The 144,179-nt window shown below is 40.3% G+C and overlaps 2 protein-coding genes and 1 long non-coding RNA gene across 5 annotated transcripts in view; 2 read left to right on the top strand and 1 right to left on the bottom strand.

The window, feature by feature from the left end:
- The first annotated feature begins 32,321 nt into the window (after nucleotides 1–32,321).
- On the top strand, nucleotides 32,322–69,327 carry VRK2 (VRK serine/threonine kinase 2). Of its 3 annotated transcripts, none has more exons than XM_030945667.1 (15): nucleotides 32,322–32,538; nucleotides 32,678–32,818; nucleotides 41,575–41,630; nucleotides 42,107–42,176; nucleotides 42,507–42,594; nucleotides 42,732–42,840; nucleotides 44,005–44,097; nucleotides 50,614–50,746; nucleotides 59,957–60,077; nucleotides 61,852–61,910; nucleotides 63,064–63,248; nucleotides 66,199–66,372; nucleotides 66,665–66,871; nucleotides 67,589–67,680; nucleotides 68,702–68,833. In XM_030945667.1, exons 2-14 carry the CDS (start codon nucleotides 32,683–32,685, stop codon nucleotides 67,658–67,660), a joined length of 1,503 nt encoding a protein of 500 aa, XP_030801527.1. In that variant the 5' UTR covers nucleotides 32,322–32,538; nucleotides 32,678–32,682; the 3' UTR covers nucleotides 67,661–67,680; nucleotides 68,702–68,833. The 3 variants fall into 3 exon arrangements, with proteins under 3 accessions (XP_030801527.1, XP_030801526.1, XP_030801524.1); XM_030945666.1 differs by having other exon boundaries at nucleotides 67,586–67,680; XM_030945664.1 differs by lacking the exon at nucleotides 67,589–67,680 and having other exon boundaries at nucleotides 68,702–69,327.
- On the bottom strand, nucleotides 68,391–89,799 carry FANCL (FA complementation group L). Its single transcript, XM_030945668.1, has 14 exons — nucleotides 89,680–89,799; nucleotides 87,867–87,925; nucleotides 86,823–86,883; nucleotides 86,008–86,064; nucleotides 84,279–84,376; nucleotides 80,761–80,857; nucleotides 78,086–78,154; nucleotides 72,561–72,711; nucleotides 70,917–71,000; nucleotides 70,757–70,802; nucleotides 70,588–70,669; nucleotides 69,715–69,831; nucleotides 69,357–69,428; nucleotides 68,391–69,037 (listed from the first exon to the last, which is right to left on the bottom strand). Exons 1-14 carry the CDS (start codon nucleotides 89,770–89,772, stop codon nucleotides 69,002–69,004), a joined length of 1,122 nt encoding a protein of 373 aa, XP_030801528.1. The 5' UTR covers nucleotides 89,773–89,799; the 3' UTR covers nucleotides 68,391–69,001.
- Nucleotides 89,800–134,171: 44,372 nt separating this feature from the next.
- The window catches only part of LOC115902263, a 430,874-nt gene continuing 420,866 nt past the window's right edge, over nucleotides 134,172–144,179 (top strand). The window contains exon 1 of the long non-coding RNA XR_004060604.1: nucleotides 134,172–134,334. This is a non-coding gene — a long non-coding RNA (uncharacterized LOC115902263). The remainder of the gene's footprint in view (nucleotides 134,335–144,179) is intronic.

Raw genomic sequence — 144,179 nt, 5'->3', positions numbered from 1 at the left:
ACAGTTAAAAGTGCTTCAAAAATAAAGCTGGAATTAAAGAGAGGATCGTTGAAGGGATCAGCACTGACTCCAAAATTATCAATCCCCTCCCTACAGTTTTGGTTACATTTCACATGAATCTGTACCTTCCATAGATTTAGCTGTATGTTTATCACTATCCAGAATGCAAAATGTGTGCTAAATACCCTGTTCCACTTTGAGAATTTCCACCTCTAATTTTGTGCAAATTCAGCAATCACAATATTGTATTTTAACAAACTTCTCCCAAGAAAAGTTCAGATTCCCCTCAAACTTGGCACCACTTGCCTTGCAATTGAGAGCAAGGATCACAGCCTTCAAAGTCCCAGGATTTATTACAGAATGCATAGAAATGCATACATAAAATTCTTGTGGTCAAGAGACATCGACACATGGTCTGGTTGGCAAGGTGGTGATCAGTCAAAGGTTGGACTTGGTGATCTCAGACATCTTTTCCAACCTAACTGATTCTGTGATTCTGTCATTTTTCTTTTCCATTTACCAAAGTAAAGAAAAATGAAAAATATGTAAGACTGGGCAGATCAAGAGTACCGGTGTATTTAATATTTCCTAATTTTTTATTGACAAAGGTTGTCACCAATTGCTGCAGGCAGAGCAGCAGTCAGACCCCTCCCAGGGGTGATAGTGTATATTTTCTCCCCAGCTCACGTTAAGTAATGTCTGGCATATGCTTTGAAGCAGGATGGTTTATTTCCCTACAAAATTTTTTCCTCCTGTCTTTAAATATTTGCCATTAGAAATCTGGATAGTCTTGTTATATTTATATAAATGCCAGTCCTTAGACTTCACTGATATCTTCTGGCAATGAATTATTTATTCTACGAGCTCACTGTATACTCGTTTTTAATGTACAACCCTTCAATTCCATCGCAAGTTCCTTTTGCTCACATTATAAACACTGCGTGGTTGAAAATCAGCAGGGAAGAATCCCAGAAACGCCAATCCTAATAGATGCAATATTAACTACACATCCCTGAACAAGTGTGTGGTTTCATACCGTGGGGCGTGTATTTTATCCCTATTTACTATTTGTACAGCTGCAGCATGCAGAGAACCACACAACAGTGGATGAGGGCAATGTTGTTCCAGGTCTCTGCAAAGAGACTGTCACCTTGCTAAGGGCCTGGTGCAGCACAGGACAACAGAAAGTACAGGAGGTTGGCCAGATGTGCTGTCATTTACAGTGCCCCTTCCAATGGCCTTATGCTGCCATTGCTGTAGGAATTCGTATTTTGAGTCTCACTTCTCTCCCTGCAGATGCTGAACTGCTTTGATTCAGGGAGGCAACAGGGCAGCTGTTATTTGGCTAAATTCCCTGTAAACTGGTGTGCAATGAAGAGGAATGCAGTGAAGGCAGAGGAATGCAGGATGAGCTTCCAGCAAGGCTCCTCTGGTCCTTCCCTCTTTCACAGGAGCCCACTGGGAGCACAAAGGCTGAGGCAGCACCCTCATTTTCCAGGGGCAGGGCTCTCACCCACTCACAGTCAGGTGTTGGAGCTGAGGAGAAGAAAGGGGTTTTGTTTGGGATACCCTTCCATGTTTTAAATAGCAAAGCACAGGAATTGCTACCTGCCTCCAACTGGCTCTGCATAACCCCACTGTTTTCTGCCTTTCTGGCATTTACAAAGGATTGTGTGAGGCTACATCCTCCCTAAGCAAAGCCTTAATCAGTTTTCAGTCAGTCACTTTTTTTCTTCCTGGCAGCAGATATAAGGCCACACAGTCAAATAATGAACTTGTCTTTCATTTGGATATAGTTTATTAATGACAAAAACACTAATCCATTAATCAATTTAAAACAAGTTGGTAAATGAAAAAATTTCTCAGTCTCCTTTAGTAAGAGGATCACATGCATCTTAAAAGGGGGCCATTATCTCCATGGGTTTCTCAGCTGAAGTTAAAAATCTAAAAATGATTTTCATTCATTTCTCATTAATATGCAAAATTATTCAAATTAGATAGTAATTAACCATCTACTCAGTAGAAAACCTTTTCATGATAATTTATGATAAACTCAGTAGCAGCTTTGATTGAGATTGATTTTTGGTGTTGAGAAGCTATCGTGAATACAAAAAAGCACCTGAAAAAATATTTTTAAACACCTAACTTACAGCTCAGCTAATTATATGGGAACCATGTTCACAGATTATTTCAAAGGAAGGCCTATAGGCAAGATACTAATGCTGAATGAAACGGGCAAAACATCCTTTGGAGTTTGTCCTACATTTCATCTTAAAGCTCAGCTTTCTTCACATCTCCCAGCCTAATTCATTTAGAATGTTAAATGTTTAGCGCTGTTTAATTCAGCAAACGGCTACAGTGGAACCAGGGCTTTGCTTGATAAGGCTTACAGGATTGCTTTCAAGATAAAACCAGTTTGAAAATCAAAATGAATTCAAGACAAACTGTTGTTTTACACCACAGTGTTCCTGGGAATACCAGAATGATTTGTAAACAGACTCCAGGTCTGGTTTTGCAGATGGTGACGGGAGGTCAGTGGGTTATGGGGAGAATATGGTTTTGTTCTCACTAGCAAAGATGAGCTTCAGGACTGGGGACTTGGTAGCTCTAAACACTGGGGACTGGTGTTCAGTAATGTGATTCTCCTGAGGTGGGAAAACCAGAGGGAAAGCAACAGTGACCTTGTGCTGCTGAAGTGGTGCTCAGGGACAGAAAAAACCCCATTCAATACCTACTGCTCCTAGTGGGAATTGCTGCAAGCACCCATGCCAAAGAGGCAGGACTACAGAGGCAAGGAAAAACTGATATTCCTAAAGGCTTTTCCTCTGAACTTGATCACAGAACTAATGCAACCAACAACTGACAATCTCATAATTCACATTTGGGGGATTTTGTGTGATTCGAATAATTACCAACAATAAGAGGAGAAACGGGAACCTTGATGCCAAACCTCTTGAACTCTGTCATCAGGGAGAAGGATGAGGGGAAGGATCAGGTTTCAGTTATGAGCTCTGGGACTGTCCCCGAGGTTTAGCTCCAGCCCAGATCCAGAGCTGTCTGCTCTCCAGGGTGAAATCAAGGCCATGTGTAAGCGGCATCTCACCTCAGGTAAATCTTTCCAGTCCTTAAACCAAGACTCAGAACTGAGTAAACAAGTAACTGGCAGCAATAATAAACATGTAACCGCAGCAAAAGGAAACCTTTGAGCAAATCTCCACTCCTTTAAGTACAATGGCATCAGCATCCACACACATTAGGTCTTGGCTGAGTTTTATTTACTGCCCCACCGCAACCCCCAAACTCCTTTTCTCCATCAGTGCACTATATAAACGTCCTGATTCATCAATAATCCCCAAGTGGGTTTCTCAGCCCTGCATTATTTTTCACACTGTACTGTATTTGCCATCTCCTGACCTGGTACCCACACAAGCCAAAGCACACTGGATCTGACTGCATTGTTCCTCGTTATTCCTCCTGCCTGCAATTGCTTCCAGATGGGGCTGTGCTACAATAACTCCATTCATTCCTCCCTGGAAGGTCTAGCGGGTGGCAGTGGAGAACCTTTCCCAAGAGCCCTCCTTTCTGCAGGCATGGAAAGGACCACATTCATCCTGATCACATTCATCCTCGCTCCTGACATGGGAATGTTTTCAAAGGGTATTAAAAAACTCTGTCAAGAGGTTACTGATGACACCCAAGTTAGTATTTCCTCTTCCAGGGAAACGGTGAGAGTCAGCTCAGATGTGGAACAATGGTTTTAGGATGTTGAAACCAAAATTCCTGCTCAGGTGGAATTCCTGCTCAGCTCCTGTCACAGATGGGCCTCAAAAAAAAAAAAGTCATTCTGGGGAAGAAAACATCATCAGCTGACAAATTAAACTACTGGATCAAAGTGAGGGGAGTAACACAGGGAAAGATGATAAAGAAGAATTTCAGAGGGACTGATGCAGTTAACAGTGCTTTCTGAAACAGCAGAGACTAAAAGGAACAACAAATTTGTTCCAAACTTCCACATCCATTGCTTTTCAATGATCTATTTTTCCTACATTTTGAGATTCGAATAAATTGAAGGTAGGCATATTTTTGACAAAAGCAGAAATAATAACAATTCTCTAAGCCCCTATAAACCTCTTGTTTTTTCCCTTCCATTGTAGTATCTGAGGGGATTTCAAAAGGGGATATCAAGTGCTGAAATACTATTCAGCTTATTTTACTGGTAGGGAAATTGCAGCAAAGGACAGGTTTGGTTATGTGTCCAATAGGTCACACAAGAAGCTTTTGTCAGAAGTAGAAACACTTAACATTAACCTGGAGCCCTTGGCATTAGTGACTGGATGTTCTTTGTGGTTAGGAGGGAGCAGATGCCAGCAGAGTTTAGCCAAGTTTACTGAAATGAAACAAGCCCTGATAAGCAGTGCTGATAGGCCATGGTGAACCACAGGAGCAGTAACACCACACTTCAATGGGATGTGCACTTTTTAATCTGACAGACAAGAGCTGAATGACATCCAGTGGATGGCAGCAGCTCCTGAGGTCCAGCTGGAAACCAAGTGGGATCTCTCTGATCACTTTGCACCACTTGAACGAGACCAGAGCTACCCAAGCCAGTAAGGCAAAGCCATCAGACCAAAAAGAATCCAGCTCAGAAATGTTCTGCCTCCTCAGGAGTTGTGGAACAGCCCTTTTCCACAAAATGCTACACAGATCCTGGTGCTCAGTTTACCCAATCAAAGAGGACTCAAAATGAGGTGGGATTGTGCACAGCCCAGCTGTGAAATTGGGCAGCAGGGACACCCCAGTAGCTACACTGGGCGAAACCCCCTCAATGTCAGCCTATTTACTCCCTGTCAGTGAATGAAGCTGTAGCTTTGTCCTTGTGGGTTTCCAGTTTCATTTCTTTCTGCTGCTTGTGGAAATGTGAAACAGTTAACAACCTTGTTTCAATAATATGCAATTCTGAGGGAGGAAAAATTGGGACCTAAGGAACCTGGCTTTTTTTCCTACCCTTATTATAAAGTCATTTTTCAAATCACCTTTCTGACACATTTGTCCATATTGATTAGCTGCTTTCAGAATGACATTGTCTGACCTGTCTAAATCCATCAATTGCTCTCCTGCTGATGCTTCATTCCCAGGCTACTTTAGCTTCTAATGGTATGGTATGAATATTATTCATAAAGTCTTTTTGCTGAAAAGATCAATAATCACATACATCTTAGGTTTGCATTCTGGGTGTTGTTCAAGAAGCCCTTTAACTGGCCACAGACTCCTCTATTTCCCTTTTATCACCATAGACTGTAAATGTTTCATTAGTAGCATTTAGAGAGTACATACTTGATACTATATCCCCAGGAGTTTCAAGTGAGTTATTAGGAACTTGTTCAGCATTAGGATTAATGCATATTCCCAGTAGTTTTCACTGCATTTCCATTCTGTGTGCCACAAACTCTACAGTTAAGTATGTTTTGTCCACTTAGAAACTGTTTGGTAGGGAAGGCATGCCTTAATTGTTCCCAAGACATTGGGTAATGCTCTACTGATGGGCCTAAGGTTGAACTAATAGGCAAGTAAGATGCAGTTTAGCTTCAGCAGGTTTTAAAGTACTAATGAGGCACAATATAATGAAGTTAAGAACTTGTCAAGACAGGCAGTTCATATAAAAAGTTGAAATAACCTTTTTTTTTTTTTTTTTTTTTAAATTCAAGATTACCCCATCACTGAGAGGATTTATTCCACTTAAATATTTTCTGGATTAATAGAATTTCTAGAAAAGGCTTTTTAAAACTAAATGGTCTGGTTGGGCAAGGGGCAAAATGTGTCTGCCTAAATACCAATAGGTCAAATATACTTGCAAAATACAGAGCTTTTTGTTTGAAGAAAGAGTGGGTTGGATATCCTGTATTCCAAGCTGCTTTTTATGAAACTGCTTGTCTATATTTAGCAGCTTTGCAGGCTGGGAAATTTTAGAGCTTTAAAAGAACAAATACTGACTAGTCACCATTTTAACTTTATGACATTTTCCTGGAAGCCCTCTCAGAACAAAATCACAATATTCTAGGTATTTTAGTAACTACAGGATTGATTGGAACTTCATTGGATTTTAACTACTGCATGCCAGGCTGTTGTGCTCAGCGACATAAAATATTTCATTTTCATTTTCTGACATAAAAGTCTAAGTGTCCTGCTGCTGAGATGTATCAATCAAATCAGAGGTTCAAATAGAATATTATCTTTATGCTGGTATGAGAGGGGAAATGATGCTTTAGTTGCCAGTCAATCGGTACCAAATGTCTTCACAGTCACTAACAGACTTCTGCACACACTTGTGCAGAGCCATTACTTCAGGGTTCATAAAGTGGAACACAGCATTTCTGACAATGCTGTAGCCTTTTTTTTTATTTTTAGAACATAAAAATCTTGCTTGCATCAAAAAGGAAAATCCAAACTCATTTTTCAAAGGTTCATTTTTAGACAGGCTTTGCAAACAATTAAAGCCCAAGTGTTTTGTGGAAAGATATTTCAGAGATCTTTGAATGGTTATAATCTGCCCAAGTCCATTTTTTTATGAAGACCAGTGGAGAGCTGCAGCAATGGATAGACTACAGAATTTTTTATTTTGTTTAATGTGACAACCTCTCTGCCCATGAAACATGATTGTTGTGGAGAGGTGGAATGAAGTATTCCCTGCCCTTGAAAAGCCCAAAGTATTTTAATGCAGAAGGATGAACAGAAATGTTTAATTAATAAGTATTTTGGCTTATATTACATCTCGACCTTAAGTGTGATTTTTCCTTCTAGCTTAGCTCACTACTCAAGCTTAGCACAGGCTTTACAAATTTAATTGAAGACTGTACACCAAATACCCCTTCTAGTGGCTCACTGAACAGTGGCTCACAGACACTTTTCTTTCATGAGACCTATCCAGCAACATGTTAAATTTCCTCAGTCAGCTGAAATATTCAAATGAAAGTTGCTGCTGCAATTAGAGAAAAAGAGGAGTTTGGGTTTGGTTGGGGCTTTTTCATGTCTTTCTGGTAGTAAAAGAATAAAAAGCTGACTTAAGTGCTTAAATGTTAGAAAAAGAAAGTGTGACCTGCAGGTAGAAACCAGATCTGGGAGAAAGAGAAAGAAAAGAACAACTCCAAAAGATGAAGTGCTCAACCTCCAGGCTAGGCTGCCTGCTGATTTCCCATGACTTGGTGTGGGAATGAGCACACACCAAAAGGCCTCTATCAGAAAACCAACTCAAATTTGACTTTTTGCACCTCTCAGCACCAGAATCCTTCAGTTCCATGCTGTAGACAAGCAAATCCTCAATTTCATAGGAATTCAGGATCTTCTTGAGTGACTCTCCCAATACAGGGGAGAAGGACCCAGGCTCAGCACTCAGTGCTCCTGAATAAAATCAGTCTGGTTTTATTTAATCAGTCCTGGAGCACAGTGGGGCACAGGGAGCTTTTTGCACCTGGAAGCCACAGAGATAATTTCTGGCCATGCTTTTGCTGCTTTTCCAGGCACAACACCGGCTCTTCTCCATCCCTGCATACAGCCAGGCTGGGTAGGATGCCTCAATTTTCACAGACATTTGAGACTGTTCTGCAGGAAGGCATCAGGGAGCAAAACCTACCCAGTGAAAATGTGTAAACTTTTGGTGGTATCAATTCCTTCTTATTGTTCCTTAATGAGTTGTCTCTTCTAGGGCAGATGTGAATCAGAAACTTGAAGAGGCACAAATGAAGCTCCCCAGGACTGGACACTAAATGTTACTCTGGAGAATATTCCCCTTGGTACCTCCAACACGTGAAACATTTCCCTCCCACACAGAGATAATATTAACACTTCACTTCTGCTGACCCTTCACAAGGTCATCATCTCCTAGTCACAAGAGTCAGTTTGAAAGTGCTGCCAGCCTGTGCTTAACCCTGACCCAAAGGACAAGAATCACTGCACTGCAAGGAATGCTGCAGCACTTGTGCTCACTCACTCCTTATTCCTTCTGCCCACCACATCAGGGAGCTTTTCTATGAAGTAGCAAGGAAGAGAGGGAGAAATCCAAGTAAAGGAATTGTTCTGAAGCTTTGCTGCAATAGAATTTATGACACCTCCTTAGCAAATAACTGAGTAAGGCTTCATTAAATGTTATTGTCGAGATTTTCACAGTAATATCCTTTTTCATCTGAGGTAGATAATATTGACAGTGTTGCCAAGTAATTACACCAACAGAGCAAATATATGGCACTGTGCCCTTACAATTCCTCTTCTGGCTGCCCAGCACGCAGCTCAGCAAGCAAGGCCACAGGCCACTGACAGTAGAAGAAATGGTTTTATTTCTTAATTGTGGAGCTCCAGGTTACAGAAATGCCACTCAGACTTGCTAAGCCTCCCAAATAAATAATTGATTCTTTCATAGCTCAGTACAGTTACTGTACAAGCCCTAATGCAGAGAGGAACTGGCATTTGTTGGCACTTAGAGTGTGTTGGCAATCCAGGGGAAGCCAGACTAAATTTGTTCACGTGGTTCCTTTTACCCCCAACCATTTGATCAGAGCACAGGCTCAGTGTGGTTGTGGGAACTGCCAGTCCAATCAAAACCCAACTGTAGAACACACCAGCACATCCTTTGCAAGATCATCTTGCTCTACCCCTGCCAGTAGATACTTGGAAATCTCTGGAACTCAATGAATGTCCCTTCAAATGGTGAACACCTTGTCCCACCTTGAAGGTCAACAAGTGACATATATAAATCTTAGTCCCCAGATTCTGTGCAATGTCACTTGGTCAAACCAATTTCCATTTTCATATTGGAAGAACAAACAGTGTTCCTCAACATGAGACATTTTTTCTAAGATCCTCCATCTCAAGCAACGTGACAATTTACTCTGGCCAGAAAAGGTAAGGATTTTTTACTGTTTACTCTGGAAAAAACCCCAAAATTACAGTTATCTGCTTAGTGGATCAGCTACTTGGGTTATCTCTCCCACATGTGAAAGCTGCCAAGTTGACAGCATGGAAGTGTAAATCCCCTACAAGACACACTTGTATAGCAAAGGAACCAGCAAGGGATGTCTCCCCAGTGCTGAACCCCAGTGTTTCAAGGCTCCTTTGGAAGGACAAGCACAAAGAGCTAGGATATAAATCCCTGCAGTGCCATTCCATGCCTGGTCTGTGGCTCTCACTGCTGAGCAGAGTGTCCATTAGTCCAGCTGTAGCAGTGGATTTGCACTACAAACATTCTTAGCTGGGAACTGGACTGCAAACCCATCCTCTCATTTCCCACTGCAAACCAAAACAGTCATCATGCAGTAATAGCTTTGGTCACTGCTAACCCAGACCCCATCAAAGCAGTGACCTTGAAATGAAAAGGTCTCATCTCACTCCCCTTCCTTCCATTTCTCCGGCAGAACAGCAACACCAAGAGTTCTTAGGATTGGAAAGAATCCAAATATAATGAGTATGTCATTGAACGTTGAGCTCTAAACTGGAAGCCAATGAGAATGATTCACTACCATTCTCCTCAAGGAAGATTAAAAACAACCCAAAAAATCGAACCCCCAAGGATTTTAGTTTTCAGCAATAGGTCAGGAGCTGAACAGTACCTATGAAACTCATCATCCCTGACCTCAGGACATCTCTCACCACTAGTTGATAACATTCAACATTTCCTTATGGCAACCCCCTTTGCTACATTCTGATTTATACATAGAACATTGCAGATTTTGGAATCGGTCCACTGTAACTGACCACCTAAATTATTGGGTCCTTATTTATTTGAATTATTAGTTGAAATTAATTGAAGAGGTTTGTTCCTGAGCCAATGCTGCTCCGTTAGCCCTGTACAACTTGAGTCAAGTGGTAAGGTTGTTTGGAATAGCAGAGATGAAATTTTGGTTTGGTTTTTTCATGTCTTTAATTTTTACTTTAAAAAGTTATAAATATTGCATTAATATAGAGAGTGATCTCTTTAATTTCCACTCCTTATGGTCTGGTTTTTGGTTGGCTTTTTTGGTACAACACTTGCTGCCTTTTCACTTTCAGAAAATCAAGCCCGAGAATTTAAAGTGAGATCTGTATATAACTATATATACATATATGTATAGATGTGCTATAAAAATTACAGCACAAATATCTACATATGCTGTGGGTTTTAAACACATTAATCTAAGGCTCTGAAAATATCCAGTATGTGAGCATTCTACTTTTAGGCCCATGGTATTTAAAATGGCCAAGGCGGGTTTTTGCATTGCACATAAGGCTGTTTTCTGTTAAAAAATAATAACTATAAATCTGTTTTCTCATGCCCAAGTAGTCCTTGATGAGACATGTGAGGAAATGCAGTGTGGATTGTCATGAACGGAGCAATAATCATAAAATTAGAAACAAAAGAATGAGACAGAACGAAGCTTTTTTTTTTTTTTTTAAGATTCTAAATCACACACAAAACATTTGTTCTGCTCCAGCTCTTTGTGAACTAATTGGCTCTCCTGGAGGGACAGGTAATTGTACTTGACTACACAAGCTGTCCTGAAGCTCCCTTGGAAAGCTCCAGTAAGCTTCCAGTGTTAGCAGCCATCAAGGATTTCACAGGTCAGGCATCGGATCGATACAGCTAAAAGCAGCAGGGACTGTAATGTCGACAGCAGGTTTCAGAAAACGCTGCAAGTGCCAGTTTGTTCCCCTTCATGCAGAAGCTCAAGACAGCTTAATTAACCCTTGGAAAATACAATTTATCCAGAGGCTCTGCAGGTCTGTACTGGGCCTTATTGGTGAGCTGCTGGCAGAGATAGTGTAGCTGGCAGCTCTGAATTCCCATTTCCCCCTTTCATGCTGTTCAGTTAGGATGCAAACAAGCCGTGATTTTGGGAGGAGGTGCTCGCCCTGTCCTGGGGAGTGGCTGCTTTGTTAGAACTGCCTGTGCTTGCAGCAGGAGCCTGGCCCAGCAGGAGCATTGATCACTCACCTGCGTGTGTGGCTCTGTGTGTGTGTGTGAGAAAAAAAGAGAGAGGGGGAAAGAGTCATCTCCCACAGGTCTAAATGCTTCTTTGCCCTCTTGTAAAGATGTTCCCTTGTTAGTTGTCTACTTTTACTGTCTTTTAATACCACATGGCCATGAAAAGTACAGACAAGGTAATTTTCCACATCCCAAAACACCTACATTTTAGAAGACAAAGAACTTGCCAGGGGTGACAGACCAGTAAGAAGTTAGCTTGTCTGATGTGATATTCAAATTTGTGTCTCCAATGTCAAGCCAACAGGCTGAAGGGTTTTGCTTCCACAGCTCTGTTCAAGCTAAGGAAATCTTCTAAGACATGCACAGAACAACTATGAAAAAATACTCGAGTTTCTGAGGCTTGGCAGTTTTAACAAAGAAATCTGCCTGTGAATTCAGTTAAATTATTTATAATATAAACTACTTTAAAACATTAACTATACTTTGATTATTTGTGGTTTTAATGTCTATAATTTCAATTAAATGATGTAAATGTATCTTGTTCAGTTTATATTTACTTCCTTTAATGAATGTAAACCTGCTGCTTTTGTTCTGGAACAGTGAACTCTCACAGGAGAAAACAAGGTAGGCACCACTTTCTGTCTACTGGTTTGTTCCTGTTTCTGATGGTAAAATACTACCTGAATTGAGCAGGATGAGGGAGATAAAATCAAATTAGAAATTTGATTTTTTTTACATGAGCGCACACATATCAACACATAGACTCACTCAGAGACTTGTGGCATTAACTATGCAACTCTGAATCCATATTTTCATCTTCAATAACCATTAAAGACATCAGAATTTATGATAAAATACAAAAATGATGAACAACAAGCAACAAGGATTCTAGAAAAAGCCAAAGCAGCCCAGACTATATCCGTGCTTGTTGTATTAACACCCTCACAAAAACGGCACACTAAAGAACTTGATAGAATTATTTAATACATCTATGTCACAGTCCCCCTGTCCAAGCAACTAGATATTAATTTTTCAGGATACCTTGTGAGAAACACTCCGCCAGAGGTAGTGAAAGATGCTGCTTGAAGGTCTGCAAGCAAAGGGGAATGACAGATACTTGACACATTTCAACCTGGCATATTGCTACCTACTGGGGAGCCAGAAGGTTCTGAGGTGGGCTCACACTCATCCACATTTGCATTAATGACAGCCAAGAAAAAATAAACCAGTGCTGGAATGACAAATGCAGGAATGAGGAAGGGCTGGGCTGTGCCCACCAGAAGTGTACAAAAGCAGAGGAAGAACTTGGGTTTATTCTTGCAAAGGGTGGTTTCACATGAGCATCTTAAATACAGGCACATCACACTCTCCTCGAGAAGAGGGGTTTGCAGAACAATCAGCAACAAAAAAAGACAGAAATAGGTGACAGAAAAGAAGTTTAATGGCTGCTTACACCAACTGTGAGTCTGTCTCCAGAATTGGAGAAAAAAAATCCATCCTACTGTTTTCAAGTCTTTACTTGCAGTTTGGACTACAAGCAGCATGTGCTTGAAAAGACCACAGAATCCAGCTGGCTATCTCTGATTTGTGAGATGGAGCAGGATAAAAGAAGCATTGCTAAACACCTTGCCCCAGTTCTCAGGAAGGCTTGAAATCGGACTGAAAAATGTGCAAGATTTTGGTAGATGGTACTAAGGGAAGGAAATACGATTACTGCTAGAATATCAATTAAATAACAGAACCTTTCTGACTCCAGAGCACTGGAGTCCATGGAAAGATGCTGAGGTACACAGATATGAAAAAAAGACCTGAATTATTTTATCTCTGCCACTATTCTCCTGTTTCTGCTTTTCCTGTCACTGTATCTTTTTATTTTTACCTGCACTTACACTTCTGTTTTCACTGGTTTGGGGTTGAGGTTCTTTTGCAATATTATCACTGTAAGGGCCTGACCTGTACTGGAGCTCTTTGGTGCCACCACAACACGCAGCAACATCTGACCAGCTGTGCAGTGTGGGAGAGCAAAGCAATAAATACAACATGATGTGGAAACATTTTCTTCAGGAAATGCAACTGATTTCTGGTGAAACACCCTGAAGTGCATCTTAGCATTTTCTGACAGTTCCAGAACACAGGAGGTGAAGATCCTTAAGGAGGGCTCTGCTCTGATATATTCTAAGCAGTGTTATTCATTAGGACCTGGAAGAGCAAAATTTAAATCTGACATAACTCAGGAATTCAATTTTAATAATATCAACAAAGAGCTTTTACATTCCCACAATACAATTTAAAACCAAAATCCTCCTGTTAATTATCAGGGAGTGCAGGCTCTCCAAGGTTGAGTACCTATTTCTGTTTAAAGGTCGGCACTTTAAGTGCTCTAAAATCCACATACTTGCTCAAATTGCCTTGAAATTTGGTGTGTCTCATGGGGAGCCAAGGGAAGGTTGGAGTCATATGCTGAGGGTCACGTTTGCCTGGGCTTTTCAAGATATGCTTGAAAAAGCAGCTTTTTCTAAGTGATAAAATTCTGATAAACTGGGGTTTTTTTTCTATTCTTGCATATCCTTAGTGGATCAAACCTCAGTTCTATACAACATTTAAATGTTTGTAACATTCAACATTTGTCACCCTGAACAGGGAAGCGTCCAACTTCCTGATCCTAAGAGACTACAGAACATCAGTATTCTGAAATCAATGGCTCCCACCTCACTGGCCAACTTCCAAATGAGCTGGAGAGTACAGGAGGATGTCTGATATTAACCTGCTCTGTGCCTGGTGGCAGTTTGCATTTGGTCCTCCAAAGGAATTCTGAAACCAGCTGAGCTGATATTATGAGTGATGGAAAAATCAAAGACATATTTTATCTTGTGGGGTAAATACAATTAAAATTGGTTTTTTTTTTAAAGCAAGTTACACATGTGAATTCCTGGCTTAATGAGACAGGAGAAAAGGCCTGAAAAGAGCGACTGGGGAGACTTCAATGTTTTTAGGAAAGTTACAGAAGACAAACTCACTCATTACTTTTATATGACATATTTAAAATTCCTGTAGCCATCCCATAATAAAAAAAAAAAGAAAAAAAGCCCAAATGTTGGGCAATGTGGCATATTTGTGATTTCCCTGTTAGTAAGCAGGAATTTCTGATTACATAAAGCATCTGCTTGCTGATGGTGTTGTGAGGAAAATATGGTAGGAGCTGCTGACCATACGCTTCGTTATTCCCTGCAACAATTTGGTGAGGGGCTGTCTCAGCTCAGGGCATGTGGTGTCAGCCTCACCAGGAGACAGCAAACTTCAGCTTTAGTGCTGCTTAAGCTCAGAAATCTTATATTATATATAAAAGGCAGGCTTTGTTCATGCTCCATGCCCTTGGGATCTGTTTGTTTTTACTGAGAGCTTTGGAATTGGCAGTTTGGAAGAGGCATTTACAGTCCAGTATCTTGGGCCTCTCCTTTTCCACTCTAACATGCCTGTAATTGTTGGGGGGGGCAATGCTACCACAAAAAAACCCCAAAACCTTTAGTGACCTTCTACAATCCATGTAGAATAGGACCTCTATTTATGTTTTATTGTTATTAATCAGTAAAATGTTCTGAATAGTAATTGGCTCAATAATAAATGTGGTTTAAAAGATCTCCAACCTGTCAGTGTAGTCAGGGTGAATTAATTTAGAAGTTCAGGTGAAAAAGAGAAGACAAAATTCTTATTGTGGTATTTTCCAAGAGGAAACTTGGCTAGCACCAAAAATGGTTTGTTTGAGGTTGTGTTTGTACAAAATTTAGTCTAAGAAACTCCTGATAGGGGTATCACTTTATTGTGTGATTTTTTTTTCTGTCACCATTTTAGAGAACAAACTTTGAAAATTATTCTATAACCTTTTGTATTTGGTCTAATTAGATTTTTAATACTTCATTCATTTATTTCCCTGATGTATCACATAAAAATCATGCAAAATACAAGCTTATCAAGTCACAAATTTGTTCCTTTTACATTTTTCCTTTTTTACGTTTAGTGATTTAACTCCTTTCACCCCTCATCACTATCACCCACATAAGGCCAAATGATTTTGGAATGCCAAAAGGAAGATCACCAGAGCCATGAAAACTGACAGCCATTGCTCTATCCCAGAATCAGGAGCCATAGAGGAATGGTACAGAATTAGCACAAATTCAGGTCAGGAAAATTCACCCTACTGCTTCTTTGCTCACAGAGAAAGAGAGAGAGAAGAGAGTTTTGGTACTTTTGAAAGGATCAACTGCCCTTTGCAGCAGTTTAGGAGATCTGGCCTAAACACTCCAGGTGAACTAACTTGCATTTCAAATTTCACCAAGATATTCCTGAGAAGTGGAATGGCACAACATAAAGTTGTCTTTAGGCTTCCCTTCGTTGCAACGGGGTGGCTCAGGCTGTCTCTGACAGAAGGGTGAAGGAATAAAAAAAATGATGATAATGGGATGATCAGCAGTCAGCTGGAGAAGTCACCAACACATTTCTGTAGGGACAGAAGAGCTCAGAAAACAAGTCTCTGCTAACCACAGAAATTTGTTACTCTAGGTAACCACCCACAGGTGAAGTTTGTCCCAGTTTTCTTTTTAGAGGTGGTGTGGCTCCATTCTGTGACATTTTCCAGGCTGCCCCTGTGAAAGCCATCCTGGGAAACAAGCATTTGTAAGAGGGGTTTTTTGCCTTGCTAGAAAGAACATAAGCACCATATGGTTAGAAAGGGACAGGCTTCAGTTTCTTTGTCAGCGTGAGGACTGTGCACACTCCAGAACAGAATAAAGCTTCTGAAAGCTGTGGGAGAAAATGGTTACTGTTAGCTATTAACTCTGTAATTTTCTACATGTGCTGGGCAAGGATCCTGTGAAATAGCAGGAGTCTCTCTGCGGTTACAGGGACTATAAAGCAACCCTCAACAACTGTTTAGAGAGGAACCTGTTTTAAATCTTGAAAGCCTGGAATCACTTTATTTAGTCAGCAGTGGGGCAAAAGATGATTTAGAAATAGCTTCCTGGTGTGTCTGGAAAAACATCTGTATTTCATCATATAATGGAACAAACATGGCGTAGTTCAAATACAGGAATGGGTTATATAGATGATGTGTTCATTATAGGTACAAATTAGGAAGCTCCTTTGGGAAGATCAGTCTATTCTGAAGGTCACTGTCAGGTCAGATTTATTCCAAAGCAGCTTCTTTTTTACAGAACCTGGAACTAACACGCTTCTTTAATAGACTCAGCTTTTGTTCAGCTGAGTTTTTATTTGTGTTTTGCTTTCTAAGTTCAGAAGAGCCCTAAACTAAGGCATATTGCTGCTGTCCTTTACAGCATGGAAAGGCTTCATGCTGCAGTGTTACACCTGGAGAGAGCCAACACGTGCCAGTGCTGTCACTGTGCTCCTGCTGCTGCTCCTGAGCCTGCACTGAATCCTGCATCCCTGCAGCTCCACTCCAGCCACAGGGGACATTTGGGAGCACAGCAGGAGCAGCACATCTGTCCCCAGCTGGATCTCACAGCACAACAAAGCAGCACCACAACTTACAGAAGAACTAATGCTCAGCACAAGATGGAACTGCAGAGCTTTCCTGCCATGAAGTGAGAGCATGAGTGGTGTAAAAAAGAATAACTGAGAGGCAAGGTGGGGCTTTTCCAAGAAGAGGGGAGTGCAATGGGAAGGGAAAAGCAAGGGAAGCAGAGGGTGAACATGCTGGCAGAAAGACACACGTGGAAGAGAAGGTCCATGCATTTCTGGCTGTCCATACACATCTGTTGGTCTTTGATACTGGTTTCCTGTGGGACCCTGGAAGAGCACAGCTCCCTGTGCACATGGAAAGTGAAGACAGAGATTCTTCTGCCCCACAAGGGACTGGCAGGAATTTCAGCTCCTTGGCAGGAAACACAGCTGCTTACGTGGGCATAAACTCCAATGTTTCTGTGCTAAAAGCAGGGAGTGAAAGTAATCCATGCAAAAGTTCAAATACTGCATTGTGGCAAGCCAGGCTGAGGAAAACTACACAAAATCCAATCTTTCCTTCTTTGAGCAGTTACCCAAAAGCTCAGGAATCTTAAGAGTTTATTCGGTCTACAAGGCAGAACTGGCAATGGAGCTGTGTTCCCCCTCTAAGAAATTCTGTTCATCTGCAAAGAGCCCAGGATGCTCCATGTCCACGAAGGTGGTGGGACTCAACAAGAAGCACTATTTTTTCTCAAATTCTGTAAGTCCATAAAATAGGCAGTAAGATTTATGGCATGGTCACAGAAGATCTTTAGACTAACAAATATAAGACATTGGAACATGGCAAGAAGCTGTGGATACCTTCAGCTCACACTTGTATTAGGATTAAAATTTACAAATTCTGATTTTCAAACCTGCTGTTGTAGGCAACTGCCTGTCATGTGAATGTATAATAAAAAGGTCTTGTTGGCATAAATGCTTGGAAGAATCTTTGAAACCTTTCACAAGAATAAGTTGTGCAGGAAAACTTCCTTTTGTTTAATAAACTAAGCTTTCATAATACTAGGCTGAACAGGTTCTTTAGATGTTACACAAATCTTAACAAAATTCAAATTATTCTAGATATTCTGTTCTAGATGTTACAATTTACTCTGTGTCTTTGTTATAGAAAAATGACAAATTATTAATAATTGTAATCCTTACATGACAATTTAACAAGGGGTAAAAACCAGAAAAGAAAGCAAAATAGTTGAAAGAATTTTCCCTTGATTTTAACAAAAAATTAAACTCTATCTAAAAAGTTCTTTTTGTAGTGGGTTGGAATATTACATATCTGTAACAGAAGATACACTTCCATGAATTAAGATATAAAAATATAATATTTAATTATGTTTTAAACACTTTTGTTGTTATCTAGAAATCATCTGATATATCACTACTTTTTTTAGCTAACGACAGCACTGACTATTGCAAAAACACAAAGCAAATGCACTTTAAGACAGGCTTCTGGTTTGCTGCTTTTCTTGGAAATCAATGGTTTAATTTCAACAAAACAAAAAAATTCCAACTACAACAACAAAACCCCTCACATACAAATGTCCTGTGAAAAAACCCAAATTCTTACAAATGGTTATTATATACCTTGGATAGGCATCTGTGAAACAGACACAAGGTTCATGAAAATCTAAATACTGGTAAAGGTGGGTTTGTTTGGTTCTCTTTGCTACCTCACACTGCCAAATATTCATTAATTATGTCATCAGAGTAATTTATCTCTAGTACCTGAATGAAGCAGACACCTGAGATGTGTTTGAATTACACTTAAACCCTGGTAGTAACTTCAGTACTGTGATCACACCACAACAAAGCACATGCTTGTACTCTCCTTTTAACTGCTTCCCCTTGCAAAAGTCCTTTACCAGGATTTCCCCTCCTTTTTCTGATAATCCATAATCTTCAGCCTGCTGCAGACAAAAGACTTGCACCTCTGTAGTTTGATGCCTAAACTACAAAGCTTTTGCTTCTTTTGCAAAGCTGCAAAACCTTCAAATGACTTCATATATGAGCATTGTGTGTCACTTGGGACAGTCCATCCCATACCAGTCCACAGCACATTATAACACAGGAGTTGTTTTTCAAAAATCAAAAACCCCAAACTTGAAAGGCTGTTGTGTGCTTTTAGAGAAGAATAAAACTCTGAAGAGTAGCAGAAGAATAATGCACTTGGACTTTTCAATGCTTTGCCTACATTTCTGTTTCATCTGCTTGTGTTCCTTGACTCATTCAAATATCAGCAAGAAAATGACACTGATAAACACAGCCCTATCTTTAAGCATTTATGGGTTTTACTCTGTGTTTTGAACAAGGTTTTTGATATTTTCATTTTGCAACCAATTAATGAAAGCCCACTTTGAGCTATAAAGAGGAAACAATGCCACGTTCTGAAAGACGTTTTACATATATTCTGCATTTATCACAGTGTTTCCACTTTAAAGCTGGGAAGAGTAACTGCAAATCAGATTTTGTTTATCCATTGCACCTTAAAAATACATCTTGGGGAACCCTCAGGAAAATAAATGAAACATCATCCCAAAACACTGAAAAGAAAGTTCCTTGAAGGTACGGAAGTCTGCAACACTCCTGCCCAAAAAGGATATAAGCGGTGAGTGTAAGTTCTTTCCTCATCCTCTTTTACTTCTCTTTTTACAATATCTTTAAACCTGTGATGTAAAATATCTATTACCCTTTTCCCACTTACTACACTTGGATGTCCTTTGCCTTCTGTTCCCTGGATGTCACTGCAGGAATCAGAAGGTGGATGACTGTCACCAGAACCTTCTCCAGAGGCTCAGCCTGTGTCTTTATCCCTGTGATTATTGCTTGCAATAGACTCATTAAGCTGTTTTGTCCCCAACTACAAAGTTCAGTTGAAAGGTGGCTTTTATGCTTTCTCTGTTTAGAAATAACCTCTCGTCTAATCCATAAAACTACTCCTTCCCTTAAAAGTTCTTTTTTAAGAAGAGCTATTATTATTCCAGTAATTCTTCTTTTTCCATCAGGAAAAAGATCTCTCCTTGCTATCACAACAAAACTTTAAAAATCAAGTTACCCTTGAACTTTCCCAAATGGCCTTGTACAAAACATCCCGGGCTGGCTGATGAAAAGAACATAAATCTTTTAACACTCAGACACTTGAGTTGTGCCTTTCCCAGCTGAAATGATAATGACATTCCCACCACCGTGCCTCGGAGTGCTGCATTACAGCGCCACACAGCCGCAGTGTCACCGAGGGCAGCGTGGCTCCAGGAGGACACAGCTCAGCTGAGGAATTCCTTGGGGAGCTGCAGAGCAGTCCCTGGCGGAGCTCATCAGCAATCCCAGGCACAGCTCCATTAAGGCTCTCTGCTCTGACAGCAGCTGCCTGTTAAAGGAGATGAGCAAAGCCACGGGAGCAGGAGGGTTCCACAGGGCAAGGCAGCTTCTCTGCTGTGGGCTGACACCAAGTTTTTGCTCAGTGCTGCCAAGAGCCTCCAGAGAGGCCGTTCTCAAAAGAGATCAAAGGTGATCTGGGCAGTTACCAAGCACTCACTCTCCTTTAATCAGGAAGGATGCACAGGAACACTGATAAAATTAAAGCCTTGCATTAGACAAATACAAAAGCATGACACTATTGAGGAGTGCTCAGACAGGGTGTTTGGAATTACCTTACTCTTCATTTTGCCAAAAAATTAAGCCTGTAATAGTACAGAATATCTGGGGACAAAAAATAACTCACAAGAACTAGAAATGAACTTCACTCCCTTGTGCATTTAGCTATTAAAAAAGAGATTTAAAAGCCACAGTGAAACTCCACTATAGAGTCAAGGAACAAAGCACATGAGAGCTAGAGAATGACAAGATCATTGATAGCTTGAGGGAAACCTTGAGAACTTAGAAAGAAAGTGAAAATTAAGCAATTCCAATTCAACCAATTGTAGGGAACAAATACCTTCTTGCAGGGCAGCAATACAGACTGAGCTGATTTCTTTTTGGATTACAAAATTATGTTAAACTACAGAGCACAACTGCTGTGAACCCAAAAACAATGCATATTTCTGATTAACAATACAAGGTGCACAGTTGAAAGGTCTAGAAATTCCAGAGAGATGTGAAGGTTGTGACAGCCAGTGTGTGATCATCCATTCTAATAATCACGAGCTATAAAACCCTCTAATGTCCACACTCAATTTGGGGCCAAATTTGTGGCCTGTCAAAACTTGGTAGGATGGAAGAGCTGACAGGAATTGACTTGAAACAAAGATTACTTTTATAGTTGGGAAGAAAGACATTCATTTCACAAGACCCCTGCAAATCTTCCATACTTCATATTTAACAGTCAGCACACACAGCAAACCAAAATGGTTTCATGACATTTTAAAGTCACCCCAGTTTTGGAATGCTGAGGTATAGATTTGCTTGCTAGGACTTGAAATTCATCTGGAATGGCCTTTTTTGGCTGTGGTGCTCCTTATCCATATGTTCCTAGCACACTGGAAAGTACACAGAGCCCTTCTCTGATGTTAGTACACTGCAGGCTCCTCTGCTGTGAGGGTAACATTTACCTTGGCTGCATTATTGCTCCCTTACTCGCCTTGGGAACACATTTACAAAGAGCTTCTTTATAGATTTTCTGCCACCTATTAGAATAGGGAATGTAAGTCCATTTTCTTTATGCATATTGTCCCTCTCATTTGGATTCAGGTGCCCTTCACTCTGAAAGAGTAGGGTCAGCTCTTTAACACAGAGAAAGTGCAAGACTGTACTTCTCAGTCCAGACTGGGTGAGATGTAGGCTGCACCAGAGCAGGTTTCCATTGGATATTGGGGAAAATTTCATCACTGAAAGGGTTGTCAAGCACTGAACAGGCTGCCCTGGAAGTGCTGGATTCACCATCTCTGGAGGGATTTGACATATCCTGTAAATGTGATGCTCAGGGATGTGGTTTAGCAGTGAACTTGGCAGTCCTGTGGAAATGGTCAGACTTGATGATCTTAGGGGTCTTTTCCAACCTAAATGATTCTGTGATTCTGTTCTGTGTGAACAAGGGGATGGACTGGGATAGATCATTAGAGCTTAATGACCCCTTGATTAATTTGTTGTTGACATTTACTCAGAGGAAGCAGCAGAACAGAGAAGAGAGCCATAATCAAGGGGAAGGGTGTCTCTGGAGACTGTCTGGGGTTTGGTGTGCATAAACAAAGTTAGTCCAAGCTTTCAATGGTTACGCTAAACAGCTGCTTCATTATTTATGTAAAAGTAGTAGCGTATGACGACTCGGATTCTTGGAAGGAAATCTTTTTTCTTTTCCTAAAGACGTGCCTCTGGATTCCTGCAAGTGATATTTATATCCTTAAGGGATTTCCTCAAATGCCTTCCCATGGCAATCTACTTTCCATAAAGGCTCGATCTGATGAACCACTCAATTACAGTAGGTCACTGTAGTGATGTAATGACAATGTCAGGCACAGACACTTACATGAGGCAGTTTCATCTCAGACAAGTAGAAAAATTATAGTCATCTCAGCTGAATTTCCAGTTATTTCAGTCACAGTGCTTAATTCTGGAGTCTCTTCTATCCTCTTGGTGAAATTTTCTAGGTGGAGCTTGACACAGTTGCAAACAGTGCAGTCAGCATGAGCATCTATGCACCGTTGGTAGTGCTGCTGGAAAGTTCCCTGCACCACTGAAGAATTCCAAGATGGTCTAAACAACATCTGCTTCCCAAATTTGTCTGTTCCCAATGCCAGCAGCAAGCCCCTTCCTACCCAACACACTGTGGGTACCCCCCAGGCTACTCTGTGACCCTGGCTGCAAGGTGAACAACACAAAGCCTTGAACATCTGCTCCCTGTCTCAGCCCCTGCCCAGGAGAGAGCTGTGTAATCCACACACTCGTGATGATGCCTCTTGTGATTTGTGCACAGTCTGTAAAACTACATCGAGCTCTCCTTTGCTCCCTTGCTGCCAACTCTCCCCATTCTCATCTCATCTTCTCATCTTTGGGAATGTTGCTGCCACTTGGACTCTCTTCTAAGTAGCTGACTACCCAAGTCCCCTTTGACCTCACACATCAAGCATTTCTACTCCATTCCTGCACTTCAGAACCTATGGGAGACCTCAAAGAAATGTCCAGAGCTGCCAGAATTGGCAAATGGACAGAGAGCCACAGAATGGCCATCACAGCGTCTTACTGACCCTCAAACACATGGCAGTGTCTAAGAAAACATTCAGCCCAACTTTCTCCTACTCAGCAATTCCATGACAAGATGGCCTCAGTTAATAAACTGCTTTGCTTTTCCATGGGAGCAAAATTTATTAGCATAAAAAAAAGATTATCAAACAAACAGCCCCTCAACACTTACTGCCCCTGGCACTAAATTTTGTAGTTCATTCATTAGCACGTACAGATGAGTCATGAATCCAGAATGCAGAGATTGTCTATGAGGGGCTGCTCAAAAAAAGTAACAGAAAGATGGCTTCTACTGCCCTGAAACATCCCTGCCTAGTGATAACAAACTACATTCCAAAAAGCTGTCACTTCCCTCTCCATGTTTCTGCCATGTTTGCTCTAGGAAAGATCCAGCCCTAACAAAGACCAGTGGATGCCACCGTAACATACGTCTGTTATTAGTGCAGATGAAAGCAATCAAGAAAAATGTAAATTGTTATAAAATTGCCAGACATTCAATAACAAACTGTTACAGCGTTGAAATGACAGGAAAGCTCTGGCCTTGAGCAATCTGATTGAGCTTTGAAGACTAATAAAGCTTCAGAACCGGTCCTGCTTTGCGCACTGGTGTTGGAACAGATGACCTCAAGAGATTTTTTTTGGCCTAACTTACACAATTTTATGAAATTGTAGTTAGCAAAGTGAAATATAAATAGTCTTGAACTTTTACACAGTATTAATTTACTCCTTTGAACTTGTATATATGATACAATTAATTCCATGAGCAATGTAAAAGCCTTCATTAAATGTGCTGTGTCACAAAAATTTATGTATCATCTAAGGAATCAAATCCCCAATAAAGAAATTAATATAGTACATTACACCCTAATGCACAAAGAAATCAGATATTTCATCCGAAATCTTTATAACCACAGTCTTTTTATCATCATGTGCAACTCACAGACTCTTCTGTCTGGAGATGGTGGTTTAATAGTAATTCTTGGATCTGGACCTGCTCTTGCTTCTCCTTGTTTCCTTCTGAACTAGGGATGCATCTCACCAGTATTTGGGTTATACCTTCAAAACAAAGCTCCTGATTGTCTCTCCTTATCACTCTTTGGTTTGTGGTACAAACAAGTTGTGGAGCAGCAGAAGTAACTCCATTTGGAGTGAGTGAAGCCATGTGAATTTTGGAGTGAACATATCTAGAAAGGCGTTTCCTGGTGAGTTCTAAACACTGATGCTGTAGAGCTGAGCTGTCTTTTTCAACAGTGCAAATCAAGCAGTACTGAAAAATAATCCTGTGATTTACCTAAAGGGTGAGTAAATCTGATCCATATATTACTGAGGGTGGGAAGAGAAGCTGAATGTCAGGCCCACCCAGCTAACAGCAGAGCACTGGCACAGCAGCTGACAGAAAGCCCAACTCCCTTCTCCCCTCCCTTCTTAGCCATCAAGATAGAACTGGAATGTCAGTAAATGAGAACTAATGCAAGCTCCTGCTCAGGGGGCCACAAGTTCTCTGAGTGCCCTAGCATGGAAGGAACAGTTTATGGCTTTCTTACAACCTCTGACACCCTATCTGCAACTGAGAGATGACTGCTGTAACTTGTCCTAATGCCCACCCCCTGGCTTGCTCAGGAATTCACAGTTTCACTGCTGGCTCTATATAATACCTTAAATATTGGCAATCCAGTCTCCATCCAGCAGTTAAAATAAGTCTGGAGTGTACTGTAGTAAACCAAACAGCTGCACCCTACACTGAACAGTTCAGGCCTCCAAATGAAGCACTGAAATGAATCTCTCCAGTGCATCTTTATTGCACAGGGAGATGGCTCCAGGAAGACTCAATACACAAAAGCATTATTTTTTGATGGAAGGATTATACTCAGCTTTTAGAAAAGCAGTGCTAACTGGTTTTCTTGTGCTCCACCACTTGTAAGCACCATGGGCCCAGCTGTCCCTCCCACACAGCTTTATGCATCATTCTATGTATTATTTATTCTTGGAAGATGCAGAGCCACACAGAAGTCAAAACTTGTTTACATTTCAGTTATTGAATAAGCTATTGATTCTATTGCATCAAGGTTCTTCTGTTTGTTCAGCAGTCCTATGATCCACACACAATGAAAATAACATTTAAAAAATAAAAAATGAAGTTCCAATTAAAATAGAGTTGAGATGGTTCCCCCAAATTCTGTATTGATTTCATGGCCTGTTACTCTTAAAGTGACTGCTTTTAAAACTTTTGCACACAGTTGCCTTAGCATTACAAAAGCACTGCCAGGTGTAGAAGTATGGAGTTAGTGTACATATGTTAAAGAAAATTAAAGCAGAATGCCCATCTTCTTAACTTTGTGTTTCTTTAACAGACACTCATTCTTTATTTTTTCCTTTCAAATGTAAGAAAGGTTGAAAGACTTAAACCAGGTTTCATTTAATAAGAGAAAATAAGAAGCCTGCCACACAGAAAATTACTAAATTACGCTCAGTTTAGGGGTTCCACTCTTCTCTTTTGCCTCAGGCTTTTGGGACATTAAGGCCATGATATAAATCCTGGTCAGTGCTTTTTTCTAAGTAGCAGAAACGAGAGTTTATTAGCATCACAGTGGTTGCCTCAATAATGACAAAACAGTTGCTCATTACTGCTCATTAGATTCATATTAGATTCATTTGCAATAGCAATACATCTTCTATTCATACTCGATTGCAAAACAACAGATATGATTTGACACCTGCTGTAGTACAGAATTCATTAGAAAGTAATAATACAAATAGGATTTCAATGGATGGACTTAGTCTTGTGTCTCTGATGGGTCTAAAATTTGTCATTTAATGTAGAATTTATATAGGATAAATATCACAGCAGGCAGTCAGCTTCTCCAAATCATGTGCTCCAATAAAATATCACACACAGAAGCAGACAAGCAAAGAGCAGACAGACACACAAACAAGCAAATTAACAGTACCATATGCAGGAACAGACATTAACTGTTTCTTTTGATATCCCTAATAGGTAAATGTAGTTACTAATTTCTAGAGTCGCAGAGAAGGGCAGAAAGCTTCATTTTCATCAAAAGATTAAGTCAACAAGTAAACAAGTTCGATTTTCCCTTGAAAACTTCTGGGACAAACAGCCCAGGATGCTCTTGAAACACTCGTTAAGTGCCATTGTCTTAATTTACTTGCATAGTGCAAAACCATTATTGTGTCTCTATGCTTTGGAAGCACCACACTAATAACAGTGTTAAAATGAGCTGAAAATCTCTTCTTTTTCCTAGAAAATCCTATCAGGAAAAGACAAAATTATCTCCAAACTCATCAGTTCTTGCCTTCTTTTTTTCCTGTGCAAGGGATGAAAGTATATGGAAGTAATAGGTCTTCACATCATGAAGCAGAGAGAGATAGGTTGATTGCACAATACAGCCCTGCATATCATAAAACAATCCACATTATAATAAATTCAGCCTCATTATTACCTTTCCTGGTATTTCTGAAGGTGCAAAACAAATATCCTGTTTTTGTCCTCTGCCCAGCTCTTAATTCAACTATCAAGTTAATTAATTCCCTACTATTTACAGCTTATGCGAAGGAGTGTGTTCCTGTCCCCCAGCACACCTAACATCTGAAAAAAACCCATAATTTTTTTTATTCTGCCTCTGGCAAGAAACTTCTTCACAACTCCTTATCAAATTTTTTTTACAAGAACTGCTTCCCAGCAGATGGGTTCCTTTTCCACTCAATCTAGTTCTGCTCTCCACAGAAAAACTGGGTATGGCCATTGCCCTCTGCATTGTTTGACATAAATCTCATGATTTAACCCTCAAGGACTGTAAAGATGAATTCTCAACTGAAGGCTACCACACAGATATTGTGAATTTCATAATAAAATACTTGATCTGATACAACCTAGCATCAGACCTGCCTTTTCTACACTTCTAAAATCACATTACCAGCCCATGGTCCTCCTGTGCTTCTCCTGTTCTTCCTCCAAACCAACAGTTTACAAAGGCACAGACTTATATTTTATATCCTAAAATTCTGTTTTATTTCTCTAACACCAGTACCCCAGTATCTCACAACTTCAAATTTTTCAGCAAATTGTTTAAGGACACTTCTCTTTTGGTTTTATTGCTCATGAAATTGGTAATACTGAATTAAACAGGTCACTGTTTTCTCAGGACCTATAGAAAATAGTAGGGTACTATTTAAAGGTTATTTCAATGTGTAACCTCCTATCCCTGCTCCTTATAAAGCAGAATTTATAGAAAATTCACCTACAATTACTCTGTGAGGAGTATTAAAAACTAACAGACTTGTCTTGGTTCAGCCAACCATTAGAACAGCAGCTCCAAGCCTGGATTTTCAATAGTCACTATAAACACAAAAGAGAAGGAAGGAAAAATAAATAACAGTCACACACGTAGGGCAAAACCTCACTTGAATAAGGCAACTGCTTTTAAAAATCAGCTGTTAGGAAAATGACCAGCCTGATTATTGAAATCAGAGCCACAAACCATCAAATGATCCCACTTCTCCTCCCAGAATGGTGATTCTGCACAAGGAGTTGACAGCATGGCAGTGGGAAGTGGAGCACGGTCAGGTTCAGACAGCGCCTTCCTTTCCTGGACAGGTTGGAAACCCATCCCAATCTGTCCCATCCTGTCCCATCCCACCCCATCCCCTCCCATCCCATCCCATCCCTGTTTTATCAGATCTTTTATGCACTCTGTTTGCCACTTCATCATTGGTTTTAATTTTTTAATTGAAAATACCAAAACTCACCTCAAACCAAAAAACCAAAACACAACAACATATAGAAAGGAGTATCAACAATCAGGAAAGTCAATGGCTCCCTGATTTCTCCTGGGAAAGAAGGCATTGGCACCCTGCCTCTTTTTTCTAGTTGGGATTTGAGAAATAACAATGCAAATATATTAATATTGCATGGTCAGGGCTACTTTCTATTAATAAGCCATTAATATAACAACCTTTGCACTACATTTAAAGATCATGAAGATCAATATTTATACTGAGGTCAGGTAGAAAAAAATCAATCTTGCAGTAAAATGAGTCATATTTAATATATCCTATCAGCATAATTAAGTTTATATATAAAAAGTAGCATTGATATGTGAATAATGAATGCCATGACAGATGAGTTTCCCTTCCTGAACAACTTCATGTGGATAATCGTAGAAATGGAAAGATTTCCATAGATAAAATGAAAGAAATATGAAATAATTCCTGTAAGGTTAGGCAGTGGCCAAACCAGGATTAGGATCCCAGGAATTACTCCCATGAGGGGAATCTTCCTGATCCCCTTCTCTGCACTGAGCACTAGACAGTCTGCTCTCTCTGCAAACACAACCCATTCCCACAACACCAATAAACTTACATTACCTCTTCACACATTTCTGGAAGAAAATAAAAATGGATAAGAAAACACTTTTTCTTCAGTGCTCAGCAATAATTGCTTTCTAAAGGCACGAGTAATAAAACCTCTGACATCCAAGAGATGAGAACATGCCCAGGCTCTGGCCACCTTTGCAGTTCTAGTGATAGGAACAGGGAGTAACAGCTCATCCCAACAGCCATGAAAATGATGAGAGAGCAGCATTTTAAAATTAAAATAATTCCTCAGTGAGAAGAATCCTGACCCTGACTGGGCACATTCTGTAGCTCATTCAAGAGCCAGGCATTCCTTCCTACCTTTTTCAGGGCTTTTGGGTGCTTTTTTTGCCAGGAAGTTTGCCTTCCTTGTATTGATTTCCTGCGTTGGTGAGTTCAGGGTGTAGAACTGAGTTCAGGATGTAGAACTGGCTCACAATTCCATGGGATGGGTAGCAAGGTGAGTGTTAAAGGAAGGTGAGTTCCAGAGGCTAAAGTGGCCCCTCTGGAAGTGTGGGAGTCATTCATTCAGGCTACTTTACACTAAAGCAAATGTCACCTATTGCCATTGTCACTGTACTTTAACAGCACTTCTCAAATAATCTTTGTTTATTTCAAATGAAAGCTCCCAGATCTCCAATCTTTTGTATTTTCTTTAAAGAGAGAACTAATTTCTTACCTGCCTTTTTCAAGTCTCTGCTTCTTTCTTCTGATCTTCTTAACATGTAAACACCTCTAACAGGTTGAACTTACCGTGAGATGCAAAATACAAGAACTGTCTAAATGAAAAGCCTTAATCAGTCATGAGTTTGGTAAATGATGTCTCCATGCCATCCATATTGAGTGTCCATTACTGCTGGACATAGCACATTAACTGACTCATTAGCTATTTCAAACCATATGGACATAGGTTTGGGTGGGTTGCTCTCATAATATCCTGAGGTGAGCTTCCTAATTATTGTAATTACATGATCTCAATCACGGGGCCAGCCACACAAAATAGAGCCAGGAGGTTCTGAAATGGGTGTCAGTGCACCCAGGCAGTGACTGAGCTGAGCAACACGGCCCCTGGGTGTTGGAGCTCCCTGGATACTGCAAGAAGTAATTACTCCCAAAGTTCTGAGGAACCGGCAGGGAGCAGCAACAATGGAGCGAGCCCAGCAGGAGCACGGGATCTGCACAGATGCAGGGACACAAATAGATCTCCCAGCACAAACTGGGAAGCAGTCTGAAACTTGATGCCTTCTTGTCAATGCTCTTAATATCGAGATGTTACATCTCTGGAGTAAATTTAGCCATGATATTTTAAGCATCAGTGAGATCTGGAGCAAAGCAGGGGAATTGAATGTGGGAGTGCTAAAATGTCAGTGTTAAATACCACAAAAGCATCACAATGCAATGGTGAGAGAAGCTACAAGTGCTCACCTACTGTAGGAAATTTAAGGGGCTTTGTGCATGTGACACTGCAAGATTTCATATAACTGACTGCAATCTTTTATATTCAAGTTTATTTATATTTAAGTTTGAGCAAGATGAAAAAAAAATTAAAATAAATGGAAGATGGACCAAATGTTTAATTTACAGTGCTTTAAGACAAAGACAGAAACAAATACAACTTCAGGACAGGTTTGCTGTCTTATTAAACACTTAAAGCACTGCCTCCCTGAGAATCTTTAAATGAAGCCCATGATAAACCAGCACAGCTGATTGTTACTCTCCAGAACACATGATAGAAAGACTTTGATATTGGTGGGATTTGTGCATTTTTACTCTTATTAGCACTTTCACATTTCTCCTATTAGGATTTTTGAATTTGGCAGTAGTGGTAGCTGTATCACCTTGAAGGGAAATCGCTTCCATCATAATTAGGCTTTCCTGAAAAACTCAAACCCAAACTCCCACATCTGTAGTTGTTATGGTCATTCATCCCCTTTATCACCTCCCCAAGCTGCTAATCTGTAGCAACTGTGAAGAGGACACTTGAATTTATTTGATCTGCCTAAATGAAAAACAGTTTTTTGGGAAGGTTTCTAATTGGTTGATTACAAGCAGGGGAAAAGAAAAAAGCCCCACCTCAGTCCAACAGGAAAAGAGGATTTCTTAGGCCCACCCACAAAACACGGCCATGTGCTATTTAACAGGGCCAAAGGCTCTAGAATCAAGCTCTATCTGCTTAGAGCTTTTCTCAGTAAAGCCTTTGGTCTTTATTAATTTTTAAAACTATGTATGTGTCAATTTCATTTTGAAGCGTCTGAAACCAACCCATCAAAACTTTGCTGGTAACACACACCTTTTTGTGGGCCTGCTAGTCATGGGTGTTTATTAACATAGATCTGGATTTAAAATAGAAGCTCATTCTTCAGGAACAGCCTGGTATGTGCAGGAACTTTTAGTATTTTCTTTTTAAATATGAGTCATATGACTAGTTTCTATTACATTCCTGAATAGTTGTCTTTGAGAATTTTAACTTTAAACAAGTGATAAAAGCTTGAAAATCTTTAACTTTGCATCTATTCTCTCATTAAAAAAAAAAAAAACAAACAAAAAAAAAAAAGCCTAGCAAACAAAACAACCACACAAACCCTCAGGTATTTCTCACAACTTGTAGGATAAATACCTTAAACCCTCTTATACCACATGTTAACATTAAATTGCACAGGTTGTGATAGAGCTCTAAGTCATTAAAAATAGTTCACTATTCCTCAGAACGCCATGAATTATTCATACTTAACTTGTTTGGTTTTGGTTTTTTCCTCTACCTCATCTGACTTGTTTCACTTTCTTATGAAACTTTGTCACTTTCTAGTGAAACTTTGTGGGCAGGGAAAGAGCCTGGAAGCAGGAAGCCCTTTGATAATGCTTCCATTTCAGTTTAATCACGTGGATACTTCTTTGCAACAGCTGAGCAAAGAAGTTTTCTCCTTCAACAGAGGTTTGTCTCTGATTACCAGGCAGCTATTTTGAGATAATTTTCTTCTGGAAAGATCCTTTACCCAGGTAACACATAACACTGATAATGGTGATGGTTTCTTTGATGCTGAACTGGGCATCTGTGGTTGCTTTTTGAAATTAACCAAACAACCCCAACACCACTCTCCTTCAGTCTGTTTTGACAGTTGATGCAAAGTGGAAAAACTCTACAAAACACTTTATGGAAATTTTGAATTTGTCTCCTTTGTGGCTGAGCTTTCTGCTGGTGATTCTTTGGCTGTTTTTTTCAATAATGATAAAACCACAGAGCCTGCAAGACTGATGAAGCCAAAAGGGTTGTTACATAAAGGCTTAATTTACTGATGGCAGTACAGGCTTTGCAGTTGTAATATGCGTTACTACTTTTAAGTTTACTTGCAAATTATGTGGTTGCTGATGTTTTGGATTTTGATTGCTCTTTTTAAAAATACACAGGTCCTTTTTTTAAAAAAAAAAAAGTAGGCTTAAACTTTTAAGTTTTGTACCCTTTTTTCTGGAAAAGGACTTGTAGTTGTGGTGTGGTGTTTCCCCCTCAGGTCTGCCCAGGTGGTGTGTACCTGGGTAAGGGACTTTATCGATAAAGCAAAGCTTGCACAAAATGGTGGCTCATGATCAAAGCTATGCCCTGGGAACTTGGGGAATTAAAACTCACCTCATAGCGTCCTTTACTGCAATTTACAAGGGGATGGGCCTGATGGACTCCTGAGTCAGCAGCATCTCTCCTCTGTCCCTGCCTGGAACCAGCCTGAGCTGGCCATTACCTCTTCCACTGCGCTGTTTTGGGTGAGTATCTGTGTTTTGGGTGGAAATGGTTACCCTTGGCCTCTGCCAGGAAGATGCTGAGGGAAAACCGACCTGTGGCCTGAGGGAAGCGTGGCACCACGACAGTTCTGTGACTTCGCTGCACCTCCTCAAAGTGCCTGGAGATCAGTTTGGGGTTGTGTTTGGGTTTTTTTACTTCAAATCCTGTCAGCTGAGATTTTCTTTTTTTTTACCTCAGGCAGGAGACCGTCTGATCTCCTACTTCTCTGTGCACGAAATAATTTTTTAAAAGTTCCTCCCTCGCCAAGCGCAGCCTCAGATGCGGGAGAGCGGGAACGCCTGGGGCTGATGGCAGCGGACGCCAACTCCCTCATGATCTCCCTGCTCCATCTCTCTCCTTCTCCGTTCCCCTTAATGTCCGTATTCCTCCGTCTCCCGGAGCGAGGAGCCGGAACGCCCGGGACCCACCGACTTCTGGGGCACCAGAAGAGATTCCCGGCTCCGTGCCCCCGAGGGGAGGCGGCGGCGGTGGCGCCTCAGGGCGGGGCTGAGGGGAGGCGGGAATGGCGCGCGCCCCGCCCCGCCGCGCTGAGGGCCGTGAGGGGGCGGCTGCGGGAGTCCCCGGCCCGGCCGGGGCTGCCCCGGCCCTGCCCCGATCCCCGCCCCGGGTTTCCCCGCCTCGGGTTTCTCGGCGGGAAGACGGCGTCCTGCCAGCCATTCCTCCTCCTCCGGCTGCTGCGGAAGTGCCCGGCTGGGGAGTTTGCGGCCGGCGGCGGGGGGAGGCCGGGGGGGGCTCTGTGGAGGTGGGTGAAGGGGAGCGGGCTGAGGGACCTCGCCCCCTGGCCCTGCTCCGTGCTGGTGGGCAGAGCGCATCGAGGGATATTGTACCTTCTGGCAGCAGTTTTTCAACAAGCTTTCTCTTTCGTTTTTCCCTCCCTCAAGGTACGATGCCGCCCAAAGGTCCCGGCAAAGGCAAGCTGCCAGTCCCGCTCCCTAAAGACATGATCCTGAAAGACACCGAAGGAAAAACCTGGAGGCTGGGCAATCAGATCGGCCAGGGAGGATTTGGCCTGATCTATTTAGGTAAAATACTGATGGTGATTAAGAGGGTGACTTGCAAATTGCTTTGTAACTTCCTGAACTGGAAAAGGCAGTAACTTTAAAAAGTGTGGTTTACGTGCTGTTGGTGATCCTTGTTCAAGTGCGGTTTTCTGAGCTGTTGTTCCTGCTCCATTCCTCCTCATGATGCAGAGTGTTCTCCATGGCCTGTCCAGCTCGTTTTGCTGGATACTAACACGATCTTCTATGGATCTTGAGTGGGGCAACCCAGGTGCCGCTGTGTCAAAGCACCACCAGGTGATGCTTTTCAAAGTTAAAGTGCTTTTCTTAGCCAGGGTTTTGGCCTTATGCCAGCCTCATGCTCTGTAGCCCTCTTTCAGTTTCTGGTTATTGGAACTGTTATTTTCTGGCCAATAGTAAATTAGTTTTGATCCAGGAAATGAAACAGTAACAATACTTAGCTGGGTGCTGCCTCTGAATTCACATCTTTTCAGCAGAGGTGGAAATGGTGTTCTGTATTTGCTCTGGCCTAGATAAGTTTCTGTGATTCCTTCAGAAGAAGCCACTGCATTTCAGTCAGTTTGTGCTCTGTGAGGAGTGAATAGCTCTAAAAGGCAGTTTGTAAAGCATTCTGGGTCACTGCAGAGGGTGTAATGTATGTTACTATTGCTGGTCTTTGTGAAAGAGCAAATCCTGTGTCCAAGGCAAGATTATGAGCTTGGGTGGTTTGGTTTTTCTTCTTTTTTTTATGGCAGTATATAGAAACTAGTTCACAGGGTCTGTTTGGAGCTAAGTTGAGCTTGTATGGAGCAGTGAAGAATCACCTAGAAGCAGTTTACTGCATTGCCCCTGAAGCCTAACACGATCTTTTTGAGTTACAGTAATATTAACTCTATTTGGAATATTAAGGCTTAAAACTTAATAAGCAAGTCACTTTATACACAATCCAGCTTCCTTTTTATGCAGAAATCAACTACACATGCAGTACATCCAAGAGGTTCCTGTGGTGAAGTTTCTGGTTTGGTTTCTTCTGGAATTTCTATAGTTCACACTGCTCCTGACTGCTCTGCAGACAGAGCCAGTGGGAATGACAGAGGTTTCAGGTAACAGATCAGATACAGAGTTGTCAAAGGGTAGGGCACTTGTTAAAAGTATTTTCTTTTTCCTTTTGGTACATCTTATTACCTTGTTATGCCCACCTTTGAAGCATTAGCTGGTTACATTTGAGACGTGCTGTGAGCTGGGCACACGAGAGATGTTACCGTGAGAAAATGGACCTTAGCATGGGCTAAGAAGTAAAGGTGTCTGGGAACTTCCACTCCAAGATAAAGGACAGGGAGGTGGGGACCTGCAGAAGTCTCCCACAGACAGAAGGCTGTGAGGGAGCTGGGGATGCAGTGCAGAAAGCAAGTTTGTAGTGAGTGCAGCTCTCCATGTGTAGGACCAGTAATGTTGTGTTTGTGAATCACTCAGCATATGGCTCTGTCATTTCCTGCTGCAGCCAAATCACACTGGACCTTGAGGGTGGCTTAGCACATGGCATTCAGACAGTTCCAGGCAGATTTGAGTTTTCTGCCTGATCACAGAGCCCACCAAGGTGATTTCTTATATTGAGGTGTTTGTTGCAGTTTTGCTCCCACTGAACTCAGGTGGAGAGCAGTGAGTGGATTAGAGTGAGAATCAGGGACTCTTGGTTTTACTCTTCTCTGTTTTTTTGTAAGCGACAGCATGGCTGAGGAAATGCAGCTGCCACTTTTGTAATGGTATTTGTGTTCATTTAATCCCTTCTTTCAGCAGGAACAGTGAATGCTACCTGCAGCACTGCACTGAAGGCTCAGTTCCCCTCCTAGCTCATCAGTTAAAGAGAAAATGGACATTTATCCCTAAGTATTGACACTGAAGCTTTCTCTTTTTTTGTCCACCTCTTGATCTCTGATGTGTTTATATTAAAGTATACCATTCAGCGGCTTCTTGGGGCCTTGATGCTACAAAATTCAGCTGTCTTTGAGAACCAGGGGGAGTGAGGTGGATGACAAATTTTTGTGATTAAGATACAGGTGCTTGCAGACACCCCCTTTCCTCTGTGCTGTTCAGACTTGTTTTTAGAACATCTAGAGCAACCACTAACTTTGAGAGAAGGAGCTGTAGACAGGTGGGGGACAGGAGGTTCGATTGCCTGCCAGGTATGAAGAGCACAGCCCTTTTACTAAAGTAAAGGTTAACTTTGCCAGCTATATCTTTTAATAAGTATTTTTACAGTAGCAGTGTAAAGATTTTGATGTGGTTGTTATTGCTTAATTTCCCATTAAGGGTATTCCATACTCCATTAATCTATAACAACGTTCTTGAGAAATTTTACAGTATCTCTGCAAAATGTATTTACTGGGGGTGCATTTTGTGGAAGAAGGTTCTGTTCACTAAATCAAAGCTGCTGAAAGCCATTTACTGACCTTGAATCCCAGGATGCAAATGTTCAGAACTTCTAATTGTGTGCATGAGAGTTACCATGATCTTCAGGTTCTGCCCTGCCTCACAAATGCTTTCCCTTGTTTTCTGATTATTCTTACTCTTTCCAATCTGTTCCAAATTGTTGTGTTGCTGGTGCTGCTTTGCTCTCAGGTAGAGCTGTCAACCCTTTGATAAGGGGAGCAGAATGAAGAGCACCTGTAGAAGGCTGGGACATTGGTGGCCTCACAACTCTCTGGTTTGTAGCCCTGTGGAGAGCAGTGGAAAATGAACCAAGAGCTGAGGAGCCTTACATTCTCTCATTTATCTCTCTGGTCACAGCCAGTAATTAACACCAATCTTTATATAAATCATTCTCTAGTCCTGCTGCAAGCACTCTATTAATGCACAATTTGGACTGAAAATTTAAATGCAGAAAGGTCACACAATGTTTTGTTAAGGTTCCTCTGTCACGTGAAGCCTGCTGCATCCAGTGCTATCTACTTGCAGGCTTCTTTCTCATGGAAAGGGATGGCTCTGATAGATAGAAATATTTCTTAAAATTTATGTACAAATGTTTGTTACATGGTGCCTTTTACAATAGAACTTACTACATTGTAAATGTGTTTTAATTTTATGAAGCTCAGGAAAGTAAGTATTGATAAAGTCATCATTGAATTGTACCCTGCTTGGAGATCAGTATAGCCAGTGTACTTTCCTTTCCTTTTGAGGTTTTTTCCTCACATTTTCAAGGAAGAGGGAAAGAATTTCTTCCTAAGCAGTGATTAAATGTGTGAATATTGTCTTTTAATACTAGCAGTACAGAGAGCCCTGCTACTGGAGGAGGTCTGCTAGGGCCTGTTCTTTTGAGCTGGGCTCATGGTGCAATCTAACTGCTGGTATTCTGGGAATCAGGCTGAGGTGGGAAAGAGTTTGTTTCTGTTTCAGACTAATTTCCATGGATAATGTGTATAGTTGTGAGCAGGGATGTACCTGTGTCAAGGAAGAGAAGCACTGATGGAAGCACACTTGGTCCTGTTGTTCATTCCTTGGTTTGCTTGGGAAGCTGCTTTAGCAGTTGCTTCTGGAGAAACAAAGTCCTTCAGCAGTTGCCTAAATTAAAATAATTCAGCAAATTAATTCAAAATGCAGTAAAATTATACCAAAAGATAAATTCAGCATGGTTTTTATTAGTTCAATGGAAGGACGGATCATAATAGCAAAGCCCAGCAATTAAAAGCACTAGCAGGTAACTCAGGTTAGGGATGGATTTTTCTCAACTTGAAGATGCTAAAATACCTGCAGGTGTGAACCTTAGTGTGAAAATAAGTTTGTTAGTAGACAAACACAACTTCAGGAAGGGTTTTTTAGTCAGTCACTGTACAAATAGGGATACTGCAAGTGCCCTGTTTGAAGGCAAACTAAATCATAAACTTAGCATGATTTTGCTACTCAGAGGGTACTTAGGGCTAACCTGACCTGCACCATCTCTCAAAGAGAAAATATTCCTTACCTTTACTGGCTCTTGCTGGTGAGTGCTTCCTCTGGAATCTTTCCCCCTTTCTTTTTTCTCTTTTGGTCCCCTGTAAGCTCAAAGGCTTCACTTGGAATGTGTAACTCATTTTTGCACAGTAGTGGAAAGCCTGTAACAAAGCCTGCAGAGGTCATTGCTCTTACACTGTAGTGTTCTGCCACATCATGTGTTGGGGTTCTTCTTCCATATGCTGAGTAATGCTGGGAGGTCAGGAGAGCAGTTTTAATTGAATTTATTTACTATTTACTTTCAGAGGGGGATGGAGGAGGAGCTTTGGAGGACAGCTCAGGTACCTGTTGCCTCACAGAGGGCACTCCTTCAGTTGTCTTTGGCACCTGTACCCTACTGAAACTGGCATTGTATCTTCTGAGTGGGCACCATGTCAGACCAGCAGATGGGCTGCAGCAGAATCTTGCCAGAAAACAGTTTGTGCATCAAGTTTTAAATATTGGAGGCCTGGGCTCCCATCTGAGAGTGCTGTAAGAGCAGGCCATGCAAAGCTTTTCTGCCTGGGGTTAAAGGATGTGTCATCCCTATTCCAGCTTGAAGTAATTAACTTTGAAAGTCAAACAATTGGCTTCCATTAATGTGGCATACAAAAACTCTGGTGAGTCAAGATTAGGGTTTCACAGAAACACAAGTAAGAAATGTTGTGAAATTTCTTTACCAGTACTGAATGCTCTTAACTTGCAGGCATTTGGAGTTACCTGCAAACCAGTAGAGCAGTTGAACACTATTTTGTCCCAAAATCAGTTTAGTTTGGTCTTGCAGAAGGTGGATCTAGGGGAGGGTTATGTATCTGTAATCTGTATAAAACCCCTCTACATTCTTAAAGCTACCTGGAATAAAAGTCTTGAATAAAACCTGGTCAAAAACACTGCTCAGCAAAGAGTCTGTCCAGGAAAAGATGCTGCATCTATAAAGTAACAGAGAAGCAGATCTTCCTTAGGCTGCAATGAAAGTGGGATGTAAACACCCTTCAAACATGGAATGTTTCAGTTTCTGGGAAATACTGGATATTGCAATGTCAGGGAGGGGGAGGCAATGTGCTTTGTTTGCCTTTAAATGCTTGCCTTAGCACCTTCCCTATGTAGGAAATAGATGAAGTTGTGTTTAGCAAATGCTGCTTTTTATTTTTATTGACCTGTGTACATTCTGTTTTTAGTAATTCCATTGCTGCAGCTTGGGTCCTTTTTTATCATCAGATGCTCTGAGCAACACTCCTTCCCTGCTCTTAACCCATTGAATTTAACAGCTCTTGGCTTGACTTGAACAGAGTCAGAACTTCTCCAGCTTTTTTATAGGTAGCCTGTAACTTCAAAATTGTGATATTTTTGAGATTGGTTTCAATTTCTGCAATAACTAAGCTGATATATCACTCCTCAGGATTAGCTAATGAATGGGACAAAGCAAAAATAAAATAGTAACAACTAGAGAACTTCTGAAAATACTTTTATTTGTGTTTCCCAAACAAATACATCCTCAAAATATCCAACAGTGGCAAAGACACCAGCTGTGGACAGGAGCAGGGCTGTTTCTCCAAACTGCCAAATCAGTGCTGTTTTCTTTTCCACTGTGTAAACTTTGTCAACAAAAGTGGTTCTGTGAGAGCCATTGAAAATATTTCACCATATTCCAAATGTGGCTGCCACAAATTAACTGCTAAAACTACAACAAGCACGTTTGAACTGGCAGAGGGAATTGGCACATTCCTCTGTCAGGCTGCAATTGTGCTGTGTGCTTGTAGGAAATGGCAGTTCAGCCACAAACACCCTTTTGTTACCATAGCTGGTTAACATTTAGAGAGTGCCATTAATTAAGGATGTGGCACTCAGCAAGAAAAAAGATGAAATTCATGGTTAAAGGATGATAAGACCATAACTGCTGTGCTGGGTGAAACCAGAGAATCCTGGACATGGGTTAATACCAGGTGAGGTTTTTGTGCAGGCATAGTAGTTGGAAATCATGGCTGGGATGTGAATCTTACTGCACTGCTTTATTTCAGAGGGCATTTTAAAGCTGTGTGCCCCACTCTGGTGTGCTGGATTGAAGGGGAGGGAGGGAAAGCAGAGCTGTGCCCTTTGCCCTCTGCAAATGTTTTGTGAGACTCCTCTTGGCATGAGGTGAAAGCAGCCACAGCCTCCTTCACAACTACATCCTGCACCAGTGCTCCCAGTTCTGCAGACAATGGTTTGGGTTGTGTGCCTGCAGCAACACCCCCCTCCCCAAATGTCAGGGTTGTGCATCTCTAGTTGACAAAAGCAGCAGAAGCTGGGAACTTATGCACTTGTTATGCTATTTTAAGGGCTTTTTGCAGACATAATCTCACCATATAGTGCTCCTGGTACCCTCTGTGAGTACTTATCTGCCATCAGAGACCTCCTGCCTATCAGCACTGCTCTCCTGCAGAGTCTCTGCTCACTGTCCTGCAGTCTAGCATTTAACTGATTGTAATATTATAAATAGCCATGTGCTACCACACAGAACGAGGCTAGCACATGGCTAATTACGAGTATACAGTAATTAACTATGAGCTAAACTCGCAGGAGAGTATGTGGTGGTGGTCTATGAGGTATGTAATCAGACTGTTTGTTAAACCTTGGGAGCCTTTCCAGTCTGTTAAATAACTATACATAGTAATGAGACAATTTTTAAAGAAACATTTATGTTTATTTATGGACAAAAAAATAGTCTGTCTTTTTTCTGAGCTGTGACTGGGGTATTGCTGGTTGGCATCTGAATGGGTAATTAAAGTGAAGTAACAAAAGGTGCACCTACAACTTCTGCTCACCTGTATGGGTGAGACTGATTGTCCCAGCATTATCTATGTAAGAAGTTTAGTGTTATTTGTGGGGACTGTTGTTCCTTGTTCCATGTATGTGCAGTAAAAATAATACCATTTCTCTTTTTGTACACTTGAATGGAACTCACTTTGTGGGGCACCTGTTTCAGTATCGTGTTGAGCTTTGACTTTTCTCCCTTTTCACTTTGTAACCATTGCTGGTTATGTTTGGGTTTATTTTCCTTCAGGATCTGTGACTTTCAGTGTGACTCCAAAAGCATCCAAGCCAGCACAGTGTAAGAACCACGGGGGTGAAGCCCTTTTGCTGGGCTACCTCCTGTTAATTGCTCCTCTTCATTACCCTGACAGCTGTTACTCTGTTCCAGATTACCATGAATGAGGCCTCTCTTTATAAAATGTCAAGAAGTCTACAGGGAAGTTAGATCAGCCTCTTTCAAATACATTTAAATTTGATACTTGCCTACACCTATCAAACCTCTGTTAAGTAACTTGGTATTGAGCTACATTTTCTTATCCAGAGGTTCTTTTCTGATCTGTGCCAGTGAAGGGAGCTCATCAAATTCTGTTTGGCTAATGTGATGTTGTTGAATGCAGTGAAAACATATGGGATGTGCTCCTTTTACTTATGTCTTCTGTGAACACATATTCTATATATGGCAGAGAAAAATGAAAGATATAAATGCCTGTGCCTTAATTCCCACTTCAGTACAAAAATATGGTAAGAGCAAAGTGTACCAAAACTTCCCTTCTAGTAGATTTAATGTGTGTTCTGGATGTGACTGTTACTTGTGTGAGCCTATGGACAGTTCACATCTTCCAGACCTACTGTTTTAATATTTTAATTTTATTTTAATGTGTTATTAGCACAGCAGGATTCACATGGGGAAGTGTCAGTGGGGAGCCTGTGGGTGTTTGGGGTGTGTACCCTGCCAGATTCAACCAAGATGCTGAACAGAACTGAAGAAAGATGGCAGCTGAAGGAGACTGTTCATTGTAGAAGTATTTTTTAGATGCCCTGAGCATCAAAAAAAGTAAGCTTGGATGGTTTGATTAGATCCAAGTTTACTTGATTTTTATTATGCGGATAAACGGGGTCTATTTTTGTGTGTGCTCATGGTTGAAGTGTTTCACACCTGGACTGTTGTTGGTATTTGATCATTATCAGAAGTTTGAAAGGGACACTTATTTCCTAGGAATTGTATTCTTTTTACCTTTTTTCAGTGATGATTCTAAAAGATGATTTAGTCTCATTAAATTTTAATCCCAGTGTAGCTCTATGTAGCTTCAGTAGTATCAGAGAGAGCTGATAGTTCTCTCAGGGTCAGAAGAAAATAGGATTGCATTGTCTGTGCACAGAGGTTCTGTCTCCTGGGCTGTAATTGGCACATGTGGTCAATTATTGTTTTGAAATCTCTACTTGCACTGAGAGGCACAATCCCTCAGCTCCCCTTTAGGCAGGTGGTGGCTATGCTATCCCCAACTTAGGCCAGTGTCTAAATAATGCCAGAATAGAAATCAGGGTTCTAGGGCCAAATTAATTTGTGATAGAGGAAAGCAGACAATCCTGTCTAGAGGCATAATGTAGGTCAGATCTTTAAAGTGGTGTCTTTGTCACGACAGCAGATTGACAGCAACCAAATACAGTGGTTTTCCAATTGGCTGGAATGGCTTAAACAGGGTCTGTCCTAATGGAATGGCTCATTGTGGTGCCAGTGTGCACTGAGGACATCCTGCTTACTCCTTAATTAACATCCAGGGGACACTTCTGGAAACAGGGCTTCAAATTGCTTCTCTACTTGTTGATTAAAACTTCTCTCTGTGTGTTGGTTTTGTTTTATATTTCTTTGAACTTGGCAAAGCTGTGGCCTTTAAAAGCAGGAATTCAGACTATCTTTTGGTGTGTATTTTTGGTTGCCTGACTCAGTGTTAGCACAGTCTTTATTTGCAGTTACATTTTGTTGCATACAGCTTGATCTCCATCTCTTTGTTCCTTTACAGCATCCCCTCAAATTCAGGTTCCTGTAGAAGATGATGCAGTGCATGTCATTAAAGTGGTAATGTGTAGATCTCATTTCTAAATTATTAACTTGCATGCAGTTCTTTCTCTTAATTATCTACCCTTATTTTCAGCATTGGGTCTTTATTGCATGCTTGTTGCTTTTGGTGCTTTGGGTTTTTTATATCTTTTTCCTTCTTGGGGATATATTTGGCATTTCCATGACACACAGTATTTCCTTGACTTGATTTTTTTCCTTGATTACAACCCTCAACAGTTTAGTAAGGAAAATTAGACTGTGATCTGAAAATAGTGTCTTAAATAATATCTGAAATAATCTGTGTTGTTTATGAAAATACATTGCCAAACAACTTTTCTTTTTAGCTACCTAAGTTAAATTTCAGGTGACACGGAATCTGGGAGGTGGGAGATAAAAAGGGTTTCATTCTCTTGGTATTTCTTATATGCTTTCCTTAAGAAACTGTTGTCTTTCTAAGGCCTTTTATGATACCAACTTTATCTGTTTCTCAACAGGAATATCTTGAAAATGGCCCCTTGTTTTCTGAGCTGAAGTTTTACCAGAGGGCAGCAAAACAAGAGCACAGTAAGTAATGTCTCAGGTAGAGGTAAGGACAAGTCTGGGTTTAACTACTTTTGTTAAGAACTGTTGCTTTAGAGCTTGAAAGGCAGAACCAGTGGCAGCTGGTGCTGTGGTAGTTCTGGAATGCTGTTGGTTTTGTTATTTGGGTGTTGGCCTTGTCCTTTCTGGTCAGAGGAGAGAACAGAAGCCAAGCAGCCAGAACAGGGCCAGATTTATTATCTGTACACCAAAGAATGGACTCCAGAGACAGGCCCAGCCCTAGGACAGAGAAAACACCCCACACCTGGAGTTCTCAGCTGCCTTTAACCCAATGTTATGTTCTTCTTATTACAGTAAGAAAATGGATGAATCTCAAAAAAATAAGATGTTTAGGAATTCCAGTGTTTTGGGGATCAGGTCTGGCCGAGTACAAGGGAAAAAGGTAATGAGATAAATGGTAATTAAGCCTCAATTTGACTGATGACCCATTTTCAAAAATGGAGATTTAGTCCTTTCAATCTGACACAAACTTGCAGTCATGTCTTAAAGGATTCCTCTCTTTTCTGTATTTCCTCATAGCTACAGGTTCATGGTCATGGAGAGACTGGGGCAAGACCTTCAAAGAATTTTTGAAGATTGTGGCAGCAGGTTTAAGAAGGAGATTGTTCTGCAGCTTGGGGCACGGATGGTATGCACAGAGAGAGGAAATTACTGTGTCTCAAATTTGCTGAGTTCAACTAGAGAATTATCTTGCTAATACAGCTCCTTTAGGTGGCTGTTGAGTTTAGACTTAAATGTGTAAATGCTATGTGTTTTCTTATTTCTCTGGGGTTTTTTAGGGAAAAAGTATTTAGTAGAAAATCAAGACTCCCCTACAAACTGAAATTTGGTCAAACCAATTTTTTTTCCTAATAGGTTAAAACACAGACCATCCACTTCAACCTGTGTGTCTAGACTGAGATGTGTAAGCCTATTCTCATGTTTCAACATGTATTGATTTTTTTTCAGTGTCTGAAGGGTATTGTATTAGACATCCATATTTGTCAAAGTTCACAATTGTATGCCTGAATGCCAAATTTTCAGTGTGTTTGCTGAACACACTGCTCATACAGGCCAGGATTTGTCCAGTCTGCAAATACCAGTTTTGTTCTCAAATGGGTGTCACTGGCACATTCCAACAGCAAGTTACATATGTGCTCCTTTGTAACATGATTTGTGTTGTGAAATACTGTGAATACTGTATTGCTGAGCAGAGGTGGATGGAAAATGGAGTAGAGGCAATGATCTTGAGTTAGAGAAGAGGAACTCTTAGACTGGATGCATCCAAAGCATCCCTTTAACCTAAATAATAATATTTTTTTTAATTGAAGGGCTTTCATAGTCACATAATTGAGAAACTTGTAACACTCCAAAAGTCAGACTTGGCTTCTCCTTTGGATGGGTTGCCACGTGCAAGTGTGTTTTTTAATAATTAGAGGAGCTGGAGGTGTTGATGCAGGAAGCTGTGACATGAGATGCTGGTCATATCATAACTGGCAGGATCAAATGTATGCCAGACCTTTAGAAATGATGGAATATGATCTTTCCTAGAGCTTGGTGTTGTCAGCATCTCCTCTGGTGTTTGGAAGTACTGGTTTCATTCTTGCTCTGTGATTTAGAAGTGGTACTCAGGTAGTTCCACAGGGATATCTCAAGCAGAGTATGGCTTGTTTATGCTTTGCCATCATTAGTCCAAGCCAAATTTGTCACCTCAGCCTGTGTAGCCCTTGGCTCCCCTGTCTAGTGAGAAATATTTGGGGGCAGAGTGGAGAAGATGATGATGTTCTCTCCTCTGTTCTGCACTCTTTCCTAGTTGGATACTTTGGAGTACATACATGAAAATGAGTATGTCCATGGGGACATTAAAGCAGCAAATCTTCTTCTGGGCTACAGCAATCCACACGAGGTGAGCATGTTTACTTATCTGCACCTTTACTGTGTTTATAACCATTGAAAAGTTTCAAGTTTTGCAAATGTTTGCTTTCACAATTCACATATTAAAAGGAGTTTATGTATGAGCATTGACATCCCCTCACAACAGATCTGAGAGTGGCTCTGTGGAGCTTGAGGGCTGAAAAAGAAGCAGGACAAAGCTGGGCTTTGTTCCCTCTGTGTTCTGCTGACTGGGACACTGCTATGGATGAGTAAACTAATGAAGAGGATAAATTGTGGGACCTAATTGCTGCTCTAGGTTATACCAGTTAAAGGATTGGATGTGGCCATTGTACTTTCATTCTGGGAAGTTCTAGATTTCTAATATTGCCATGAATTGTTTCCATGCCCTAACTCTCCTGTCCTGCTCATTGTAGTGCATAGAACAGGTAAGTAGGATTAAAGTTGCTGTTCTCTGGCACTCTGAAGTCAGCCTTGAAATGGAAGTCTTTGGGTGAAATGTTTTAAAACAAATCTTTTGGTCCTGTCCTATTCCACGTGCTCTTCTGTCTTTTTTTTTTTTCTTCAGGTAATAAAATCTAAGTATGCTTTTTTAATTGGAAAAAAAAAATAATTTAGGAAAAAAGGACATCTCCAACTTCACTTAAATATAATTAGCTGTAAGCAATACTTCTTTCAATTTTGGTTTCTTTGCTGCTGTGATAAAGAACCAGATCTTGCAAAGCAGCTCACTGCCATTGGAGGTGAACCATTTGAGTATATCTGCTCTTTTTAAAAGCTTCAAGTTAAATGGCTGAGTCAAATTTAACTTGTCAGCTTTCTGAAAGACATCATTTGAAACGCAGCATGGCTGTTTAGGACAAGCCTGGTTTATACAGTGGGAGCAGCCAGTGCATAATCACAGTTTATGGTGTTCTGCTGAATCCAGAGGAGGAGGCTCTTTAGAGCCAAATTGATCTGCAGCCATTAGCATAACTCAAATGACTTTTCTTTTGTCTTGGCTATTGTATATTTTTATGACAAGAAATGCTGTTGTTTTTCAAATTGCAATCACTTTGGAAGTGTCCACTTCCAGTAATCATAAAATGTTAAGACTTGGAGCTGACTTGGAGTTGGGCAGGTTGCTGGGTGATTTTCTGATTTGTTTCTTGTGTTATTTGTATGAAGATTGTGCTGTACTTGTAATTTGCTTTAATGGTAGTAAATTCATTGACAGGTTAAAAATAAGGTACTTGTGAGTTAGTGGACAGAGGTTTTAGTGTTTATTTTCTAGGGTTTATTAAATAAATCAGTAGATGCTCCAGTTTGAGTAGCTCCTAACTCAGCATCTACAAAGTGTACATCACTGCTGAGAGGTTTGCTGCAGAATTTTGTTTCACCAAAATTTCTCTTCCACTGAAATTATTCTATAAAACATTTTTAAAAGTTCTCATTCTAGTTCAGAGGTGCTAATGGGGAGAATTTCTAGTATTGCTTGCATTTCTATGGTCTGAATTAAATTTTCATTCCTGTATGTGTGAAGTGTCTGTGCCACCTTTTTCTCTCTGCTAACACAGTGAGTAACTCGATTGCCTTGGTCTTGGTTGGATTTTTTTTTAAATGTAAAATGATCAACCTAATCTCATAAATAGGGAGTGAGAGCATCTAGCCTGTGACAAACTCCAACTCAGGAGTACAAGCCCAGGGGCTTCTCTAGCTCCAGTGGGAGTTGGCATAATAAAACTGCCTGACCTAACGATTTCTGTTATGAGGTTTTTCAAAAATTTAATGCCAGTGGGTTTTTTTTCTTTAGGGTCTAGGATTTTAAGAGAAAATATATTTCAAGTGTTCTAGAATTAAAGAAACTTGTTTTAAAAAGAAACCAATAGCTCATATCTTAAAAATAATATTAATCTCTATTCAAAATATAGTTCCATATCCTGTTTTGGTAAAGAGAGATAAATCTCTGTTCAAAAAAGCAGGTGTACCTTTATACTCAACTTTATCTTTTTTTGCAACTGCAGAAAGTCAGTGACAAATTTGCATCTAAGAATGCATATCAACAGTCACTAAATTACAGAAAAAAAATGCAATTTTCCTGTGTTAGACTTCCTGCTGCTGATCTCTCTCTCTTCTGTAAATTAACCTGGTGAATTTACACCATGGCCAATAAACAAGAGTCCCCTTTCTCAAAGGGCATGTGAAATCCATACTGCTAGCCCCTAGTTTCTGTGGCACGGCAGAGAAACAAATAAAGTCAAGGTGCTGTCAGTGTGTGACCTCCAAAGGATGGTTAGAAATGGGGAGAGGCTCCAGTGAGTGCCCTCAGAGAGCTGCAGGTGTGCTCAGCAGGGGCAGCGGGGCCATCCCTGAGCTCCAGGTCACAGGATCAATTCTGCACTCAATGGTCTGAGCACGAGCCTGCCCAGGGACTGCCAGAGCAGCACTGATGGTCTGAGGGGACTGCACAGCCCATGAATCTCACACAGGCCTCAAAGGAAGCCTAAAGTCATCAGAACTATCAATTACAGGTGAAGCGCAGTCTCAGGGCTGGGGAGAGTTAAGGATAATTTGTTGCATGGTCCTGTTTGTATGATAAAGCAGAGCAAGCAGCATGGATAGAAACTCTGAAAGAAATTTAAATCCATTCATCTCATTTAAATGGTGATGCTATTAAGAGGGGCAAGTGGTCACCAGACAAGAGCTTAAAATCTGCATTTTAAATAAATGAGGTGTAGGAGAGCACCTCCTGCAATCACCTTGTAGCATTTTCCCCCATGGATTTTATGGGCAGACGTGTTGCAGACTCAAGTCTGTTTGGGTTTAAAAGCTGTGAATTTTAATTGCATGTGCACCTCAGTCCTGATTTTAAGTGTTACTTAGACCAAGTCAGTTACATTATAGAACTCTGACTTGATTATCAGAGATAGAAGAATACAAAATTGTTTCAGAAGATACAGAAATCATGCATTGATCTTTTGGGAAAAAGTTGCATGAAAGCAATTCTGACTTCAAGCTGTTTTTCTTTGTGAGGTGAATCATCATGATTCCTGCTTTTTAGCCCATTGGGACAGACTTGCTAAAGTGCAGGTGAATTGAGAAAAAAATCAGATTTTCTCTGTTCTCCTTCAGGGCAGAGATGCCCTGTGCCCCTTCCCCTCTCTCTGCTGGTAACCACAATGGACCTCAGTCTGCCTTTACCCTTTTTGTAGCCCAGTGCCCAGCTGAACCTGACAGCACTCTGGCCATTAGCAACCAATCTGCCTCTTATTAGTAGGTATCTACTTAATTATTTACAGGCATGACATAACCTAGGAATGGAAACAACAGAGAAAATCACTGTACTTGATCCTTCCAGCAATAAATCTCCTGCTCTGTCCTTCAAGATAAAGGGAATAGCATGAGAATCCAGAGGGCCAGGCTAATAAATGCCCAGCTCAGTGCAATTAAATATCATCATGGGTCCAGTTTGTAAGAATTGTGTGTGTTTAGCAGATATTTAGCACTTGAGACACCAAGCACTGTGAGGGAGTTGTGCACAGAAAGGGCAGAGAATGGCTGAAACTGTGGCTGCCTGCTTGTGCTCACAAATAATTATTTGTGCCTGTGATCATTCACTTGACCAAGATGGGCACGTTTACGTGTGCATGGAATTAAAGGGGAAGACACTAGAAATCTGGCTCATGGTTGGGAACAAAAATCTATTAATAGACCACGCTGAGCACTGCAGAGCCTGGTGCAAACCGGGCTGTGTAAAGAAGAGAAACCTGAACAAAAACAAGAGTTAAAGTAAGTGAGTGGGAAGGAGTGTACACTGTACCACAGCTAAACCCAGCTGTTCTGGGCTTGTCCCTGCTACACCTTCATCATCCACAGCACCTTTTCCTATTCCAGTGTCCTGTTTGTCTTGGTTGCTCTGCTCTGTTTTGTTTTTTGGTTTTTTGTTTTTTTGGTGTTTTTTTTGGTTCTTATTTGGGTTTTTTTCCCAAAGAAAACATGCAGATAGGTGTTCCAATACCATAAATATTTTCTACTAAAACTGCCTTAATTTTTGTCAGTATTCTTTAACACTCATCTGCTTTTCCCCTTCCCCATTCCCTTAAAAAATCCACAACAACTATAAACTCTAAATGAGCTACCTCTACCATGTTCTGAGCAAATTTGGAAGGGCATGCAGTATTACATTATCAAAAAGTGACAACCAGCTATAAAGAACTATATATCTTTTTAATGATGAAAGGGTTATAATGAGAATTGATGAAATGAAATTAATGGTAATTTAAAATAACACAGTCATTCTGATAATGGTTGTGGCAAGGTTGTAACAGTGCCTTGCTGGTTTTGTACAAGCTGAAGGGGATTGATTTTTGTTAGTGGCCAAGAGGCTTTGCCTTGAGAGGCTGCCATGTTTGTGGAAAAAAATCTGATGTGAAAATTATGGAAGTGATCAATGGCCCAGCTAGAAAGAAGCTGACCTGGTACACTCATGGCCAACTTTTGAGAAGAACTGCTGTGATCAGATGTCAGGATCACCCTGCATGTGAGTGGCTTTAGGAAGCAGTTGCTTCTTTATTTCCAGGTCTTTCCACCTTCAGTTAGTGCAGGATAACTTAAAGTTCCTTCTCACTTCTAGGGGATTTTCGGTATAAATTGAAAACTGCTCTGCTGATACGGCCACTGAAGGTGTTTTATGCAAATCCATTGGTTTAAAATTATGGACCATTATGGAGCCGCCTTAAAAATAAAGAAGTACAAAGTTACTGTGATAGGATAATTGGGAGGGGGGGGTTAAATTTGACTAGCAAATATTTTGGCTGCTTTCTGGGTGGCCTGTTGTTGGTATAGTTTAAAAGATCACTAAGGCTGGGCTGTCACATGGGAGTCTCTGTCACATAAGCTGGCATGCCCAGCCCAAACCAGAGAGCTGCCAGAGGTGCTGTGGGTGTATTTTCTTTACTAGCAGTTGAAATCTTATTTTAATGTTAATTTTAAAGGTATTTTATCTTCCTGTCTATGTCAGAAACCTGTAGTCAAGCAGAATCCAAAGCGCAGCACTGAGTCTGGGAAGAATGCTCCTAGGCTCCTCTCTCCTTCCCAGCCCACAAAGGATGCAGGAGACTCACAGAACTTGGTTTTTAGGGTACTTTGAGTGAGCTCTCTGGCTGTGGGCTCAGTTAGGGCAGCACCAGAGCATCAGGAATACACCAGAGAATGGATGCAGGAGAAAATCAAATCAGTCAGCCTGACCAAGCTGATGCCCCGTTCCAGATTTTGTAGCCATCCATGCCTCTGGTCTTTAATCTTGTATCCCAGTTTGGCTGGGCTGTCAGGTGAGAAACATCATCAATAATCTTAAAAGCCACCCCCCTGCAGGAAGTGAGGGCTGCAGCCCAGCTTACACGCTCCAGATAAGCTCAGATCCTGCAGCAGAAACAGTAAAACCAAGAGACCAGCAATCCCAGGATTTGAAGCTGCCTGGAGCACAAACAGGACTCAGAAGTTGAACAGAATGTGCTACAAAGTAATATGTTACGTTTTCTTGAGGCTTTTTTGTTTGTTTGTTTTTGCCTTTACCAGGACTGACATAATTAAATAGCAAGTGAGTGCCAGGAAAGTTTGGTTTAGACTTTTTTAGGATAAACTGTTTTGTAGCTAAAGAGGAAACTAAACTAATGTTCAAATAAGATGTTTTTCTTTATCATATAATAAGATTTAGTAGAAGTGATCTCCATGCCTTCAGATGATTTTCAGCTTTTGCCCCAGAAATCCATGGATGGAATGCTAATTGTGGCACTATTGCAGTATACACAATTTGGGCCCAGTTTTTTTTTTCTCTTACATTGATTTAACTCCGTGCATTTGCTTCAGAGTAACTGAGAGACCACAGTTTGGTCCTGTGTCTTTTTAAAATTCTTTCTAAATTCAGGAGGGGTTTACTGGGTTGGGAAGGGCTGGTTTGCTTTGGTTTAGCCTACTTTCAATAGTTGATGTGGGAAGTTAGTGACAGTGGCATTCCAAAGGGCTGGATTACAGGTGGGCCAGTGCCCAGCAGCCCTGGGCCACTGGAGCCCCATGTCCAGTCCAAGTGGGAAGCTGCTGCCCCTTCTTCTGGCCTTGAAGGTGCACAGAAGAGTTGAATTGGAAGAGTCTCAGCTGCTGGAAAATCCAAATGGGGAAGGGAGGGAGTGTGCCTGCTGAGGTCAGGGGAGGAAGGGGTCCCATAAGCAACATGAGGCTGCATGAAAGGCATATTGCAGTTTATGATGTCTGGATGCCCACCTGGAGAGCAGAGAGCTCAGGAACAAAATGAAATGACCGAAATCCTGCTCGACTCTGAAATAAGATAAGAGTATAGTAGTGGAAGGATTTAAATGGGGAGGGCAGCTGTTATAGCCCCCAGTTGTACATATTTTATCCTGAGGCACCATTTGGTTTAATAAAATTTAGATCTAAGGCTGTCCTTAACCTATCAGTTTCTTAAGACTTAATTATAAAGGTTATACTTTCAAAGGACAAAAGCATTATTCATTTGTCTGTTCATGTCTTCCAGGTTTATCTTGCAGATTATGGACTTTGCTACAGATATTGTCCCAATGGGAACCACAAACAGTATCAGGAAAATCCTAGGAAGGGCCATAATGGGACAATAGAGTTTACCAGCATAGATGCCCACAAGGGAGTAGGTAGGTTTCTTTTTTTTATTTCAGATGAGTGATTATAGAATGAGTAATCAGGCTGTGAGTGCTGCTGTACACAGGAGAAGCAGTGTTGGGGATTGCTCAGCCCCTGGTGTGGTGACCTCCTCGTGTGCCTGGGAATGCTTCCCCAGGGCTGGGGGAAGGGCAGCAGGAGGAGCCCTGAGAGGCTCTGCACACACAGCACTGGAGCAGCCCAGGACAGCCCTGAGAAGAGCTCAACATCAAACTTCTTTGGTTTATGTTGGGAGGGCTGGTTTGTGCTCGCTGTGCCCTGCAGAGGCAGGATTTGCTAATGCTGCATTGTCAAGGAAAAGGGTTTGGAGTCTGCACTGTCCTTTAGGGAGAGCTGTGGCTGAGTGTCACCATCTGTGTTATGGGAGGGTATTTCAAGATGACATTCCTTCTGCAAGGAGAAAAACCTTTTCTGAAGCCATAAAGTGTTAACTTTTTGAAATCTTTTTCCAGTAGCCTTTCATATATCTTACTTATTTAAACTCACTTTGATGGTATTGGAAACACATTTGCAGGTAAATTACATACATAGTCCTTTTATTGGATATTGATTGTACTGCCTTGCATTCCAAGGCAGACTTAATTCAACAATTCCCTAATTAGTTAAAGTCATAACCTATGTCTTGTATTCATTTACCATTAATTAAACCTTAGCTGTTTATTACGCTGCAGTCCAAATCCAATAGCAGACCCATAGAGCCATGGAAAAGGGACTGGGAGGTCAATATTGAAAATATATGGTGTAAAGTCCCACTGATGGCTGCATTGTTCACAATCAATATGGTCAATGCAACACAACTTTCTTAGTTGCTATGTCAGCAAGACAAAAAGTCAATTCTAATGTTATGCTAGTGAAAAAAATGGTGATTATTGAAAAACTTTGACTCTTGCTACAAAAGAGTGTTTTTGTTAACTTTTCTTTCCCCTTTCCCCTCCTTCACCCCCAAGATCATCTCAAGCAGGAGGGATGGTTTGCTGCTGCCAGCTTGGTGAGCATCAGTGTCACCAGTGATAACTGCAGGAATTTGTGCTTGTTAATAGCTGCTGAACTGTTACCTTAAACTAATACTTTCTAACGAGTTTTAGTTGGCACAAACAACTGTATATTATTGCTTTTTCTATTAAAAGGACCATTGACCATGTAATGTAGAGGGTCTTGATAATTTGCTGGAGCTGTTAAAACCTGCAGTCGTTTAACTCTGGTCATTAGGAAAAATGAAATAAGACTGGCAAGTATTTCCTGCTAAGACAACTGCACCATTTCACCTGCTAGAAAATATTTTGTGGTGAGCAGAGCATCTGTTTTGGACTCTTGTGGCCCTCCCAAGCATGCAGGCTGTTTTCTGGAGACCTGACTCTGCCTGCTTTGCCTGGTAGAGTGAGTGGTGTGGCTGTGCACTGGTATTCGATGTGGATGCTCTTTGAAGGGTAGGTGGAAGCTGGAATATTTGGGATTTGGCTGTTGGGTAGTTATAGCAGCCAGTTTGGTAGTGTTTGTGGATGGGTGTGTGGTTACAGGACAGATAATTCCTTCTATTTGAAAGTGCAGGGAAATTTTACAGACCTGTGTGACAAAAGGCGTGCAGAGGAAGTGTGAGGTAAGTTTTGCAATCTGTGTCTTAGATAACCTCCTTAAAGAGCTAAAGTTCTGATGGAATTTGTTAAAACCAGAGGACTCCACAAAACAAAATGTTCAGAAAGATAGTTTGAGGGAGCCTACCCCCACTTCTTACACTTGAAAAGTGTTTCCTTGATAGCTGCAAACAGAAAATCCACAGATTTTTCTGGTGTTCCTGCTGGAAGAGACTGCAGAATATGATGTGTGCTCTGGTATGTTGCAGAGCATCCAAACTCTTCACATGGAATGCCAGCTCTGACCTTGTGGTGGTGTCCTGCTTTAGTCTGGGACAGAGTTCACGTTCATCCCAGCAGCTGGTGCAGTGCTGTGGTTGGATTTGGGATGACAATGACACAGCACAGGGATGTTGTAGTTGCTGCTGAGCAGTGCTTCCCTTCAGTCAAGGACTGGTGAGTTCCCCATGCTCTGGCAGGGAGGAGCTGCCCAGGGAGCTGTGAGGGACCTGGCCAGGACAGCTGATCTGGCCACAGGGATGTTCATCCCTGGGATAACAGGGGCAGGGATAAACTGGGGGGGTGGCCAGGAGGTGCCAATCACTGCTCAGGTGGTGCTGAGCAGCTCTGTTGTGCATCACTTCTCTGTCAGGGGGTTTGTTCCTTTCTTTACCTTCCTTTTCATTATTATTATTTTCAAAATTTTAGTTCAGGTATTAAACTGTTGTTATCTCAACCCATGGATTTTAACTTTTTTCCCTGATTCTCCTCCCTGTCCCTCCAGGGAGGGGTAAGGTGTGAATGTCTGTGTGGTACTTTAATTGGTGGCCGGGGTTAAACCATGACAAACAGCCTGAATCCGTGAAGATCAAACTGCCAGAGTTTCCCCACTTGTAGCAGAGCTCTCCACATCCCAGGGAAATCTGCATCTGCAGAGACTTCTGTTGGAGATTGCAGGGGTTCAGCTGGCAGAACACAGCAGTGGGTTCCCTGCTCTCTTGGTGTGAGGCTGAGAGGCACAGAGATGGCTTAGGATGCTGAAAGAGTTCCAGCAGCTGGGGCAAAGGGCTTCTTTGCTCAGCAATCTCCTGGATTCCCTGCTCATGGTGCAGTCTCAGCACAGTCTCCTTTACAAAGTGAGGTGGGGTGTTCTGAAAAGTCTTTAAAGACTGTTGGCAAATGGAAGGTGCAGAGACAGCCTTCATTCTGGTGTCACCCAGCTTTTCAGAGTGGGGTGCTTTGTTATTTCAATGCTCCAGGAATATCATTCTAATTTTTAAATGTTATTTTATATAAATGAGATCCTTTCCAGAGGGCATTTCCTGCATGTGTGTGGCAACATAAGTATCTCAGCCCCCCTGAACAGCACCAGTGGCTGTGCTGAGCCAGATGAATGGGAACATTTTCACTTGTTCATGAAGCAGCTACTGAATACATGCAGTGATTTGAGGGACATGCTGAAGCTTTAGCAAAATTAGGAATTTGTAGCTTTCAACAGTGCCTCTTGGCAATGCTTGGAGCTGATAGCCTCCTTGCACAGAGCCAGTCAAATGCATTCCCTTCCCAGTAATTTAAGTCAATGCTGGAGTTTCTGTGGTTGGAGAGTTTAATGGGAGGTTATTGCCCAGGATCTCCATGGAGCTCACCAGGTGTAGAGTGTGCAGTGCACTGAGATCCAGAAAGATTCCTACCAGTGGCCACTGCAGGGGAGCACTTTGGGGTGCTGGGCTTGGTCTGTGTTCTTCTGACAGCCTCTGGAAAGGCCAGGTGGATGGATGTGCTGTTCCTGTGGAGCTGCGTCCTTGAGCTGCATTTGGAGTTCTCCTGGAACCAAGAAGGGCCCAGCCTGGCCTCTGCCTCAGCATCCAACCTGCACCATCAGCATTTCTGGATTTGTGGCAGGATCCCATCCCAACCAGGGCGTGGGTATTTGAAATTGAAACCCTTTTTATTCTGATGCAAATTTCTCAGGGCACAACTGCATCGTTGGTTTTAGTGTCTTATGGGAGTGTACTCACTGTATTCATTTTTAAAGACCAGCCTGTATAAACAGTATTGCATTTTGGTTTGTTGATTGATAATTAAGGAGAATTATATCTGTACTCAGTGTATATTTAAAAGTTGTTACATAGTTAGTGTTAAAAAGTAATATTTGGATCAATGCCTCCTATGGATTTTTGTAGATTTTCTCCTCACTGAGGCATGCAGTCAATACCTAATTTCTCTGGAGATTTACTGCACTTAACATATTGAGGTTCTTTTAAATACTCCAGTCCTGTGCATTGAGTGTGTAAGCCCAGTTTTAATTTGCTATCAATGATGAACATAAGAGTATGAAGTATCTATGCTGAATTCCCTCCAGCATATATTTGTGTTTGCCATCGATTCCAAGCGGAGTCCTCTCCCTTCTCCCAGCATTTCCCAGGAACTCTGAGCAGTGGTGCCATCTCTTGCATCAGTAGAGACCCCATTGAAGTCTGTGCAGGACTGATCTCTACATCTGCAGCGGTAAAAGCTGCTTCCCACAGGAGTGGGGACTTTGGGCAGGCTTCTCTGTGCCCCTCACAGGGGTTATGAGCTCCTTGGGCTCCTGGAGCTCCATCAGAGCCCTGGGACACTGGGTTTGTCCAGGGCAGTGCCAGCCTTGGGCTGCTGGCAGGGAAAGCTCTGCAGCCCCTGTGCTGGTTTTCCCCACTGCTCAAGCAGAGCTGTTCAGTGGTATTAAAAACACAGCTCAGTGCTTGGCCATTTTTCCTGTTCTGCTGACTAAAGTATGTGCAGGGTTCAGTTTGTGAGGAAGGATGTGCAGGAATATAAACACCTATGCCTGGAAACACATTCTTTGGGAGCCTGCTTCCAGAGAACAGAGCTCTGAGTGGCTCTGGATCAAGAGGTTGATTTGGCATCTGTCCATGCATAGTTAGGATTCAGAAGGAGCCTGCAGGATTTTTTCTTTTTTTTTTTGTCGGTCAAATGAATTATTGATCTGCTGCAGTTTGATATGTGTTTCCCAAAGACTGTGTACAGGAAAAACTGTAAATCCTAAATAATAAAAGGAAAATATAACCAGTCTGGCAAAAAATGGGTGGAACTTTGCAGTGGGAAATAAATAAAAAGATGGTTTAGTTCCTGAGAGTTGGATTAGAAATGTGTGCCCAGCAGAGGAGGGAGCAGGAGGGGGTTGTAAGTGAAAGAAGAGTCTCTAGCAAGGAAAAGATTGGATGGGCTTCTACAGCCGCCTCTGGAAGCTGCCAGGAGTGTTCAGAAGCAGCAAAAATAAGAAGAGAAGCATTTACAGCTCTGTCACATCTGAGGACTGTGCCTGGGGAAGGCCTGTTGTTCTCTACACCAGGAATTCAGACAGGTAGTGAATCTCAGCTGCTTGCCCACCCCTACTTGTCAGGCCCTTACCTTTGTGATTCTTTTTTTCTGCCACACAGATGTGAAAGAAGAGTTAAACTTCTGCCACATGTTGTCCTTACTGCAAGCCTGGAAACTTTTGCTTCCGACCAGGTACCGGCATCTCCTGCCACCACCATTGTATCTGCCACCCAGATCTCATAGTGACATTGCCCTGCACCTGCCAGCCTTCCCACTCCATGAGCTTCTCCCATCAGAGCAGAGCCCCAACCCCTTTTATTTCAGCACATCCCATTCCTCCAGTGGTGATTCCCTCCTGGCAGCTCTGCTGTGTGTTCCATGCCTGTTCATCCCATCAGGTGTGTGTCTGTGGGATCCCAGTTTGGGACAGAGTGTCCCAGGCTGGCACAGGAGGTGTCCCTCTCTGCCATGTCACAGGCTGACTTCTCTAGAAGAGCTGTGGTGGTGCCATGGGTTTTTCTTTCCAGCAATCCATGGTGGTGGTTATTGTCAGGGAGTACTTGAGCATTGTGCAAATTTGAGGAGAGCAGAGGTGGTTCCCAGCTGCCTTTTGCCCTGTCTGAGGCTGGATAACTCTGTGGAATGGCCTCCAGGCACTAAAATATATCATTAATTTAATGTATTTCCCTAACCTCTTCTGTGCAACCACCCACTATTCCATTGGCCATCATCCTGCTGCAGGAGCTCCTCAGACTGACCAGGACCTGGGGGAAGGAATACTGCCTTATCTGCTTTTTGGGGGTTTTTTTGTCTTGTCATTTCTCCTACTCCTAATAGAGGTACTGATTTTTGTCAAGTCTGTCTTTTAATCATCTCAGCCTTGAGTTAAGTTATATCACTTTGTGATTTTTATCATTATTTTTATATTTTTATCACAATGCATTTCACCATGATCATGTTATCCCTCCTTTCCTTTATGGGCTTTTGCATTGCTGGCTGTGGTATGAGTTCTCTTTGCTTGTGAGTTACCATAAATTGGTGTCCTGGAATGCCAGTGAGAATTGGAGGTGCCACTGCACATCCATGCAATATGAGCAACCAAAATGATCAAAATGATTTTCATGTTTATGAAAAACTTCTACTCCAAATAATCACTAATAGTGAAATTATCACATAGCAGTGCTAATTAAAAATTAGAGAATATTTATCTGTCACTTGTTTGATCTTTACAAAAGGCTGGAGAAAATCAGCTAAACAGAGGCCATAGAGAAACCTCCCATTTTTAATTCTGTTTCAGAGGAGTTCCTGGGAGCAGTGGAGTTTTGAGAGCATATTGTGGCTGTTGTGATATCCCTGATCTATTTGGAAATAATAATCTGAATATAAATTAGAGTGGAGATAGCTGCCAAATTCAGTGTACAGAGATACATCATCTATTTTCTTCTAAGGTGAATTGCTTCAGTTATTCTAGTTATTGGAGCCTATGCCTGTGTGTTGAGTATGTTTGTGGTATATTTAAAACTCTGATTTGATTGATGTGGTTGTGAGTTCATCAGCTTCAGTGGAGTTGTTTCTGATTTATCTTGGCAGGACTGAGAACAGAATCAGGCCTTAAATCTCCAAATTAAAAAATTAAACTTTAAAGACATTGTGAAATAAAATACCACCAATATGTTCCCATTAAATACTATTTCATATGAGACTAAAATAATAGTAAAAAAATCCTGTGAGTAGAAAAGCAGAAATCAAACATCTATTAAAAAAAAAGCAAAAAAAAAAAAGGCAAGTTTTTTAGCAGAGAAGTAAGAGTTTGATTTAAATAAGTACTGGTTGGAGTCTACACTCTTGTAACTGTGACAAGTTATCAAGCAGAATTGTTTTATTTTCACCTGGCTGTCATATTTAAAGTGAAGGCAGATTGATTTCTCTTCCTTGGTGTTTATCAAGAATTCCTGTAATCTTCAATTGTGTGAGAAGATTTATTTTTGCAAGTAAACATATCATTGAAATTTATCTATTAGTGCTGGATTTGACATGAAAATCTAATAATTCCATTGTCCATAGATAATACTAACTCGTTAAAGATTAATCAATTACTTTTTAACAAGAATCTAAATGATTTAAAAGCTTGAGGGATTTTGCTTATATAGAGCAGAGGGAAATAAGCAAGTACAGGCAAAGAATCAAATGCTGACATTTTCAAGTGGTTCTACAAAACCCCCATGTAAATGTCTGTATTTAGCAGCCCTTGAGGTGGCCTGGGAGATGCAGGGATGGGGACTGACTTACTGTCTCCTGTGGGACATTTCCTGCTGCTGCTGGGCAGAGGTGCTTTAGCTCCACGGATCTTTTTGTTGTCCCTGTGCTTGCTGTGGCTTTGGGCAGGTGTCAGCCAAGGCTTCTGCTTTGTGGTGGCTTTGTCCCAGGAGCTGCAGGTGAGAGGGAATGTCATTAGTCATGGCCTAACTGTGAAGAAACTTTAATCTCTGGGACTGTTGTGTCAGAAAATGACTTTTCTTGGGGTTACTTCTGAAATCTGATTGGTTTGCTGTTATTTATAGATGCACATCAGTGAATCCCCCCCGTGGAAAAAAGCTGTTCATTGGAATTCTGACAATTTTCCTCAAAAGGCCACTTTCTGTAGCCTGTCTCACCCAAACAGGTGCCAGAAAGGCATTGTGAAATTAGAGGATCTGCAGTCAAAAACGCTGGCTTATATGGATCGAATCTGGAATTGCTATAATGGAAAAAAGAGTTGTGAACACGTGTGTGTGAATGGAATTGTTCCACAGTTACTGGGAGATTTATGGCCAGAGAAATCACTACAGAACAGCAAGTGGTAGAGATTGTGTTTTTATTTTAATATGGGAGCCAAGTCTTGCATTAGGACGTTGCTGAATCCAGGGCAGGAAATAAATGACGCCCAAGGGACAGCGCAGCGGTGTCGGATCCAGGGCCTTTAATAATCCCGAGCCTAAGAGCAGTTAAGATAGGGAATGTATAAAAACTAATCTGCTGCTTTTACAGTAATGTGTGTACAGCAACAAGGGACAGTTATGATGTGTTGGCACCGTGGCTTTTAGCAGATGACTTCTTAAATTAAAAGATAAGTTCTCCGAGTGACTTTCTGGAATTTATTTAATGAAGGCCCATAAAATATGATATCTGTTTACAGCTGGATTAACAGCACAGTGCTCAGCTACTGGTCTTTACACTGGATAAAAAGTGCCAAACAAGTCTGAACTCTCCTTTCCTTCTTGGAAAGTACAAATTCATTTTGGAAAAGCATAAATTTAATTTCTACATCTGTCTGTCTTTAATCACAACAAGCAGTTTCTGGTTTTGTAGATTCCATGTGGTTTTGACGTGCAAACTGTAGGCTGCAAGTCAAAGAAATCCTGTAGTGCTCCTGCTTGTTCAGTTTTAGCGAGTTTGCTTTCCTCTGGGTACCAGCAAGCACTAGCAATTCTGTTGATATTGCACTTTTCCCCTCCTTCTTTCTCTAGAAAGATTTAACTTCAGTTTATCTGCGTAGATGATGCTCGGAGACGGGGTTAATTTTTGATTTAATTTTGTCTCCTGTATTTGTGTTTGCCTGGGGTGTGCAGAGAGTAAGTTGTTCCTGAAATAAGTTCCTTTTTGGAAGCAGCAGTGGGAAGTTCACCCAGGACTTTGCTGAACAGCGAGTGCACTTTGGGCTGTGCAGAGCTCGGCAGGCGCTGCTGGAGCCGGGAGCAGGCTCTGGTGAGTCAGTGCACACTAGATGGCACTTTTGTCCCAGCATCCGAGTTCAAACGGCTCCACGGGAGAACAGGAAAGGCCATCAGTGTTTAGTCTGCTCTCACAGAGTCCCTGCATGACCAATGTGGACCCCATGGACTTCCTGGAACATGTGTTAGCAATTTAGCAGCAGACATTTATTTCTTTGTTTTACTGCTTGGCTCTTTGAGAAAGTGTTGGTACTCAGTTATGGGCTGTCTGGATCATGTCAGAGGCCATGGGGATCAAGTCCATGTGACAGGCCAGACTGAGGAAGGATGGAGTTGGAGGAGGTGAGGAAGCTGACCCTCACTTGAGCAGGAACAAGTCACTGCCTGTCTGTGGCCTGTGGCCAAATGCTGGGGCAGTTCAGGTCTAATACAGCTGAATAAACAAAACACTTTGCCCATTTGGCTTCTTCATATTTCATCAGCACCAGTTCAATCAAAGTCTTTTCTATTTCCTAAGAAGAGGTTCCTATTCTTAATTGTTTTTTTTTCTCTTTCCCCATCCCCCTTTCCCACATTTTAGCCCCGTCCAGACGAGGTGACCTTGAAATCCTTGGCTACTGCATGCTGCACTGGCTGTGTGGGAAGCTGCCCTGGGAGCAGAACCTCAAGGACCCTGTTGCTGTCCAGAGTGCGAAAACAAAGTAAGGACAAACCCCCCTCCCACATGGACACACCAGCCTGGAGCCCTGCACCATCCTCACTGCTTCCTAGCTCTGCGAAACACAGCTTTCCATACTGTAGAACAGCACCTTAGGAGAAAGCTAAAACAATTTTCCTTAATTAAGAGAGATGTTGGAAGCAGTTAAAATGGGAACTTTATGTGCATGTCTACTCTCCTTTGCATGTTTATGTCTGTGCTGCTGTGAGGAGAGGATGGATTCCAGTGCACAGTATACAGCATTTTGTCTGCTGTGTATTTTTCCAATACTCTTTTGTTTTCCAAGAAACCATTTGTAAATTAGCACGGGCCTTGGTGCACATACAGAAGGTTGTTGTGTGGTTCCATTAGTCTTCATGGGTGCTTTGTAGAGACCGTAGTACAAACATCTCTTGGAGGTTTTTCCACATGTGCACTCAATTTATTTAACTTTCTATATGATACTGTTTTTCAGATGCTTTTCTGTAGGTTTTTAATGTTACATAAGCCTACTGCCATTACAAACAATTAAATTCCAAAACACTAAGGAGCTTGGTGAAAATCTTTCCTTTTTCCCAGCATGACTTGGAGCTCACTGGAGCAACAGTGCATCAGTGTTTTCTTCCTCTGCCATCCCAGCTGGGACTGGAGGGAGTTAACTGCACAGGGTACCTGTAGCAGACTCCACAGCAAAGTTACCCAGAGCTGGAACATCCCAATAGCAGGAGCAGCAAACTTTTAAGTAGGGCAGGTCACAGCAGAGGTGCCTGCTGGGGCTGGCTGATCCCTGAAATCAGCGCAGAGCAGCGACTCGTGGCTCAGGGAAGGGCGGCTGCAGCTGGGGATGTTGACACCCTCTGCTGTGTTTAATATTTCTCCTTTAGAAGTTCTGATCATTACACAGCTCCCTGCAAGGTAACACTTATACAATTCAATGGGAAATCAATTTAATCAATCAAGCTGCTCCACTGATTCTTCCCTTTCTATTAACCCTTGGATGGCTCACGTTTCCAGGATGCTGAGCAAAAGGAGGCTTCAAGGAAATGCACAGAAAATTACACAATTTCTCTTATCAGAAATATCTTCTTACTCTAATGAATTGCATTCCTGGAATTAGGTATCTTGCCCAGGTTATCCCTCTTATCTGTCTTAATTTTCAGGTTCCTCTGGGTGCTGGACTGCCCAAGATGAGGGCTGGTGTTATTCCTGTTTTTAGGAATTGATACCGAGCTTCTTTGCTGTTGCTGTTTCTGGATGGACAGGAATTCCACCTGTGGCCCTACTGTTTATATGAAATGTGTGGCACTTTGGGTGATGTGACCTCCCTGTCCCCTTGTGGCCCTGCTGTGCCTGGCTGTAACTTTGGCAGCCACATGCTCCATGGCAGAGGGGACTTGATGCTAAATGATAGGAAGGCAGAGCAGAACTGCTGCTTAAATTCCAAAATAGAAATTGGAATCATCAATCTGAAATCAGAACAAGCCATTTGGCTCAAAGGGCTTTTGTTTTTCCTTCTAGAAAGCTTAAAATATGTGCAAAGAAAAACCTAAAGTGCAGTTTTAGGTGTCAGCCTGATCTTGGTGAAACCAGCTGTGTGCAAAGAGTTAAAAATGGAGCTGGTGAGGGGAGATCTGGGTTCAAAAGCAGTCCTGTGAATCATTAGCTATCCTGGAGGTCCACTCCCTTTGGAGCTGAGACTTGCTGTCTTCCTAAATCCCAAATGAGGAATCACCTGCTCCGAAAGCGCATTAAACTGTTGCACTCTGGTGTTGTTTCAGACTTATGGATGAGCTCCCAGATTCAGTGCTGAGTTGGGATTCTCCTGGAAGCAGCTGCAGTAAGTGTACTTGCACCTGTACCCTCTGGCTCTTCAGCCTCTTCCTAAACACAGCTCAATGTCTGACTCTGGGGGGGAGCAGAAGAGAAGGAAAATAACACAAATTGAACAAAGTCTTTGGAAAAAAAGAATCTTGCTCAGTCTGTGCTGTATCCCATGGAGTGACATAAGGGATCTTGGCCATATGTAATCCAAGGTGTTGGGAAGCAGTGACTATCTTGGAAACAGAAGTAGCTGTTAGCATGGAAATAGTAAGCAACTGTCTACCAAAGGTTTATTGCTCATTGCTCAGAGTTTGAAAAAGCAAATGGATGCACAGTTTGTCTTGTCTTGTTTCTTCCTTCCCTGAAATACAAAAGTAACCCAGGGAAAACGCCAAAGGTCAGTATCTATTTTTGATTTATTCCCTTATTTTCCTAGCACTTTTGTATTGGAATTACTGGAATGCAGTATGTATTAGGTGAAATTTATTCATGATATGTATACATATTTAATAAATCTTTCCTGCTGGGATTTGACCAGATGCTAATATCTGGTGTAGCACTCCAGTTTTAGGATACACTTGGGTCTTCAACTGAAAGAAAAGTTTGAACCCCCCATATGTTTTCCTACTAGCATTATTTCTGCCCATTCAATGGTTTCCCGGTTTTTTGAACGACTTGATGAAAAAATGTTGCTGCTGTTGGACTGTTTTGGGATGCAATCAGAAAAACAATAGTAGTGTTTGAAGTAAAAAAAAAGTTGTACTTTTCCAAAACAGTCCCAGTATAGTATTTATGCAGATTAAAATAATACTGTTCAGAGTAATTAATATTTGAGGGGATATTGTGACCTATCAAAGACTTTCCTCTTTTACACAGAACTATCAATCCTTGTTGGTAAAAGGTTTTAAATTTTATCCTTGGATAGCTGTCAGTGCTGTGGGAATTAGTGCATGAACATAACGAGATGGAGCACTTCAAGTCTGGCTTGTTTATCTAAGTCTGTCTTTTCCTTTTCTCCTCCCAAAAAGACAAGACATCGTCAGTTCTGTGTTTTGAGTGTGCCGTCAGCTGAAATTGTGCTGTCTCGTTTGGCATCCGTGTTGGAATGAGATCCTTTCTGAACTTCTGGGGTTGCACCAGTGAAATTCACACTCTAATCTGCTCTACAGGTGAAATAGCCAAGTTTCTGGCCTCTGTTTCTGGCTTAGCTTATGCTGAGAAGCCCAAGTATCACGTGCTGAAGAAGATCCTGCTGGATGGGCTGGAGTCGAACGGGATGCGCTACGACGGCCCCCTGGAATTTTCCACAGCAGCAGCGTGCACACGGAATCACGTCGCTGCTAAGGTGTCCAGGGTGAGTGAGACAGCTCTGGGAGCATTCCTGACAGCTCCTGCCTCTCGCCTTCCCTCTTGGACAGGAGGAAATAGTTAAAGCTCTCACAATGAGACTGACACAGCAGTTCTTCTGCCTTAAATACACCATGTTTGTTAATTCCTGTTTCCCCTGGCTTTGCTAAAAAGTGGAATGTCAACCCTCAAGGAGGAAGAGCTGCCATGAGTCCTTTTGACCCACAGGCTCTCACTTCAAAGCAGTAGGTCTGTGGAGAATGATTTACTTTTGGGATAATGGGGAAGTCAAGGACTTTGTTCACTAACATCTTGAAGACAGGCCTGAATGCCAGGTTTTTCCTTCGTCCCAGATTAAAAGCAAAGTTACCTTTATTAGTGACAGCATTTAATTCATTTTCTTGCTTTCAGACTGTTCTTTGTCATTTGCCTTTATCCTCCTGCAGCCCCAGTGTGGAGGAGATGTTCCTGTGGCTTTAGCTGTGCTGTTGGTGTGCACTGGCACAGGGTTTTCCAAGTGACACAGCTCTCCTGTGCTATTTTCCTGCAGTGCTCTAAGTTAATAAAGCCCAGCTTCCCTAAGCAGAGAGGGAGGTAATTAGCAGTTTTGCTGGGAAATGTCAGTCCCGTTGTTCCTGTGGAAGTGCCCGCATGCAGCAGCCCCATGTGGGGCTCTGGGGCGTGTGCAATAAGGCAGGGTCAGGGTCCCATCCATTTTTAATATTCCTGGTGAACTTTGGACCATCACAAGTGTACGTGAGCCAAGAATGCAGGATGCAAACTAATGTGACTGATAGGCTGCGAGATGAATGGTGATTCAAGTATCAGTGCACAGATGGTTCTGATTTGCTGAGTTTTGTAGCTGCTGCAACTGAAGACATAAAATATCCTTCTAGTCATAAATTAGCTCTTTGGAAGCAAAACCTTGGCACCAGAGCTTTACAACCTTCAATTAGTAGGGAAAGAAGTATTTGAATGACTGTGGTATTGACATCTGTAGGCCTGCATAGTAATCATTCCTAATAGAAGAGAATATCTGTTTGAGGGGGTTTTGCATGGCTAATTAACCACCAGTGAGAATATGTAATTTTTTCATGATCTCCTGATTGTCACCTTTCTCTCATGATACAATTAGATTTTATTGTAGCAAGTGCCTCACGAGCCAATTGTCAGCACTATTTACATATTGTGGAAGGCAGAACAAAAGTTCATGTTTAATGAAAAGGTACTGGGTTTTGATCTTGGTAATTACAGATACTTAGTTTAGCACTTTTATTGACTTTTCTGGTTTTACCCCCTTTTTTCTTTTAACAAAACCAAAAGCTATTTTGGTAACTGGACTTATGTGGCTGTGATGGTGACCACTGTGCCCTCACTCATTTGAGAAGTTCTTTTAAGTTTGCACTGTTTTGTGAACTGACTCGGAGCATCAGGTAGCTGTTAACTGATCTCCAGCTGATCCTGCTGGATCTCTGTTTCACAGGAGTCTTTGATTTCTCAGAGTCAGACACTAAATAGTAAATCTGTTTCCTTCTTTAAGCCTGGTCAAAAGCTCAACAGTGTGTAGCATAAAAGATGATTCCAACCTTGCAGGCTGCAGGAGCTGCTGCAGCACTGGATATTTGCAGGTCACACCCCCCTGGAAAATCCCTGGCTGAGGAGTGAATGGTTATCACCATTCCTGTGCTGCAGGATTCAGTGGGATTGGGTGTGATGGCCAGGAACAGGATCAGGGGGAATGCCTGGGTGTTACTAAATCTTGGCACCTGTCAGCACTTTCTCAGGGAAATCTGTAATGCTGAGTGTCTCACTGCTTGGAACAGTGAGAACACCAGGATCACCTGTGTATGACTGCAGCCTGTTCCTTCAGCCAGTTCTGCTGCTGACACGAGCCAGTTTCCTCTAAGCACTTGCTACAAAACAGCTGCAGAAAGGCAATTTTAGGGTTACCCAAAGGATTTAAGGAGTACTTAAATACAAGTAGAGAGGGCAGGTAACTGAACTCTCTTGAAATTTATTGCTATTTTCAGCAAATGCAATGTTTCAGTGGCCTGGTGCACTTGGTGCTGCAGTCCTGACAGTGCTGGGTGACAGGCAGCTCTTCCCAAAGCACCTCTTCATGGCACTGCCTGGAGTGATCCTAGGCCTGACTCTTTTCATCTCGGTTTTCCCTTTCCCTCTCTCCTTTTCTTCCCCAAACACTTCTCCCATTGAAGAGAGAACCTTCGAACAGTGGGAGCCACTGCAAACAAACCACTGTCTTCTCACTTGTTGCTTGTGAGCAGGATCTGACTCCAGCTGATCTATCTGATTCCTCCTGTACCACTTTGGTACACAGGAAATGAGGGGATTTGGGGTTAATTCCCTTCTGAAGAGCCATGAACACCTGTAACAGAGGCTTCTGTAGAATCAGCTCCTTGATGATGTGAAGAGAATTGCATGGATTTTAGGATATTGCTCCCTGTGTAGAATCTGAATCTAATCTTGAGGTGGCACAAGAAGTGTAGCAGTGGCTATATCCTGATTCTTGGTTCCAATTGCACACCAAAGACAGGTGATAAAATATTATTTGCATTAATTCACATATTTGTTTACCAAGTTTTTTGGCTCTGGATAAATATTTTCAGCTTTTCCTCCTACGGTGAAAGTGCTGATGTTGGGGCAAAAGGAAAGTGGGTGGAAAGCCAGGTCACTTGCTTGATCTTGTAGAAATCAGACTACAAAACAATTGCATTAATACCAACCTGTAATTTCATTAGTATGAAATATGGTCATTTTTAGATGTAAACCCACTTATTTTCTCTTCTGGAACTTTAAATGAAAACTTGATTTTGCTTTAAGTCTCTTTGGAAAGTGATACAGTTGTTTAAGGTGTGTATATATGGTGAAGATCATTCTTTTTCTGTGTGAGATCTGGACTTTTTTTCACAGTACAAAATGCTTACTGTGCACCCCAGGTTCGCCTCCCAAAGCCTCCAGCAAAAGCAGCTAAGCAGAAGGGAAAAAAACCACAAGGTGAAGAACCTGCCTATCAAAACCAAGTGTGTGTGGGGGTGACAGGCACACAGCTCCTGGAAGAAGGAAAGCCAAGCACACGGAGCAGGAGGCGTCCCCAGGCGGAGCTGCAGCAGGTGAGGATCTGGGTGCAGCAGCAGTACCCAGCTCTCCCTGTTCGTTAGCTCCATGTCCATCTCGTGGGGTGGTTGAGGAGGAACAGGGCTGGAAAAGAGCCACAGGTTGTGTCACAGACTCCAGGAGCTGGCAGATGCTTGCTGGCTTCCAGTATTCCAAAGAGGAACCTGAGTCTCTGGCAGCCCAGGGCATAAGTGCCAGGAGGGCAGTGCCTGACCTGCCCCAAGCCTGGCACCTCCAAGTGCTGGATCAGGACCTGGGCTAACTCTGAACTCACTGAATTCCTTTCAGCAAACACAGTTACTGTCTGTACCTCAGTGGGCTCCCTTGCCCAGGCCTTCCCTAAAGCCAGAGCAGCAGAAGGAAGACACGGGGCAAGAGGACAACTCCAGCTACCTGAGCAGGCCCCACACCCGGGGAACACGCCGGCAGTTCCACATGGAAGAGAAGCCACTTCAATTTTACACTACACGTCAGGAGCCTGAGCACCCAAAAAAGGTGAGGGGTGTGGTGTTACCATACAACAGTCACAGTGCCTTGAGAAGGAAAGATCAGCTTTTCTAAAAACAAGAGTTCCAAAAACCCCTTGACGGCTCAACTATGTGTACACAAAGTGTTTGCCACGAACACTAAAGATTTGTGGGCAATTGCCCGTATGCACCATTGGCCAGCTATCACTGCAGTTTGTGTAGCTGCAGGGCAAAGCTCTGCATGTGGATACAAATTGTTATTTCCCAACTCTTCTGTCTCCCTTTGTGGACCCTGTTGTTTGCTTGGTAGAGACTTCATTCAGTAGTTTCCTTCTGTGTGTAGGGAAAACTTCATAGCGCTTGTTACTTAAGTCCTTAAATGCTGAGTTTTACATCAGAGGATTTTAGCAGTTAACAAACTCACCTTGAATATTATTGTTAATTTAGTGCATAAAAGGGCTAAAAGGCTAAATGAATCGTTTCAGTCTTACTCTTCAACCATACAGGAAAAAAAAGAAAAAAAAGAATCAGTTTTAGTACAAATAATACAGCATCATGTCTATCTCAGTGATCACCCTGTGCTCCTGTTCTCTGGAGCTCTGGTGATTTTAGTGAGTGGATTCCACCCTGGTTTCCTTTCATATAAACAAATAACTTGGTTAAATGAGGACAGTTTCTAATGAGCACAAAAATGCAACTTTAAAGGTAGCTTTATGATTAATCCAAAATTCTTTGCTTCAAGCAGTCTGATCATCACTGCCTGGAGACTCCGGTACAAGCTGGGAGAGGGAAGCAGCAAAAGCACAGCTGTACCTGAGAGCACCAGGCAGGACAGTGGTGAGCAGAACCATCCTGGGAGATGTTTTGGCTGCCAGCAGGGGAGATGGAGTCTGACGAGTTAAACACAACTTTGAAATAGGAAAACATTCCACTGTTACTTCCTAGTCCTCAAATGTAAAGTTTTTGCAGAAAAGGGACCAAGTACTGGGCTGGTGGTTAGATGATATTTGTGTTTGGATTTAGTTTTCCTAATGGAAAAGCTGCTATTCCAATAGGATTAAATATGCTGTTTCTATGTAGAACCATTCTGCATAATAGGGGGGACTTTAAATGGGTGTCAGATAACATTTAACCCGTTCAAATGAGAAAGCTGAAAAGGAAAAAAAAGGGAGGATTCTCTTAGCTCCATTTTGCAGAATTCCTCTCAGTTCCTCTCACTGATTCAGGAGCTTGGTAATGGAAAGCTCTGTAGGAAACCAAAGCTGTCCCTGGCACTAAGGGACAGTTGAAAAGAGTCAAGTCTTGGCTAAGAGAGAAGTGGGATTGTGGTGTTTGGGGATCCCTTTCAGAGGTGGAGGACAGACCATGTTGGCCAAGGCCAGCATTGCTGCTGGTGATGTAGAACAGCCCTGGCACCCCTGCCAGCCAGAACAAGCCCCACTCTATAAGTTTATGTTCCTTGTGATGGGCAGAAGTTTGGCTTCACTGTGAAATGCAAAATTTACACAAATCAAGCCAGCACATTCACCCTTAAAATCATGTTTTGAGTTTCCAGGATAAACCTTTATTACACAGGAGAGACTGAATATATTAAACATTTTTGGACACAAGTCAAAGATAAAGAAGAATTTTAGCTGTAGAGTTCAACAGTAAATATAGATATGTCTCTTCAGGAGGTGTTTAACCATGCCTTATGTTAGACACTTACAATATCCATACAAGTGCAAATTCCAGAGGTAAGACTCTGTAAGGACTGTAATGCTTTTTTCTAGGATAACTTAAATACCTCAATGCCATCTCTGTTTTTTTTATTCACATCTCATTTCATATTAAAATCACAGCTATTTTTCCCCTGCAGGAAGACACTGCAAGAGAGCTGCCACCATTTGACCCCTACAGAATACTCTCAGAATCCCGAAAGAAACACAATCACCTTGTAACTCCAGCTCCTGCAGCAGCATCCCAGGCTCGTGCTGACACCACTCGTCCCTCTCTCTCTGCTGTGTTTAGGCTGGCATTTGCTGATCAAACCTACCCCTACACTGCAGCTGTTCTGGTGCTTCTGCTGCTCATTGTCCTGTCCTTGTATCTGCTTTGATGTTGCTCTTCCTGTGTCTTCAGTAGGAGTGCAGTGGTGCTCCCACCATGCAGCTTTTTCCTAAAGTTTCTTCATTGAAGATTTCAGTGTCAGGGGCTTGAAAAAGAAGTTTTTAAATAATCCTGTCAGTACATGTCTTGTACAGGCAAGTTCTCATCTGCACTCAATAGTTATGGATTCTCTGGACTATTTGTGTTGGCTTCTGTTAAAAATGTTAAGATTCTTTTTGTTGTTTGTAACTGAACCTTTTGTTATGACATTAAAAAAGTATCATTAAATACAATGGATTGTGGTCTCTAGTTACCCTGGCATTAGTGTGGGGCTGTCTTTATACTGTGTCAGAAAACTTTCAGTTAAACACTGACACATTTGCCTCTTCCACTCTATTTCACTCCTACTCCTTGGCTTTCCTTACCTTATTACAATAGGGACATTCACCAAAGATGACATTAAAGCTCTGTCTGCTGGTAGGAAGGCCTTGTAGCCACTGCAACACAAGAAGTGGGTTAAAAGTCACATTGGTTTCATCTCCAATTTAAGAAACACCTATTAATTACCAGAGTTCAGCTGATGAACATCTGACAGGGTGCATGCAAAGTCAGCCTGTGGTTCCCTTTCCCAGAGAGCTCATGTAGGAACTGGGGGTGACAGGACACGTGACTGCCACAATGTTCCTCATGGGCTTTTGCTTAATGCAGAATGTAAGTGGCCAGTGCTTGTTGTGCAGAAGGTGCCAGCCAGCTGGTGACAGTTTGTGCCCCTGCTCCCTTTACCTCATAGAGACAGGCCTGGTGGAAGGGCTGCCCACAGCGAGGATCGTCACACACGTGGTCGGGCGCGCTGCCCTCCAGCCGATAGGCGTAGCAGATCCCACAGTCCTTGGCAAAGTCCTGCAACACAGCAGCACAGCTGAAAGGCAGGGCTGGGCTGCTCACACACAAACAGCTTCACCTGTGGTTTTGCTTTTGCAGTTTTTGTTGGCTGGAATTACTATTTTTTGCCTTTAAGACATACATGTTTATTTCACAATGGCTTAGAGTGACACTGGGTTCCAGGTGTGCAAGACTTGACTGGGTTATATTTCATCCCTTACTGAATTACATCTCATTCAACAAGCATTTTCATACTTTTGAGCACTTTTTGTTTATTAACCACTATGATTTGTCATTAGACACAGATCAGATCTTACTATAGAAGTTTCCTGAGTGAAAGCAAAGCTCGTAATCCAGTGTTAAAGCATTGTCAAAAATTAGTTCCCAGTTTGTTTGAAATGCACCAGTATTTGGATGGCCTCTTGTCCCCTCTAAGCAGCTCTACCTAATTAGAACTTAAGTTATCAACATCCATAACAGAATGTTTGGATTTTCCACATCTCATTAGCCACTCTGGAACGTCCTCATTTCCTTTTCATAGTGGAGCCTGTTATCAGTGCCCTCACTGCTATGAAGGCCACAGGGAAGTGTGTACCTCTAATCAAAGGTTAACAAGCTCTGACAACTGTTGCTTGAAGTTCAGAAGTCCTTGTGACAATGAATTAATCCAATTACCTCTCAAAAGTCCCTGCTTGTCCCTGGCTCTTTGAAAGTGACCATTTAAATGTGACTTATTCAGCAATAAGGACTGATCGTTAACCAAAACCAACTTACACTTTTTTCCAACACAGCACGAGATGGAAAATCAATTCCTAGGAGCTCTCTCAAGTTCTGTAACAAACCGACTTCTGGATCCCTGTGGGTAGGAGAGGGGAGAGACAAATCCACATGAGGAATGGCAACACCATTTGGGTTTCCAGCCTGCTTTACCAGGGACACTCACCACAAGTGCATGTTGTTGTTGAGTTTAGTTCTCAGAGGGTTCACTTCTGCAAACAGACAGGAATAATGGCATCACCCCAGTGAACCTCCCAGGCTCCAGGTAGGGATTGGGATCAGAGATCTGAGTCCACTGGAGAAACAAGTGGAATTTGCTGCCTTACCATGATCTGCTCCAAGGAAATAACACTCTGGAAGCATGTTTGGATGGCGAGGATCAACCTCTATGTTCACTGAGACATTGTTCCCTGCAAGGAGAAAGCAAGGCCATGGGGAAGTTTGCAGTCAAGGATTTGAAAAAGGAACCATTTTTAAAGGCAGTTTTAAATTGGTTAACTCAGGCTGGGTTTTGTTAGGATAAATAATAACAAAGTTGGGAGGTATCCAAATGATTGCACAAAGTATTAGTATATATCAAATACTTACATTTCCACAAACTGTAATTAAAAGTAGCAACTGATTAATTTAACCTGTCAGGTTTGTGTTTCTTTTAGACTTGGCTTAATCTTTACACTTATTCAGAAAGAAACATAATCAACCCAAGCTAGATGACAAAATCCATCCAAAATCTTGGTGAAACTGTAAAGGTAGAGACATGTAACTTACTAATTCATCTTTATCTTTTATAGTCAAAAAGAGAAGCCCAAACCCAATATTAAGCAGCAGAAGTCAGTCCCCTCCCCAGTAAATTCCAGGACCGAGACAACAACTCTGTATTTCTGAAACAGCAAATATTTGGCTTTACAAGACCCCCCACCATCCCTGGAAGGGGATGTTCCTCAGAGGAAGCAGCTCCAAAACAGCACAGCAGTCTCCTCTGAACAAGCCCAGGTAAAACCCAACCTTTTCTGTAATTACAGCTGTGTTAAGCTTTCCATCCTGGAAGAGGTGGGAATGAATGAAATCAAAGTTCAGTGGTAGCTGAGGGTTCTCTGTGCCTGACAACAAAGGGCTCAAAGCCCTGTCCCTCCCTCAGCTGATCCAAGGCACTTTTTGAGGCTTTTCTTCCCTTTTCCTTGGCCTGGGGCAAAGGGCAGCAGGACCAGGACAAAGGCCCCCTGATTGCACACAAAGTGTTGGCTGACCCACACCATTCCAGCCACTTGCTGAACTTTTCCTGTCCTTCCCCCCAGCTCCTCCTCCCTCCCTCTACAGCTGTCAGGGATAACGTGGGTCCACTCTGTATTCTCACATTTCAATTTGCTATTGGTGATACGGATTTTATAGAATTACAAAATTCCTTATCCTATGTATATTAAGACCTTAAAATGCCAGACATCAGCATACAAACTGAGGTACATTTTCAGGTGTTGACAGGGAAGCCTTGTTTCTTCTCTTTTATTTCTGTCCTTTCCCCTTGCCTCCTTTAACCCCCTTTTTCCCCTTGGGCTGCACTCTAATATTCCTTCCACTCCAGGACAGGATGAATCTAAAGTTTAAAATTCTGGAATTTGTGACTGAGGTAAGGGCTTCACCTAAGCTGATTTTTTACAAATACTGATTTTTCTAAGGTTACCATGTAAGTGCTCAGCTGTTGACACTTCCATGTTCATAATTCACAAATACACAAAGTTTTCCTGCAGAAATTTTCATTTATCTGACACCAGAAAGTTGTAATGAATTTCCCAAACAGGATCAGCATTCTGTTATTTTTTTAATATGCAAAAGAGGAGTTCTATCTTTGGTTTTAAGTGCTGCCTTTCCTTTCCCAAACCCAAAGAAGCACCATCTGATGAGACAAGCAAAACAAAACAGCTCCCTGAGTTTTACTTCTCAAATCCACTGTATCCCTTTAAATCTTTTCCTACCTATTGCAATTCTCCTGGTTGTAGCGCTCCGTGTGGGATTTTCTGGCTCAAGCACCCATGTCTTCCCATCAATTTCATCAAGGGCATCCCAGAATTCCTTCAGGGATTCCAATGCTGCCAGGAACTGGTTGTAAATGTCTATTAAGGAGTTCTAAGAAAACAAGAAATTTAAACAGATCTCATTGAGTTTCCACCAGCAGCCTGAGAGTATATTTAAAAACCAATTAATTCATTTAAGGAGTGTTGAAATCCATGTGTGTGTCCCAGTGTATCGTGATAGCATAAAACATGGAATATCACCTAACAACCTGATCATTATCTCAAAATTAAGCAGTATAAAAACAGGTGCTTAAGATCAGCTTTCAAACCCTGTAAATAAGGCACAAAAAGGAGAAACCATCTAATAAGCAGAGGATTACATGTGGGGGATTTCAATACTTGAGAGTGGTTTACATGGAATCAGAAATACCTTTCATTAGACAGGACAATATACAGGATAGCAACGCTAAAGAAATCTTTTGAAATTATCAGTGGGCAAAAAGAAGTCACCATTCCCCCAGGAAAAGACTTCTGCAAGAAGACAAAACACTTGGTGGTCAAGGGAATCCTTTGCAGGTGCAGATGCCCATTGAGTGACAGATTTCAGATATCCTGAGGTTCAAAAGAAAAAGCAAATTAAACATTCTGCTCTCAGACAGGTATTTTTCTATGAATTAAACAAAATACAGAAGGAATGGTTTCCTTTAATCTGTAGTGATTATGTTCTTCCTTTCTCACCTGGACAAAGAGCAGCAAATTATCTGAGTGTTCTCAGATGAAGAAATAGAATTTTTCTACATAATAACTTTTTATATTTTGTGCATGTGTATTTTAGAAAGAAACGGCGCAGCTTGGAAATAAAATGCTACATTTTTTCCTGCTGTTGTTAAATTATATTAAAGTAGGAAAGCACCTAAGCAGAGAAGTGTGAATTCTGCCAATCTCAAAATGTAACGCTTATTATCTTTAAAAGCATTTTGTTACTTTTATAATACCTGAAGTGATATAATAGTGTCAGTCACTTAACCACATCTTAGAGTATAGTATCTTCATCTTAAGTACTATTATTTCCAGTATTTTAATAATTTTCACACAGTCCTGAAATGTGATCTTTTGTGCTCTGATGACACTTAAATTAATAGCATAATTTTCTGGTACTTGCAACAGTTGCTTTCCATTTTGATTTTTTACATTTTTCTATATCACATACAGATAAATCCTCTAATAATCATTTTTATCTTTATCTTCTGGGAATTCAAAGGGTTTCACTAGAAAAAAGAAACATCAAGGGATTATAACCCACAGATAAGTTTTAAAATCCAATTAATTTTAATACTAATTGTAATTTTTCAATGATGTTCCTTAAAAAGGTAGTTAAATCTTTTTTTTTTTCTACACTGTTCATTTGATCTTATTTGCATGCTTCACTGATGTTGCCAGCTGCCTCCTGCTCTATACGTAAATGCATCTATAGCTATTTAAATACATCACCTGCTTGTCATGCAAACCATGAAAACTCCAAGATTCCTTTTTATTTCATTAACCAACTAATTTTTGGTCGTTGCCCAGCACTTTTAGAACAGCCTGAGATCACACTTTTCTTTGGTCTAAATTACACCAAGACCATTGTCAATAATGTCAGACAGCACAACTCTGTTTCCTGGTCCCCCTTGTACAAATGAATTAGTGTGAAATATGTCAAAATTCCTTGGAAAACAAGACATTCCTCATTCAGGCTGTCAGTGCTGCTCACCCTCGCTGTAAAAGCACTCACAAAGCCAGACTGGTTCCTCCATGCTCCATAAACACCCTGGCTTTGGTGGGTCCCAGGAACTGTGACCCCAATGTCACCTCTGTTATCAGACCCATGGATCCCACATCCATTCCCACCACTGACTTTGTCCAGGGAAAATCAGATACTCTGGACCTCCCTGTCTCCAAGGGGAACACACCTTCTCTTTTACCAGGAACGTATCATGAGATTTCTCAACCTCTTTACTTCCATTTCTATCCTCTGCACTCTCATCCCCCCCTCATAACCAGGACCTCCTCATGCCAATTCCTTTCTTCTTCAATTCAAACATTCTCCCAAGCCCACCCTTATTGCTCATACACCATTCCCTCCAATCAAAGGAATAAGAAAAAATGGAAAAAAAATCTCCCTCTACTCTTGGTTCTTATTTCTAGAGCCACAGAGGCTGGGAGGAATAAAGAGAAAATCTCGAGTCTGTGCCTGCCAAAAAACCAATGAAGCCTTTCAGGAACTTCTAAGAAGTGCTGTAACCTATATGGCTGTTCTGCCAAATTTCAAGCATCTGCTCCAAATCCTGGATGAACTAAATAGTAATCAAATGGTAGTAAAAAAAGTTCCAATTAAGATAAATACAGAACAACTGATTGCAAATTATTTTTCAAAAACAGATAAAAATGTAATCTTTATTCTGAGATTTTTTGGCTAAAATTCTTCCTAACAGAAAATTTGCTTATCCAAAATTAAAACAGCCCCCTAATAAGAAAGGTGAAATAGCCTAAAATATAGGTACCATTACCTTATGCCCTTCATTAATTAATAAATAAAATACAATTTAAGAAAGCAAACAGTCATTAAATGGAATAGAGATCACCTAAAGAATTTATGATTCCTTAGATTTGTTTGGAAACAGTTCCTCATCAACAGCAGTTTAACAATTTCCCCTCTCCTTAACAGAAATCAAGCCAAGACACAAGCCTGAAATCTTTATAAAGTGTCTTGTCAACCATCTCCATTTTCTGCATTTACAGCTGGTGCCTGTGAAGTTCCTTTGCCAAGAAAAAGCACAATTACGATGCTTTTTATTGTGTTTTCATCTAAATAACCCAAGAATAATCTCATTCCCAGCACTCCACCTTCTGCACCTTGCATTCCCGTTTCCTTGCTGGCTGCTGCACGACCTCATTAGTCATTAATTTCCACTCCCATGACCTTCATGTAGCCAGCCAGGTGGGCAGTGGTCAGTCTGGAAACCTCACCCTGACATGAGACGCCCTGATTCTGCAGAACTGCACTTCCAGCGTGCGCTAAAACTGGAGACAGCACATTTATCTGGTTCTTTAGAAAAAGGCTGTAACAGAAATAAGTAGATGTTCTTGCACTTGTCATTGAGAAGCACTCTGCATTTATTTGGCACTTAGAGCAGGAGCAGCAGCAGCAGCATTGCCCTTGGTGCTGATTTCTTACTACTCTAAAACGTCTCCTCTGAGCCAGAATCCACTGGCTGTTGCTGCTCATGCTGTGAGACACCTGCACTGGCTACTGGGCTTGTCATGACGCACAAAACCCCACCATCTTCAGCTTGACATTGTGCAAGTTATAATTATTCATCCAAATGAATATGTCAGAGCAGCAGCAGCAGACCTCTCATCAGAGCAAAAGAAAAATACATCAAAACATTATCAACCCAGCAGGAAGACAGGGACCATAAGGAAAATTACCCATTTTTAATATGGATGCCATAAAGCCATGTCTATTATTATACGGAAGGGAAAAAAAAAAAAAAGAGGGAAAAAAACCCCAACAACCCCTCAAGTTTAAAATCCATGAGCCTGAAATAGGCAGCAGCACACACAGGGGGTGGGAAAGAAAAATCAATTACCTGCAATCTATTTATATTTTCTTTCATAGGAGTTTATATTCTAATGGTGCCACTGCACCAATTTAGTTAAGCCTTGTCAATTTATACTTTAAAGGCGTAATATTAAAAGTTTAAGACCAATTGGTACCAAAACACCATGTTATTTCACTAGAGAAGTGTAGCCTGTTCTTTTTCTCTTTTAGGAACCAAAATTTTCATGCACTTGAGTACCTGCTGAATTCTGCTGCCAGTGGTGTTGCAGCATTATCTAAGCTTAACCCGTATTTTGTCACGGTGTGAGGGCTGCTCGCCACAGTGATTCCCACACATTTGGAAAATAAACACAATTTACACAATTACCAAAGCCATTTGTCCCCACAAGTGTTGGGTTCATGTCACCCCCACGCAAAAGGTCAATTTGCAAAAGCTGCTGTACAGCTGAAGCATTTCTGTCTGCTGGCATTTGGTTCAGGATTAGAGCAGGCTCTCTGCAGCTGGAATTAGTGTCTCATGATTTCAGAACAGGCTCTTCCCTTACACACAAACACCTTTTGTTCATGTTTTCAAATAGTCCCCAGGTAATTCTAACTGGAAAAAGATTTTAAGCATCAGAGTGTTGTATTTTTAACAGAGGATTTTTCTTTGGCTGTAGTGCCAGTATCAGTATATCCACCCCCATTTTTAACTTGTCAAAGGCTGCTCCATGTCAGGTTTTTCCAGAACATTTTATTCAAACACAAGTCCATCTTTAAAATTACTAACAGTAAACACAGAGAAGCAGTCACTGTCAGGGGTGTTTGAAATGTTGTTAATTTGAGGCAACGTAAATTGCAAGGCTGTAAAATTAATAAAACACTGTTCAAAATATGTATTAAGTTTGAGGTTAAAAACAGCACTTGAAATCCTGGCCAGAGTGTAGGGACTTCAGTAAAATTAAAGGGAAAAACATTTATTTAAACTGCTCCAAACCATATCAGAGAATCAAAACCTAAAATTACATAAATAAATACATTTTTCATTTGCAGTGGCTGATTCTTGCAGTTATTTCCTCTCAATATTAGTGCGTCTAAGGTAACACACAGAACCTTGAGCTCTGCAGAAAAATTATATGCCCAGCTTAAACTCATCCTGCTGCAACCTCCCAGCCATGTTCCCTATGTAAGTTGTTATTTATTGCTGGGTAGAAATCCTTGTGAGGGTTAAAATTAATCAGGTGCAATCATTTATGTAAAAACTATTTTCCCAATTTAAATGAAATATCAATTATTTTCTACATTCAAATTAGCTTGTATCTGAGTAGTGACATTTAAATTCATTTAATAAAGCACACATGCACTATTCAGCAAGAAAGGTACATGAAATAATGTGAAACACCCACAAAAGACAGTGTGGTTCTTCATAGCAGCAATATTAGTTAAACTACGACATTAGAATTTCATTAAATACTTTCCTATACTGATTATTACTGGAAAAGTTTTATTAAGTTATGAAAACTCTATAGGATAACCAACTCCTTTTTTCAATGTCTGTCAGCTTTAGAGGGTGTTTCTTTTCTAGAAACAATAATTTTTTTCTACATTTCACTTCCTTTTCACTTTCCCACCATAATTCCTAGAGAATTTTCAGTCATATGAACAGCTTAAAAAAAACCCCAACCAGTACATACAACATCTAAGATAAATCTCAAGGAAGATATTTAAGGTACTATGATAAGGAATATGGAATTCAGTGCTATTACATTTTCATGAGCATGTACAGAAATAAAATGCACACAGGGAGAAAAGCTGGAGTTAAAAACAAAAGCCAACCCCTTGTTACCACACCTCCATTGCATATGTATTTTTATTTAAAAAAGCTGCCTAGTCCAGCAGTTACCTGTGGCATCCAGGAAACAGCAAATGGAACAGGAAAATCCACAAGACAATCTGGTGGTTCTGTGGGATACTAAGGGAGGGAAAGAAAATACAGTTTGGCTTTTTTTTTTCTTAGTGATTTAAAGTCAGACTGATACTCAGCTGCCAAATTTGATAACAAAATATGAGCACTTCAAGCATCTTGAGAACTTGGCTCTGAGAGGAAACAGTATGTAAAGCATTTTCAGGAATAGTTATGAATGTTAATTATCATTTAAAGAAGAAAGCTACATGTAAATGTTTTATATATCAGTATTTAGTAAAGGCAGGAGAATCCCAATTTTCTGTGTTAAGTGGTCACAAAGGAACATTAAAGAAACCTTAAGAAAAAAAGCATGAAATATTTTTAAAAATTTATCCTCAATTATACATGCTGAAAAGCAAAGTTTAAAAATCAAACAACCCATCCATAAGTCAGGAACTAATTTTCATTTAGGCTGAACTATTTGTTCTGAATGGTTACATTTTGGTTTTTAAAACTGAAAGTAATCTAGAGTACTCAACTGTTTAGAAAGAAATTAGTGAACATAGACCAAAATAAATAAAAAACTTGATCCAAATTAAGAGATAACAATAAGAAAAATTTTTAAAGACTGTATTAAAAAAAAAAGCTATAAAATGTTTGATAACTCCATGACATCTTAGCTTATTACAGTTACAATCACATGTGTGTGTCAGAAGTTATCCTATTTTTCTTAGGCCAATTTAAGCAATTATTAAATACAATATTCTTATTGGTTTTCTGAGCATGCAGCTAACTTTATCTAGAGAAAGCATTTTCATACCCCTTGCCAGATCATTCAGATAATTACCAAACTGTCTTAATTACTACACATCAGGCAAATCCTTCCAGGGGCCTATTTGAAGCCTTGGGGTCTGAAATGCTCCTGCACTGATCTTAATCAAAGAAACAGCATAACAGAAATAAACACACTTTTATTAAAGCATGTTATCAAAAGAAATGCCTTCCCAAAAAAGACTTCAGCCAAGTCTTCTCAAATGTAGTGTCTGTGTGTGTGAAGGCAAATCAAATCCCCAGGTCACCAAAACAGTATTTCACACACAAATTTTGTCTGGCAAGTTTAAATGCCAGACATGGTTTAAAAAGGACAAGCAATTGATCCTTCATCATCAAAAACACTTGAAAACAAAATGAAAAAAATGAAAACAAAAAGAAAAAGGATGATTACTTATTAAAACAGGCAAGTTGATAATCTAATCTTTTTATTATATACATCTTTAGTTGTTAGATGGTGCTTTCTCTGCTATGAGGAGTATTCTATTTTACTGCTGTCAAAAAAACCCCACAAACTTGCACAAGGACAGAAAATGGGAATCTCCATTCCTTCAGGACAGTGCTAAGTTAAGGCTGAACAGAACCAGCCAATGCACCAGTGTCAGTTTGACCATGGCAGCTGCTTGGGAAAAATGAATATTGCCCTGTAATTTTTTCTGCATTTTATACTTTCAAACAGTTAAAATACTTTACTTCTGTCCTAAGAGCAAGAAAGCCTTAGGGCAACAGGTTGCACCAAATTTCTAGTGTCACAAAAAGCATATTTATCCCTTATAAACAACACAACCTGGTTCCTCTCCTTGCACATTAAATAGGCCATAATTGTACTTCCAGATGGATTTTTCCATCAGTGTATTTAATAATGGACTGACTAGCAAATTAATTATGCACTCATTACTCTCTGCATGTAGGACAGTTTTACTCTTTCTAAAAATCCACTTGAGCAACACCCATTCCCAAACAGTATTTTTTCCCCTACAAAGGTAAAGCTTATTCCTTTTATGTAAGACTAAAAAACTTTTAAAAAAACCTCCTGGTTTGTAAAGGAATACAGGATGCCTGTGAGGGTGGGATTTCATCCTACAATACCATATCCCTTCCTCATGCTTTCAAGATTATAGCTTGAGATGATGGACCACAGATAGTCCCAAACAACAACATCCAGACACTTTTAGATCCCTTTTTCCCCTGGACTGATTTTCTGAAGACAACAATTATTGCCAGCCAATTATCACCACACAGCCTGGATATTCACAGTCTCTGGTGAGAGATTTATGCCCTGAAATGAGACATTCTATGAAGAAACGTTGTAATTTGAGTTCAGTGATAAGTACCAGGAAGAATTAAATTTTTTCTGTTTCTGCAAATGCCAGGGGTTTGATTCGCAAGTACTGTCAAAATGAGACATTTATTTAGACTAAAAAGAAATTATTTTTCTGACTGACTTCAGTTTTTCATAAATCTTTACATCTCTGACTTTAACAGCAAGACTTGTTAATAACTAACCCAACATCCTCTAATTCTTGTTCTGTGCACAGTCTCTGGATGGAGTGATAATGAAGGAAAGTCTCCCGGATGGCTTTGTCAGTAATCCAGTAAAATGAGTACAGTATCAAAGTGGTTTTCATGTGATGCACAGATGCATCTTACAGATAACCATAATCCAATATTAATTTTAAATATAGTTAGTCTGAAAACTCAAGAAAAAAAAATTAACTGACCTATTACCTTGCAGAACAGACACACCAGCAAGCAAATCAACCCTCTAAAATCCTAATGAACTAAGAAAAATCGATATATTTCAAGGAAGCCTCAAGAATTTTTGTCCCACATCACTTTACCTTTGCATTTAACTTGAGAGTGATGAGATGCTGCCGACCACAAGAGTCTTCAGCTTTTAACTTGACTGTGGTCAGCCCAGTGTCCACATAGGCCACTCTGGAAGAGAGAAGAAAACTCTCAGAGCCCTGCAGTTTGCAATACCCTGATTAGTCTGTTACAAATATTAATCAGAAGGAGTCCTATATGCCAAGCATTTCTGCTGCTGCAGATTTACTGCTGTTAATACACCAGGCTGGTGCTTAATGCAGCCATATATCTCAGGGTTATTTACAGTGTGTGTCAGGGCTCACGCTGTGGTCAGTGAGCACCGTGTTGCAGTTTTCCATCAGCGGAACCTTTGACACACACAGCGTGTTCCTGTCAGCCTCTACTTATGTACACATTAAACTTCCTGTCAAATCTTTGATCCATTTCTGCAGTTTCTTACTCTATGAGACTTTTATGCTCCTGATTTGCTTTTCTCTTCAATGAAGTTCTCTTTTATTATCAATACTATTATTGTGGGAAATTCAGTGCATATTGGTTCATATTCCAAAATTGATTTTCTGCAGAAAATAGTACCTGAACAGGTAAAAAATGAGTTATTTATGATGATTTGCCTTCATTTCATGACAGTTTTACACTGTATTCATGCACCCCAGCAAGCAGAAAGTACATACTAAATGTGAAAAAGTTTTAAAACTTCTGACTTTTTGCTTAAGATGTCACTGGTTTGTATCTCCCACCACAATGAAGATGGATACAATTGTAAAATATATTGTTCTCTACGGGTGGATTCTGCTTAGTAGTGTCAACAATTGCCAAAAAGGTTCAAACCTCCCCATACATTTACCAGTAAACTGGGCATGTGGCTATTTTGGCATTTTTACTATGTCATTCCTGTGTAAAGATAAAAAGCACTCCAAGGTAATTGCACAACTTATCACTCAGACTGATGGAAAGGCCTAACAGAGTTCAGAGAGAGCATCTGCTTGCTGGCCTAAGCAACATTTATTTTTTTTAAACCACTACATACTAGAAAAAGTCACATGGTTCTCTCAAGTGAAGCTGGCAACAGAGTTGTAGAGGCTTGTGGAAGAAAAAGCAGATGTACGCTAAAGGGTTGCACATCCCTAGGAAGGAAGTGAAAAGAAGAAAATTGTCTGCACAAATGAAATAGCCTCAATAGGAGGGAACTGAAAAATACTCATGGAAAAAGCAGTGGTGGTAGCAAGAAGGGAGAGAGAGATTATTTCATGTTTAATGCTGATTAATGCAATATTAAAGAGACCTGCAGATTTCTGGGAGTATTTCTCCACAACAGCTGAAAGAAAAGACAAGTCTTGATAAAAGTGTAATTCAACTGGAGCCAGTTGAACTTGATATACTTCAAAGGAATTAGAGAACTCTTCCTTGAACTGGGGGGGGAAAAACTTCATTACTCCTGCTTTGTTCCAACTTTACCTCAAAATATACCATCCCTCCATCTGCTGCTTCCTGGGCTGGGGGATTCCTAACGCAGCAGCTAAGGAATTTTGGATACTACAGTGAAAAATGCAGCATTGTCCACATCAAAGCACAACTGCTGCCTGCAGCACTGTGCTGCAAAGAGCCACAGCAAAGGAAAACAAAAATTAAAGGGATGCTACCAAGGTGTCTGGGATTTTACCTGTTCTGATATTCATCTTGTTTGGACCACTTCAATCTTGATTTATAAGAAAAGTATGGATTCTTTTAGTTTAAAGTCATACTTTTTATATAAACCCATAAGGAATTGTGTACATAGGTGATATTTCACTTATACAGACTTTTATTCCTCTGTAAGCTCTGTCATTTTATCACAGAAAAAAAAAAAATTAAAAAGGAATAAAAAGTATCAGCATAAATGACTGAGAGCACAGGACCAGGCAGGATTCCCTGGAAATGGAGAAGGCAAGAGCAGAAGATACTTTGTATGAAATAAACGGGGAAAGTATCAAGCATAAGAGCTTTGAGATTTGAGACAACATGGAGATACTGACAACCTTTTTGAATCCCCATGAGGATTAAGGAGTCCTACAGGTGTTTTATAGTTGATTATTTGCCTTCACTGTCACTGGCTCAACCAGCTTGATTAAGGGGAAGTATTATAAGAGCCTTTCTTGTAACTTTACTCCTGCAGTAGTATCTCTCTCTCCCCAGCCCAAATCCTTCAATTTCTCAGTCAGCTTCCAGCATGACCCAAAACTTGCTAGGAATGAATAAATCTGGGGTACACAACAAGCAAGGGTTTTTCCTTAGAAAAATCCTTAAATAAAGCTCAAGGTGTGAGCAGTGATTGCTCCTCACTGCCAGCACCAAACACAGGCAGCTCAGCTGAAAGATCATTGCAGGATGTTCTTAACTGCCACGCAAATAAAGCATCACCTACAACTCAAAATCAGCCTCAGTTAAGAGGCTTCCTTAGAGAGTCACTTCAGTGCTAAAAGCACTCTGAAATCAAAGGTGTGACTTGCTAATGGACTTCACATGGCCTGTCCAGGTTATTCTCCTTCCAAGTCAGAGTAAACCGGCTGTGATTGCCTATGCACAGCGTAGTCTTTTGATTAGTGACTGATTTCCCCAAACCTTCTTCAAGATTTTGGGTGCTGTTTTGTTTTGGTGGTTTTGTTTTGGTTTTCTTTCGTTGGTGTTTTTGTTTTTTACCCATTTTGGGAGAGCAAATTTAATTGAAAATTTATTTCCCACATGTTTAATAAATTTTACCTAATATTCTCAGAGTTGAGTCTGACAGTGCAGCACAATTTCGTATTAACAATGGCAACCACTGACAAAAACTTCAGCTGATTTCTCAAGGGCGTTTTCAATCTTTAAATAAAAGTGGGCCTTGAAATTCCCACTTAGTGTTAATCACATGCTGTTTATCTTTACAGAAATCAGGTGGGAAAACTCAAAACTCTTCTTATACCTAAGGCTTCTTTATCTCATTTAGCACAAGATACACCTGTTAAAGTTTTGGCTTGAGAGCCTTTCACATTCTCCCCTCCACTCATGAATTTTTTGGGTAGATTTACCTTTCTGTGGAATAAATAACAAATTCCTCTAAGAAGATCCTTGTGCTGAAAGAGCGGGTTCTTTAAAAATTATTATGCTAATTCTAAAAAAAGTATGAAATGTTTCTATGAAAGCATAAAGGTAAATGATGATCAACCATAATCTATAGGGTTAGTCACAACCAGCTGGACAAAATAGGGAAAAAGAGAACTATAAATATTAACATTAATAATATTAAATATGTTTAATATATCAGTAGTTTATAGGTCAAAGAAGAAATGACTTCTTAGTCGGCTATCACCTTTCAGCTCAGTTATTTGAGACAGAAAATATCCCTAGAACTGATACATTTTTGTAGGGTGTTTTTAATTTGAAAACAATGCAAAATCAGTTTCTGAATAGGGTAAATGAACAGAACAAGTACATTTGATATGTTCAGCTCACAAATACAAAAGAGGAACAGATATTCTAAAGATGATGTTTTAAAGAACCAAAACAATCATACCTATTCCAGCCCAGTATTTCTAGATCTCTGACAAGGCAGGAGTAGTATTCTGGAGGCCTTGGGATGTGCAGGTCTTGTGTGTTCTTTAAAGCAATTTCCTGTTTAAAAGAACATTAAAAACATCATTAAGAGCAATTTCAATATTTTTGCATCTATTTAGCCATGTGATTTTTGCAATTCATTTGGAAATATTAAGCTTATGTAAAATTAACTGTACACTGCATTTGTTTTGTTATAGCCTCCAGCTAAAGCAGACAAAGAAGCTGTTTGGTAAATTACTTCAGATACTGGTAATGAAAACATCTGCAATTTAAAAAAACCCCACAGATGTTGACAACGGAGTCTTCAGATGCAAATATCAAATGTGTCTCTTTTTCAGCTAATAAATCTGAAGTCAAGCATCTTGACTGAAAGAACATTTCAAAGGAAGGTTCTATTAAGCCCACAGCTGTCTCCTGGGCTCCACTGCCACAAAAGAAAACATATCTATGATATTCCCCATATTTTAATATTTTTATTTATATATATATATATTTATATATATATACACTTTATATAGCAATCAAAAACCAAAATCAGTTTCTGAGTTTTAACATCACAGGATCCCTTGGAGTAAGTTTTGGTGCAGACACTCATCAAGAATGTAGTAATGTTTCAAAAAGAACTTTTTATCAAAAAGTTACTGTTACTGTGAAAAATAAGCCCTAACCATGTGTTTCAGTTGTGTTTTGCTATTTGTTCTTTAAATGTGTATTTCAGCTAAAATTATGCTTACAGAACGCCTACATTTATGACATTTAGAATAAAATTATTAATAATTTAAAATATAATAAATTTAAATTAAAATATAATTTATAAAACAAGTTTAACAATCATTCTGCACAGGTCTCCTACACTGTTGTCAGTGCTTTCATTCTCTGCAGTAACTGAGAATCACTATTTTGCTATTTTGAATGAATTATACTTTGACTGCATTTTCATTTTCTGAGTGCTTGTGTACACAGGCAAATAGATTGGAATAACTATTGTAAAGCTTTCCAAAACAGACATTCTTATTCAGGCCTATTCCAAGCATAGCAGAGCAGCAGTGTAATGCCACTAGGAATTTCTGCTGTGGTTTTGAAGAATACTTGCTGTGTTTTATTCCTGAAGTAAAGTAGGTTGGATGAAGTATTCATCAGCAAGAATACTCATAGAATAATGTTTTACTAATAGATAAGAATTCCCAGTTACATGTTTATTAAAGGGTTTGCTGCTCTTCAACACCAGACCTGAAAAATTTTTAAAAGAATAAACAGCAGCCTCTGAAATATTAGGGAAAAAAAAAAGCTTTCTGCATTTATTTGTCAAACTGTTAGTCAGGTGAAAGCACTTTCAGCAATCCACTGACTGTATAGCCCATTGTATAATTACAAGCCTGCTTTACCATCTAGACAACAACAGGAATTCCAAGAAAATCACTGTAAAGAGGATGGCTCTACACTGAGATCCCTTGCTGGGATTTTAAATTTTCTATAGCACTCCAACTTCCAAAGAATACAGTCACTCAAAATCCTAAAGGATATTTATACAGCTATTACATGAACAGCATATATACAAAATCACCTCTTCTTAATAAATAAATAAAAAAGAGCTATATATCTATGGAATAGTAATCTGTAAAACACTGAAAGTGAAACCCAAAGCTCTAAGAGCATCCCATGTCCCACACACATATTCTGCCACTCACCAAAACAGTTTTCAGCTCCACCATAAAGCTGACAAGGTCTGGGCAGCTGTGCAGCCTCTGGAGGAAAGAGAGGATTAGTTAATTTTCTGCAACTTCTGGTGGTTCAGCCCAACTGTTTTTCTGGTATTGTCAAACCAAACATAAAAAAAAACCAAGTGCATTCCACGTGTTTAAATTTTCCAATTACAGAAGAGAAGTTCCAGGAAACTTCACTGAGAATGAGACATCCCCTGGCAGCACTCATTTATGTATCTATTGAGATACAGTGTCTCAAGCAGCACCTGTGGCAAAGGCTCCTCCTTGGAAACAAAGTATTTCTTGGGACTCCAAGGCTGCTGTAGTCTCATTCCAAAGCTTCCTTTGGATACTGGGATGTAATTTAGATCCCAAGAATGAACTGAGTCTATTAATAATTAATGTTAATTCTCTCCTTTGCATTGTGAACAACTCGTAAAAAAGTAAATACATTAAAAAAAACCCGCCAAAATGTGTTCTAATTGACAGATTAAAGAAAAAATTTAGTAAAATGTCATAAGTCATTTATTAAAAATTGTTATAGCCTGATCTAAAAAAAAAAAAAAGAAGAATAAAAGTTGAATAAAAATAAATATTAACTAAATTCCATCCATTTCTCATTATATTTACTTGTAAATCCTCAGACATTTAAAAATAAATCTTGGCTCTAGAGTGAAAGGAAGGTTCTTTAACCCTTTTAGAATAGGTGTGTGAGCACAAGATGTCACAGAATCATTACAAACAAAGACTTAAGACTGTTTAATAATATTATTTAAATAAGTGGTTTTAAACTTGTATACCTGCTTCAAAATGTGCCGATAGCCATGCAGGATCCTCTTCAGACGCCAGCTGCACTCTATCCTGGACAAACAGAGTTTTGTACACATTTCAAACTCACAGTACATGATTTTTCAAAGAGAGCAGAAAGCCTTCTACACACAACAGCTTTTCTTGGAAAAAAACAAAGGAAGGAAACACTATTTTAAAACTCTGTTCAAAGTTACTTAAAACTTCCAAATGTCACCGTGCCAAAGCCCATTAAAAATTAAGCACCAACCTGCAAAAGCCTGCTCTGTGCTGAAAACAACAACATCATTCTTGCAAGCGAGTGTAACTTCATAAAATACACTAATATTTAAAAGTGATAACCTGAAAATGTCAAAGTTACCTGTAATGCAGTTTTAATTACCCAGCCTAGAATGTAATAAAGCCATGGAATGCCACATCTGCTCCCGGTTTGGAGCGGGCTGGCCTAGGCAGAGCCATGGAATACAAAGTTAAAGCTCATCCATGTACATGGATTAGCCTCTTTCACCCCACTTCCCACAGACTGCTGGGATAAACACAGAAATGAGAACAGGGCTTTTAAAAAAAGTTGGGTCATACCAATTAATAGAAACAGCAAACAGAAAATGAAGCTAAAAAGCTCTGTTAACCATCATTGCTTAAATTGCTTACATAATTGCTTAAATTTACAACTTTGCACTGAATTTGCTGTTTCCCAAATGGTGACATAGAAATGATCTATAAATACAAATAATATAAAAAATATAATTTTTTCCCAAGTACATTGCTTCATATATGTAAATACAACCAATTAATTACAACATGTTTCAAAGTTAATTAACAACAAAATATTTTGATATAGGCAATGCTTATTGTCAGCATTTATTAACACTGATGCTGTGCAATTTTGTTGCAAGGTTAAGCTGAAACCAGTGAGAATTAATTAATAACACTGATATTGGAAAAAAGAATAACTCATTTGCATATCAATTATTGCTTTTATCAAAATTAACTTTGTTACATGACACTTAGAAATTGTTACCATAAAAGTCTCTTACCTGGCATTTTTCAATTGCAAATCCACTGGTAGCAGTATCCTGATGTGGAAGTTTCTACCCTTGAAAAGAAGTATTTAATTAATAGGAAGGTCAGAAAAGAAAAATATTAGACACTTGTGGGAATGAATCCCCATCAGATCAGCTACTAAGAAAGAAAATTTGTCTTTTCTGTTCTTTCAGGAATATTATTCAGAATCTCTTTCCTTAGGGATAAAAAGCATTATGAGTGACAGGTACAAATAATGTTGATTTTAATTCTGAAGCTGAAGTACTCTTGACCTTTAATTCACAATATTCAGTAAAAACTCTTTAGTACATCACATTTCATAAAGCAAACATAACACCTTTCAGGAGAAAAATAAACCTTATCCAAATCTGGACAAGACAACAACATATAATTTAATCCAAAACATGCTACTGTACATGAAAGTTTGTCTTCAATTCCAGTAAGACAAAACAGATGCTTATCATAAAAGCAACTACACTAAAAAGAACCTTGGGCACTGATCTACGGCACATTTCAGCAGTTTTACAAACTGTAAACAAAAGCAGCCCCAAGTACATAAATTTAATTTTTTTTCTTGTTAGTGCAATCCTTATGAAGCAGCTTCTAAATCCCTCCATTTGTATTTTCAGTCCTTATTGAGGTTCTCCTTCTACTTTCTTAATAAAACTGAAATAAAGTCGGTGAAGCCTCGAAGCAAAGGGGGCAGATAACTTATCTTAAAACTTTTATTCCAGACCCTACCCCAGCTCAGAACACCTTGAAGTTGGGAATACTGGGTTCCCAGCACAAGCAAGCCATGGACATACTGGAGTTAATCCAGGGAGGAGCTCTGAAGGTGACCAAGAGCTCAAAGTTTCTCTCATGCCAGGAGAGCCTGAGGGAACTTGGACTATTCAGCCTGGAGAAAAGAGGGATCATGGAAGACTAAAGAAGGTACAGCCAGATCTGAGTGACACACACAGCCAGGTGACAGAAATACAGGAAATATCACCTAAACAGAATGAAAAAAAAAAACTTAAAAAGTTAAGGGGGGATCAGAAACTGGAAGAAGCCGTCTAAGAAGTTGCAAACTCTTGGTCGAGATATTCACAACACGACTGCAAAAGGTCTGAAGAAACTACTTAAGGCAGAGGACTTCCAGAGGTTGTCTCAATGTCAACTACATTTTTGACAATGCTAGAGGACACAGCCCATGTCTTTTGCCATCTACTTAGAGGAGTAAAGCCCCACGCCACTTCTAAATTAAAATGCACCCGTTCAGAGCTCTGGGTATGTGATATTTTAAGGAGCCACAGCTGCACAGCGTCAGTGCAGGCAAAGCCGGGCTCCTCACGCTGCCTCAGGCGCTGTTCTGCCCCCTGCGCCGCGCTTTCCGCACCCCGAAGGATGATGCAGCCGCTTCAGCTGAAGCCTCAAAAGTAAATGAAAGGAAAACACCCACAATCAGTCATTTATGTCAACTTTTACCACAGGCCATGAACGCGGACACATTCAGCCTTGCCCCAAAACCACTTTTGTCAGCACAACTAACCCAGCCCAGAAGGCAGCAGGAAGCCATTCCTAGGGACAACCCGCGGGATGGCGGCGGGAAATGGCATTTACCAATTCACATTGCCGGTGGCTCAGCCAGGAACCCCGGCAGGGCTGAACCCCTCAGAGCCGGCAAGGCGGGAAGAGCTTCCCCCTCAGAGCCAGGCGCGGCACGGCGGGAAGCGGTCTCCCTCCCAAGATCCAGCAGAGCGGGAAGCACCCCCCCTCCACCTCGGAGTAAGGTCCGCCGGCCAAGCGGCGCCCGGGCGGCGGTACCTGGGCCGTGACAAAGCCCTCGTAGGCGGTGCCGTGGCGGTCCTGCGGCAGCAGCAGCGGGCATTGCCGGAGCAGAGCCGGCGTCCACGCCATATTCCCGCCCGGCGCCGCCGCCGTTCGAACGCGAGGCCCCGCCCCTGCCCGCGGGCGGCGCACGCGCCTGAGGGGAAGGGAGGGAGGGGCGGGCGCGTGACGGGCGGCGCGCGACGCTGAGGCGGGCGCGCACCTGAGAACAGGCGGGTGCCGCTGAGGGGAGCGCACCTGAGGGGACGAGCGCGTCACTGAGGGGAGGAGCGCACCTGAGAGGAGAGCACCCGAGGAGAGGAGCACACCTGAGGGGGGAGTACACCTGAGAGGAAGGTTGTGTAGCTGAGGGGAGTACACCTGAGGAGGGGGGAGCGTACCTGAGGGGTGAGGTGCATGTCACTGAGGGGAGCGCACCTGAGGGGGAGCACACCTGAGGTGAGGGTTGTGCCGCTGAGGGGAGTACACCTGAGGGGGGGAACACACCTGAGGGGACAAACGTGTCACTAAGGGGAGAAGCGCACCTGAGAGGAGGGTGGTGTCACTGAGGGGAGCACCCCTGAGGAGGGGGGAGCGTACCTGAGGTGAGGGTTGTGTAGCTGAGGGGAGTATACCTGAGGAGAGGGAAGCTCGCCTGAAGGGGGAGCACACCTGAGGTGAGGGTTGTGCCGCTAAAGAGAGCACACCTGAGGGGAGGAACAAACTCGAGGGGTGAGGTTCGTGCCACTGAGGGGAGCGCACCTGTGGAGAGCTGAACACCTGAGGGGAGAAGCAAACGCCTGAGGGGAGAAGCGCACGGCGCTGAGGGATGAGCACCCTCAGGGGAGGCGCGCGCGCTTCCCGAGGGCGGGAAACCCTGAGGGAGAGCCCCCGCGGCTTCCAGAGAACCCCGAGGAGCAGCCCGGTCTTCTCCCTCAGCAAGGAGGAGCGTCTTTTCCAGAGTGCCGAAGGAGCACAACTTCCCTAGAGCAGAGCCGGGGTTTCCTCGCTATTTAGCACATCCTGAGGGGACTAGATTAAGTAAGGACTAGCTGTTAAGTAAGGGCCATAGTAGTCATCTGGCTGTGTCATGGAGACTTTTGTGTCACCCAGGGCAAGGGGTTACTCGATTTATGCATTCATTTTTAGGGGTCAACATTTCCTACCATAACACTTTTAGGGTCACAATAGTTCTTCTGCCCTCTCACAGGTGCTGGGATAAAAACCTTCCTCTCTTTTCTGGGTGGGTTGCTGCGAGGACCTGGCTGCCACAGTAAGTGGGAAAGCCTGAGGAGAGAAACTTAAAACTTTGGGTATTTTGCATGTGTTTTGGAAGGCATTGAAACTTTGCACATCACTGAGACTGAGCATCATGCCAGAGTCAATTTCCACACAAATAGGCATGTTTAAGAAAGAAAACACTGATTTTTGCCTAATTAGATATATTTGAGGAAGAAAATTTAGTTTTATGAAGAGATAGGTGACTTACCACAGTCACCTAAGAGGTGTGTGGCACAAGCAACTGTACCTGTATGGGACAGAAGGTGGATTGAAAGAGAAATAGAGAAAACCACACAAATGTTTACACCTGCAGCTAAATCCTGTTCCCTTAGCTTGGGAGATCCATTCACAGGGATTGCATGGAAATCAGAGTCAAAAGCACTGAAAGCCTTTGCAGCTTTATGTTGTTGTAGAGGCTATTGGATATATAATATAGAATGCACTAGGAGGCAATAGATAGGGGAAAGAGTCCCAAAATTTGACATGTAAACTCATCATGGTAAGATTTTCAGGAATATGTGCTACTAAACATATATTCTTACCACTGTTTAACTTTTTTTTATACCTTGGAAGTGTCACGGGTGATTTCCAGACTTCCAGCAAACTATCAGCGTATCTGAGAAAGAAAGATCCAGTTCTATGCAACAATGTTGTTTTACTCACCCTTTTCTGCTCCAGAAAACCTTGGACAATGCAAGATTGTTACCAAGGCAAGAAACATTTTCTAAACATATGCACAATCAGGTTTTAAATACCACTGTGTTCAGCCCTTGTGTAGTTTGCTCCCCTGAAGCTGTTCCTGTGCATTTCACTACCCAGCATGGCTCACCACGAGCAGTTAATCCAGTGTTTCATAGCAATTTGTATCCCTCGTGTTATCTATTAATTTAATTTTGACCAAAACATTTCTGCTCTTGAGCTGTTTTCTCTCAGTATGCATTGCACTAGAAATTACCTTATTTAATTGTGAAGTAGCTCTGTACTTTACCAGGTCCACTGATCATTTCTTAATTGCATCGAGTGCAAAACTGAAGGCAGGGGGTTTTTTTCTTCTTTTTTTGGCCATGCTTATCTGAGTCTCTGGCATTAAAAAAATGTCAAGTCCCTTTAGCCAAGTGCATTTATGGAGTAATGCATCTAAATAAAAATACCATAAGATCAGAAGCATAAAATATTCTACTACTGGAGTCCAGAAAACATTAATCATTATCTTACACTGTATATGCTGCACACTTTGAAACTTTGTAAAAAAAAATGCAATTACTTGAAGAAGCATCATGTTACTTTGAGCTGGCATGCAGACCAGCATTTTTAAAGCAGAAAAATTGAAAAACAAGATCAGTGAGAAGTTGGACAGCTCTGCTCCTCAAGGGAAAGGAGCACTGATCTGATCTCTCAGCCACAGGCCACATATACCAATTTAATTACAATTATTGTTTGCCCGAAGAATCATAATGGAGTATGTTATTAATTACTTGTCCATTCAAATATCATATTCAGCCAGTTAAGCCATCAATAAAATCATGGCTCCAGTGGCAAAACAAGCAGGGTACAGAGCAAAACACCAATTTCTGGGCTAAATTTTGTTAGTTAAGTCATCCCACAAACAGTCAGAAAGAAAGTGCATTCATCAGTCAGAACGCACATGGAACCGCATTGAAATAATGTGGATTTTTTAAGAGCTGATTTTTTTATTTATTTAAGGATGTTATGAAAGGCAAGAAAATAACAGTGCATTGTTCTCCAGCATTAGTGTCTCCAACAAAAAACAATCTGTTTAAACCCATGCAAAATGGCTAATACCATTATTGCTGTCCTTTTTCATAACTCAGTGTCATTTTATTCATCTCGCCCCTAAGAAATGACCTTTTCTGTGCACATATCCACCTTTTCCCACAAATCCCCTGAGTGACAGAATCTCATCCTAATCCCATTTCCATTTAGATGTTACAGGAAAGCATTGTAGACCTTGGAGGCAATAAGTAATCATAATGGAAAGATAATCATATGTTTATGAAATCTGGATTTTAGAATAGTAAATTGAAAAATTACAATAGTATTTCAAGCCACTGAAGATCAATGTTCCTAAGAGCAAAAAGCCATCGATCAAGTGTTCTCAAACTTTTCTAGTTTAGATTATTTTTTGATACAAAGCATCTCTGTTTCAGAGAGCAGCACCTCTCTCCTGAGGTGATTCCTCATCTACCTAGCAGCCACACAATCTGGTGTTATAAACAGGATTTAATACATTTTCCTACAAACAACTCTTTTAAGCAGACCCAAAAAAAGAGAGAACAACTTCCCAGACCTCTTCAAAGTGCACTATAGACCCCAGTTTAAAAATTCCAGCCCTTATTAATTCCTAAGGGTAAAAAAGAATATGTTAGAACTCATAACTAAATATACCAAAATAGTACTTTGAGTACTGTGTAGTTGTAGGCTTTTAAAATAAAGGTAAATTTGTTTCCTTGTGTCTAAAAGCTAAGAAGCTGTACATATAGAAAACCACTGAAACTTAACTAAAGTACTAGACAAAAAAAAAAAAAAAAAACCAAAACCAAACCAAACAAACAAGAAATAACACTCCAGCCTTGTTCTCAGCTACTGAAGGAGCTCTCCTCCCTTCAGTTTTCCACTGTTTTAAAGCACACCTCAGACTCACCAACAGCCATTTTCGGGACTCACTGAAGTTTTCTGTGAATAAAGCAGCAAACCATGGTTGTTACCTGGAAAGGGTTTTATTGGACTGCTGCTCCCCATGAAAGGTTCCCTGCTGCTGTCAAGGATAGTTGTGCTCTCCCCTTCCCCTGTTCCTGGCATTCCTGGCCCTGCAGCCTCTGATCCCTTTTGCTAGCTCTGGTTCCCAATCAATGCCCTTATACAATGGGCCAGTTTGGTCACTGACCAAGAGCTAATGTGTTTTCTTTAATTCTTTTTAAACTGTCCTGGTTTGCTGGAGCTGTGACAGAGGCACTAGAGATGACATGAAGAAAGCATCAGGAGGGTGCATCCACCAGCCAAACCACCCATTTTGGAAGCAAGATGTTGGATCAGACAGTGGAAGAGCACACAGGTGAGAACCACCAGGCTTCCCCTTCTATCACCATCCTCCCAGGCCACAACCTCTTAGTGGCACAGTTTCCACAGACACTTCTTCCTTTGCTTATCTCTGGAGTGACAGGACAAGGGAGAATGGCTTCAAAGTGAGACAGAGGAGGATTAGATGAGGTGTCAGGAAGAAATTATTCCCTGTGAGGGTAATGAGGCCCAGGCATAGGTTGCCCAGAGAAGCTGTGGCTGCCCCACCCCTGGAATTGTCCAAGATCGGGTTGGACAAGGTTTGGAACAACCTGAGATAGTGGAAGGGATGCCTACTCATGACAGGTTTTGGAACTAGATGGTATTTAAGGTCCCTTCTAACCCAAACCATTCTGTGATCCTATTTGCATAGAGTTATCTTACACTCTACTTCTATTTCTTGCTATTTAAAAACATTTTTCGTTGCTAACAGCTCACAAACTCTGGGACTCTGGACACCTCCTTCATAACACCTCAGTACAAAGCAGTGTAGCTGTTCACAGAAGTGTCCAAGCAGCAAACACCTCTGTTCTGATGAGTTTGAATGCAATTATTCTTCTGTATTTAAAGAAATTTAGTATCATACCCAAACCAAGAGAAGTGATTGATCTATTAACAGTATAAAATGATTAAGTAAGCATTGGCTATTTTAAAAATATCTTGGGACTAGAGGGCTCTCAAAGCTCACGTTCATCTTTGTATATATAGGCAAAGTCTTGGCACTCTTTTTGGCAGATGACCCAGCAAAATGACTGATGTATGAACATTAATGCATTCACATAAATTAACTCTGCACATAAAAAACACAGAGCCTTTAAGCCCAGTTACATCTTCCCCAATTGTACAAATACTCCCTTTGCAGTCAGTGGCAGCTCAGGAAGATGAGGCCAATCCATATGTTATATTGATTCTAAAGGCACAAGAGTATGCAGTTAATCCCTTTCAAACCTTGCAAAGCACAAGCTCTTGGAGATCTTCCAGGCAGCCAGATGAAAGTTGCCTTTCAGAAGCAGGGGCTGTGTGCTGTTAGAGATTCCAAAACATGCTGGGCCAAAATCTGGCCTTGTTTTACCAGTGTAAAATGGGACTATTTCAGGAGAGTTCTGTATATGTGCACTGATATAAAACTGATCATTATCTTGCAAAAAAGTGTATAATACTAACATGCTTTCCTCTTAATGGCCAAGAAAAACAAAGCAAAGATCAACAAATGAAAATGTTTTCTTCCAGCTAGAAGTGTTATGACAATCTAAAACACTTCAGACGGTTTATAATCATTTTTAGGGTCTGTTGTGCTCCTAATAGGTTTTATGTGAAGATAATTCAGATACCAGAGTGATGACTGATGTGTAAATCTTCCCAGGTAAGTCAAAAAAGGTAGGTTAAAAATTGCAAACCCACACATGAATGTCCTGTAGAGATATGGCTTGAAGCATCCAGAGGAGCCATTGCAGATGAAAAACACCTTCCTGTAAAGCTAAAGGTCAAGCACCTTTAGATGCATTCACACTGCATTTCCATCAGCAGCTACCAAATCTGAGTATTTTGAACTTCTGGTGTTTCACCTGGGTGTTGGCACTGCCTTTTTGTGGGATTTTCTAACTACAACACCCAAAATACAAATTCATCTCTCCAGCATAGCTCAGAATCCAGGCTGACACCCAGAATCCAGTGCAGAATCCTCAGATTTTACAGCGTAGCTGATTCATGCAAGGTTGCATGAGGTTGAAATGAGCCAGTTTACAAAATAAATGTATCTCTATGGTGTTGAAGTACATTGTTATGGCTAAGTTACAGCCCTAGTGCCCATTTTAAGTCAATGTTGTCTAGCAAAATAAAACAAAAGTCCTATTATCCAAAATGAGGGAAGTCATTAAGACAGAACTGTATCATCAAGCAGCATTTTCAAGGTTTCTTCAGCACACTTTAGAAAACTTGCATAATAAAAACAAATTTTGAAGCAAAACTAAATATGTTCTTTTAAAAATAGCACAGTGAAATAAGCATGAAAACCAAAAAGGACCTAACAAGTCACAGAAAAAAACCCAGCCATTATCCACAAATAGCGGTTGATAAATTGGGGCAGATCCATTGTTTGTCTTAGAAACAAAGGAGATAAAATTTTAAATTTAGACAGAACAATAAGTACTATGTGATCAGTGGCTTAAAAATTCATTGTAGATGCACCTTATGAAGAAAGTTGCTATTTGTCTAGATCAGTTTGTGAGCCACAAGATGCAACTCCAGGGATTTTGCACTAAGCAAGAAGTTTACATTATAGCACTTTATACCATTTAACTTTATAACAGTTTTAAGTTAATGCCTAAGAGGAGCACAAACCATAAGAGTAGAGAATACTGTGCAGAAATTAGAAAGAAAAGAGGAAAATACATAATGAATGATGTAAAAAGAAACAGATAACGAAAATTAAAAGGATTTTACTAGAGGAAAACAATTTCATTTTATTGTAAAGCTCTAAATGAATAAAATAAAGTCTTTGAATGTGAAGATGATTAAAAAGACAAAATCATTAGCTAAAGATATTTACAAGTTTAGACTTTCATTTTGATTGTAATTTTAATTAGCTGGACACTAGGGGGGATGAAAATGAAAGCCTACATCATCTACTTACTCTTTAAATTGCATTCCACCTTAATTTTCTGCTCTTCAGTTCTTAATTTTCTCTATTTTTGTTCTAACTAATCCGGTTATCAGAATAAAGTGATTTTCTCTCAGCCAGGTTTAACATTCAGTATTTGAGTCTGTGAACCAAAAGTTCATCCCACTGCTTCAATTTTTATTCTTTCAATAGCAGTAACTCTCCAGGAAACTTTTCCAGTCTTTTGTCTGTACAGCAGGGTGCTTTATGTACACACGACAGTTATGCAGCTAATAACAAAGGATTCTATTTTAAAAATAATTATGTTCCATTTACACAGTTTCCCATGAAATTTGCTCATAAAATGCAGGATGCACCAAAAGATTAAATGCCATTTTCCTGTTCATTAAAATCATTTTTCTAAATGTAACCCAGTTACTTGCCTTTTTGTCTTGAAGGAGCCACATGTCCAAGCAGCAGTCAGTTTATTCTTAAACAAAAGAACTAATTCCCTTTGGGCTGTCTCTGCAGTGCACAGTTAACTCCCAGATTTGTGCCCTTGTCTCAGGCCATGGACAGACAGACAGACAGACACCCCTTTCATGAAAAGCTGCACTGAAGCAGATCACATTGCCTTTTCCAGAAAAGTTCTGGAAGCACAAATCCGGAGCTGAGGTGGCTGCTGCAGGTGCACAAGCAAGGCAGCCTAGCACTGTGTGAGCATTCTCACTATCAAGCCTTATCTGTTTGAAGGATTCCTCAGCTCCTGCCTGGCCCTGAAGATGCTCTGCTATCAAGCCATGTGGGATTCTTCTGCAAGTTGACTCATAGGACACCTACCAAGTTGTGAAAATAGTGTAACAGGGCCATCAACACACTGGGGATTTCACCTGCACTGGCCATGGAAGGTGTCTGTAAAAGGGAGCAAAAGCTGCATTTCAGCCCTTAACCTTGCCAGGTTTGCTGGTTTGGGCTAAAAGTAGCTACCCTGCAATTTATGTGTTCTCTTAAAGGTCAGCAGGAGGGTTAATATTATCTCAGTATGTCCTTGTTACTTTCTGAATAATTCCTTTTAGGAGCAATTCAGTCCTAAAAGATGTTTTATATACCATTCTTATATTAGCTGGGTGAAACCCAGAAAGGATAGTTTGATCTTGACAAGATAAAATTATCTTTTTGTTTCAGCAATTGATTCACAGGCCTTCTTGCCATGTTTTCTTCTAAAGAACAGTGAGGATTCACTCAGGGACTTTTTGTAAGAGAGTGTCCACTGAGAGTATAAACAATCTTCAGCAGAGCCTACAAATAGCTCTCTGTACCTGGGAGTTCTTATTTTAGTGTCATTTTAGTTCAGATCAGCATTGTGCTTTTGAAGTGAATCTCTGATTGTCCTCATGTTCTGTGCTTTGATTCACATCATGATGTGGTATTGAACCACATGAACCAAATTCCTTTTGGATTAAACTCAAGTGGAAAATGCTGAAATGCATCTAATGTACTCCAGCTGTAGATGTCCAGTCAGTCTTTTAAATTCAGCTACAGCTTTAAAAAAAAACTATAAAAAAAAAGGGCCATGGATATCACACATTCATCACCACATATTTTACTTTAAATTCACATTTCCTCCTGCTCTGCTAATGTACATGGAAGTTTAAGGATAATCTACTTCAAATTCAGCACTTTTCTATTTGTAGTTTTACTTCTCTCTCTTTTATGGAAGTTGATGTTCATCATCTAGTCACTCTCTCCCAACTAATTCTAATAGATTCAGAACTCTGTCAAGACACAGTTGTCTGTTCCCTGGGCAGAACAGCCAATTGCAAATGTTTTATTTAAAACCAAAGGTCCAATTACAGGACCAATTTATGATCTCGGTCGAGCCAATATAAATCTGATCTAGTTCATTGACTTTAACCTGACTGCAGTAACTTTATTCCAGATTTGCTCATGTGTAATGAAATTGAGTTCAGACAATGGCTCTGATCATTACTTTTTAAAGAATTAACTAGTAATATAAGTTGCAATACAGAGTCCTTCCACCTTTGGTACAAGGATTCATAATTATCACTTGTGGGTCAAAAGCATACATCCAGTCCAACACTGCTTTAAGGACCAAAGTGTTTTAAAGATTTTGCTTAAGGCACAAGGTGGGCATGGCAAGACATGAGGATTTCAGCAGCATCACCTGAAAATAAGGACAGATTTTTTTTTCCCCCCCGCTGTTCATTCCCTTTTAGGAACATAGTAGTTTTCTGATGCATCCTTAAATATCTGGTAGAAACCTGTATACAGTTGGGGTTGGGGTTCTTTAAACACAGAGGAAAAAAATACACTCATTTCTTGGCCACTCTGCAGCATGTGGCTTCCATAATGCACAGTACTACACAGTCATTTTCCAAATCAGAACTCAAAGTATGTCTTCAAGTTTTAGGTGTAGACTCCCCTTCAGATATTTAGCACTTACACCTTCTTTTCTCTCTTTTTTCAAATTATTTAACTTTCTGAAATTTCCTTAACAATCACAGACAACAAAGATTTTTATTCAGCTCAGGGTTTTGATTTTAGGGCATTTTTGTTTGGTTGGGTTTTTTTACACTTCATGCGGTGGAGTAGAAATTTCCTAGGTGGGGAAAAAAAAAGGCAAAAAACTTTAAAGACAAGACAAACTCTGTCAAAGGAAGAATACAGCAGTGATACTCTTCTGGACTTTCCCAATCAGTCTAGTACCCTGTTTTCTGTGACAGCTACTTGTGAATTGAATATAAAGGAATAAATATTCCCCTTTTTAGACTTACAGGCTTAGACCAAGAGGGAGCAGAGACAGAACCTGATGACTGCAAGAGTTGTGGATAAATCACATAGGAATTGAACACAGGGTTAAACCAAGATTCAGTTGCTCACACTCAAATTACACTACATACCATATGCTAGATATATAATATAAAAGATATACTATAAATACACATGATGGAGCTAAAAGTGAAAGATTTGATACTGACAAAACTGTCCTACCTGAGAACCAGAATCAATACCACAACCTGGCATAGCTCCATCAACTTATGAGCTTATGCTGGCCCTGGGCTTAAGCCTGTCTTTGAGTGCTTGAAATTAGTTTCAGGTGCAGTAATCACAGAAAGAAAACATGTGCAGGGACATAACTTTTTAAAGAAACCACAAAACTGAAACAGGTTTAGAGAATTATCCATCAAATTACATTTTTAAGAGTGGCTATTAAAATGTTGATGAAAGAATATAAGATGATGAGTCAGGGACACTAAAAGACCAAACACATGGTTCTACAAGATATTACACTGAGTAGTAAGAATTTCACTTTATAACCCAACGTGATTAAACAGCATACTGCTGAAAATGCAGATGTTATACTACTACATTAAAAAAAAAGTTTTAAAAAGATTTTTCTAATTAAATCATGAAAGATCACAAAGAATATAGGAAGGAACTTTGCTAAGAGTGGAGTCATGTAGAAGGACTCGGATTTAGGGGTGGTCTTTGAAGTTTTCTTTTTCAAACTACATGGCCTTGAAGCTGTTGAAAGCTTGGAAGATTTTTCTGGTGAAATTGTGCAATGTTAGAGTTATGTTGTACTACTAAAAAATATGTGTGAGCTGTTTATAAGGAAGGATTATTTTTAAGGAAATTTGTTTTCATATTGACCTTGGATTCATATTTCTAAGGCAGCTAAAGCAAAGGCAACATTCCCAGCAGTGAAAATTCCTGCCAGGAATGCAACGTTCAAATCTCAGTTAACAAGTTTAAAAATGGCAGTGGTAGTGATAGAGAGAAAAAGCACAATAATTCACCAATTTTTCAAAACAGATGTGTTAATATGAAATAAATTTTCAGCAACGACAGCAGGATTTATCGAAACATCATTTGTATATGGGACATTTTTATTTTAAAGTAATCCTGATTTCTTAGGCATTATACAAGAGACTTTCTTAAATAAAAGAAGTTTGACTATTCTGTAACATTTTTTAGGGTTACAAGTACATGTCAGTAAGTATTCAAATAGTCCATAACACGGTTGAGATTGCAAATGATGCTTAATATTAAAACATTCCAGTACCTGCAGAATTGTGTCTCCTGTATTCCAAAGATTTTCCTTCTGCTGCAGTTCAACCTACTGCCATTATGTATTGTATGAAGGAAGTGCTGAACCATAAGAAGCCATGGATGGATATGTTCAAGTATTCCATGCACACACTTAGATCCATTTGTCCAGGGTCAAGTCTAGCTTTTTGTCACTATTTTCTTCTGTATAACCAAATTCCTCTAGGCTGAACAAAAAGTCCATTTCTGTTGAGTCTAATCTTCTTTCCCCTACAGAAATTCCACATTCTGATTTGGGATTTGAACTTCCTCACTGCTCAGCAGGTGAGTAGTAATTACTTGATTCCATGCTCCATTCCATGTCCACACCCTTCAAAGTCTACAACAAGATACTCCTAAAGATTAGATGAGGATGGAATTGTGAAAAATGTTAATTCTTGCAAGCCTCTTCTGAAAAGAGCTGAAGGAATAAATTCCTTATAGGGTTAGACTTGCCAGGTTCCTTGGCTGATAGCCCAAACTGAAAGCTCTCTTATGTCTGGGAGTCTAAATGTGATCCCTTCACCTCCTGTTCTAGGGAACCACTGTAGGTTGTTTGCTTTATTCCTGTCTTTCTTATCTCTAAAGCTTTTGTAAGTTTGTTTGTTGTTTCAGCACAGTGACCATACTATTAACCCAGGCAGAAGTGTCTGAATTAACTCCAAATGATTGAGCCATCTGGAGAATTTCAGTTTGTATTAAACTCTGAGAGTTAATTGGGTTTTATGTGGCAGAATGCTTCAGGAAGCTCACTGGGTCCTATAGCAACGTGATATAGATGTAATGTACCCCTATACATTAAAGCCTCCATCAGACTCATTAACTGTGGTTTGTACATCCATTTTGGTAGATAAATTTGTTTAATCATATGCATTTGCAGTGGGCTGTGATATCTAAGTGTGTTTCCTTTTCTACTGCTAGTAACTTTAGCCAGTGGCATCTCCTCCAAGAAAGAACACTTTGGCTTCATCCCCGTAACATTTTAATTGCTCACTAATTAATCATCTTTAGTATCTGAGCATTGGGTGGCTGTTAATTTCTCTGCATATATTTACCACTGTGGCATTTCACACAATTTAAAATCTAAAGAAGAAAAAAGCAAAACTATTGCTTCTTCTAATACCATAAACTATTTCTAAATTCCTTACTTATGATCCTTTAGAGATTGCAAGTGTTATGCAGTCTTTCCCCATAGCTTTTGATTCTGGAATATTTTTTAAATGCTTAGTCTTGAATTTTGTCTTATTTGAGGGAAACTGATTTTTTTTTTTTAACTGACATGCATTTTAGTTATTTTCCAAAGTTTGCTATTTCATTTTAGAATTTTTTTTTGTTATCAGTGTTATCAATTCACTGCTTTTGTAATATCCAAATTACTTGATACAATAATCTTGTAAGATTTGTAGGAAGATATTCACCCTCCAAACAATTGCATGGAACCCAAAACATAGCAGATTTTAAAAAAATATTCTATGAGAATATTTGTTTTATATTTATCTAGACTGTATTTATTTAAAATTTTGTTGTAATAGTGTTTTTATAGTTATTTTAAGAGAAAAATATTGGCAATTATTCTTGCATACTTTCTCTAGATATTTTTATTAAAAAGGAATGACATTTTATGGAAAAATAGACAAATAAGAAAAGGGTATTGTCTTCCTTACAATACTTATAAGGCTCAATTAAAAAACAAACCCTGAATTAAATTGTTTTAGGCCTGTCTTCTGAATGTTTCTTGAGTAGGATATTCACATCTTAAACATTCTGCATTGTCACACATATGTTTAAAATATCCCTTAGGGGTCTTTCTATGCTACTAGTTTAAAAAGGAAATATTACTGTTCCACTAAATTTGGGGGGCAAGATCAATGTTTATTTGACTTTTTCTTCCCTAACTGCCCAGCAATTTCCAGCAATTTCTGGCTGCGGGGAAATATGCAATAGATTTGAAATCCTCTGGGTTTATGACATGCAACAGTGTACATGATTTCTCTTTCTTTTCTCTTATTGTTTTACAGTTCTCCTCCCAGGTAAATTTGGGAGTGCTTCAACTGCTCTCAGGGTTGCAAGATTCCTTCCAGCATGAGGAACAAAGGTAAGTTCATATTCTCTACTTTTGTCAAGATCCCATTTACTTAAGACACTTTACGATTAGGACAAGTGGGTTTTCAATTAGAGAAAGTTCTCCCCAAAACCAATTTCCTGCTCCCATTCCAAAGCAGAGATCAAGGCCATGACAGCCTATGCTTCTCTGACACCTCAGCATGTTCTGACTCGCATGGACCCTCAATGAAATTCTAGAGCTGATACACATAAAGAAGGCATTTCTTCCATTTTTGAGACAACCCAAACCAGAAACCCCAACCATTTAAACAGAAGTTAATGGGAGAAATTACATGTGCTCAACATACATCATCCTTAAACACCTGATATTTTAAATCTATGGCAAATTTGAAGAACATTTTTACCATCCTCCCTACATTACCTCACTTGGATCATTTGTCTTTCAAAGGACTAGTAAACCTTAATTTGCTTTAGCAGCTTTGAATGGATTTTTATTGTTTCTTACCACAGCCTTTCAACTCTAGTAATTTGAAAACTAAATATGAACTGCAAAACTCAATCAATCCTGTAGTATTCTTTTAATATCAATTTCTACATAATTAGCCCCCAAACTGTGCTCAATTACTGACAATTATTTCCATGTACTTTGAGGGACAACACTAATTTCACAGTTAGTAGCATTTAAAAGGAAGGTGATTCAAAAACTATATAAAGTCCCTGTCTCAAGAGCTACAGAGCATTGTTGCAGACTTTGTGAGATAAAAAGGATTTCACTGGTACAATATCAGAACTCAGATTTTACAACCCCACACGTGTGTGTTATTCTGTCCGTCAGGTAGTTTGTGACAGTATTCTTTAAATGCTAACTAGGCTTACTATAACTTTGGCTGTGTCCTTTTAAAACCAATAAAATTATGGAAAAATCCATAAAAACTGATGCACCAGATAAAGACTAATGATTAAAGTGATGTAATCAGGATTTCTCACATCCAGATTTTTTTCTCTTAGGTTGTCCTACAGATATTTGAAGCATCTCTCTTATAATTGTTACAAGGTGCCTTCCCTCACATTGTAAAATCATGTTTTATGACCTTCAGCCCATTTTGTGTCCCTATCCTATAAGAATACAGGTGGAAGAGATTGGTGATGTCATGATGGTTCTATGGTAATGATGTACAGCTCCTGTTCCAGTGAGGTCACTGGAACTATCAGTCACTTTGTAGGGACAAATTATTTTTGTTATATCCATTTTGTTGTTGGGCTCTGATGGATCTTGTGACAACTGGAAACTGTATTTATATATGTGCATACTTAAAAGGTTATCAGTAGAGCCCAGAGCATTGACTGGGTACTCTTATTATAGAGTAGTAAATATCCAAATAAAGAAATAAATCAAATTACACTTTTCTCAAATGAGAGTTACAAAATGGAGCTAACAAATATTGATAGGCAGCAGTCTTCAGAAGATCTTCTAAATTATCTTGTAAGTGCTATGAAGTTCAAGCAGAGGAGACAAGGAAACAGAAGAGTTATTGTCAAAACAGCACACAGACACTTAACAACAAAAATAACAACCCTTTGTTGGTAAATGACAGCCAATCTTGGCTCTAGTGTATATCTCAAGGATCCAAAGGAAAGTTATATCATAAATAAAATTGTGTGCATTGTAAATTCCAAACACACTGAATAGCTGAAGAATAAAGACCAGTAACTAAATTCATGCAAAGGACAGAAAAAAGGTTTTTATGGTTTAAAAGTAAATTTTGGGTAGAATCCTGCAAGCACCAAGAAATGTGTTGGTTTGTTTTTAAGATTCCATTCTTTATAGAAGTCTCTAATTTCAAGTGAAATGCTGATTTAAGTCTTTAGATTCATGATTTTAAGGTGAATCAAAACCAGCCCACAGTACTAAAGTATTTGCAGGTTTTTTTTCAGTATTTTTTGTTGGGTTGGTTCAATTTTTTTTCCAAAAAGCTGAGCAATAACTTCCTTTGCCTTTATGGCATAGGAATGCCATCATAAGTCACCAGGAAAAGGTCAAAATTTTATACAACCCTAAGAGTCAACTACAGATCACACCAGTGACTACTTGGGTAAACATGAGGGACAAGATGAGAATAGAACGATAAAAGAAAACTCCAAATCATGCTCAGACAGCAGCACTGGAAAAAACCAAGACCTAACTTGAGGGAAAAAGGTGACCAAAATGCAATGGAGTCCCTGAAGGGCACAAGTCACTGATGACTCATATGCTGAGTAGGATTTGTCTTTGGGGACACAGGGGAACTGTGCATGTGTGAACCCACTGGGAAAGGTGTGTCAACATGTAGAATAATCCAAAGCCCAGTGAAGGCTATAGTTTTTCTTTTCTGTTGAGAGAAAAAAGGAGGGGGAGGCTTTGGGTAATGATCCCACAGGTGACAGGAGCAGCCTTAGAAGCTTTTGTGGACTAAGGAAAGGTAAGTTTTCTCCAGGATTCCACCACTTGTACAGGTGCAGGTCAAGGAAAGGTAAGATTTCTTCAGGATTCCACCATTTCTACAGATACAGCACAAGGAAAGGTAAGATTTCTATAGCATTCTTGCATTTGTACATGTAAAGGACAGAAAATCTCAATGCAGGCAATGACACTGAACAGTCCAGAACTTCACAGCAGTAGTTATCCTCTCTAAAGTGAATAACGGCTATAAGAATTAGAGGCAAAAACTATTAATAAAAAACATTGCAATGTTTCCGGTAAGAGCTTGAACAGTGTATCAAGTAAGGAATAGGCATTTTAAAATTGGGTTGCACTAATCCAGCTAATTGCAAGGATGTTTTTAGCATTGCAGATCTAAATAATTAGGTGAATAATGTAATTTAAAATATTTTGAGAATATTTAATGCATTTGCACAAGGGATCACTAAGGATATTTTGTGCCCGGTCATGTAGCCTCGACAGACATTTTAAAATTGAAAAACTGAAACAGCAAAAGATACAATTGAGGTTTCCAAAATTGAGCAAAAGACAAAAGGTCTGGTTAAAACAATGAGGCACAGAATCTTTCAGGGAAGACTGAATTGTATTTTGAGTTCACCTGCTTTTGTTTACCTATTGCAGTGATCCTGGTATGTACCAAACAATATGTACAGCAATATCCAGGCACAATATAGTGAGTTAATAATGGAGCTTCAGTCTTAACTGTGAATTCCCTTGCATTACTTGGTATATTGCTGATACAGATAGGGTTTTATGGCTTAATTCGTGGCAGCACATAGAGTGTCAGCTGGAAATCCATTTTGTCGTTGTAGAACAATATACAGAATATAATAAACCCATTCCCACCTTCCCATTCTTTCCTTACAGTAGGAAGCCAACATTTAGAAACCCATAGCAAACAAACACCTGCTAAGCATAAATCACGAGCACAAACACAGCGCTGGACAAGTTCAGAGAGATACGATGGGAGAAAAATCCATGGAAAATCTTAATAGTCATTAGGAAAATCTAACATTTGTTTCACAAACTGACAGGTGGCTACTGAATCGACTTCAGAACAACCATAAAGAGAGAGCTGGTTATTATGCCAGTAAAACTTAAACAGCAGAGCTTTTTAATAAGCTGCACTCTGTTAGGAGTACACTGAGGGAGCCCAAGCAGGAAAAAGCAATAATCACATCTAGCAATAACAAGAGGATCAACTAATATCCATCATAATTTCTCCCTGTTTTGCTTCTCCCTATTAGTATGACATATAGTAGAAGTAGAAGCAGCCTAACAAGATACTGAGCAGAACAGGTGCAGAAACTAAAGCGTCTTCCATTTAGAGAGTCAGCATTTTTCTTTGAAAAAACCTCTGTGTGCTGTGCAGGTTGGAGCCTGGGTTGCCCATTGCTTATACCCATTGTGTGATGTGTGCACTATTTTATCTCTTCCTGCAGAGTTTGGTTGTGACATACATAACACATGTGCCCATAAAGTTACCCAGAAAGGCACTGAAAAGGTTCAATATATGTCATGGCAAGCATATTTCATTGTTAATTCCATAAAGACAGTCTGGAGAAGCCAAATCTCCTACGATTTTTGTGTCCGCAGTGGGGAGAAACCAGCACATTGCATGCTATCATTATCACAGAATTATGGTGCACTATGTAATACTTTCACTCTTGCCAGAGAATGATAGTGGAAATGGCATTGCCCCATTACTAATGCTTAATGTATGACCAATCAGAAGCTGAAAATCATATGACCAGTGGCAGCTTATGCCATCCCATCAGTTCGTAAATTGGATGCAGTTTGTCAGATGGACACAATATCCCTCCACTGTAGGTGGTCTCTCTTTCATTAGGTTTCAGATTGATGGTAGTGAACAATAATCCAAAAGTGTGCAATAGGTACATCAACCTCATTTTTCATTAACAGTGCTTCCCAGACGTATTGGGAGCAGGTACAAAACATAGATTTTGTTTGGCTTACTTTGATCCGTGCAGAGACTATTGGGTATCTGACTTCGCTGTCGGAGGCTTATGGTTTCGGTTAGCAGAACCTGGTACAGCAACTGGATGAGGTGTTTTTGATATAATCTATTCATTTAGGTGTGATGCAGAAATAGTGGGTGGCAAAGCTGCTAATTTTTTTTTTTATGAAGTAATGAGCAACCAACAATTTATTTACATACAAGGCACTGCAGTTACTAGGGGACCTTTCTAAATTATGGGGTAGATACAAAAGTGGTAGTGATTTTTTTTTCTTTATTTCCCAAGAGATTAACAGACATGCTGGTGCATTTTTGCAGCTTCTAAAAGAAATTAAAAGACTGAAAGCCTTTGCCAGGGTCACTGAAATGACAAACAAATCCACTACGGCTGTATCTTACACAGTTTTGACTTACAGGAATGTGTTTTACTTCAAAGTGAAATAAAGTAGAATGCAATGTTGTTCAAATAGTGAGTAATTGAAAAGCCATTTTTAAAGCAGAGACTTTGAATCCCTGCAAATGATATAATATTTATAAAGCTGGCAGAAAACTGATATTAGACTCTGCAGCAGATGAGTAAGAACTGCTATCATCAGGACTGATCAGGTACCACATGCTTTCACTATCTTCAGTACAGTTTTCTTCCTAATTTGTATATTAACAAAGCATATGTACATTAATAGCAAGCTAAACATACTTATTTAAAAATAAAATCAAAGCCCTAAGTAATATAATATGCAGGAAAAATAATGTTTTAATGTTCAGATAAATGGATTTTATTATGCAGAAGCACATATGCTGTTAATCATGTAGCATCAAGCTATACATGTAGTCAAGATAGGCAATATGGTTTACTCTTTGGATGCACTTCTTATCTCAGTGTATGAGAAGTTTCCATCCACAATATTTCATTGTCTCTTTCTAAGAAATGTATCTCTAGGCCCTGAAGATTTAAAGAATCCTCATCATTTGCACAGCACGAACACGAGCTCTGTTCTGTGTGGGGCTGAGGGGGGGAATTCTGTGTGTGCATGTATTTGGCATGAATTTCTATGGAATATATGGACTCTCACATCACGCCACTTTTCCAACAGCATCTCTTATCATTGTTTAAGAATATCTTTTCACTTTCATGCTTTTCTCTAGTTATTTAACATAACTGGGCAACTTTTCTTCTGAAGTTCTAAAACATGTGTCCATTGCCCTGGTTTGCCAGCCTTGAGCAAATCTCTTTAATAGATCACTTTCAAGATGATGATACATTGATATTCAGCTTTAATTAGTGTCATGAAAGAGAAAAAGCCCTTCAAATGTCAATGGCTTGCAAAAGTTGTTGGAGCATCTTCTTAAAGCAAATCTGAAGGCCTGGCCCTCAATTTTTTTTTCTTTCTTTCACATGATCCTATTACAGGAGTTTTTTTGTAAACTGGTGTTATAAACGATTATTTTTAGTTAAGAGAAGCACCAGGAAAGATTAAAAAATGGATATAAAGACATTCTGGTTCTTGATCTTCTTTCTTCTCATCTCAACCTTTAGAAAGTCTTGCTGGAAGAACACAAGGAACAGCGGGAAGGTTTCTAACAGATCTTTGAGACCTCCTTGCAGTCAGATCCCAGGGGAGCTAGAACAGTATACCTCTGTGGTTCAAAAACTCTTTGGGCCAGAAAAAGGGGCCTTTATCTGCTGACATTTCAAACATATTCAATCAAATATTGATCTAGAAAATCAGCCACTTTTTCTCTAGCAAAGAAATTAAATTAGTGCTACCTACTGAAGATCTACAAATGGTTCTCCTGAAGATAATGATAGTACCCTAGGCTGTTCCTAGGATCAAAAGTTTTTATGGACACCAAACTGATTTAATATTTTCTGTAATGCATGGAGACAAAAGGGTGAAAGATCTGCGTGCCAATAGTAATGCTGGAGATTATCTCATGTGGCGAGTCCTTGCATCAAGGAGCCAGGTAGGTTTTTCAAATCCATCTCATCTTTGGAATAAAAGAAACAGAATGTAGCCCATTTCACCTTAGACAAAGATTTTCATCACCAGAAATATCTCACACCTCTTAAAGTTGGTGCTGGTAGCACATGCTTCTCTAAGTCATAAACATTTCCTGTTCAAGATGTCCCTTCTGTTGCTTTGGAAGAAGTGAGAAGTCTCTTCTTCAAACTCTAAATACTAACAGACCATAAAACATGTCTAATGTGCAACAATGGGAGAAGCATTTCTTAAAATATATTTCAAGTCCCATTGTTGAAACAATGTCATCATTTGTATTATGAAAAAAGGTAGGCAGTACAGAAGAGCACAGGGGTTTAATGATTTAATTAGTACTTCATTCTATGAATTTACTGGAAAAAATAATGAGGCATTAGTTCCTATTAAAGCATTTCTCACATTCTCACCCTCAAAATCATGTCTTTGGGATTTAACTACACTGAGACAAAGAACTGAGTTGTTACAGGTCAGATCAGTCAATGGTGGATTTATCACTTCTCTCACTTCTTCATGAAGTGCATCCAGTTGATGATGTCTTGAAATTCTGACAGTTTGCATTTATCACTGGACATATATGACTGGACTAAATCTATGCACAAAGAAGAGGCACTTGGTATACATTTTATAAATGTATCAAAGCATCTCAGAGGTTTTGAAAGACTATCTTCAAATGGAGTTAGTTCAGTTGGTTCGGAAATTCAAAGCTTCACCAAAGATTCAACCAGTCCCATCTGTTGTTTGCTTTGTCTGGTTTTGGATTCATAAGAATTTCACAAGAATTTTTCTGTCAGTATTTTGTATGCAGCAGATAATCCAGCAATGAGGTAGAGACTCCCTGTAAAAGGACTCCTTTGTGTAAAAATATTTCCATTCTTCATATTGAGCTCAAAGAGCTCTACATCTAAATTAACCTCATCTGGTAAATAAAAATTTTCTTTCTGGCTTTCCATGTATATCAGGGCATCCTTTTACCCATTTATCTATTAGAACTCATTGAATATGTCATAAAAATACAGACAAATGTAAACTGTCTATTCATTTAAGTCTAACCTTTCAAACCTTCAGGAAATTTGAGGATATTAAACAGTCAGAAAGCCGGAAACAAAACCAGAAATTTCCTGTCCAACAAACTTCCTGTATCAGTCAAAAAATATTTCATTTAATTTTTGTCATGGATCAATCCAAGTAGGAGCTATAAAAAAGAGGAATAAATGAATTCTCTGTTTTCACCATAGTAGAATTTGACATCAAGTCTGTGATACTCTGCAGCAGGAGTGGTATAGTTTAATATATTTTTTTAATGAACTGGAAAAAGGAATGAGCGTTGAGGTGATAAAATTTGCAGGTGACACAAAATTATTCAGGTTAATCAAATCTGGAGAGGGTAATAAGAAACTTCAGAAGAAAATAAACAAGTTAGGTGAATGATCAATCTGATGGCAGATTAAGTTCCATGTTGATATATACAAATTAATGTAATTTACAAGGTTGGAGTTTTTAAAATCTATTTTTACACCTTAGCAAGTTCTAAATTAATTGTATCAAAGGAAAAGGACCTAGAGAGCATTGTCAAGAGTGCAATAAACTCCTCCATTTGGCATGCAGCTATAGTAGAAAACTTTGGTATTCTATTTTGGTACGGAAAGGAAGAATAATATGAAAAAATCTTTAGTGTCATTAAATTGATTGTCCTTTGCATTTCAAATCCCATGTGCAATCCTGTTCACCACCTGCAAACAGAAGGTTTGCAGAAATAGAAGCAGCTCAGTTCTCTCTGGCAAAAATGCAAAGGATAAAGAGGAAAGACTGGAACAACTGGCATCACCAGTTTCAAAGAAGCACGGTAGAAATGATAAAAAGCTATAAATAATACCTTGATAAGGATAGTTAGGATCTTATCATATGATTAGAACACTCAGGGAAGTTTAAAGCAGAAGACATATTCCTCAAACAATGTAGAGCTTGTTGCAGTGGGCTGTTAGTTTGGCAAAAGTAAAAAAAGAGATTGCACATTTATATGAACTCAGAGATCTTAAACTCTTGAGACAAATTTTTCAGTTTGCTTTTTTTGCTTTGCAAAGACTGTTCTGCAGGAATTGCTGTTACCTAGTACATTGAGACTCTTTAATCGTAATTTTCCTCAGTGTTTCCTCAGGATAATTCCTGATTAATGAATTCATGATTAAGAACATCTGTAGTAAGATAGAGAAAACTAAACTGAGATTGAGTGAGAGTAGAACTGTTAGGTAAATAGAGCCTAAATTCAGGTAATGGACTTTTAGTATGGGTCAGCTGTGCTTTAATTGTGAGCTAAATATAACTGAATTCATAGCCTGTAAGCAGTGACACAGATGGCTAAAGAGCCATCCTTGAGGTAATTCAGCAGCACACCAGCCCTTCTGAAGAATGTCCAGAGCATTTCTTTAAGGAGTTTTCACTGCTCTGTTTAAGGTTGATTGCTATTGAAATGGAATCCACAGGAGCAATTAAGAGTCAGCAGTGCTGCACTGTAACCAGGGAAGAAGCCCTATACAGAAGAAGCCACTATACAGAGTGGTGAACATGAGGTTTAATAAATAGAAATTCCAAGGGATTTTCACAGGTTTAGTGGAGTGGTGACATATGTTATCATCTTGCTCACCATAGACTGGGATATGATTTTACACTGTCATGTCACATCGGCCTATGATAACCAGAAGTCATTTATTTCCTAACAAAATAGTAACTGGATATGACAACCTGTGCTGCCTCATGGTGAGGTTACGGTAGTATTTACTGATAATGTGAAGTATAACTTGTGTCATCCATTATATTTTTCAGTTGAAATTCAGAGCATTTCTAATGTAAGAAGAACATCCCAGCTTTTTTTAGAGTCTTTTCTTTTTGCTTGGTACTATAATAAGAACTTCCATCACTTGCATATAGCTTACACTAAAATTTACGTAGCAGTTCCCAAATTAAGAAGTAATACATCTCCAAAGTACAATAATTAATTAGACCACGCTGTTATTATAAAATTCCTCACGGTTTAGCTCCATTTTTTTGCAGGAGTAGGGTGTCTGTCTGTGTTTCTGCCTATCTATTTGGTCTCTTCTGCTTTTATTTTCCTAGATAAGATATACTGGTTATATTTTAATGCTACAAATTCTAAAATGAGCCCTCCATTACACTAAGAATGCACAGTTACCATTCTGCTTTTATTTTCCTCAGAAAACATAAATAATTAAACTTGACTTCAAATAAAAAGATGAAGTTAGCCTTCCTACTGTACCACAAACATTTTTCCTTTATGGTTTGTCTAGCGGGATGGTAATCCTGTACTCTTGCTAGAAATTATCACATATGAGTTCTCTTCATTTTAGTCCTTTTGCAAGGTGGATGCAGTGGATGTCTACACCACAATTTAAAAGGCTTTTCATCAGGCTTCATTCTTGATTTCTATTGTAAATTCCACAAGCTACAGTAGTTTAATGCAGAAGCGTAGATGTCCATAAAAAGCTGGAGGGAATGGTGTAAGTTATAATGCTGTTATAAAACTGTCCGTGATATTAACACACACTGTATATTAAATACACAAAACTGTTACAATAACTTGAAGGTTGAGACAAACTCATGAAAACAAATAAATTCTTTAGGACAGTAGGCAAAAGGTTGTTCTTTGCAAAAAGATTTAAATACAGTTGTACAGCAGTCCAAATTAAACCCCTCAAATAAAAAGCTTTTTCCACTACTCATGAAGTCTATGCACAAAAAAGCTTTTGCCACTACTCATGAAGTCTATGCACAAAAATCCATCCACAAAATAGATTTTCCAGGGAGGTCACTCCCCTCCATGCAAATTTAGGCACCTGATGTGTACCAGGGGGAAGGCAATGTCTCTATACATGAGCTGAGTGAAAGGACCCTTCACTGAGCAGTTCAGAGCAGAAGCCTGATTCAGGTGCTCTATGACACTCTCCAGAGGAGTCTGTCTTTCCACATGGATTTTACAGGAAGCTTTGGGATACTAACCTCCTCACCAGGACAATGTTCTCAGCTATTGTCAAATATCAGGAGGATGAATATTTCCCTGTTGCCTGCCACATTTACACCACTGGCCCTCCCAGTCTGGTAAATCATGTGAAAACAAAATTTTGAAAACCACATGTAAAAACGGAGTAAGACACAAATTCATGCTCATACTCTGCTCAGTTACATTATTGTCAATACAGAATAAACTCCTTAGTTTAAAAAACAATTACCCTATGTCACGTGAGGTGAGAGTAGGATCTTCTGTGACCATGAGTAAGAACTTCTCTGCATGGAGCAGCTCAAGACAGACTGGTTATTCCATAAACTAGATGGGGTTTGCAACCCTTGTATATGTTTTGTTTCTTTAAGCAGAAATAACCATGTTATTGAGTGTTTCTTAGGTACCATGAAAAACCAAAGAAAGGAAGAAATCCAGTTGGTTCTGTCTTGGTTGGTTAGTTTTTTCTAGATTACACCACTGTAAGCAATGTAAGCACTTCTCTCCTGTGCTCTGCAGCTCCGGTCAGTGCCATCAGGGAAAATTAGCTGATTTGCTGTGCTGAGCTGGTTGGTAATGTTAGAGCAGGTACCAATGCAGCACTAAAGGATGTGCAAAACCTCACTGTTTTAACATTGATTTCTCAGGCACACATTACAGGTCTTTAATGTGCAGCACTGAGACAGACTTAGTTCAGGGTAGGACAAAGCACTCAAACTTAATTTACTGAATTATGAATTTTTTTCTCTTCAATTTATAGCATTACCAGCTGCGTGTAAGACTATTTTACATGGTAGGGTCTCTCATTTTTTGGCCTAGCATAGTGCCTGGCTTTTAAAATGCCTCCTAAAACCACTCCACATTCATATTTTCATGAGTTTTTTGTCTCTTGAAACATGAATAGAGGGAAAGTACAGATGTGCTTAGGCACAATTGCATTAAAGGAATTAAAGGTGGCTGCCATTTTAGGCAGTCCCAAGGTCATAAATAGCAAAATGTGAAAATTTCATCTTTTTACTGTTGGTCGAAACCTTAATATGTTCCATGACCCTACACTAGATTCAACATATAAAATGAGAGCAGCTTAATAAATCTCTCACTGTAACAAGTATTACACATTATGAGAAGGAAAACTTAGATCAAGCTTCTCCTTTGAAGTTTTAATGGACACTTCAGTTTGATGATAGCAACTCACCTATGCTTTGTAATAGGTTTGCAAAGCCTGGAGCAGCTCCAGTCATCTTGGGCTGTAGCTCTGGATGACAATTAACTCAGGCAACTGCAAGACTCCAAGGGCTTATTCAAATAGTCCAGCTCTGGCCTTACCAGGCATGGCAGGCAAACTTTTAAATACTTTTCTCCCTATGAAAGAGTATTTCCAGTTTGAGCTGTTCATAAGAATTTTGTCCTGTAATAAAACTGCAAAACCTTCCAGTCTGAACAGGATTGATCAGTTTATGCTCCTTTGTTCCACCCTTGTGCAAGCCAGAAGAAGGGGAAGGGGGAAGAAGAAAAAAAAAGAGAGAACACAGTAGGGAAAAGAGAAAGTAAAACTGGATCTTGGAGCTGTGTGTTTCTCACTGCTCTGTATAACTACATCAGGTCCTACCTGAGAAGTCCACCACACTGGATGTTTTCTTCTGTGGAGAAAATTCTATATGAAATCAGGGGGTTTTGTTTAAAACAAAACTTAAATGTGAGCTTGCTATTATGACCCAAATCTTGCTAAGACTTATGCAAATATTTCCCTCCCTGCCTTGCAACTCTCTTGATTTTGGTGGAACTGCCAACCACATGCACAGACAATAATTTGTGTAAGTCTGTCTGATAATGAGCATCTAAAGGCTCAGAACTGAATTCATTCTCTCTTTGCATAGGAAGGATGAAGCCAAAGTAATTCTGTTTGTCTTGGAACTGTGTGTTGTAACCACAGTGTTACATACCCTGTAGACATGAGTCTCAAGTGATTAAAAGTGCTTTAAAAGGCAGGGAAAAGTCATTCAACATCTGTAGGATTAAAAGAGAAGGCAGCACTGTACATTTTCAAAAATCAATGATGTAATAAGGATGTAGTTTACCATGAGAAAACATAAGGCAATCATTTTAGCAAGGCTGTTCTTCCTGTTAAAACATGGGAATCTGCTCCTGTCCAGGCACAGATCTCCCTCTCTTATCCCGTGAGTCAAAGACAACTTTGATTTCCTCAATGAGCCTTCCTGGGTGAATGTGACACCACATTATCTTGGCTTATATTTTTCATTCCCAGTTTAACAGTTATAAACACCTTTCAACATCAAATAAGAGCAGCAGGGTAATCCAGATAAAAGAAAATTCTTCAACCCTAACAGCCTGACTCAGATTTATATGCCTGTTTCAAATTTCTGTTCCTCATTCCAAGACTTGCAACATTTCACAAGTACCATATAATGTGCTACTTGATTGGCCTTTCCAAGGATACAATGTGCTGCAACACATTGTTCAGGAGTTTTATAGGTAGGCATCCCTACCACTTCTGGTATTCATTGAAAAAATATATCATGGGCTTCTCTTTCTGTGCTCTACAATCTTGACGTTTCTTAATATAAGGTTGTCTTCCAAGATGTCAAACTGGTTTTGAATTATTTTATGGTGTTCTCAGTTAAAACACTGTCATGTAAATCAATCACATCCTCAGTTCTCTGTCAGGGAACTGCAATCTTGAAGTACAGCCTTCAAATGGAATCAGTACTGCTACTAGATTTCACTGTAGGAGAGCAACCATCCGTCTGGGATTTACTTGTTACTGTCCCGGGTAAAACCTTTGCAAATAAATTACTGCGAAGGATATGAACATTCCAAGCGAGGTTTCACTTGTTTAACCTTGATCCCAGCTTTGCCACTTATCACCGTTAACCAAGCAAATATCACTATTACTGTCCTGAGCAGCTTCCAGCCCCCCCTGTGAGGCTGTCCTGTAGCTTTTTCTCCCACTGAGCTGTTTTCCCAGCAGGTTGTGGAGCTACACCATACCCAAGCTGCCTCTGGGTAAGATGGGAAGAAGCTTAAAGCACCATTACTGATTATTTTCTTAATGCTACAAAGTTTCTTTAAGGATTTTATAGAAACCCATGCTTTATAAATTATTTCCTATGTCCCAGTGCTTTAAAGTTTACAGCTGCTAGTTAGACAATAATTTCTTAAACATCTTTTGAAACATCACCCATATGTGTTTCCATATATTGAAACATACCTACAATAATATAGTTTTGAAGTAATTTCTATCAATCTTGTAACATTAGTTAAATATTTATAAATGTACATTTAAGTGTCACCAATTTATTCTCAGAAGTCAGTAACTGGTGATAAATTACCAGTGAACAATAATGGTGCATTAGAGTAATCCACAGTTTTGGAGACTTCAAAGCTTCAATGCAGTTGTTTCTCCTTCCACAGGCAATATATATGTAATTTTGCTACTTTTCCCCCTTTCAGATTCATAATGTATTTCTTGTTGTATCTTTCAATGCCCTCAAATCCTGAGGGGGGCAATCTTGTAATTACATGCATTAACTCTATTATGTTGTGAACTTGTATGATTCTGCACCCACAGAATGAGGAGCTGCTGTGTTCTTAAATGCCAGCCACTCTTTAACTGTAAAGGCACCTACTATTTTATTGGAACTATTCTTGCTTTATTACTGTAAACAACTTTGATCATAATGATGCCATTTGAAAGAGCTGATCAAGCTGAGAAAAATGACACCACAGTCATAAAGTCACACTAAATTTTGCTATTAACATTTTATAGTGCATATAAGGAAGGCGTTCCAAGTTGCAACTACAGACAAAAGAGAAAATTAATTTTACATAGAAATGTAGATTTAAGCATTAGCAATATACTGGTACAATCATTTGCACCATATTCTTAAGCACAACAGATGACCCTCTCTGTAGATAAGAAAGCTTGCTGGTTGTCACATTTTAGTTGAATCTGTGCTTGCTCAGTGGCAAACAAGAGAATATATTACAGCCCTTATCCCTGCAACAAGATAGGATGATTGAGTTAGGAGGAAAATACAGAAATGTCATATAGAACAATTTGAAAAGTTAACAGAAAGAAAACTCAGTTCACAAGAGAGCTCTTGATAGAAAAGAAAGCCTTAGCTGAAGGCTGAAACTTTTTCCAGCAAAACTCATCACCTGACCCCTAGGATAAGTTTCTTTCTGAGATATATGCACAGCATAGAGTTTGGATGCAAGTGCTGAAGTACTATTCTTTGAAAAATAAAATAGACTGGCATCTGTACTGGGAAATATTGTTTAAAATAGTTTAGTTTGGGCTATAAGGTAAAACAAAGGGATTTTGGTAAAACATATGTTGTGAATTCACCAAGGAACTGCAAGTGACCAAACAGTGAAGTAACTGCTAACTGTGCTGTAATACACAGCAAACTAACAGGGAGAAAATAAATGGCATTTGTAGGAAAGATAGGCAACTGTTTAAATGTCAGTTAATGAAGTTTGATGTGCAGGGCTGGAAGCTGCCTTTCATTAGGGTAATTTTCTTTTCTCCAAACACATCCTCAAGCAGCACCAAGTGGGAAGTCCTTGGATGAGGGTATCTTGGCAGGGGAAAAGCAATGTTACAGCAGCACTCCTTATTTCTTGTGGTTTCCAGCTGCAGGAACAGCCCTTTTCACATCTTTTCAGTTGCCCAAAGCTATGACAGTGATTCCAGTTTCATGCAATGGGAGCTCTTGTTGGCCTTGTCTTACTGCAGCAGTCTGAACTGGACTTAGGGGGGCAAATATCCAGCAGTACAAAAGTGAAGTAGAGGAGATCCAGTTCCAGCAACTCTTGGATCTCTCTTTGAAGGGCAAAAAGGGCTGGAAAGGAAAGAGGATGAACTTCCAAAGATCAGCAGGCAATTTGAAAGGAGTCCAGGTTCACAAAGCAGCTTTGGTGGACATCATGGTCTGGAGACAGAACAATGGAACTGGAATAAAATCATCTCACTTCAACCTCTGACATGGGCTATTTGCCTTACTGGTTTCTGAATACTATAAATGTATTTTGTATACTTATTTATATAAACTGTGAGCTTTCAAGTCAAAGGGCTACTTAGGTCTGTGTGCTTTTCTAGGTGCACTGCCTTCACTTGGCCAAGCCCAAGCTTCAGCAGAAAATCAGTGCATTTAACATTTAAGAATATCAGAATTTAGGAGTATCATTTTATGGACATTTTACTTTTCCCTAATAATGTAGAAAGTTTCACTGTAGAAGTGGAATGTAGAAAGTCCACTGTTTTGAGAATACATTTTTGGTTTTTTGTTAAGACTTGCTAAAGGGAAAAGAGGTATTTTAAACAAATACCTGGTAAACTATTAAACTTCCTAAGTTACAAAATCTCTCAACCCCAGGTGTTGAAACTCTCTGACCTAAACCTATTAAGTAAGTCTGCTGAAAAGAGTGTCTACCAGTGCTATACATTAAAAATAGATTATGTAAAAGAGTACAAGGTATCTTTGCTAGAAGCAAGACTGCTGTCCACTAATATTCATCCAGCAGCACTGATCCTCTGCCATTTTGTAACTTTTTTTTAAATGTAATTTTCTAGACAATTCTGCAATTATCAGTAATGTGGTGATTTGGCTGCTGCATTTTGAAGACCTGTATTTTTCTACTGTTAAATGCAAGTGTTGGTATCTCTGGCTTTGGGATCCTCCTCTCCCTGATAGCCTGAGATTTCTCTATGTACTTAAACAAGTGAAATAGCTGACAAACAAAACTGTGAAGAATTTACTATTTATGTGGAGGAAGAATTCTGTGTTTGAAGATTGACTAATGGCACACCAAAGAGAACATAGATAAGAAGGAAAAGAAACAGCAATTTTTGAAATATCAGACATCTTACACAGAGAATAAGAAAAATAAAGCATGGGGGCTGAAAAGAGAAGAAAAGAAATAATTTTTTCTTAATTGGGATCTAGGGGACCTGTAGCCGTAAAGCAGGAAGCTTTGCACTGTTCCCCTGACATTCAAGTTTGATAAATGGCAGCTTGGTTATTCCACATCTCAAATGTCCCCATTCTATATAAACAAAAAGTTACACATGAATGTGTAACAAACCTGAGTGTGTCTAAACTGAACCAAACCAAACCAAAGCAAACCAAACCCTAAACAGGTCTCTCTAAAGCCATGGTAAGAAATGTGCTGATGCACGTGGAGAGACCACCTGATTTCTTACTGACACTTTTATTTCTATAACAGGTTTTTGTTTATTCTTCAGGGCAGAAAGGCTGCATTTTCTCTTGCCTTGAGCTAAATTCTTTAAAACTGCTAGGCAGGAAATATAATATCCAATATCCTACTATTTCTCACTTCATTATACTAATATAGTTTCACATACAATGAGGCAGAAATAATGAAGAAAATATGCTGTAGCAATGAGTCTCTATGTGACTACTTTTTAAATAGAGTCTTATACAGTGCATTTTCAGGTCCCTAAGAAGGTATTTTCTTTCTGTATCTATTCTAATACATTTAACTGTACTTTTTAGGGAAGAATCTAAGACTCAGCACCACAATGGCCCTGATCCTCAGCTGTCACAGGAGAGCTCTCAGGCCTGCATGAGTGGTGATCAGGGGGTGGAACATGTTCTAAGAAAAATTTTTGCTAATGCCATAGAATCAGTAGTTTCGGCTGGTGCAACTGTGCATTAAAGAAGGGCCTGAACTTCTCTAAGGACTCATCTGAAGGACAAAGTTTTAAAAACATTGTTCTGAAACTACACTGTAGTGACCTTCACCTACTTTACATCCTTGCTGTAAAGGTGGTTTCAATACCAGAATTGTTTGTGTCCCATGACAGGCACAGACCTGAGGCTTTCACAGCAGAAGCCCCTTGGAGGGCTGTATTGACTTCAGCAATTGCAACAAATTGTGTCACAAACGGAGTTTCCACAGTTTCCTTTTTCAAGGAAACAAATATGAAATATTTTTTTATTCTATATTGCCTGTATTTCTCTGATACTTTGCTCCTGTGAATACCTGAAGCCCTCCAACAGTCCACGGCTTTTAGGAGCAAGGAATCCCAGCTGTAAATGGGAAACCCAGGCTGAGAAAAGGCCCTGATTGGCATCCCTGGAGGCTGATGACCTCCATCTATCTGTAAGTGATAGAGCATAGGCAGGAACTCTGTTTGCTCACTTCTGCAGAGCTGCCAGCATGACCCAGAGGAGCCCACGTGAGGCTGCCAGCTCTGTTCATTCCTGTGCCCACTCAGTCCATACCTTTGTGAGACTTCCAGCAAGGATGCTAACCTGGATCACTGCAATGGTAATTCCTGCAGTGTGAACACTGGGGAGACAGGAATTGGATCAAACCCAGAAAACTCACCTAATCTGAGCCACAGACAGAGTTGTTGGATAGTAACTCCTTTAACTCCTCCTCTAACTGCTAACTACAGCTGAATTCAACCTGAAGACTCAGAAAGTTTCTTGTAAAGTATTTGTTAACTCAGTCCAGCTGGTCTCCCTGGATATACTTTTCTACAGCTTCCAACCTAGTTGTCATTATTCATGAGGCTTTCTGGAAGTGCTGATCCTTGCACTTAGCTTCATCATTCATTTTCTCCATTATATTCCATCTGAAATTGCATCTGCTACTTGTAGATTGATAAACACTGGCTATATCTCCTAAGGGCTCCTACAGTTTCAAAATCAGATTGGTTGCTATTATTATTTAAGGCAAATGTATCATTAAAACACATATACAAATAGTGCAGACTAATATATTACATATGAGGAAAACATTTTTTGCTGCATGAAAACCTTATTCCAAATTTTGCAAACTCTAAGCAAGCTTACAAACCTTTAAACCATTCTGTTGGGTGCAAACCATAAAAGCTATTTGACCATTACAAGTACTCTTTCTGTCTGTTTTCCATGAACTGGATTTAAATATATTTACATTGCTCTCGTGGAGCATAGTTTTATAATTGTGTGGTTTAAGGATGATTTTTGTGCAGCACAATGAAACAATTACATATTTTAAAGTTGTTTTTTTCTGTTAACTTTAAGAATTTACTCCCGCAGATTAATCTACCTTGCTTTACTTTCTCCACTGTTGACTCCTTTCTCCACAAACAGTTTGTCTTTGAGGCATTTTTATCCTTTTGTTTTCAATACTGTCAGGTCACAGTACCATAAAAACTTACAATGAATCCTGACAATTAAACAAGGCAGTTTAGATTATATTTAGTGATCATTTGACCTACTGGATTTTATCAGCACTACTCATAGGGAAAGAGGTGTGTAGATGAGATTTCCAGATGTTGGTGGGTAAGTCTCAAATGGGAGAAAGGGATATTCCAGAATGATGACACTGGTTCTGCATCATGTACACACATGGTTTAATGCAGAAATTCCATCTTCATCTGACACTCTCTTTGTTGCAGCTTTTTATGTAGTAAAATGGTACAGTAAAACTTGATAGTAAATAACAGTAGTACTAAAACTATATAGTAATAGTAAAATAGTAGACAGTAATAGTAGAAAAAAAAGTGATAGTAAAAAAACCCTAGATGGTAATAGTAAAATAGTAAAACTAGATAGTAATAGTAAAACTTGATCATAAGATGCAATGAATGAATTAAAAACAGGGTAAATGGCAGAGAACAAACCATAAAGTGATAATAGATGCAAAAGTGTCTCAATGGCATCTCATTTTTAATATATTACACAGTAGGAAAAATTGGCAGGTTTACTTGTCTTTGCTACAGGCAAAGCATCCCAGGAAGTAACTTTGAGTATCTGACTGATTTTCCAGGATGGGTAAATTAAGGTTCCTTCCTTGGCTAATCTAACCTGGATTGTTATAGGACTAGTACAATAGAAGACTGGAATACTGCTTCCTTAAGACATTGTTTCAGGGTGTATTTCCCACTTGTGGAGCAAGTGAAAAAAGGAGAAAAATCTGTCAAGTGAACTATCAAAAGGAACAAAATAAAAAACAAAATACATATAATAACACTTCAGTAGAATCACATGGTCTTTTGACTATCAGTGAGTCTCAAAAAAGGCTTTCCAGAACTTTGAAGGATAAAACGCTCTCACATGTTGGCGTCAGACAGCTCCACACAAGCCGGGCGTGATGCATTTCAAATGGAAAAGCTGTCCTCTCCCAGAGATGGAACTTGATCCTGGCCTGTCTGTGTCACAAATAAATACATAAGTAACTGCACAGTAATTGCCAGGCAGCAGGGAGGTCACAGAACAGAGGGAACCATCCCTTTTGGAGCAGAGATGGCTTTCCCAGCCTCATGGCAAACGCACATGGCAATCTGGGAAATGGAAATTCCACACTGGATCATATCAGCGGTCCAGTGCTCTGTCTCTACAGTGAGTGGCCAGGACCAGATGCTTCAGTGGAATTTGCAAGAAAACCCATAATGGACAATTATTGAATAATTTGCTCATAGGGGAAGTTTCTTCCTAATCCCAGACAGCTAATGATTGGTTTATGCCCTGAAGCATGAGGGTTCATACATCTCCACCCCCAACCATTTTTATCCTATCTAAGGTATCCCTGGGTGCTCTCATTATCCAAATAAGTGTATAATCCTTTTTGAATCCTACTAAGCTCTTGGGCATAATGATAGCTTGTTGCAGTGAGTTCAACAGGCTAATTATGCATTGTGTAAAAAAAGTATTTCTTTTTATCAGTTTTAAATTTGTTTCTTTTCAATTTAATGGATGTCACTTTGTTCTTACATTATGGGGAAGAGTAAATAGGAGCATTCAATTGACCTTCTCCATACCATTAATTATTTTATATCTCTCTATCATGTCCCCACTTATTAATTTCCTCTTCCAACTGAACACTTCTCATCTTTTAAATCTCTCTTAATATGGAGGTTTCTCCTTGTCTCTGTTGCCTTCTGTTGCCTAACTTAGGGCTTCTTCCATTTCCTCTACATATTTTAAGATGGCATGACCAGACATGAATATTGTATTTGGGGAGAGTGTGCCAACAATGTGTATAATTGCAGAATTACAATATTGTCATTGTTTTCCATCCCATTCTTTCTACATTCTCACATTTTGTTTGCTTTCTTAACCTCCACTGCTCATTGATCAGATGTTTAATTGAGCTGCCCGCAGTGACCCTCAGGTCCTTTTCCCAAGTTGTTATAGTTAATTTAGAAGCCAGCAATGTGCATGAGCAATACAATCTGTTCCTTCCAATATGTGTATTTTCATATTTGTCAATGCTGAATTTGGCTGCCATTGCTGAATTTGGCTGCCATTGTGCAGCTTATTAGGTCACACTGAACGTCTCTGCAGTGCTCTGTAGTGCTGACTAACCTAAATCTTTGCCATCCAGAAAGTTTTCCACCCTCCCAAATGCTTTTTTCCAAGTGACAGAATTATTTGTCAGAATCAACCATAAGACAGTGTTTCTGGTGTGCTACATGTAGTCTGTGGCTGGAAATGTGACTACTTTTGATTAAGTATCTGATAGGACACAGGGGTTAGAGTAACTAGAACTTCCAAACATAAAAGCTAAACCCTACCTGGAGTTACACATGAAATTAACTCTGATTGCCTAATGAGTCCCCATTTGGACACACATCACAACCACAGTGGATTTCCACATGATATGCAAATTTTTGTGCAGTCATAACTATCTATCAGCATCTTCTGCAAAGAGACAGAAGTTTGCTGAGAGCTGTGTGTGAGACTTTAGATAATCCTCTGCACTTCAGACTGCAAAAGCCAAAGGTGCAGACTGTCCCTTCCCAGTCAGGATTTTGCACTGGTTAACACGTGGTCCCTCCCTGGCGGTAGATCAAGGTGCCACAGCCTGGAGGTCAGCAGGAGATTCTAGGTCTTTAGCTCTTGTATTTCTCTTGTGCAACAGAGACTCAAAAAGTTTCTCTTTACTTGCACATTTTTTTTAGTATTAATTAGTTGTCATAAATAAGATCACATTCGAGTTTTAAGATTGACCTGAACTTAAGGATTGGATAAATTTAAAACACAAAGAAGTTTCTGCAAGTAAACCAGAGACCTAAGTTATCAATTCCAAACTTGTACTGACAATTCAAGTGGAGCATTATCCAAAGGCAATTTTTGTTTACAAAGAATAAGAAGTTTCTTTGGAGAACTAATTTTTTTTGCACATGTACTTCTTTTCCAAAAGAAATCAAGGAATTGCAATGGTAAAGCTTGCTTTTATTTGTGGCCTCTTGCAACCCACTCCCCAGCAGGTTTTTCTGTTTTGCTGCATTTTTACACATCTCCAGCTAATTTACATTTTTAGAGAAGCCTCACAGGGCACAATAAAACTTCCTCATACACGATGTTGATTTGAGGGGTCACTATGGCATGTTTTTGTTAATCTCTCATTTTCACAAACAACACATTGATATAAAATCTTAGCAGGCCCATACTTTTAGTACTTTTAGCTGTGCTGATATGAGAGCTGAGGGGGATTGAAATGTAGCACACAGCCTTACCCACTTTGGGATATTCTTGCTTCTTAGCATCTCTCTCCCTCTGAAAGGTAAAGCTCTTCTGTACCTTCAGGCAGACAGAAACAGCCAAAATAACACAAAACAGAGGGAAAATCTGGAAAAAAATATCTGGTAATATGGCTTGTCCATCCACAACTTGTACTTCAGAAAATTTAAAGTAACAGACACGTAAAGCTGATTTAAAGAAGAAAACATTTAGGATTAATTTACTGTAATTAATTTAAAGGCTCTTGATAACTAATATTGTTGTAGGCACAATTTAAAAAATCACAGCAGGCTGTAAAAACATCTATGTGGAATAAGATACATGAACTCCATTCTACTATTGTTTTCATTTAACATGCCTACAAGGAAATTTATTTACTCACCATAATAACACAGAACTTCTGGATAAGCTCCCTGTTCTAATTTGCCATTTTCATGTGCACTAAAAATTAGTTGCCCTACTTCTTCCTAGTAAGTGATACAGATTGTTGCTGACAATTGCCAAGAAGGCAGTATATTAAAAATCTATTAATTATTAATTACTTCAAAATATTTTATTAAATGCATTATGAAAACTGAACACTGGACATTTTTTTCTAATTGCAATACACCTGTTATTTTGCACACTTGCAATTGAAAACTTCACAAATTTCTTCAGCTGATATGAGATCTTTGATATCTGTATCTGCAGAAGTTTCTTGTGAGTAAATATGAAGATTAAAGAGAATATTTAGCAGTTACAATGAACTGGCATGTGACAACAGCTTTGTGAATGGCACTGAAGAGGTAAATTCTACACTAAAATTTCATCTCAGGCTTTTATATTAAGTGCATTCTCAAATCAGTGTTAGGAATCTTCCAGTAAGACAGCTGATCCTAGAAGGTACTGAACAAGCCAAAAATAGCATTCAAATAAATCAGTCCTTATAGGACTGAATCCTAAACCAAGTGACCAGCAGTAGCAAGCAATACTGTCCTGTTCAGCTAGGGACAGATTCTAACTCAAATCGATGATTCTCCATTCAAAAATCCTTTTGTTTGAAAATAACTTTTTTGTTAACGGTCATGTAAATAAACCCATTTTAAAAAAAGCCAGATAACCTGACTTCAGATGTGATGGGAATTGTCATAATATATGACAAATTGTCTCTTCAGAAAATGTGCCTGTAAAACCTGCTGCCCAAGAGCACCCCAGTGCTTCATTACAAAGCATAGTTTAAGAGATTACATATATACAAGGTTAATGTGATTAAAATTATCAATAAAACCATAAATAAAACAAATGGGTCTGCCAAGGCCTTGCTTAAAAATAAATATAACAGTCATACAGAGACACAGCAATGACATGTTACAAAAGGAATTAGCTATTTAGCCACAGAACAGTTATAGTGCCAAAGGACATCTGAAATGAAAGGCATTTTAAACATAAGGGGAGAAATAATTTGTGATAATATTAACTTATTGTGCATCTCTGTTATCCAACTTTTCCTCTCTGTTACTCTGGACCAACACCTACCTGGGCAACTAAACACTACATGACCAGATTTTACCATTCAGCAGCCATTCTCCTAACTGGGGAAGCCAGGGGAACACTGTCCTTTAGAAAAGAAATTCTTACTTTTTCAGGAAAGGGCCTTTACATTGCCAGTTCCTAAATCTCCTTGTATGCCTCAATTTTAATGTTGTCAGGTAGTTTAAATTTTAACAAATTTCCATATCTAAGAAGTATGAAATCACTTAAACTGTAGAACAATGAGAAATATTGCTGGGAATTAATGAAAAAAAAAAGACAATAATGAAGAAATCCTTAATTCCTGCATTATGGCCCATTCTGAGAGTGAACAGAAATGCTGTTTACAAACGAGGTCTGTGAAAACTGTGCTGAGATGATATAGCCTGAGTGCCCAGAATTAAATCCTGTTATTTATTCAGGTTTTACTTTTTGAGTGTGTTCCATAATTTGATAATGGAACTACATTTTGAACTACAAAATATTTATGAAAACTAAGTAACACCGTGTCCATTCAATATTGATTATTACAATTTTAGTATCACATCATGAGATAGTCCTGGGAACTTTGTCAGGACACCAGATATTCCCAGAGTCTTTGGATGTCTGCTCAGACCATCACTGCAAGACTGCCCAGGGGCTGGAATTTCCAGTCAAGATTTTGTCTGGCTTTACCCCAATATATTCCAGAGATTTCTGTTCTCCAAAGAAACTCCACAGTCTTGGAAAAGTTAGGAGTGAATATTTCTAACCTCCACTAACAACCTTTTTCAGTGCCCTGATCACAGATAATACTTCCAGTATTACCCTACCCAGTTCTCTTCCATCTCCTAGGTCTGTATCTCTCTTCCTGGAATAGAACAAGGCCACATCTTCTGCCTTCTGGGCATGGTGGGTCAGCTGGCCAAGATCACACTGACCTTGGATCTCTGAGCTCTGTGTCTTGCCCCCATGTCCACACAACAGAATTATTCTTGTGTGTGTCTGTGCTCTCAGGAACTGAAGCACTGTGAGAGTTGGTTGCTGTACCATGGAGAGTGGCATCTGGGCACAGAGAATATTAAAGGCGGGATGGTGCTGGAGGACTGGAGAATGGTGGGAGACAAGCTTAATGCAGTCCTGTCCACACAAATCATGTCCTGGTGAGGCTTCAGAACTGAGCCAGGGAGCAAACTAGATATTGTGCAAGAAAATGTAATATAATTAATATAATATAATATAATACCCACACAAAGAGCAGCCAGGCTTGCTTTCAGGCCCAGCACACAGTCTGTGGCACCAGCCACACAGAAGGTGAACTGGTAACTGGCCCTGCAGATGACCTGCCTGAGTAACTCTGGCTGCTGAGTAAAGTATTGTTAGGGAATGAGGGCAAGGAAGTCTGTATGGGCGGGTGCCACAACGCAGACGTGAGGAGGTGCAGTTTCTGGGATAGATTTATCATGCTGCAGCTCCCACTTGCATTCATATGCATGCATCCTGTTAGAAATGTGATACCAGATGCTGTTTCCTGGCAACAGGCCCAACACCCCCTTTCTCTTAGGTGTGAATTTTGACAACTCCAATTCACTGGAGCCCTAGTTATGTTATCTTTTCTAAATGCTTAGAGACTAAAAAGACCTCTTGCTCTTTCTGCCATGGACTTACGTGCCACTTGGGCCAATTTCCAATGCTGTATTACTCCAAAAATATCTTCTCTTATGTGTAGCACAATTACTACCACTAAATAGGGAAAGATGGAAACATTCTGAGTCGAGCATGGATAACACAAGTCCTTTTTTGCTGTGTTGTCAGTCAGAGCTGTTGTTATGCTTGGCATATGTCACATCAATGTATAAAAAATGCCCGTGTCAGTCAAATGCATGTTACGTGTAGATTGGATGTCAATCTAATGTTTTGTATTAAAATCAGTGCCACAAAACATGCACAGCTTTATAAACATCACTGCTGAGATTTTCATTTGGAAGTGTACAGCTGCTTGCAGCCATCATCTGCACAACACCTGAAGAGCTCAGAAATACTTGGGAAATTAAACTTCAGGAGAGGAACACTAAAATTCCAACTTCACTTCTCTGTTGTTACTCACAGACCAAGGGGAGGTCACCTATGCCACTTGCTTCTCCCCATGGCTTGTCTGCTGCTAGGAAAAACACAGAGAAAAGCTGAGTTTCCAACAAAGGGAACTGCAGAGCAGGGGGTGCTGGGGCTGGCACAGGCTGACACTGTGGCCCCTGTGTGAGCTGTGCTGTGCCTGCGTGAGTTCTACACGCAGGAGTGGGAAAGGTGGGAGAGGTGGGGACAGGGGCCAGTCCCAGCTGAGATCTGAGAGCTCAGCAGCACTTCCAACCCTACACAGACTTGCTGCCATGGGAGAAGCTGGGAGGCTTTCAGGGCAGATGGTCACTGGGTATGGATTTGGGGTCACTGCAAAGCTGGTCCCAGAGTCACTGTGGATGTTTCCTGAGGAACTTTTTTCAGCCAAGCACAGCCCAGGTGTAACAGCTGCACATACTTTTGTTCACACAGATGCTGTGGCCTGGCTAATCCAACAGCAGTTTTGAGAATAAAAACTGTTTATAAGCATTAATTAATCTTTGCAATGAGGACATTGCTATTAACCCTGTTGTATGTGGGGGTCACATCTGTGGTTGGTGCAGGCTCGTTCAGTGGTCTGACTCCCCTAGGATGGTTCCAGCTTGTGTCAGTATGGATTTTGTCTAGAGACACTTTAGCAAAAAACAGACTGAGGATTGTTGGACAGATATTGGGAATTCTGGTTCTGACTGTGCTTCTGACTCTCCAAAATATTTACTGATGAATCACGTGGTCAAAGAAAGCAATCTTGCACACAGACAAGAATATAAAGCCATCTTTGTGGTCATTCTGAAAACTCAAGAAATGTATAATTTAATTTGCATTTGAATGACTGGGCTCAAGCAATTATTGAATAAAAGGTGGCCTGTTGTGACCTATTGCTTGCTCATAAATACTTATTTTCCCAGTGTGACATTCTGGTGTTAATCAAATGAAATCTATTCATGTTGTCCACTAAATTAGCAGATTTAAGCTGAAGAAACTGCTTAGTATAAAACTACCCCAAAGCTACCCCAAAGTAGATGCATAAATGGGGTAAATGTATTTTGCTGGCTTCTAAACACCCAAGAGGTTGAAGATTTACCTCTTGGTTTCACAAAGCAGTAGGCAGAACCAGTGATTCCAGTTCCAAACAGGATTCTCAGGGTTCTGTCAATGTCTTCTCTTTTTTTGATTCTGAGGCACCAGATGTTCATGAGGGAAGGAGCAGGAAATCCACTCTCTAACCCCATTCCCTAAATCAAGTGGTTACACTTGGAGAGAAGCCTATACATCATCTTTGTATATTAGCAAGAGATCCCATGGTAGAGATAAAGATGCTGGAAAGGCAAAAGGTCAGGATGAATAAGTGGGAAGGAGGATGCTCAGAGGGACCTGAAGCTACCTCCTTTCCAAACAAACAGAAACTCCCTCAAAAACGACCCTAAAAGGGAGACACATGGACTAGTTCACAATAAGTGGCTCTGCAAGCAATGTTCCTTAATCCTTTAGAAAGGCAGTGGGATTGTGCTCCAGAAGTTCACCAGACAGTACAGACTCCCAATCCCCAACCAAAAGGGAGTTAATGGCCCCAAACCTCATGCCAGGGGTTGTGAATGGCAGCACACAGGCTTTTAAAAGGCAGAATGTAACAGTATTAGACTCACAGAAGAATACACACATTTGGCATTAAAAGGATGGCATAAATATTTGTAAATAGCTCCTGGTGCTTGGACACAAAACACTGTAAAACAGTCTCTTTATCTTTGCAAGAAAATATATGTTCATTGAAAAACTGCTGGATTGGGAAAAAAGTGATTTCCTTGCAGTGTTAGAGACCCAAAGCCTTGGTAGCAATTTTTCATCATTTTGTTAATTTTCACTAATATGACAAGTATGCTACTAATATGATTGCTCTGTTTAAAAACTAATACCACTATTAATATGTTACAGTGATAAATTACTAACAATAATCTATCACGAAGGAAAAATAGTGATATAATTAATGCAGTGTTACTATTGTGCAATAGCAATTTGTTAATTCCATGCAAAGCACTCAAAGAAAACTTTATTTTTCATATTTTCTTCCGTAATTGCTTTTACCCATATTTACAGTGGAAAGATCTGCTTGCAAAAGAGAAACTCAGCGCCTGAATCTTTTCTTTTTGGTTTGGTAGATGCAGGCTCTTAGGCTGACAGATATTACCTCAACCTTCCTTTAGAATCAGGATATTATCTTTTTAGGCAAGACTTTTAGTGCTGCTTTTAAGATCTTTTCTCTACTCCCTTGTACAACAGAGCAGCTTATTACAGAGCTCTCACATTGCAACCATTTTATGACCAGGGGATACATTGTCATATTGCATTGATTAAAACACTCCCAGTCTACACATCATTGCTTTTTTACACACACATTTCAAATGCAATCTCAGGGAAGGTAAACTAATACAGAAAACAGCTTTGCAAAGAATCTAGTTACTTCACCATAAAGACTTATGCCCCAAACGAGAAGAATGGAGGAAAATGTACATATTCCCTTTATTTGAGCTTTTTTCCATAGTTTTAAAAATCTGTGACATTCTTTCAAACTTTGTCTGCAAAAGAGTCTTTTTCAGTGCTCATTTCCAGCACAAAATACCCCATCATAGACATCATAAAGATTCTTGAGTATGGATCACATTACTGCATCTCTTTGCACACTTTCTCCTATGATCCTTCTACTTCCATCCCCATTCAGGCCAGTAATTAGTGCCCTTCTGGCAGCCTCTTCCAAAGCATGGGAAAAGCAGTCTGGTCCCTGCACAGGTGAGCAGGGCAGTCAGGATGGACTCAGCCATGGCTCTGCTGGATTTGGGCCTGCTCGCTCTCCAGACAGGCACTGCCACTTATCCCATTTGTCACCAGCACCGCAGGGTCCTCTCTGCTCCTGCTCATCACATCGGGGTGTGATGCAAGAGCTAATTATAAAATCAATCATTAGCAGCTCTGTAAAGTCAGAGGAAATACTATCATGCAGGCCTGGTGTCATTTTCCATAACTTTCCACAGCTGGAAGCAAGAGGTTGGAAAACTCTGCCCAGTCTGACTGGTGAAACTGTCTCTAACCAGCAGTTAGTGAAAGACTGCAGGATCCATCACAGGATCCGTCTATCACCTATGCATGTGCTGGGATAAAAACCACTCTCTTAATTACATTTATTTAATACTACCAGTAGCTCTGCTGTTTTCTGGTCACTGTAATAAAAAAAGTTTAATAATAATAATAATAATAATAATAATAATAATAATAATAATAATAATAATAATAATAATAATAATAGCAACAATATGGAGACAATTATTAAATGGAATAAATAGAGAAAGGAAATTTAAGCTATCCAATGTAATCTTGTTTAATAAAAATCTGCATGTCATTACCTCTTCTTCGTATCTGCAGAGCCAACATAGCACTGCCTGAATATTCCCAAAAATTATTAACACAAACACAATTGTGCAAATCTGTTTTTCAAAGCATAACAAAGACTTTTGCCCTCTTTTAAGCCCACATGAAAACTGGCTTTGCTGTGCAGCAAGCCATATCTAAGAGTGCAATACAAATACCCTTGTGCACCCACAATGCTTAATTTTCACAAAGTTATATGCTGAAATAAACCGTTTTTAAAGGATTGTAAAGCAACATGTTTCTAAAGTCACATCTTCAATGCTCTGGCATGTCCTTTTGAAAAGTTAGTGGAATGAAGACAAGATCTGAAAGCAGTACAGAATGATGGCACCATTTGGAACCACAACAAAATTATTTCTATCTTCACTCTCATTTAAAAAAAAAAGAGCCTAAGAGCTGAGTATAGATTAAATATAGTAATTCAAATCTGGCTGAGAAGCTGCGAACTTTTATGCCAAGTTCTAGCCTGAAATGAATTTAAATGGCCACAAGTAAAAAATCCACAAAGGGGAGATTGCAGTGAAATCCTAGCAGGGAAATAAAAATAGCATCGTAAGCAAATAGCATAACCTTAAAAAGGGAAGCAGAGAAAGCAGAAACTGGGAAATATTCTTGAACTTCTGTAAAAAAGAACTAGAAAAAAGTAGGACAGCAGAGCTAGGGTCACTGTGGAAAACCAAGTGAGGGTGTTTGTTTTGGTATTTGAAACACAGGAGTGAGGTCAGACTGTGAGGGGTGACCTGAGGGCTGCCAAACTATTGAGAGCAACTCCAAGGCCTGCATGGCAATTGCTCCACTCTGTCCATGACCCTATCAGATTCCCGGTATTTTACTGTAAAATACTTAATAAATACCTGTGCAGTTCTAAAATGTAACTTGTAATGCAACCCTGTATTCCTATAGAGTGTCAGTGTAATACATATGTATACTTTTTTTTTTTGCTTTGCTTACTGTACATGCAGAACTCCTTATCCCAACAATTAACAATGGCTTTACGAGGGATTAGTGAGACTTAGAGAAGGTTTGGGGGTCCAAACTGGTGATCCCTTTGCAGAGAGAGGACCTCTGCCCATGGCAGACACAATATTTAAGGTACAATAAGGCACAAGTGGTCAGTGTATTTCCAAAGCTGAAGCAGTTGCTTGTGGGAATGGTGGCCAGCATTGTAGCAAGAGGCTCAGGGCAAAACAGATTTGGAACCCATCTGATGATTCGTAGGTGTCACAGAGCATTTTCCCTTTATAGTGTAACGGGTTGAGTAAATTGTCTTGTTTTCCTATATAACAACTCTTTATATTGTCTTTGCTCTATTGCTCATTCTACACATGAACAGCAAAGGTAATGCTGTACATTCTGTGGCATTTGAGGGCCTCCTAGAAATAATTGAGTAGGGAGACATCAGGAGGTGGTGCTCTTCCTTAATACAAAAAGGAATAAAATACAAGCCATGGAGAATTTCTGGAGTCTTTGGCACAATTCCTGAGAGATGTGGTGCCTAAAATTCCTCAAATACCCCATGGGAATTGTGGGGCATCCTTCCTGGGTAGCTGACAGGCTTGGCACACTGCAAGCCAGCCTCCTGCATCCCTAGGCACTTCACCAGAGCCTTGGGAAGCTGGGATCAGATAGGATCAGGTCTATGGAAAGGGGTTTATGGATACTGATGAAGTGCATTGAGGTCTCTCTCAAGCACTACTGACAGGAAATACATTGGTATTTCCAAATAGAGAAAGTTGCTGCCAAAGGAGGGCTGCAGGTGGAACTTGTCATGCTGACACTTCCTGTACACCTCCTATAATAAACCCCTATTTCCCGACAGGGATTTCCCGCATAATAATAATAGGAAGAAGAATAGATAACAATAATATGCACGCTTTCCTTTTGAGCTTGAATTTTGAGGAAATGCAAAGAACTTGTGGCTGGAAGTTTCCACCCGTCTCCCCCGTGCACACAGCATCCTTCCCGCTGGAGCGGGCGATGCCTTTGGAACCGCTGCCTTTTCCCTGGGAGCGCCGGGCGCTGCGGGAGGTGATGCGGCCGCTGCCCCCGGCTCCACCGGCCCCAGCAGCCAAGGGAGGAGGAAAAACCTCAGCCCCCAAACATGCGGGAACAACTTCCTGTCCTTCATGTCTCCCACCGCCCCCCCACAGGGATATATTTAAATATAAACATATAGATATATATATATAAAAATATTTGTAAAACCAGCAATTGATAAATGCAGCTAGTAAATAACCACCCTTAAAAAAAAAAAAAAAAAAAAAAAAAACACCCCACACAAGCCATAATGATGATGATGATGATGACGGGAGGGGGGGAAATAAATAAATAAAAGCGAGCGAGAGTCGGCGAGGGAGAGGGAGGCAGGTTCAATTATCTAAACAAAGAAATCATGGCGGAGTGTTTACATTTGGCAGCCCAAAGCCTCTTGGATTATGGAACCCCCCCCAAACCCAAGCGGCCCCCCCCGGCCCCCCGCAGTCGCGGCTCGCCGGAGCCCGCCCGCCGACACCTCGCCGCGGCCCGGGTAAGTGCGGAGCTTGCGGCGGCCGGACCCGGGCGGGCGCTGGGGCGGGGGCGAGCGGCTCCCCCCGCCCGATGCGTGTGTGTGTGTCTGTGTCTGTGTGTGTGTGTCTGTGTCGCGGGGGGACACGGGCTGCGCTCGCCGCTGCGCCGGCCGGGGGCCGCCTGTCCCCGTGCCCGTCTCTGTCCCCGTGCCCGTCCCCGCCCCGGGGTCACGGCGCCCGGCGCTGACTGGCGGCTCCGCCCCCGCGGCCGCCCCCCGCGCCCCCGCCCGCCGCCGCCGCCGTGCCCCGCCGGGCGCAGAGAACTGCCCGACCGGGCACGGGGGGGGCTCCGCCGCCGCGCCCGCGCCATCGCGGGGGCTCCGCTCCTGGGGAGCGAGAGGCCCCGAAATGGGCAGCGGGGGGAGACGCGCGGACGGTGGCGGGGGCGGCTTGATGAGGCTCCTTCTCCCGGTGTCCGAGAGCCGCAGCGCAGAGCGAGCGTGGGCACCGGCGGAGGCGGTGGGGAGCTGGCAGCAGCGCACAACCCCTCTCCCCAAAACACTCTCACCCCCGAACGTGCCGGCTGCCAAATAGCCTTGACCCAAATGCCTTCTCCCCGAAATGTTTTTACTCTGCAAATGCTCTTATCCCCCAAGTGCTATCAGCCTCCAACACCCTCACCTTCAATGGTCCTTGCCCTTGCTTCCAAACATCCTTGCCCCCAATGCTTTTGTTTCAGTTTCCCTCGCTCCCTCGCTGCCCTTGTCTGCAGGCAGTTTCACTCCCGAACAGCACCAGCCCCGATCTTGCCCTAAAACATCTGCACTCCTAACATTTTATCCCCCAAAACCCTCTTGCTCCCAACCTCCCTAAATCAAGGAACGGGTTTAGCTTTTGGTGCTGCTCAGAACTGTGTTCCACGTCCTACCCCCCCCCCCCGAAACAGCCAGAAAGGCGCCTGGGTCCCTCCCCCTGCCAACACCAGCCCCAAGACTGCTGATCTGACACTGCCCCCCCACCATAGGCCACTGCTGTGAAATGTGGAAATGACCCTTTCAAGCAGGCTGCAAGTGTTGCTCCCATGTGTCCATCAAAAAGTCCCCCGGCCCCAGACACATCTCAGTGCTAGAAAGCTGTAAAACTAATTTGGCACCTCTGCCCTCCTGGATGTGGCTAAGGGGCAGTGGCCTCCCCCTGGTTTTGTGACCCGAATACACTGGCTGAGAGTCCTGCAGTCCTGCTGCACTGCACTTATCCCGATATCGGCATGTTTGGGAGATGCATGCATTGCTTCCAGGGCTTGGCAGCAGGAGGACTGGCAAAATGACTACTGAGGTAGCAGGATGTAGGAGCTGGGGAAGACACTTGGCTGGTTCCAGGCTTTTTCTGTCACAGTGCTGAACCTACAAATATTTCTGAGGCTGTGCTCCTACATGTTCCAAATTCCGAGTGCATTGAGCTATGTGAGATTGAGAAAAGTAGCAAAGATAGGTCTTTATTAACTCTTTGAACTGTTTGACTTCAAAAGTTTGTGGAGGTCAAATTCATGAATGAAAGAAAAATGATTTATACTGTAGAGTTATGAAACAGTGTAAGTGAAAAAGGGTTTGGGACAGGGAGTTTGAGACATTCACTTTTCCTGCTCATCTGTAGGAGTGGGTTTTACTGTAGTGTGTTGTGTGATGGTGAGAAGCCTGTCCTCATATCAGCATTGTGGTGGTGATGCACCGAAACATCGAGTGAAACAGAAATGGGGGGAGGTGCTTGTAGGTGCCATGGCTGGGTGTGTTTATCCAGGGGCTGTAGCTTTGGCTCTCAGTGTGTGTATCCATCCCATTGCTAAGTCTAGGGCCACCAGGGGAGGGGCAGTGACCTGACCGAAGGCTGTGGCTGGCTACAGACCCTTGACGTCTGTCTTCCATTACCAGATGTTGTGGTGACATGTTGCATGACAAGAGTACAAAACACAGGTTAGCACTAAATGTCAAGCCATGCAAAATTTTGGCTCTTGAGATGTCAGTGAAGAAAGTTATATTTCCATTGCTTAGAAAGTAATTACTCAAAATCTCTTGTTTCCTTTCCTCTCGTTATTCCCTCCCCTGTGCAGCTACATTCCCCTACATCGACATTTCCGCCAGGCTTTTCTGGGTTTGTACACAATGTGGATAAAAGGCCTGGTGAGGAAATTCCCCATGCACTTCTATCTTTTGTCACTTCCTAGAATCTCTGAAGGTCTGAGGCTGTTTTCTCAAGGAAAGCTCTTAATTTAAGTGGCCTGTTAACTGTTAATTGCAGTTCCGTTCTGGCTATTTGCTTGGGTGTCATGTCAAACCTGCTGTTCTGATCTGGATGGTCTGCTGTGATCTCTAAACTGCTTTTTCTTTCTACTGTGCTATTGAAGACCAAGGTAATATTTCTCTTCTTAATGAAAACTGACATTGCCTTAGATTTAAGAATTTCGTTGAGCAAGGTGTCCCACTTAAAACTGTTCCAAAATCTCAATTTTATGGCTGCTAAAAAAAGAAACAAAAAAGAAAAAGGCTGCCCTGAGACATAGCACTGAAATAATTTTGTTTCTGTTTCTGCAGTAGGAATGTGTTTAGAGGAGAAAAACATCTAAAGCTGGGCAAAACAATGATGATTTGATGGGTAGATGGTAACAGAGTTCTGCAGGAACTGCTGTTTATCAAACTGCAACCATTGGTGTGCTCAGTGTAAGGAGAACTTGAACTTCCAGTGTGTGCTCCTAGGCTGACTGGAAGTCTGGAGAAGGATACATTATCTGTCTTGAGGTCTGTGCAGTGTGTGGAACAGTGGCAGTGCCAGAGAAATTCCATCCCTAGAAACAATTTCATTCATTTATTGTGAGGTTAGGTTCTGTTTTCTAGTAACTGTAAAATCAATGCTCTGTTTTGGCTGTTTGACCATGATAGTCACAGCAAAATGATAAAACAATGCTGGTGGAATGGATATCATCATGTCTCAGGCTGAGGAGAGCATTACTGGGGCTGGCTCTCTTGTGGTAAGTGTTTGTAGGTTTTGGATTAATGAGAGTTCATTCGGGTATTGAGAGAAGAAGAGACCTCTCGAATGATGCTGAATCTGTTTCCCGAGTATGTAATAGAATGAAACTCTGGGGCTGTCGCTGGACAGTAAGATATTCTGACATGAATATATATTTCAGAGCTCTGCACAAAATGAGGATTTCATGCATAGGCAACACAGTGTGACAAGTCATATCCTGTGTGACCTTGTCCTTACAGTATAAAGTTGTGTAATAATATATTCTGCTAAATTAATACACAAAATAAATAGAACATACCTCATTTTTATGCTAATAATGATATTTTTCAATTCTAAGCACCTTTTATTCTAAGACCTCAAAGTAAATTACAGGTAGGAATAAACCAAGCTTCAAAACACCATTGTGAATTTTTGTATTATCATACAGAGAAAGGTATCATTATTAATTACTGTTATTTAATTTTCTGGTAATTATTATCTGATTTGCATGCTCTCTGATACTGTTCTCCCTCCTAATATGTTGATGATAAAATATGATCTTATGAAACAGAAGAAAAAAATTAATTTCAGCCATGGGAATGGACAGATCTGTCAGAGTTAGCAGGCAAAATAATACTGACTGATTCCTGAAGGAATTAGCAGAGAATTTTGACAGTAGAATGTATTTCATGTGGCTGGAACAGAAAGTAAATTTGGAACCACTCTGCTGTGTGGTTCATCCTGTGATGTAACTGTAGGTGAAAGGCTGATGAGACTGTACAAAGATGTTATAGCTGAGGGAACAAAAGAAACCCAAACTGTTTTGTTTAATTCGAATCACAAAGAATAGGATTTGTTTAATTCACGTCTCCCAGGACAGGGTTTCCAAAAGGAGGGATTACTGGCTTAGTTCTACTGCCAGTAGTGAAAATGCCATTTACTCCAAGGAGAGCAGATTGAGGCCACTGACAAGTGCTTTTGCAATCCCGTCCTTTATGTTGGTAAAGTGGGAGTGCAACTTTGCATTCCTGATACTCAGGTGTGTGTTTCTTATAAACTTCAGCGCAGGATTTGATTCTCTGTCAGACCCCTGTATGTGGAGATAGAATAACAATTCTGGGATGAGAACCCAGCTTGCAATGTTCTTCAGCAGCATTTTCTCCATCTATGGCAGTGAGGTTGTGTGGGCAGGCAATTAGTACAGAATTTGCTCTAACTTATTAATGCATATTTACAACCTTAATTCCAGTTTAACAGAATGTTTTGTGGTGGAACGTTTACAGAAAGAGCACGTGAAAAAATTATCACTGCATGTATTAAGCACAAAGAAAGCATCCCAATACTGCTGTGTAGGAGCAACTGACAAGACAAAGCATATTACAGAAAACTATCTTTTTCATTAAGTCTGCACAAAATGAGGATTTAACGCATGGGCAGCACAGCCAGTCCCAGCGGTTTAGTGCCCATAATCCCACCTTGAAAATGGCTTCACAATAATAATTACTGCTACAAAATGGACACTGCTTCCCATTTTGGTGGCTCTACTTCACACATAACTAATTGCAAACACACAAGGCAAGGTCTGTATTTTCCCCTCCATCTAGTTCCAGAAACCTTCCCATAAGATTTCCAGTCTCCAGCTGACAACTTCCCACTTGGCCTTGTTTTGCCACACTAAGGCAGAGCATGTGGAGCAGCCCCCCTTGCTTTGGCATGCTCCAACCATCCCTGGACATTAAGGTGCTATGACATGAATATATATTTGTGAGCTTTGCAAAAAATAAGGATTTCACGCATAGGCAACACAGTGTGACGAGTAGTATCCGGCATGACCTTGCAAATGCAGGCTGAGCTCCAGAATAAACAGCTCAGAAGAGCCAGGACTATGGCAGATTCCCAGGTTCTGGAAGGAAATCCCAGTGTTTGGTTCCAAGCCTGCAGAGATTCTTCCTGTGAAACTTACCTGCTTTAAACACATGGTAAATTACCCTGAGAGCAGCAACTTCCAACTAGTGTTAGAAAGCCAGGCTCGTTATTACAGAAAATCCATGGTCAGTGGAACTCACCACAGAGAGCTGAAAATCCTCGTCATGGCTGGAGATTTCACAGCTTCTGTGCTCCAGATGTGGATTGTTGGTTCTCATTGTGGCAACACCCACATTTATCACTTGTTCAGGCTGTTGTTCCTTTCTCATGTACATTTTCTTGCCAGCTTTTTTCTCTTGCTAAGTGAACAATAGATTGGGATGAAACTGGTTTTTTTTCTGCTTTTCTGAAATAAAATGTGATTTTTTTAAAGCTGAAAATAACATACATGTTCATGGTACATATATGGAGATAAGCAAGTGTCTTCCCACACATCCCTTTCTTGCAGTTCAAAACAACCTGGTGCAATCTGGCCCTTTCTCAGAGCTGTCTTTGAGTATAGGCTGCCAGACTCTGTGTAGGGGGCTGGACATTCTTGTTCAGGAGAAATCTAATATGAAATAGGATCTTGAAAAACACATTATTTAGACTGTATCAAAGATCTGTGAATCTATATGATTCCATTTTTTTTTTTACTTTTTTCTTGTTAAAATTTCAGTGGGTTTCATTGATTTTTTTGGGCATAAGCCTGAGTCTCCAACTTGTGGTCAGTTCTGGAGCAAAAAGCCTTGTAGAAACCAGCCAGGAAAGGATGTGGGGAATCTGTCTTCCTTTCTCAAAGGCAGGATAACTGTGCCATTATTGGTGGAAGTTTGTTCACTTCATTTTTAGAAACCACAAAGATTTTGCAGTCTTCCTGGGTAGCCCATTGACCTAAATCTCCCCTGGCATATTGAATTTCATTACCACTTGTTCTGTCTAAATTGGACATAAAGAGGAGTCTGTTCACTCTTCTCTGTCTTCTCAAGTGTCTGGAGAACTTCACTGTGTCCCTGGCAGTCATCCCCTCTCAGGCCTAAGCAATCCCAGGTTCTTCCCCTGCTCCACAGAGGTCATGTTCCAGCCTTGCACTGGTTAGTCCACATCCATCCCAAAGGGTTGAGCTGACTTTGCTGGACTCAGTCTAACTCCAGCCAGTGCTCTGCCATCTTTCATCAGGATGGGAATTATTTTGGCTTTTTCAGTACTCTTATTGTTTTCTATTTAGTTTCAGTTTTTAGAGCTTTATTATTACACAAGGCTTGGAGACCATGGGGAAAGTGCCATCAGTAAAAATGAATAATAAATCTTTCTTACTATGGCAATATTCCTTATCTTTAGAATATCTTTTTCTTTCTGAGTTTTATCTTCTCTCTTCTTTTCTAGGTGAGGAGATAATTTTAGCTAAATGACAATTCCACTCCTATTTCCAATGTAAGGATAGAATTGTTTGTAGTGTAACACAGTCCCATGCTACATAACTGTCCTATATATTTACAAGAATAAGTTATTCTGGTTCTACTTTTTGCTGTGGTCTATTAGGGAAATCATGCCTAAATGTTAGAATTATTGGTAAATAGATGCAGACACAGCAGATCATAAACTCAGTGCATACATTTTGGCCTAAGACCACATTCATTTTGCTTCTAAGAAGCGTTCTATAGAGTATAATATATTCGAAAATATTTCTTAAATTGTGAAGTCTTTGAGGTTGGGATATTCATAAATGTTTGCAGAGTACCTAGAATTCATCTCTGATTGGGCCTATGGGTAATTTAGAAGCATAAATATTTAATGGTAATAGTAATTACCCCTTTTTCAGAATAATAATGTCTTTGAAGTTCCATCTTGGATGAGTGAAACCCCCTTAATAAGTTTCTCCCACCACTTTGAAGAATATTTTCTTGTCATTGGAGGCATTTCTGGAATTCATAGTTCTGTATATTACAAGAATGCCACACTTCATAAATTGCAGAACTGTTTGCTCCAACCTGTCTCCTGCTTAAGGTGCACAGAAATCGGGATGCAAGTGGCACCATGGATTTTGCTCTGTGGGTGTTCCTGCCTTGATGCTTTAGTTGAAGTGAAGAACAATGTTTTCAGGGGTCAGGCCCACTTCCAGCACTGGGATTCTTGTTGTGCAGTGATCTCCCAGAACCCAAATTGGATTCCTCTGGGATTAAACCACACCAGAAGCACATACTTGGGAGTGTTTCTTCCCTTGGATCAGACCAGAACACATGGAGAATTAGTTCAAGTGATTAATGAAAACTTGACAGAATATTGACTGTATGATACCAACTTCCAAATGGCTGCCATGATGTATTGACAGCAGCACTGGCAAATAAATAATACATATTTTTAAAATTTCTGTAATTACATGTTTACCCAATAGGCCAGAACAGCTCTGTCCCAAGGAGCTGTTGCAGTCTGAGTAAATAATACATGTTTTAAAGTCCATAATTACATATTTAAACGATAGACTATCGAGGAAATAATGCACATTTTAAAAAGTCCATAATTACATATTTACATGATAGTCTGTAAATTCTGTAATTACTTATTTACACAATAGACCATAGCAGCTGTTACAGTCTATTATGGTAACTCCCATAGAATTATATTATGGATTTTTTTATAACTTAAAAAAGTATATTTGACTGGAAAATTGTATTGTTAGTCTTTAAAAAACCCTCCACAAATCTCTAAAATAGGAAAATATGTGTAAAGTTAAAAATTTAGGGTGATGCAAAGATAGGGAAGTTCTTACCCTTCGTGGTAAATATCTTTTGTTAGCATGAGGAGCTTAGGATTTTTCATTAATTTCAGAATTTCTTTACTTAGGTAGCAGAAATATAAATATGCAACATTCCACAATTATACTTTCCTTATTGTCATGTAGACATTCAATTTGGATAAGCATTCAGGATTCTTAAATTCTTCAGTTCCAGTTCTGCTCTTTTAAAAATCAGTGATAAAACTCCCATCAGCCCTAGTTTCAGAAATCATTTATATTGAGGACAGCACTTACACATGTACTTGAAATCAATGGCACTTAAGCGTCTTTTAAAAATAAGCACATACTTAAGGACTCTCATGAATTCTGATGGACCGAAACATATGATTAAATGCTTTCCTGAATTGGGATACTGCCTTCCATGGAGGCAGGATTGGAACCTTCCTCTTCCATGGCTTTATTGATGGCCCACAGGTTTTTTGTTGCTCGTGCTGTGGCCTCTCCCCGAGGAGAAGCTTTTTTAGTGTGTTTAACTCCAGACATACATGTGTGAGAATTGGTGCTACAGCAAATGCCTTGCTGCTCCTTTGTTCTTTATGGAGAGCCATGAATTGAGAATTCATCCAGTGTTTTCCATAGCTCAGCTGCTGAATTTATTCCTCATGTTAAAGACTGGATCAATACACCTAAATGAGACTTCTGTCCATAATTACTACTAAATAGCAGGGCTAAATCAAGCAAGTCAGAATGTGACATTTAGCTCAGCCGGACCTTATGCATTTAGTAAGGAAACAGAGTATGAGAGAAACCTTTGATCCCCACTGTTGGTTTCATTAAAACATTGGAGTTAAGAGAATCTGAGCTGTCGGGAGCCCCATTTAAGCCTTGCCATAAACGTGATGAAATATGCAGGTACTTTTTAATGAGGGTTTGAAGGGTGTTCAATTGCTGGTCACACATTTTGGCTGAAAGCACCAGGTAAAGGGCTGAAGATTTTGTCTTTCCTTCACAATGAGCATTACAGCATCATATTGGGTAAAGAAATATCTGTTTAGAAATAAAGAAGACTTTTTGTAAAGTGAAATATGCAAAAATTGAGTTTCACGGGGAAAAAAATCCTCAACAAGACACACTTCTGTTATTTTTTTGCTGTAGATCCTCCCAGATGCTGTTACTGACACCAGTGCACACATTTGGCTATTTGGTTAAAGGCCAAACAGAAAGTCAATATCAATATCAATCCTTTGTTAAAATTGCAAAGGTGATAGAAGGAATGATTTAATAGCAGCAGCCTAATTCTTATCTCTTCCATGGTGCATTTTATCTGGGTAATACAGATAAATTGTGTTACCTGACTGGTCAGTCTTTGAAACCTGCAAATGAAAACAAAGAATTTGTGGGATTAGAGAACTAAAAACCTGAGCAATAGCTTCAGGTTATGTAGGAACCATATTTAAGTATTTTACATTTAAAAGCAACTTCAGTCTTGCATTCTCCACAACAAATACTTGCATTTGAAAAATAAAAATTTAGAGGACCTCTGTCTCCTGTTGGACAGCCCTATGGCACTCAGTGGGAATAACCAAAGCTCTTCATGGAAGCACTATCCCTTGCAAAACTGTCAAGGTCAGTTGCTGTGTCATTTTTCTACTCTGTTTTCCATTAAAACATACACATATCAACGTTTGCTGGCTTTGTAGCACTTCCAAGCTTTCCACTTGAGCTAACATACAGGAGCTGTCATCTTTTCCCTGTGCACCCTGTGCCTGTGAGTTACATTTTTTGAAGGTTTTTTTTTTTGTGTGGAGCTGCAGCTTTTCACCAGGTGAATGTTGAGAGCTTCCCCTTCTCCCAGCCCTTTGGATTTGCAAGGCATCCATCCTTGCAGGCTCAGCACCCGCCAGGAGTCCTGGGATGTTTTATTGCTAAGGAAAGATTTTGTTTTCATGGAACTGTGGCAGTTCTCTAAGAATTCTGACCTCAGGTTCGAGCCATCCACAAGTGCACAATATAAGTTTACACAAATAAACAAGATGTGTTGCACAATATAAGCTTTATAAGGGAAAGCTTTATTATCACATGCATTTTGGGCACAAAGCAGCTTGTTTTATTGTGAAAAATCCCACTGGGGAGTCAGCACAGGGAATATTACATGAAGAAGGCAGGCAGATTCCAGCACATTTTTTTTGCCAATAAGCAGGACTTTGCACTTGTAATTTT

Source organism: Camarhynchus parvulus, chromosome 3 (assembly GCF_901933205.1).
Source record: "Camarhynchus parvulus chromosome 3, STF_HiC, whole genome shotgun sequence".
Classification (NCBI taxonomy): domain Eukaryota; kingdom Metazoa; phylum Chordata; class Aves; order Passeriformes; family Thraupidae; genus Camarhynchus; species Camarhynchus parvulus.
This window is presented reverse-complemented; position numbering and strand designations above follow the sequence as displayed.

Bases quoted from the DNA above. Each gene is read 5' to 3' on its own strand.
- VRK2 (XM_030945664.1), top strand. From the start codon at position 32,683: ATGCCGCCCAAAGGTCCCGGCAAAGGCAAGCTGCCAGTCCCGCTCCCT. The intron at 42,595-42,731 runs GTAATGAGATAA...ATTTCCTCATAG, and splicing joins GCCGAGTACAAGGGAAAAAG to CTACAGGTTCATGGTCATGG. The intron at 44,098-50,613 runs GTGAGCATGTTT...CATGTCTTCCAG, and splicing joins GCTACAGCAATCCACACGAG to GTTTATCTTGCAGATTATGG.
- FANCL (XM_030945668.1), bottom strand. From the start codon at position 89,772: ATGGCGTGGACGCCGGCTCTGCTCCGGCAATGCCCGCTGCTGCTGCCG. The intron at 87,926-89,679 runs GTACCGCCGCCC...CTTCTTTTCAAG, and splicing joins AGGGCTTTGTCACGGCCCAG to GGTAGAAACTTCCACATCAG. The intron at 72,712-78,085 runs GTAACTGCTGGA...TTGTTTTCTTAG, and splicing joins CTGTTTCCTGGATGCCACAG to AACTCCTTAATAGACATTTA.